We start from the raw sequence: 144,179 nt of genomic DNA on the forward strand, positions 1-144,179 counted from the left end.
GCAGTCAACTGTTCAGCAAAGTGACCGCAGTAAGGAAAAAACTTCTCCAGTGCTTATTAGTCTTAGTCCGGAGGGATCTGAGGTGCCTTCCAGACGGAAGCAGTTCAAACAGTCCCTGCGCAGGATGGAAGGAGTCCTTTATGATGTTCCCCGCCCTCTTCTTCAACCTGGAAGAGTACAGGTCCACAATAGAGGGCAGGGAGGCTCCAATGATGCGCTCGGCATCTTCTTTTAGCCATCCTGATTTATTTCTTATAGCACAGAACACTAGAGGGGAATTCTAGGCAGATTCTAGAGAAAGTTACATGGCTGTCACAACATCTTAGGCTGAATGGCCTGGAATATGCTGTAGATTTCTATGTTGAACAACCAATTAACTTCTCTTCTTTAACCTGTGCAGGATCCATGATTTTAATGCGGCTTTTCCACATTCCCATAGAATCTTTGTCCATCTCCTAATAAATAGAGATGAAAAATTATTTAAGATCTCCCCCATCTGCTTTGGTTCCACACGTGGATTGCCATTCCGGTCTTCCAGAGGACCAACTTTGTGCCTTGCAATGCTTTTGCTCTTAATCTATCTCTAGAATCGCTGAGGATTATCCTTCATCTTTTCTGTGACAGCAACCTCATGCCTTCTTTTAGCCATCCTGATTTATCTCTTATGTGTTCTCTTGCATTTCTTATACTCCATAAGAAACTGCCTGTTGATCCCTGTTATGCAATTCCATTTTGTGCTTCACCAGGGTCTCAATATCTCTTGCAAACCAAAGTTCCCTACATTTTCTATCTTTACCTTTTATTCTGGCAAGGAGATACCCGCTTTGTACTTTCAAAATTTCGCTTTGAAGGACTCCCATTTACCAAGCACACCTTTGCCATAAAGCAGCCTGTCCCAATCCACAGTTGCCAGATCCTAGTGTTGATTCCAGGTGTGGATCCATGTCCTGAACACATCCACCTTTCCTATGCTGCTCCTTGTATTGAAATATACAGGGCTCAGCATATTCACCGCACCATGCTCAACTTTTTCATTCCTGTCTTTGAGGACTGAACAACATCTGTCTCCACAACCTCTCCACTACCTGTTCTGTTATTCAGGCTCCCATTCCAACTTTGGTTTAACCATCCTTATCCTCACCTCCCAGCATGCAGCTCTATCAGCCCTTTGGCTTTCTGCTCCCAGATCGATAAAAAGGAGGTACAGGCAGATAGGAACAAATGGAGTACTTATGAAATACAGGAAATTCAAGTGAACACTTATGAAAGAAATAAAAGAAGGCATCAGGTTGCCCCAGCAGACAAGGTGAAGGAGAATCCTTAGGGATTCTGCAGATATGTTAGTAGCAAAAAGATTGCAAGGGAAAAAAAATTAATCGTCTGCAGGATCAGAATGATAATCCATATGAGGAGACAAAATAGATGTGGGAGATTTATTTTGCATCCGTATTGACTCAGGAGATGGACACAGAGTCTGTAGAAGTGAGGCAAAGCAGCATCAACTTCATGGACCCTGTACAGATTACAGAGGTGGAGGGGTTTGCTGTCTTCAGGTAAATTAGTGTGGATCAATCCCCAGGGCCTGACAAGTTGTTCCCTAGGATCCTGCGGAGGACAAGTGCCAAAACTGTACGGGCACAAGGACAGATATTTAAATAATCTTAAGTGGCAGGTGAGGTACTGGAGGATCGGAGGACAGCCAATATTGTTCTGCTATTCAAGGAAGGCTCTAAAAATAAACTGAGAAATTGCACATTGGTGAGCTTGACATCAGTAGTGGGAAAGGTCTTGGAATGTTATGTGCAGGAACCCGATATATAAGTATTTGGATCGATGTGGACTGATTAAGGATAAACAGCGTGCATGGTAGGTCATGTCTAACCAATCTTATAGAGTCTCTCGAGGAAGTTATCAGGGAAATGGATGAAGGCAAAGCAGCAGATGTTGTCCACATGGACTTTAGCAAGGCACTTGACAAAGTCTCATATGGGAGGTTTGTCAAGAAGGTTCGGTCACTCAGCGTTCAAGATGAGACAGTAAATTGGATGAGACACCATCTTTGGGAGAAGCCAGAGTGTGGTAGCAGATGGTTGCCTCTCTGACTGGAACCTGCGACTAGTGGTTGCCACAGGGATCAGTGCTGGATCTGATGTTGTTTGTCATCTATATCAGTAATCTGGATGATAGTGTGGTTAACTGGATCATCAGATTTGTGGATGACACCCAAGATTGGTGGTGTAGTGGACAGTGAGGAAGACTATCATGGCTTGCAGTGTGATCTGGACCAGCTGGGAAAATGGTTTGAAAAAGGGAAAATGGAATTTAATGCAGACCAGTGTGAGTTATTGCACTTTGGTATGACCTACCAAGGGAGGTCTTTCACAGTTACTGGTTGGGCACGGAGGAGTGTTGTAGAAGAAAGGGACCTGGGAGTACAGGTCCTTAATTAACTGAAATTTGTATCACAGTCAGATAGAGACAGAAAAAAAGATTTCAGCCCAATGGCCTTCATGAACCAAAGTACTGACAACAATAGATGGATTTTATGTTCACTTGTAGAAGACATTGTTGAGGCCTAATTTAGAGTATTGTGTGTAGTTTTGGTCACCTGCCTACAGGAAAGCTGTAAAAGAGGTTCAGAGAGTTCAGAGAAAATTCACAATAAAGTTGCCAGGTCTGGAGGACTTGGGTTATAAGGAAAGATTGAACAGGTCCAGACTTTATTCCTTGGAATGTAGAAGATTGAGGTGAGATTTGATTGTGATAGAGAGCATAGATAGTGTAAATGCAAGCTGGCTTTCTCCACTGAGATTGGGTGGGACTACAACCAGAGGCCAAGGGTTAAGGGTGAAAGGTGAAATGTTATGTGGAACATGAGGGGAAACTTCTTCACATAGACAGTCATCTGGGTGTGGAATGAGCAGCCAGCACGACTGGTGCATGCGAGATCCATTTCAACATTTAAGAGGTTTGTGTAGGTACCTGGATGGTAAGGGTATGGGAGTGGGCAATTTAAATAGTTCGGCATAAACTAGATGGCCCAAAGTGCCTGTTTCTGTGTTGTAATTTTCAATGACTGTGACAAAAACCTGAAATAATACAAAAATTCACTCTAAATCCTTTTTAACAGATGTGCGGACCAACCATTCATCTCAGCAGGAATTTTTTATATGGTGTTAAAACTGTGGCATGTTAAGTTAATAATACATAAAAGAAAATCACAGTTGCACGTCAAGAAAGACTATATGTGAGAGACTGTTTCAGTTACTGTGGGGCCAGGCACCCATGCAGCTCAGCAGGAGGAGGTAATAATACCAATGGAGAGAGTCAAACTGAGCGAGGGTTCAAATTGGAGATGGCCAAAAGCCCCATTCTTATAGAGACAGGAAGAGCATCAGAGAATTGATGGTCATTCCAGATACCAGCACTCTGCCCAGTCAGGAGATGATATCTCTGTCCAGCTTGTTTTGAACCTCACTGTAACAGTGTGATACCAGATCAAACCTTGGCAACTCAAGTAATCTCATCTGAAATGTTGTCCTACACCCATTGATGGATTTTGCAAATCTTTTTACAGGTTAAATACAAGAAGGAATTTGTCTCCAGGAAGCTCAAACATGACATGCCAGTTTTGCTGTCTCTGTCTAGATATTTAAGAAGTGGAGCAAGGGATTCAATTGACCATTCTTCATGCTCAGAAAGTGGGGACAGATTCACTCGGTTAACTGACCAACTGGCATGTCCGTCATTTTACACAGGAGAAAGGCCATTCACCTTCTCAGACAGTGGGAATGGATTCATTCGGTCATTTCAACTGAAGGTACATTAGCAAGTTCACACTGGGCAAGGGCATTCACCTGTTCTGTGGGTGAGAAAGGATTCACTCAGTTTTCCCACCTGTGGACACACCAGTCAGTTCACACCAGGCAGAAGCTGGTCATCTGCTGAATTTCTGGGAAAGGATTCACTCAGTCTTAATGGCTCACCAGGGAGTTCACATCAGGGAGCGGCCATTCACTTGCTCAGTCTGTGGGAAGAGATTCATTAAATCATCCCACCTGCTGAGTCATCAGCGAGTTCACACTGGGGAGAAGCCATTCACCTGCTCAGAATGTGGGAAGAGATTCTCTGAGTTATCCAACCTACAGAATCATCAGCGAGTTCACACTGGGGAGAAGCCATTCACCTGCTCAGAATGTGGGAAGGGATTCACTCAGTCATCCCACCTGCAGAGACACCAGCGAGTTCACACTGGGGAGAAGCCGTTCACCTGCTCAGACTGTGGGAAGAGCTTCACTCACTTATGCAACCTACAGAATCATCAGCCAGTTCACACTGGGGAGAGGCCATTCACCTGCTCAGAATGTGGGAAGGGATTTACTCAGTCATCCAGCCTACTGAGTCATCAGCGAGTTCACACAGGGGAGAGGCCCTTCACCTGCTCAGAATGTGGGAAGGGATTCACTCAGTCATCCCATCTGAAGGTTCATCAGCGAGTTCACACTGGGGAGAAGCCATTCATCTGCTCAGTCTGTGGAAAGGGATTCACTGATTCATCCACCCGGCAGAAACATCAGCGAGTTCACACTGGGGAGAAGTCGTTCACCTGCTCAGAATGTGGGAAGGGATTCACGGATTCATCCTGCCTACTGGTACATCAGCGAGTTCACACTAGGGAGAAGCCGTTCACCTGCTCAGAATGTGGGAAGGGATTCACTCAGTCATCCCACCTGCAGAGACATCAGCGAGTTCACACTGGGGAGAAGCCATTCAAATGCTCAGAATGTGGGAAGAGATTCACTCAATCTTCCACCCTACAGGCACACCAGCAAATTCACACTGGGGAGAAGCCATTCACTTGCTCAGTCTGTGGGAAACAATTCACTCTGTCATTCCAACTACTGAAACACCAGCGAGTTCACACAGGGGAACGGCCGTTCGCCTGCTCAAAATGTGGGAAGAGATTCGCTGGATCATCCAACCTACAGAGACATCAGCAAGTTCACACTGGGGAGAAGCCGTTCACTTGCTCAGTCTGTGGGAAAGGATTCACTCAGTCGTCCCAACTACTGGCTCACCAGTCAATTCACAATGGGGAGTGGCCATAGTTATGAATCCCCGGGTTTCGTTTGCTGTGGGCTGTCATTTTAAGAGAGAGCGAGAGAGATTAAGAAGGTGAATCAGTCCGACTTGCAGCTTGTTTACATTGCTCGCAGCTTGTTTCCTTTTAACCAAGGACACAGACAATCAGAGTCAGACGGAGACGAAGGAGGAAAAATGGAAGGATCGAAACCAGGGAACTAGAGGCCAAGGGTCACTGTTTGGAACTTTCCTATGCCCACAAGGGTGGGTTAATTATCGATTCACCATACATCGTATGTGTAGTTGTCACCGCGTTTGATCCATAGGAGTGGATCTGATTTGTGGTGTCCTATGAAGACCACAGATGTGTTAACCCTTCCCTGGGTGTGGTGTGGTAATTCACTTGAAGATGATACCGCTTGTGACAAGTCACTTTCGGTGATAAATCTTATGAGGGTTTGGAATGACGACAAATAAAATCGATAGCGACTGTTGTGTGGTTTTACCACCATGGAACCTGTGGAATTCAACATAATTGCCTTCTCTCAACATTTACCCTGGATTACAAATATCTCTCTCATCACCTGAACTTTCATACTTTGCTATCTCAAGAATCCAAGCCTTGTTTCTCCAGAGCTCAATAGTTTGGGAGTTTTATTTAAACACATATATACACATAACATTGTTAACTTTTGTTTATCTTGCATAAGTTACTATATTACAAGTAGATTCTAATAAAGATAGTTTTAACATTAAAAACAGACTCCAGGTATAGTCTATTGCTGCTGGTTCATTTCTAAAACGTTATGATTCGTAACAAAATTGGGGCCTGCATCCAGTATATGAACAGATTTGGGGGCGTATTCATTAATTATCAATTTCATCCCTTTTCATTTATTGGTGTGTGGAAAATCAGCAGCAATGGATGCTGACCAACCTCTGAGGCATTAGAGGATGCCAGAAGGATTGAGTTGTTGAGACTTGCTAGAAGGTTAAAACTTGCTAAGGTGAAATTGACAATGAGGAGGGCACAGATGCAGAGGATAATAGCTGAACATTATGTATCTGAGGGTGTGTTTAAAGTAGAGGAGTTGGAGGTGTTTCCTGAAAGTAAACCTAGTGAGCTTGAGCTCCAGTACAAGTGAGAAAAATTAAACTGGAGGCTGCGGAAAGGCAGAGGCAGTTTGAGGCTAGAGAAGCAGAAAAAAACAGAGAAGAGGCAGAAAAATAGAGGGAGGAAACAGAAAGACAGAGGCTGTTTGAGCTGGAAAAGATAAAGAGGTTGCAGCAAAGGAGTCCAGCGTTTTTCTCTGGTGATAAATTTGAGGCCAGTTGGGAAGTTAAATTGGTCCCTCCATTTGACGAGGCAGAGATTGATAAATACTTTCAGCATTTTGAGAAGGTTGCTCAGAGTTTAAAGTGGCCAGAAGGGGTTTGGCTTATTCTCTTACAAAGTGTAATTAAGGGGAAGGCTCAGCAAGCCTATTCTGCTTTGACAGTTGATGAAGCAGCTGATTATGACATAGTGAAACAGGCTGTGCTCAAAGCTACGAGTTTGTCCCAGAATCATACAGGCAAAAGTTTAGAAATTTGAGGAAATCCGTGAACCAGACTTTTATGGAATTTGCTTATGAGAAGATAGTGTGTTTTGACCGCTGGTGCACATATAAAAATGTGAATGATGATTTTAACAGCTTGAAAGAGTTGGCTTTAATTGAAGAATTCAAAAGGTGCGTCCCTGATGACATAAAGAGATATTTAGAAGAAAAGGATGCTGCCACTTTGCAGGAGTCTGGGAAACAGTTGAAGGAGAAATATTCTGGTCTTACTTGTTACTATTGTAAGAAAGCTGGACATGTGATGGCTGATTGTTCAGTCCTGAAGATGAAAAAGGAAAAGGAGGCAGTCCCAAATGCCCGTGGTCAGTATGTTGAAGCACCTATAAATCCGTAGGGTCCTGAACATTCTATTGAGGCTCAGTTAAGGTCTGAGAGGTCTGACCGAGTTAAGAAGGGATTAGATCATTTTATGTCAGATGGGTTTGTATTAGTAAAGGAAGGGTCAACCCCGGTAACAGTGAACATTTTTTGAGTTACTGGGGCTTCTCAGTCACTTATATCAGACAGTGTTCTAAAGTTTGGTGATGATTCTAACATTGGTGAGGTAAATCTTATTAAAGTCATTCGGGGCGACATGGTTTCCGTGCCATTGCACAAGGTAACTTTACTGTCAGGGTTCGTTTCAGGACCTGTTAAGATCAGATTATGCTCCAGTTTACTGGTGGAAGATGTTAGTTTGCTGTTAGGGAATGACCTGTCAGATTGTAAAGTTGTTCCTGCAGTGCAGTTGACAACTAACCCAACCACTGACGAGCCACAGATGGATTTTAACATTTATCCTTCCTGCACAGGAACTCGAAGTATGGCTAAAATGTCTGCCGATGCGGGAGAGCTTACAGCAGAACAGAACCTAGACCCTGAGATTGAAGCTTTAAAAGAAACAGCCCTCTCAGATGATGAGACTAAGAAAGTGCCAGCAGGGTGTTACTTCAAGGATGGTGTGTTAATGAGGAAGTGGAGGCCACCTGCTATACCAGCGAGTGAGGAATGGGAAATTGTTCACCAAGTTATAGTTCCTTAAGTTTATAGGGCTGAAATTTTAACTTTGGCCCACAGTATACCCTTAGATGGCCATTTTGGAGTGAGTAAAACGGTAAACAGGATTACGAAATAATTCTACTGGCCTAATCTGTGGAAAGATGTTACGAGCTTTTGCAGAACCTGTCACACTTGTCAAGTTGTGGGTAAACCTAATTAGGTCACCCCAGTGCCCCACTGTGATCTATACCTGCATTCGGTGAACCCTTTTCAAAATTTATAGTGGATTGTGTTGACCCATTGCCAAAGACTAAAGCTGGCCATCAATATCTGCTAACTATTATGTGTACTGCATCCGGATTCCCAGAGGCAATACCTCTCAGAAATGTTAAAGCTAAAACTGTGGCGAAGGCTCTTACCAAGTTTTCTACATTTTCTGGTTTGCGTAAAGAAATCCAGTCTGATCAAGGACATGATTTTACATCTGGATTATTCCAGCAGGTAGTTTATGAACTGGGAGCTGAACAAATTACATCATCTGCATACCATCCAGAATCACAAGGGGCTTTAGAAAAATTTCATTCCACCCTCAAAACAATGATTATGATATTAAAATGTTGAAAATGGAAAAGACTGGGATGAAGGTATACATTTGTTTTTGTTTGCAGTAAGAGAGTCGGTACAGAGATCACTGGGCTTTAGTCCATTTGAACTTGTATTTGGTCAGAGAGTGAGGGGACCTTTGACCTTGTTAAAGGAACAGTGGATTGATGGGGATGTACATGTTAACTTGTTAGACTATGTTTTGAAGTTCAGAAATAAACTACATCAAGCCTGTAGTCTATTGAGACAAAACCTAAAGATTTCTCAAAACAGGATGAAGTGTTGGTTTGATAGGCGGGCTTGCAAACGAAAATACCAGGTGGGGGATAAGGTGCTTGCCTTATCTCCAATGTTGACAAATCCACTTCAGGCGAAATTCAACAGACCGTATGAAATAGTCTCTCCAATTAATGATGTGAATTATGTTATTAAAACGCCCGACTGACGTAAACTAACACAGGTGGTACATATAAATATGAAAAAGCCTAATTTTGACAAGCAGGCACCGTCTGTGAGTGTTGTTGTCAAAACATATGAATCTGGTAACCCTGAGAATGAAACAATTGACTCATCTGAGACTTTTCACAAGTCAAACGTGGTCCCAGTTAGGCTAATGAACTCGGTTGTTCTGGAAAACATTGATAACAGGTTGGCTCATCTGCAGCCAAAGCAACAACAACAGCTGAAAGAATTAATTCTGAATTTTAAGGATTTATTTCCCAATGTTCCCAAGCAAACCGCGGTTGCAGTACATGATGTAGATATTGTTCAAGCCAAACCGATTAAACAACACCCATATTACATGAACGTAGAAAAATGTAAATTGGCTGAGCAAGTGTTGTAAGTGGGGAAACAGATTCGATATGTCTCAGAAGCAAGGACTTTGGACAGAAAATGATTTTATTTACAGAAGGCAATCGTGGGAAAACGGCAACAGAAGCAACACGCACAATTTACAGCAGTCGTGGGGAAAGTCGGTTCGGCAATAAAACACACACGGACAATTACTAACGAACGTGGGAATATCGCCTGGGAACAAAGTGCACGCGCATAACACCAGCACACACACGCAAACACACAAAGGAAAATTCTATACGATATCCGCCAGCCCTTGACCCTGTGCAGGCACAGCTCTGTGTTATTAAAGAGAGTAATCAACGCTCCCAACCCTATTCAATGCACAGCTCACTAACAATTTCTCCACCGCCGTTCCACGGTTCTCAGCCTGGAGTGAAGCAGGGTGTCTCTCGGAGATGGCAAAGGGAAAGCACACGCGGCACCCTTTATAGTGCTCAGGGACGGAGGGTCCAGCCCAGGTAATCTACAGAGGGGCCAAAGGCTCCGTGCCAGCAGAGTGAAGCCGATTACAAAGGCCGATTGCTCGAGGCCAAGTACAAGGCTAATTAAAGGGGCCAATGGTGAGGTGTGTATTTGGCAGGTGGTGTGCCTTGACCAGGTAGTGGGTAGGTTTGTCACGTGAAAGTCACGACCCCTCCAATACAGTCTACCCCTCGGATCCACGCCACTCGCCAAGCATTACATGTAACAGAGTGAGAAGGAAAGTGCTATATCTTAATGGAAGTCTTACACTTAACTATTTCTAAGGTTAACGCTGTATGTGACTGTACAGAACTAGAGAAAGACAGACGTGCTCTGAATAACATACACACAGCGATGATAACGAGAGGTAAAACGTAGAGAGAAGGCAAACACGCCGAATTCCACGGTGGTAATTAATAAATATCAGTGGTGGAAGATCCTCCGTCGAGCCGTTCCAAAGCTACACACGAATTACCACCAGAGTGATCTGTCACAGGGATGCCGTCTTCAAGGAGTTACCACATCACTCACCCAGGCAGGGGGTAACTTCGAGTGGCCCCACAGGACATTTCCAGATCCACTCCTTTGGACTATACGGAGTTACAGCCACACATCCGATGTGCTCCGGATCGATGATCACTCCACCCTTGTGGGTGTAGCAGAGTTCCAAATCCCCAGCATCGACAAACTGGAACTGCTGCCTTTTCCAGGTTCGCTCCTCTCTCTCTGTCTCTTCTTCCGACTCCTGACCGTGACTGTCTGTGTCCTTGTTTTAAAGGTAAACAAGCTGCGAGTCGGTCAGTGAACAACGTCATAGTCCTGCCTCACTGAAGCGCTCTGTTAAAGTGACAGTCCACAGTGAACGAAACCTGCGGGTCCGTAACAGTGCATCGATGGGCGAGGAGGGGTTAAACCTTGATTGGCAGGTGACGTGCCTTCCGACCGGGCAGTGGGCAGTGATGTCACGTGACAGTCACGACCCCTCCGATACACTGGGTCAGGCAATGTTCTCTCAAACCGTTCAGTCTCAGTGTACTCCCGACATGAAAACAATTAACCCTGTCTTTCCGTCCAGGCGACCAAGAACGCTCGGAGTCGACTTTCCTCCAGCAGCTGGTTCTCACAGCGCCAGTGCCTGGATCCCAGCTCAGAGTAGATGAGGAAGAATGTCCTTAACTCCTGGTGGAGCCATCGGGCGCCGTCATGACAAGTTTTTGCACCGATCTTTCTGGTGATTGCTCATGGCGTTTCTGCGGCATTCTCCAGCTTTATTTTTACGAGGTCGAGTTGCCGCTCGACGCTCAACCCAGCACGGATGGAAAGCGTGCAAGAGAGCCGGCTGGCCTTGAACTCGGGACCCTTCGCTCCGGAGTCCGGCGCTGATGCCACGACGCCTCACAGTGCCGAGGGGCAAATTCCATCCACACCAGGTGATGGTTCGAGGACGGCATTTGCCACATTCAGGTTGCCATCGCAGGGAGCTGTACGCTTGACAGACATAGAGGCGATCTATTCGAGAATCTCTCCCTCTAGACACTTCTGGAGAAGGCTCCAGAGTCAGGAAGTAGATCCCGCCAGGCGTCCACCAAGTCAAAGGAGCCGACTAACTCCTTCAGCTTCTTTGCCGATGCTGTGTCGCGCTGGAGACTGCAGAGGTTCTCCACCTCGAAGGTACATTTGAAGTCCCCACTCCCAGGACCCATGGAGCTCAGTAGAGTGGACAGCTGACGGAATAGGGAATCGGCGCGTCTGCATCAGCCCGCCCCTCAGGGCATACACGTTGATGAAATGCAGAGGTTCACCCTCCAAGCGCACAGCCAGATGGAGCAGGCGGCCGGGCTCGACATCCTGAGCTTTAACCATTTCCGGCTGGAAGGTCGAGGCCAACAGGATCGTCACCCCGCTAGAGTTGGAGCTGAGGAGGCTCATGTAGACCCCTCCTTGCCGTTGCAGGAGCCAAGCGGACTCGTCCCCCGCGGTGGTATGGGTTCCCTACAGGAACCTCACCGTATATCGCCCATCCCAAAGGACTGAGAGATTCTTTTATCTGCCGAGAGAACCCCTGCTACCATTAAAATTTAGACCAGCTACAGTGAGCTTCATGTAAGGAGTTTACTAGGACTCAGCACCTGCACCCTTCCCGGTGAGAGCGGAGGCACCCTCAACCACACTAGCCCGAGAAAAAAAAACAAGAATTCTCTTTGCTTTCCGGGGCCCAGTGGTGCCAACGCCACTCACCTGTGACCCACCGTCTCCCGAAGGAGCGAGGCTGATTCCCACTCTGATGTCCCTCACCAGGTCATCCGGAAAGGATTTCAGCTGCCGCCTGACATTCCCAGACACAGCATTCCTCTTCCCCTTCACCTTCCGTCTAAGGATGACTCGCAGGGACTTCATCAGCCTCGGCGTGCCAGACCAGCGAAGCGAGGCGAGCTTAGGCCGATGCTTTGCACACTCAGAGGTGAGAATGAACTCTGTCATTTCCTCCACAGGTATCAATGGGGATTTCTCTGGAGGGGTGAGGATGTCCTTTGTCTCACTCCACCGCCTCACTACAGATAGATTCCCCCGTCTTCATCCCCGTGTGTTCGAACAGACGGCTGGACTTAAAAACCACACTGCGCAGCGGGTACCTCCCTCATACCTTTCCGCTGCACCGTCGCATCAGTCTTATCCACAGTTACGACAATGGAGGGATCATCCCCAGGGTCTCCCTGCTAGTCGTTATTTGATGGGGTCGGCATGCAGAGTACATCACCCTCCCCAGGAGGCAGGTATGAGTTGGGTCTCAGCAGCTCAGATCCTAGGGATCCACCGGCAACCCGATTATGAGAGTGAGAGAGCTTGGTCTCCTCTCCGCTCTTACTGTTTAATGCACTTGCCCCCAGGGAATCGCTTACTACTAAGTCCTGGGTGGAGGGCTTCAGGGCTGTCGCGATTGTGCAAACAGGGCTCGCACTAACTTTCAGCACAATCACACCACCTACCACAGGACTAGTGGCTACATCTGGGGATTCAGGGTTAGACACAAACTCTACCTGGATTCCTACCCTTTCCTGGGAAATCCCCGTATCTACATTCCCTACCCTCTTGGGGGAAGATACCCTTCTCTTCTGAGGCGCACACAGGTGCCGGATTCACCAATGGCGCGGTACTCTCCGCTTCCAACTGCGCACTTTCCAGAGCCTCCCGCTCCACTTCAGGGCAAATAGGCGGGAGCTCTGCGGTCTCGGGGGCCGACTTCTTAGTGTGTTTGGATTTCTTCTTTGCTTTCTTTCTCAGCACAAGCTCCTCCCCGTCCCTCGCCTGAACCTCCTTGTACGTAGCCTCAAGATCTCCCACCTGAACCACGGGGCAGGGGCAGGGACTGTAACAGACGGAGGAATAGGAGCAGGAAGCAGGAGTCGGCTCAGGTGCAGGCACAGGAATAGGATCGGGGCAGGGGTAGCTGGGGCTCTGGTGCCCCAAGTGGACACCCTAAGGTTTCGGGTGTTAGGACAGTCCCTCCGAAAGTGCCCCAACTTCCTGCAGGTAGCCCCAGGAGCACCCGCCTGAACCACAGGGGTAGGAGCAGAGACTGGAACAGACGTAGAAAGATGGACAGGGTTAGAGACAGGGTCAGGGGCAGGAGCAAGGGCCGGCACAGGTGTAGGAACAGGGATGGGATCAGGGGCAGAGTTAGCTGGGGCACTGGTTCCCGAAATGGACTCCCTGGGTTTTCGAGTGCTAGGACAGTCCCTCCGAAAGTGCCCCACCACCCCGCACGCATGGTACCGTGGGCGCTCAGAGTTCCAATACACCTGATAGTCTACCCCCTCGGGCCGGACAGTAAACCGGCCCTCAACGTCGTCCTCCATTTCCAGCTGCATGAACACCTGATGCCGGAAAGAGATTAGGTTGCGGAGGGTGTGTCTCTTAAATTTGAGGCTGATGTCAGTTATCTCTGACCGTACTTGTCCCAAGCTGTCTAGTGCGGGAAGCAGGACCTCGTTGGGGATTAAACGCTTAACGTGTCCGAAGACAATTCGCTGCGTGGAAATGTCACCAGCTCCATCTTTAAAAGGATGTTTTCCACCGTGATCCCCCCAACTAAGATCCCGATGTACTAACTCATCATTCTCTAGATAAAACACTGCCTTCCCGAACTCATTCTTTGTGGCCAAAATGCCACCTTTCCCAAACAAGTCCTCCAGAGCCGCCACATATATTTTGCAGGGCGGTTCTTAGATTCAAAATACATTGCTCTCGCGTTCTCCTTTCACCGACCAAAGCAAGGCGTTGTCCGAGGCTGGAGATGCAGCCGCCTTTGTCCAACTCCCCGAAGGCCTGCAACTCCGTGGAGAACGGCCCTGCATGCTGACACTGTGTCCAAATCTAGAGATAAACGGATGTGCCGGTTATAAAGTCCTGGAACGAGTTGAGTAATTGGCCGGAAAAGTTTGTACTCGACAGTACCTTGCTGGCTCGGCGCCAGAAATTCCAACGCCAGGAAAGGCTCCGTCGGTCCTGCAGAACTTCCAGGCCGTGAGAGGTCCAGACTTCTCAACAGATGCTCCGGCTCCAACACCGAACGAGAATCACGATGATAAAAGAGGAGGGACGTTGTCCCGATGTCAGTGGGGGAGCAATGGCGTTTGTCTCCGGTGTTTGGAGCAAACCGGTCTCCTGGCGAATTGCCAGCAGCTGCAGCTGGGAGCTCGGCATTTAGCAGACGTCAACGAACCCAGTCCAAACTGGCAGAAAAACTCCAAGCGAAGCTTCCACGCTAAAACAGCCGCTCACTTATATGTCCAAGAGACAATTCGAAACATCTCCAAAGTTTCTCACGAACTTATACAGCAGATTTTCCTCGATTTCTCCCAGCTCATTCAGAACAGCTCCACGCTGTGTCTGACCCCGGGAGTGTGAGATGGGACGGTGTGGAGGGAGATTCACGTTGTGTCTGACACCGGGAGTGTGTGATTGGACGGTGCGGAGCAAGATTCACTCTGTGTCTGACCCTGGGAGTGTGAGATGGGACGGTGTGGAGGGAGATTCACGTTGTGTCTGACACTGGGAGTGTGTGATGGGACGGTGTGGAGGGAGATTCTCGCTGTGTCTGATCCTGGGAGTGTGAGATAGGACGGTGTGGAGGGAGATTCTCTCTGTGTCTGACCCCGGGAGTGTGTGATGGGACGGTGTGGAGGGTGATTCACTCTGTGTCTGACCCCGGGAGTGTGTGATGGGTGATGTGGAGGGAGCCTCACTCTGTGTATGACACAGGAATTGTGCGATGGGACAGTCTGGAGGGAGATTTTCTCAATGTCTGACCTGCGATTGTGTTATTATACAGTGTGGAGGGAATTCTCTTGGTATCTGACCCCGGTAGTGGGTGATTTCATGGTGTGGACAGAGATTCTCAATGTCTGACGCTGGGAGTGTGTAATGGGACGAGGTGTAGGTAGGTTCACTCTGTGTCTGACACCGGTAGTGTGCGATGGGATGGTGCGGAGGGAACTTCACTGTCTCAGAACCCGGGAGTGTGTGATGGGATGGTGGAGAGGGAGATTTACTGTGTTTCTGACCCCCAGGTGTATGTAATGGGAGGATATAAAAGGAGCTTCACTCAGTGTCTGACCCTGGAGGGTTCTGATGGAACGATGTGGAGTAAACCACACTCTCTGTCTGACACAGAGATTGTGTGATGGTACGATGCGGAGGGAGCTTCACTCTGCGTCTGACCCAGAGACTGTGTGATGCGACATTGCAGAGGGATCTTCACTGTTTATCTGATCCGTGGAGAGCGTGATGGGGCCCTGCGGAGGGGCATACACTCTGTGTCTGACCCTCTGCTATTTCTGACCGTTGTGGACGCAAGTCTGATAGTATACCGTATATGAGCTTCCAGTCTCTTTTGTTGATTTTGTCTGCAAAGCCAGGAGAGTGCTCATTAAGGTTGGGGTCCGGAGAGTGGGTGTATCTCGGGTGCGAGGAAGCGGTGGTCAGCCTTGATGGGGATGGGGACTGAAGAGATCCTGGGGACTGGACAATTTCAGCCTGGAACTGAGGCGCAGCTGTACCACTTCATTGTGTGTGTGTGTGGTTCCCTGTGTGTGTGTGTGTGTGTGTGTGTGTGTGTGTGTGTGTGTGTTTCAATGTGTGTGTGGTTCCCTGTGGTGTGATGGGACGGTGTGGAGGGAGCTTCACTCTGTGTCTGACCCCCGGAGCGTGTGATGGGACGATGCGGTTGGAGCTTCATCCTGTGCTGAATGCCGGTATTCCATCCCGCATCCCATTCGTACTTGGGACCTCAGTGAAATCACGTCTGACATTACAGTAGATGTTAACTGTCTGTGGGCGCCTAGTCTCTGAGACGCTGCTGTACCAGTGTGAGGAGTTCAGAACCATTATTGCAGTTCACCGAGTGCGGGGGGCAGCAGTAACCCCAGGTCACTCTTTCTCCCCTAGTGAGACTCAGGTCCGACACCAATGCAGGAAGTTACAGCAGTTTATTGATTTCATCATGACAAATGCAAATTAAGGAATGTGTGAACTAGATAGGACGCGGAATCATGTCACTGCGGCACCGCCTCTGAGATCACAGAGAGCTCGGCTGAAGCCAGGATCTGTTAGAACAGTTAGAAATTAAACGTGTTTTGCAGGAAATCGGCCAACATGTCCTCATCCAGCGAGCAGGGATGTTCACACATTCAGATCTTCACAACTCCACTCTCAGTCCTGGTCTGGGTTCCTGCAGGGATCTCAGTTCCCTCTCTCCTGTTGGACTGAACCGATTCCAGTGCAGCCTGAAACAGATGGGAGAATAAAGATGAAATAAACAGATTACACAACAGTGTCAGTAACAGGGGACCGGGGTTAATGTTTCAACAACACTCACAGACAAATATCACCAGAAAACCCGCGGATCCGCTGATATTTTATCACATTGAACATTAACACAAACACTCACCAGATCCGCTCCAGACTCGGGAGGGTCAATATGAGGCGGCGGAGAGCGGGGACAGATCGGTCTGTCAGTGAGTTTAATCCCAGGTCCAGCTCCGTCAGTGATGGGTTTGTAATGAGAGCGGAAGCGAGATGCTCGGCGCCAGAATCCCTGAGACCGACATTGTACAGCCTGGAGATGAGAGAGAGTGAGGGTGAAGGACACAGAGAGACAGGAGATGGTACAAATCCCCAGTGTTTATCAGTAACACAATTACTGATCACATTAGTGTTCAGTGTCAGACACCCAGTGACTGTAAACACAATCTCCCACAGTCTGGTATTTACCACAGTTTCTGTATTTTACACTCCGGGTTCCTCAGAGCCACAGACACCAGTTTCACTCCTGAATCTCCCAGTTTATTACGATCCATGTTCAGATCCATCAGTGATCGGTTTGTTCCGAGAGCGGAGGCAAGATTCTCGGCGCCAGAAACTGTGAGATCGACATTGTCCAACCTGTAGATGAGAGAAGGTGAAGGACACTGAGAGAGGAGGTAGTACAAATTCCCAGAGTTTATCTATATCTCAATTACTGATCACATTAATGTTCAGTGTCAGACACCCAGTGACTGTAAACACAATCTCCCACAGACTGGTACTTACCCCAGTTTCTGTATTTTACACTCCGGGTTCCTCAGAGCCGCAGAAACCAGTTTCACTCCTGAATCTCCCAGTTCATTCCCCGCAAGTCTAAACACAAACAGACAGATTGCTGAACAAATGGATGAATTGATGAGGGTCTGAGGGAATTACTCTTAATCAGGTATTTCAGGAACCACGATACCCTTCAGTAAATCACTGATCGGTGTTCCCATCACTGTCAACATCCCTCTCTGCCCAGCTCCAGGGTATTCACCGAATATCAGTAATTTAATCTGTTGGTGTGACCCTGTAAAATACACATATTCTGTCTCATTTCTGGCAGTTAGAAAAGTGTTATTGGCCTGAGAGCATCAGAAGGGGCAGGGATGAATGATGGAAGAAAGTCCCACAGTGAGGAAAATTTATGATTGGGAGACTGTCGATGAGAATGGTGGAAGAGCCCGCAACTGAGGAAAACTCGATGGGAAGAGAGATCCCACAGGAGGAAGGAGGATGGGAAAAGTTAATCCTATAAGACGAGAGGATGCAGAAAAAGATTGCTTGGAAGAGGTGGGTTTAAACTGAGGGCCACAGTCGGGAGAGAAGATGTGCCCATGGTGTCGGGGTATCTGGTAGTGAGCACAGTCACACAGGTGGACTGATGGTGATAGACACACACGGGGAAGGGCAGGGGAGGACAATCTCACAATGGTATTTCTTTACTTCTCACTGGGACAGTCTGCTGACGGTCTCTTGTCCCTCACTGGGAAGGGGGTGTGAAGCTCTGACCCACCTGATGCAGTCAGTGTCGGTCTGGGTGTCAGTAACAGTGAGAAGGAACATTGTCAATGGACGTGTCACAGGCAGAGAAAAACACGGCCATTCCTGTGATTTATTATCATTAAACCAAAGGCCGGTGTATTCTGAACTGACAAAGTCTCTAACAGCCCTTCACAAGGAATCACAGTAACCTCCTGTACTTGGGGAATTAGTGGCCAATCACCAGGGCATTTGTCACAATTCTTCAGAACCTCATTTACTATAGTTTTAACCAAATCCCTTGACATTGAAAGAGCAAAATGGAACAGTTTCACAGATCAGAGTGAGAGATGAGTCGTTACATCAAATCCTGCCACTTGTGCAGCCCGGGTCCCAGTCGCTGGATTCCTTCACTTTGAATGAGGTAGTACTCCAGGTCGAGGTGTTTTATTGTATCACAGAGTCCGATGACATGAGACAGGACCGCGCAGTCAATCGGGGTCAGTGTCATTCCACGGAATGAAAGTGTTTCCACAGATTCCAGTGCGGCCTGAGCCAGTCCACGATTATGAGACTCAAACAGGTAGTGCAATGTGTTCAGGAGGCTCCTTTTACCAGCTTCACTCTTCGTGTTTCCAATCTGGCGTTTAACCTCCTCCTTCACCCAGTCAATCACCCGGCAGGTTGTTTGATGAGGAAATGGACCCAGAAACTCCTCCAGACCCCGAGCTGTCATTGGAGATGAGAGACCAGCAACAAAACGGAGAAATACCTCAAATCGCCCATCTGTCGTGTTGTGGACTTCAGTGAGGAATTTCAGGATATCCCCGGGATCTGGATTCAGGAATTCTGCGACTGCAGCTACAAACTCTTGGATGGTGAGGTGTGGGAATGTGTACACCACGCTCCGGGCAGAATCCTCTCTCTCCAAAAGCTCCATCAGGAACCCGAGCAGGAACTGGGAAGGCTGCATATTGGACTTGATCAAATCTCCATCTGTAAACACAATCTTCTTCTCGGACACTCCTCTGAAGGCCATCTGACCAACCCTGAGTAACACATCACGGGGGTTCTCAATCTCACGACCGTGGTTTTTCAGGATGTGGTAAATATAGTAGGAGTACAGTTGGGTGATGGTCTTGGGAACTCTTTGCGGGTCCCTGACTCTTTGTGTGAAGAAGGGTCCCAGTGCCAGAGCGAGGATCCAGCAGTAGGAGGGGTTGTAGCTCATGGTGTACAGGATCTCGTTCTCCTTCACATATTTGAAAACAGCTGCCACCACCGTTTGATCTTCAAAATGCCTTCTGAAATATTCCTTCCTTTCCTCACCAACCAATCCCAGGATTTCAGCCCAGACACTGATCTCTGCCTTTTCCAGTAAATGTAACGCAGTGGGACGGGTGGTCACCAGCACTGAACACCCTGGGAGCAGCTTGCCCTGGATTAAACTGTACACAATGTCAGACACTTCACACCACCACTCGGGATCTGGGCACTGTTGCTTGGGTTCTGTATCTCTCCGACAGTCAGCAAAATCGATTCTGTGCTTGAATTCATCCAAACCATCGAATATAAACAGGGTTCTTCCAGACCTCTCTCAGGATATTCCCAAAGTAAGGATACTGATCCAGAATGAGTTCCTTCGGGTTTATTCGACAGTTAATACTGTTTAAATCGCGGAATTTGAAACTGAAGACAAACTGGAATTGTTGGTATATTTTCCCCGTGGCCCAGTCATAAACAATCTTTTGTACCATTGTTGTTTTCCCGATCCCCGGGACTCCGGCCACTGCTGCTGAACTCCCGGGTTTGGATTTACTCCGGGAAAAGCTGCTCTGGAGTAGCTGATCAGTCCGGATTTTTTCCAGCTCTCTGCGGAGATGTTTCTGTCTCCACTCATCGTGGTCTCTGCCTCTTGCCAGCAGCTCATGTTCCACCAGTCTCCGATCTCGAACAGTAGAAATGACCGTGAGCTCAGCGTATCGATCAACCAGCTGGAAAAGCTTCACCTTCTCCCTCATCAGGATCGTGTTCACTCTCAGTTTTTCAGTTTGTGCCCGCAGAGTCTCCTTGTGTTTCTGTTGAACATCTTCCTTGGGGACAGAGAACATAGACAAAATGTTAAATAGCTCAACTGACAAAGAATATTATAATTGCAATTGAACATTCAGTGTTTGAGATTACATGAATTAATTCAATGCTTCCACGGATATTAGGACAGAAAGTAAAGTTCTGTTCACAGACACCGGACTACCCTTTTAGCGCCTGGGTAATTTTCTTCCTCTGTACTATTGCGCACCAACAGGACAGCAGTTTAATTATAAAGATTCCAGTGATCATACCTGTAGCCATTCTGATTCTGACTGACGATTGTTCACTGTCGTCGTCTTGTTTACACTTTGGTCATGGTGCAGGACAGCCCCAGCTGCTGGTGATGCCCTGAATTACACGAAACAAGCAGACAGTGAGTCAGAGAGTCGGATTACTTTGCAAATGTGACAGTATCTTCATCCCCTGCATCAGAGCAGCAGTTTGCTTAGGGACCAAACATTCCCTGTTAACATCAATTCCCAAACCACCTCTGTATGTCTGTCTAGTGACAGCTGGCTCATCCTACTAATAGAGTGACAGAACAAATAGAGCACAGCCACAGACTCTTCAGCCCAATGAGCCAATATTGTCCACAGTGCCCACTGACAGGGTCCCAATTTCCTGTGTTGGGTCCATTTCCGTCCTGGCCTCTTCACATCCCAACTACTTCTAGAATTATACAATTGCGCCTGCCTCATCCATTTCCTCTGGCAGATCCCTCCACAGCCTCTCCAAGATACTAGTTACCCGCCTCCATCCCGAGGAGAAACCATCAACCACCACTCTTTGCTTGCTACCTTCAAGGCAATTTTCTGTATCCATCTAAATTTCTCTCTCTACCACATGGGACCTTATCTTCCAGTCTAAGCTTTCATGCGGCACCTTGCCAAATGCTTTACTGGAGTTCAATGTACAACATCCACACCCCACTCTCATTGACAATCATCTTCAATAACATTATAAAGTACTGTTAAACACAACTTTCTATGCACAACGCCATGGTGATTCCTGATCAGACTCTGCCTATCCAAATGCTGGTATATATTCTGTGTGTGACTGCTCCATACTGTGGAAAATTATTTCCGGCATCTCCCATTCTATTTTCTCCACTCACCATCAAAAAGCCAAAGTGACAACCCGTAGTAAGATTATGCTTCTCCAAATGCTCAAAATTCCTATCCCCATGTATCCGTTCCAAGGGTTTGCCCACTCCCGATGTAACACTCATGGTCTATAATCCCTAGGATCAAACCCATTGGGTTTATTGAATTACTGAAATACATTTGACAGCCTCCAATCCTGTGTTACTATCCCTGCGGCCAGACAGGATACAATGATCACCTTCAATGTCCCATAATCTCCCCTTTCACTTCCTGTAGTAACGTGGTGTATATTGGTAGATTGATCATTTCTTTCTTAACATTGCTATGCTGCCATGCTATTGTCACAATCACTGCCCATCTCATTGGTAACTCTGAAGCAAAGCATTCATTAAGGACATCACCTGTCACCACATCCTCCAGGCACGTTTCCACCTTTGTTCCTCTGTAGCCCTACCCTCAAACTATTCACACTTCTCTTCTTCACCCACATGTAGATCACCTTGGGCTTTCCTTCATCCTACTTCCCAAGGACTTCTCAAGTTCCCTTCGATCTCTGAATCACTTCTTAAGCTCCTTCCAGTCTATCTTATAATTCTCTAGACCCTTGCTTGAATTTTGTTTCCTAAATCTAAATAATGCTTCCTTTTCCTTCTTGCTTAAACGTTCTAATCTCTTGTGAGCCATGGTTCATTTATATAAACATTATTTCGCTGTGTGTGGAACAAATCTACTCGGAACCGCATTCAAGTGTTCCTGAAACAAACTTCACAGCTCAGATACAGTTTTGCATAACATACAGCTGACACTAAGAAGAGCAAAATAAAAAGTAGGGTTTCGATTTTGAGAAACACGGAGAGGACGCTAATTGGGAAGTGCAGAAAACTGTGTGAATGGGGGGAGGGCGGGGAGAACCCAGACAGATCATGATAATTCTCATGGCGAAAGGGGAGCAGTAGTAGGGTATATAATCGTGAATTCTGTAAACACACTGTAAGCCAGAGGATGCGGTCTGAGTGCAACTGTCAGCGAATATTCAAAAATGTTGTTAATAAATAATCACACTGGAAAAACGTGACACTTCCTGCTCCGGGAGGAAAAGGAAGAGTTAATTTACCGAATGAAAAATAATTAGAATAATTTAGAAACATTTAACAGGGAATTCGGCAGATTCCCACATCGGAGGTTAGTCAAGAAGGTTCAGGGGCTTAACGTTAATGAAGAGGTGGCAATATAGCTTCGGCATCGGCTTCCTGGGAGAAGCGAGTAAGTGGTAGAAAATGTTTTGGCCCTCTGACTGGAGACCAGTGACTAGTGCGGTTCCGCGGGGACCTGTACTGGGTTCATTGTTGCTTATCATCTCTGTTCGCGATCTGGATGATTTAATTACTGCAATGTTCATTTTTGGTTCAGTGACAGGTAATTTACGTGAGTGATAGTCCGTACTTTTTAAATTGTTTTACAAAAACTCTGGAGTCAGACCTTTGCTGTAAACATACCAGGCAGAAATCTGCCACACAGCCCATCCAGTCTTCTACCCCGTGCAATAAAATCATGGTTTTCGCTCCGCAATCCCGCCTGTCGCCTGTCTCTTTCTATAACCGGTCATATCCCCCCCCCCACCTTTTCCCACCAGTGGTCCACCCCCGCTGTTGACTGTGTGCCGTGGCCTTGGAACGGTATCAAAATCTTTGCTGCTACATGATGTCAATATGATCACTTCGAAACACCCACAATAAACACAGTCTCAAAAAAAAACATCTGAAATGACAAGTATTGAAAATGGAAATCGTGTTGTCCAAACAGGTTTATCAAACGCTTACTTTGAAAACGTAAACCCTGGTTAGTGATCTGTTTTTAATCTTGACATAAACTGTGGAAAATCTCAACGACGCTGACAGGAAACTGCAGGATCACAAATACAATCGCGGCCAGAAGGGGGTTAAAATGGAGCGAATGAGATATTGATCACTGATCCAAAACCGATAATGGATCGATTTGAAATAAAGATCGGAAATCAATATCAGATGCTGAATTATTCTCACATTAATTCACCAAGAATGTTCAATCACCGTGTGGATATATTTTCAAGTCGTTTTCTTCCAATTTCATATCAGACAATCAGACGGAATTCAGTTAGTAGCTGCGGGGGAGGGGCCGGGTTGCTGTTCTGTGAGACTCGCCGCACGGTTTTCTGTGTCAAGCAGCTGTCTGTCCGCAGGGCGGATTCCGATACGCAGACATTCCTCAGAGCGGGAGCGGCTTCTCTGCTGAAAACAAATCCAAATGGATCGACATTCAGCCCTCACAAGCAATTATGAACAAAGCTCTGTTGCAGAAGAAACATTATAAAAGCAGGATGATATAGAAAGAAAGAAAGTTCCCCAGTGCCTGCTGTCCGAAGGTTAATTATTACAATTGCCACTAGACTTTGTGAATTCCAGTACCTTAATTTACCTCAACATCCGAACATCTGTGGCTTTAGTGTTAATATTTTTAGTTTAATTCTCTAAGCCAATCTGCTGCATTCTGGATTGAGACAATCTGAACAGTAGAATATCACGGATCTCTGTTATTTTGAGTAGTTAAATTTTGTGTGTGTGTGAGAGTGAGAGAGTGTGTGTGTGTGAGAGAGAGAGAGAGAGAGTGTGTGTGTGAGAGAGAGAGAGAGAGTGTGTGTGAGCGAGAGAGAGAGAGAGTGTGTGTGTGTGTGAGAGAGAGAGAGTGTGTGTGAGAGAGAGAGAGAGAGTGTGTGTGTGAGAGAGAGAGTGTGTGAGAGAGAGAGAGTGTGTGAGAGAGAGAGAGAGAGTGTGAGAGAGTGTGTGTGAGAGAGAGAGACTGAGAGAGAGAGTGTGAGAGAGAGAGAGAGAGTGTGAGAGAGTGTGTGAGAGAGTGTGAGAGAGAGAGTGTGTGAGAGAGTGTGTGAGAGAGTGTGAGAGAGAGAGTGAGAGGTGTGTGTGAGAGAGAGAGAGTGAGAGAGTGAGAGAGTGAGAGTGTGAGAGAGAGAGAGTGAGAGAGTGAGAGAGAGAGAGAGAGTGAGAGAGTGTGAGAGAGAGAGAGTGAGAGGTGTGTGAGAGAGTGAGAGAGTGAGAGTGTGAGAGAGAGAGAGAGAGAGTGAGAGGTGTGTGAGAGAGAGAGAGTGAGAGAGTGAGAGTGTGAGAGAGAGAGAGTGAGAGAGAGAGAGAGAGAGAGAGAGAGAGAGAGAGAGTGAGAGAGTGAGAGAGAGAGAGAGAGAGAGAGAGAGAGAGAGAGAGAGAGAGAGAGAGAGAGAGAGAGAGAGAGAGAGAGAGAGAGAGAGAGAGAGAGAGAGAAAGAAAGAAAGAAATCGGAGAAGGGACCCGGCCCTGCCCCGTGGGACATTTTAGATGTCATTATCCGTGAGCAAGGTTCATCTGCACTGACTCAGTAGAAACCACCGTAGAGAATGTGTATGACTGAAGGGAACGTCGTCGTTTCTTGTAAAGCATTTGGCCAACAATTAATTCGTTAACTTGACCGTGTCCCTTCTCCCCTTGTATTCCCTCCCGACCCCGACAATATCCGAGCCCCGCTGTAAACGCTCACTGATTTGCAAAACCGGAGAAAACTTTTACCTCTGATGTTGAAACCGGGCGGTGCTGTCCCGGGTGCCAAATGTGCCGACCATGTAGGAGAATTCAGTCGGTGGTGCTGCTCCCGACCCTATTCGGTTATAGAGTGTCAGTCGCTGATTACAGATAGACAGGTCCGGATGAGCCGGGCTTAGTGAGGCTGTCACAGTACTGATCCCTCACCTCCTCGCCGGTCTGACTCAGGTCGGTCAGCGGGAGGAGAGGGGACTAGGACAAATGCAGCAAACACAAACAGAACAACAAAGGCTGTGTGACCCTTCCCTCGCGGTCGCAGGTAGGTTCTGTCTGGATTTCCGTGTCGATCTCATTTTTCCTCCTCATTTCTCCTGACGGAACCAGCGGGGTGGAGCTTCTCCTTTTTATTCAGCCAATCCCAGGCTGTAAATTTGATCCAGCCGGGGTGAGGCTCCACCCTGTGTGTGGACGGGGCTGTCCAGCGCAGGGCGAGTTTCAGCTCAAACACTCCACACCCGTCACTGCTCTTTCTGGATCAAATTATTTAAGGCGTTTCAGAGCGGGGAGGACTAATGAAGGAGGGGTGGCGTTACCAGTCACAGAAAATGTCACGGCAGTGCTCCGTCAGGACAAATTGTCGAACCCGACTAATGAGGCACTCTGTGTGGAAATGAGAAAGAAGTAAGTTATGGCCACGGTAATGGGGCGATATTAAAGACAACCCGACAGTCCTAGGGATTTAGAGGAACACATTTGTGAGATCGTATATTGCTGCAAGAAACTTGAGGATGTTACACTTGGTGATTTTAACTTTCTACATAATAACTGTGAATCCCATACAGTAAATGGACCAGGTGGGATAGAGTTTGTCAAGTGTGTCGAAGAACTTTTCCTTCATCAGTACGCAGAAGCCCAACAGTAAGCGTGCAATATGGAATCTGCTATGAAGGAATGCGGCAGGGCAGGGTACAGAAGTTTGTGCATAGGAACACTTTGAATCCAGTGACCACGATGTCCATAATGTCCACGTAAATATACAAAAGTTTAGGCCTGACCCGTGGGTTGAGATTCTGAATTGGAGAAAGCACAATTTTGATGGTGTTAGAATGGATCTGGCAAGTGTGGATTGAGACAGGCTGCTGCTTTGTGGCAAACGTGTACTTGGAAGGTGTGATGCCGTCAAAAGCGGAATGTTGAGACTGCCAGCATGCAAGTGCCACGCAGAATTAAAGGTAAGAATAACAAGACTTTAATGTTGATATGCAAGAGTTATTGAGGCGCCGGTTAAAAGAAGAAAGGAAGTGCATGGCAGATAGTGGCCCTTATGCAGTATAACAAATACGCGCAAGAGAACGATCAAGGGAGAAATCCGGGAGGCTAAAAGAAGGCACGAAGTTCCTCTTATAGAGAAGCTGAAGGGAATTACTGAAGATTCCACAAACATGATCCTAGCAAATCGATTGCAAGAGATAAAACTGGATCACTGGAAGACCAGAATGACAATCTGATGTAGTCTGATGTAGCAGTATTTCAGTGGAGTAAGGGATATTTCAGTGTTATGAGGAAGGAGCTGGCCAAAGTAAATCGTGACAGGGATGTCAGCAGAATGGCAAAACGTGCGTTTCTGGAGAAAAGGGAGGAAGGTGCAGGATATGTGTATGCCAACAATGAAGCAATACTCAAATGGCAAACCAAAACAACCGTGGCTAAGAAGGGAAGTCAAAGCTATTGTAAAAGCAAAAGAAAGGGCATAGAAGAAAGCAAAAATTAGCAGGAAGATAGAGGATTGGGAGGTTTTTAAAAACCCTACAGAGAGCAATGAAAAGCATCTTTAGAAGGGAGAAAATATGAAAGCAAGCTAGCACATATCAAAGTAGATAGTAAAAGTTATTTTTTCAAGTATGTTAAAAATAAAAGAGAAATGATAATGTAGTTGGTGACACAGGACACGATAATCCTGCCTGACGGACTCGTTGGAATTCTCTGAGGAGATGACAAGTAGGATGGATAAAGGGGATGCTGTGGATGTTGTATATTTGAACATTTAGAAGACCTTTGACAAGGTGAGGCTGCTTATCAAGTTCGGCATGGCATTACAGGAAAGTTACTAAGATGGTTAGAGCCATGGCTGATTGGTAGGAGGCAGTGACTGGGAACAAAAGGGTCCTTTTCTGGTTGGCTGCCAGTGACTAGTGGTGTTCCGCAGTCGTCAGTTTTGGGAGCATTTCTTTTTTCTGCTGTACATTAATGATTTAGATGGTAGATTAGATGGTTGGTCGCCAAGTTTGCAGATGATACGAAGACTGGTGGAGAGGCAGGTAGATTTCAGGAAACAGGCCAGATGCAGAAGGACATAGACACATTAGGAGAATGGGAAAGAAAGTGGGAAATGTTCGAAAATGCATCGTCATGCACTATAGTAGTAGAAATAAATGTGCGTACTATTTTTATAACGTGGAGAAAATCCAGGAAACTGAAATGAAGCTGGACTTGGGGGTCCTTGTGCAGAACACCCAGAAGTTCAACTTAAAGGTTGAGTCGGTGGTGAGGAGGACCAATGCCATGTTTGCATTCATTTCAAGAGGTCTAGAATACAAGAGCAAAGACGTGATGCTGAGGCTTTACAAGACCCGGGTGAGGCCTCACCTTGAATATTGTGAACAGTTTTGGTCCCTCAGCTTAGAAAGGATGTGCTGATATTGGAAAGTGTACAGAGGAGGTTCACACGGATGATTCCAGGAAAGAAAGGTTTAGCACACGAGGAAGGTTTGATGGCTGGAATTCAGAATCATGGGGGGTGGGGATCTCATTGAATCTTTTCGAATGTTGTAAGGCCTAGAGTGTGTACATCTGGAAAAGACGCGGGAGAGTCTAGGACAAGAGGACACAGTCTCAGATAGAGATCGGTGCTTGTTCGTTTGCTGCTTGTCATCCATATCAATGATCTGGAGGATAACGTGGTTTACTGATGAGCAGAGTTGCGGATAGCACCAAGTTTGGTGCTGTAGTGAATGTGAGGACAGTATCGTGGCTTGCAGAAGGATCTGCACCAGTTGTAAAGTGGGCTGAAAAATGGCCGATGGAATTTAATGCAGAAAAAAAACAAGGTTTCGCACTTGTGTCGACCAACCAGGCTCGGTGGGACACTGAGGACTGTGATTAAACAACGAGATCTGGGGACACAGATAATTAATCCATTAAAAGTTGTACCACAGGTGTATAGGCTCCTAAAGAAAGCTTTTGCCTCGTTGCTATTCATACGTCGATGTATTAAGTACAGGAGATCGGATGTTATGTTGAAGTCTAATTTGAAGAATTATGTGCAGTTTTCGTCAGCTACCTACAGGAAAGGTGTACACAAGGTTGAAGGATTACAGAAAAAAATACCAGCATGTTGCCGGATCTGGGGGACCTCTGTAATAAGGAAAGACTGAGTAGGGTAAGACTGGATTCCTTAGAGAGTGGAAGATTGAGAGGGGATTTGATAAAGGTAAACACAATTACAAGGGGGCATAGATGGGGTAAATGCAAGCAGGCTTTATCTATTTAAGTTGGGTAGGGATACAATCAGGGTGAAATGTGAGAAGTTTATGGGGAACATGGAGGGAAATATGGAAACATAGATAACCTACAGCACAATACAGGTCCTTGGGCCCACAATGCTGTGCCGAAAATGTACTTACTTTAGAAATTACCTAGGGTTACCTCTAGGCAATTCGTCTTCATTCACAGCGTTGTAACAATATGGAATGAGTCTGGATTACAAGTAGTTCGGACGAGCTTGATTTCAATGTTCAGTCGAAGTTTATATCGATACTGGTATATCCCTGGTAGTAGGGATATGGAGAGTTATGATACCGGTGTAGATCGGTTGGGGTAGGCAGTTTAACCGGTTTCGTTATTGACTAGATGGGCTGAAGGGCCTGTTTCTGTGCTGTTGTTTTATATGACTCTATGTTCCGGGACACGTAATTTCACCCTTTCTTCTGGAAACAAACCAATTCGGTTCGCCCATGTACGATTCAGGGAGTTTATGAATATTCATTTATTGCCACCAGCATTAACTGATTATTGTATTTCCATCCGGGCAATTCTTGCCACAAGAAACACCTTCGCCTCGGTTAACCAGCGGGTCGTTGATTCCCACTGCACCTGGAAGATTTGAGAAATTTGTTTTTCTTAACAGACGCCAATTCTAAATGGCCGGAAATTGTGCCCATGTAGGGAGTGAGTGGTTGTTTGAAATGGACGCTATTGAGGGAGTGACGCATGAACTTGAGATGGGCGTCCTCACTGTTATTGGAATGGCCATCGGGGAGGGAGAGACGGAGAAACTGACAATCTTCACCGCAGTTAACCCGGCGGTCAGGGAGGGAATGACTGATCTATTGAAAATTAGAACCAGCCAGGGAGTTGTGTGGTAGGAAAAATGGGAGCCAGGAAAGGAATGATTTCCAAATTTAAAATATTTAATGGAGAGCAGTCCAAGGCGCTGATAACATTCTCAAACTGATAGGCTATGGTCTACGGCAGAGAGAGTGAGTGGAGAAGAAAGGGACTGTGCTGAATGGAGAGAGTAGGGGAGGGAGAGAGAAAGGAAGGATAGAGAGAGAGAGAGGAGAGACTGGAGCAGAGGAAACAGAGAAATGGGTAGTGAGATTGGTGAGTGGGAGAGGGAGTAGATGGAAGGAAGAAGAAAGACGGTGAGAGAGTGACAGGGAAAGGGGAAGAGGCTCAGTGAAAATGGGAGAGGGTGGTTACAGGTGGAGGCAGAGAGGAAGAGAGATAAGAGGAGACAACTTCAACATTACATCCTGTCTCCAGTAATCAGCACTTTGATTTATGAAAGCTAGCGTGTCAAAGGCTTTCATTTCGACCCCTATATATTTCGGTCGCCACTTAAATGAATTAAGGGCTCATATTGCCAGGTCCTTTTGTTCCACCACACACCCCAGTGTACCGTTCACTGTGGAAATCTTACCCTCGGTGATCCGACTGAAAAGCAGCACCTCGCATTTCTCTGCATTAAAATCCATCTACCAGTTGTACAGCTGGTCCAGATCTCGCTGGATTCCAGCAGTCTTCCTCGTTGTCCATTGCACTCCCAATATTGGAGTCTTCCGTAAATGTGCGGATCGGGTTCGCCACATTATCATCTAGATCAGTGACAAAGATGTCAAACAACAGCGGACCCGGCACCGATCCGCTAGTCACAGGCCTCCAGTCAGAGAGGCAGTCACTCTCTCGCTTCTCCCGCAAAGCTAATACTGAATACAATTTACTACCTCTCATTGAATGCCAAGACACTGAACTTTATTGACCAGCATCCCATGCGGGACCTTGTCAAATATCTTGATAAAGTCCATGCAGACAACATTCACATCCCTGCCTTCATCAACGTCCCGTGTAAATTTCCCTTAAAAAAGCTATCATATACATTAGACACGACCTACAGGGCACAAAACTGCTCTAACTATTCGTAATCAGCCCCTGTCCATCCAAATACTTATAAACCTGACCCCTCAGAATACCGTCCAATATCTTTCCCACTACTAATGTCGAGCTCACATCAGGAGAGAGTCTTTCATAAACAGTGGAACAACATTACACATTACACATCGACACGATGGGGCAAGTGACCTAATTCTGATCATTTATAGTATGGTCGTGCTCTTGAGTCAGAGAGGGTAATTAAATCGGCCAGGATCAAATGGCGGTGCCGACTCGATGAGCCAAATTCCCCAAATCTGCCCTTATATCTGATCGGCTTATTCGCTGTTCTCCAATTTCCCATTGTCACACACATCGCTGAAGGTGACTTAAATGTTTCTGCGGGGGCCCGAGCTGTTGCTGCATTTTCAATCCACAAGTTCAGAAGGAACACCTTGGTAGGAGCTGGGAGTTTGTCAACCGAATTTGCCTCAAGGCAGCAACATGTCCGCCTCTGTAACTATTGACTTCATTCATTGATTACCATTCTGGATACCAGTTTTGTTACTTACAATTAAATTGCTCTTTCCTGTTCTAGAGATCCTCTTCGGATTCTAGTTCGCATTGTCTCCTTGGGCAACCTCATGTCTTCTTTAACATTCTTGATCTTTTCTTAAGTGTTCTCTTGCATCTCCAATTCCCCAGAAGTACCTCACTTGTCCCTACCTGCCGATAGAGGTCCGTACCTGTAGGTAGAGATCGTTAAGAGCACCAAATTTCTTGGTGTTCACCTGATAGAGAATCCCACCTGGTCCCTCAACACCAGCTCCATAGCAAATAAAGCCAAGCAGAGTCTTTACTTTTTGCGAAGGCTGAGGAAAGTCCATCTCCCACCCCCCATCCTCATCACATTCTACAGGGGCTGTATTGAGAGCGTCCTCAGCAGCTGCATCACTGCCTGGTTCGGAAATTGCACCATCTCAGATCGCAAAACCCTGCAGCGGATAGTGAGGTCAGCTGCGAAGATCATCGGGGTTTCTCTTGCCTCCATCACGGACATATACCCTACACGCGGCATCCGCAAAGGAAACAGCATTGTGAAGGACTCCACGCACACCTCATACAAACTCTCCTCCCACCTGTCGTCTGGGAAAAAGGCACCTTAACATTCGGGCTCTCACAACCAGACTATGTAACAGTTTCTTCCCCAAGGGTATCAGACTCCTCAATACCCAGAGCCTGGACCTTACTGCCCTCTTGTCCTGTTTATTATTTATTGTAATGTATGCACTGTTTGTACACTTTATGCAGTCCTGGGTAGGTCTGTAGTCTATGGCAGTTTTTGTTTTCTCTGTGTTGTTTTTTACGTACTTTAGTCTAGTTTTTGTACTGTTTCATGTAACACCATGGTTCTGAAAAGCGTTGTTTCATTTTTACTGTAAATAGCAGTTATGGTCAAAATGACAATAAAAGTGGATTGACTTGATTCGGCTTGACTTCATACCTGCTAAGCAGCTCCATTTATTTCTTCAATATCAGCCTCAATATCTCTTGAAATCCAAAGTTCTCCTAACCTGTTATATTTACCTTTTATTCTGACAGGCTCAGAAGCATTCGGGCTCTTACGACCAGAATATATAACAGTTTCTTCCCCCAAGCTATCAGACTCCTCAATACCCGAAACCTGACTGACACCTTGCCCTACTGTCCTGCTTATTATTTATTGTAATGCCGGTACTGTTTTTGTGCACTTTATGCAGTCCAGTGTAGGTCTGTAGTCTAGTATAGCTTTCTCTGTGTTGTTTTTTTACGTAGTTCAGTCTAGTTTTTTGTACTGTGTCACGTAACACCATGGTCCTGAAAACGTTTTCTCACTTTTACTATGCACTGTACCAGTAGTTATGGTCGAAATGACAATAAAAGTTGACTTGACTTGACATGACAAGCTTGGTACTCTCAAAATGTCGCTGTTGAGGGCCTCCCGTTCGCCAAGTACACCATTGCCTGATAACAGCGTGTCCCAAAGCACAGTTCTCAAAACCTTCTTAGATACCATCAAAATTGGCATTTCTCCAATTTATGATCTCAACCCGCAGGCCAGACCGTTCCTCATCTGTATTTACATTTAAAATAATGGCATTATGATCGCTGGATGTAAATATTTAGCCTTCACAATCTTCTGTCACCAGCCGTGTCTCAGTATCCAATCTGAAATCAAATCTCGCACACTCTCTCGATGGGACTTCCATGTACTGATGAAGGAAACTTTTCTGAACACATTTAACAAACACTATCCAGTCTAGGCATTTTGAGCATGGGAGACCCAGTCAATGAGTGGAAAGTTCAACTCACCTACTTTCACAAACGTATGTTTCTTGAAAAAATCTGTGATCTTCGTACAAATGTGTTCCTCGAAATCCCTCGGACTGCTGAGTGGTCTGTAATATAGCCCCAGTAATCTGGTCCTATCTTTTCTCATTACCCAGTTGTACCCAGAACGCCTCACTCGAGGAATTCTCCAGTCTTTTCTGACGGAGCACTACTACGATATTTTCCCTGATTGGTAACGCGACCACTTCTCCTTTAACCCCTCTGGCTCTGTGGCGTGACCTGGAATATAGATTTGTCAGTCCTGCCCCTGTCATACTAAGTCTCACTAATAACTACAATATTGTAAATCGTGTCGATTCATGTCTTGATCTCATCTGCCTTTTCTTCAATATTTCTTGCATTGAAATATGCGCAGAGCAGAATATTAGTCTCAACATGTTTTACCTTTTGATTCCTAACTTTGCGTGAGGGCTTAACGTCTGTTTGGGTGACTTGGATAAATACGTGGATGAGAGTGCTATGCAGAGCAGGTCAGTGGGTATCGGCAGATTAATCATTGATCACAGAGACGGGGAGCAGTGCACAATAACTTCCCGGTGTGGAATACGGAGACTAAGAATCGTGTGCGGTAAAACTCCCCACTGTCGGATATGGCGACCAGAACCAGACGCCGTAAAACTCCCGGCATGCAACCGTAAGCCCACGATGGATTTGTTCGATTACTTCTGAACATACATTATTAACGGCCCTGCAACTTGGGACTGAATGAATAGTTGGTCTAACAATTCTAATCAGACACACCATCTCCCCGCCTTTCTCCCTCACTCCTGTCTACGTATCCCATCTCCCTCACTCCCTCCTCACAGTCCCTCTTCCTCATAGGGCCCTTTACTCCAGCCTTCCCTTCTTGCTCACTGTCTCCTCACCGTCTCACCTCTCCCTCACTTCTTCCTTATCATCGTCCATCTCAATCATCTTTGCCGTCCATCTCAATCATCTTTGCTTCCTCACCGCCTCTCTCCATTCCCCTTCCCTCTTCCCTATCCCTCTCAGTTACACCCATGCAAGACCAGTCTTCCACTTTCTTTCACCCCTTTCCTCGCTATTTCCTTCTGTTTCACCCCTCTCTCTATATCAATAACAGGTCAACGGAGAACGGCATGTCCACGGCACTTCACTCTTCCCTGACCCACCTGGACAACCCCAACTCTTGCGTCAGAGTGCTGTTCATTGACTTTAGTTCGGCTTTCAATAGTGTGGTCCCCTCCAAGCTGATCGCCAAACTTCGCCAACTTGGTATCAGCTCATCCCTCTGCAATTGGGCCTTGGACTTTCTGACTAACAGACCCCAATTAGTTAAGTTAGACAACCTCTCCTCCCCTACTCTCACCCTGAACACGGGCGTGCCTCAAGGCTGTGTGCTGTGCCCTCCTCTGTACTCCCCTTTCACCTATGACTGTGTTCCTCTGCATGGTTCGAACTCCATAATCAGGTTCGCAGACGACACCACGGTGGTTGGCCTGATCCGAGGGGATGCCGAGACGGCCTGCAGGGAGGAGGTCCAGTGCCTGGCCGCGTGGTGTGCCGACAACAACCTGGCCCTTAACACCCAGATCAAGTAGATCATTGCAGACTTCAAGCATGCTAGGAGCCACAGTCACGTCCCCATCTACAGCAACGGAGCTGTAGTGAAGCGTGTATCAAGCTTCGGATTCTCTGGTGTCCACATTTCCGAGGATCTTACCTGGTCCCTGAACTCGTCCAACCTGATCAAGAAGGCACAAGAGCGCCTTTAATTCCTGCTGAGCATCAAGAAAGATCACGTCTGTCCCAGGATACTGACGGACCTTCACCGCTGTACCACTGAGTGCAGACTCACCGACTGCATCTCAGCGTGCTCTGTTACGTGCCCCGTAACGGGTTAAAAAGAGCCAGCAGAAATGGACACACCTGGAGTATGTGTCTTCCGTTAAAAACTCTATTTTATTAGTTACTATGTGAATAAAGTGATATATAAGAAGATAAGGGAAACAGGTTAGCAGAGTATATGTATATATAAGTAAGTAAAAATATGTTCCCAAACTTCTCCCAGCTCAGGTGGTGAATGGAACAGTCTTACGATTGGTACAGGTATGAAATCTGTTCGGCTCTGCATATTGAATTGAGTAGATGAAGAGAGAGAGAGAGGCAAATGTTTTGTTTTCCCAGTGCCGAAGCCGTCGAGTCGTCCATGCCGTCCTCCTGCTCCGGAAACTTATTAAAGTCTCCGACTGTGACCAAACAAAAGAGAGTGCCGTTTTCACGCGGTAAAGCTATCAACCCAGGCGAGGGTTAAACACACCGATAGCTTTCCACCGCTCACCTCTTTGTCCACACTGTGAGCAAAAGCAGTGTCGTGGGCACACAAAGCTCAACCAGTGTCAGTGTCTTCCGTGTCTCTGGTGTGTCTGATCACAAACCCAGTTGACCCTGTATATATTCCGCAACTGCCGAACACCAGCTCTCCATCATATAGCTCCGCCTTGCAATTTCCAAGGCAACTCATAGGCTTTCGTTGCCCTCTCTCATCTCTGAAAGAGCACACGGGGTCCGCTCTCTCTCTCTTTTTAAAGGAACAGTCCATATTTAATAATCCTTCAGATCTCGTCACCGACACCATTGGCAGCTCATCCAGGGGATGGAAAACTCTGATCCCAATCTTCCGCTGACTTGCAACTCTACCCGCCACGGGATGAAACTCACAAGGCAAAACCTGGAGCGGGGACTCCTAAGGCAGTCTTATGTTGTGTTCAACGCAAACTGGCTACACCTGTGATGCTTCTAGTCCCAAGCTGTGTCAGTCCCTGCTGTTCCTCTGGGTTCACCAGATGCATGGAGACCGGAGCGTGCTACATGGGCAACAGCTTGCTCTCCATAAGGCACTGTCCTGGCTTGCGTATCGAGTCAGCTGGGACGTAACAGTCGTGGTCGACTCTGACAGACTGAGGCTTCATAAGACAGAGCCTCACACCACACAACCAGCATACTCACCAGCTGTATCTCAGTGTGGTATGTTACGTACCCCGTAACGGGTTAAAAAGAACCAGCAGAAATGGGCACACCTGGAGTCTGAGTCTTCCGTTATAAACTCTATTTTATTAGTCACTACGTGAATAAAGTGATATAAAACGAGATAAGGTAAACAGGTTAGCAGAGTTTATGCACCTATATACGTGAATAAATATGCTTCCCCAACTCAGGTGATTGGGTGATACAGTCCCACCTGGGATGGTAAGTAATCAGTTCAGTTCTGGAATTTGCTTTCAGTAGAGATGGAGAGAGAGAGTTAGAGTGTTGGTTTGTCTTCCAATGCCGGTGCCGATCCTCCACGTCGTCCTCCTGTTCTCGAAGCTTACAGTCACCGACTGTGACCACAAAAAGGTGATTCCGTCTTCTGTGGTGGAGTTATCACCACAGACCAGGGTTAAACACACCGATAGCCTCCCACCGGTCACACCGTTGTCCACACTGTGAGCAAAAACCCTACCCTTGTCGTGGGTAAAGAGAGCTCACCAGTGTCCTTCTTGTCCCTGGAGTAGTGTTTCTCCTTTGGCGTGTCTGATTAAAAAGTCGACTGACCTTGCATATATCTCTGTAGTGCGAAACACGAGCTATCTATCATATAGCTCCGCCTTTCAGTTCCCAAGGCAACTCACAGACTTTCTGTCTCCCTGCTGCTGAATCAGCACACAAGCTATTCGCTCCTCTCTCTCTCTCTCTCTCTCTCTCTCTCTCTCTCTCTCTCTCTCTCTCTCTCTCTCTCTCTCTCTCTCTCTCTCGTTTAAAGGAACAGTCCACTTTAGAATAATCCTTCAGATCTCGTCACAGGTATGGCAATTGTCCTGTATCGGACCGCAAAGCACTCCAGTGTGTGGTGAAAACTGCCCAGCGGATTATCGGCACCCAATTGCCCACCATTGAGGACATCTACCATAAACGCTGCCTGGGCAGGGCGAAAAGCATTATCAAGGATGCCTCTCACCCAGATCATGGACTTTTGACTCTCCTCCCATCTGAAGTAGCCTCCACTCCTTCACCAGCAGGCTCAGGAGAGCTTCATCCCTGAGGCTGTGACCCTGCTGAACCTCACATCACAGCGCTAAGCAATATTGCACCCATATTGTCCTGTCACAGTACTGTTATATTTGTGTACTGTAACACTTAATTCTATATTCGCAGTTATTTGGTAAATAACACTATTCTTTGCATTTCTGGTTAGATGTTAACTGCATTTCACTGGCTTTGTACTGGGTACAAAGATGAATCTAATCCAAAATAACCTAAAAACAAACCGTACTCCTCTCTCCTGCATCTCTTCATCTCCTCACTCTCTCATGCCTCGCTCTTCATTTTTCTCATACTCTCTCTCCCCTTCTCGCTTTCTATTCCGTCTGTTTCTCTTATGTCCCATTCTCTTTCTCATCCCACAATACCTGTCCCTACCCCTATCACCCGCCATCTCACTCTCAATCTTAGTCACCCTCTCTTCCCCTCTCCTTCTCCCCCTCCTCCCACTTACACCTCTCTCACTCCAACTCAACTGCCTCTCTGTAACCTCCTCCATCTCCAGCTCTCTCCCTATCTGTCTCTCTCCCTATGTCCCACCCTCTCCTCCTCGCTGTCCCAAACACTCTCACTGCTGGCACCCGTATCCCACCGTCTTCCCTCTCTCTCACCCTCTAAATGTACCGCTCACACCACGCGTTCTCCGTCTTTACGCGTGCTCTCTCCTACTCTCTCTCACCCTCCCTTCCGTCACACCCTGTGCTCTCCACCTCATCCCAACATATATCAACATTATGTAGATGACAAGCGGCATTTGTAATTGGGATCGTTGTAGGTTCCAGACCCTCGGCAATGGTCTCGATATATGAGGAGCAGAGGGTTCTTGGGGTCAGAGCCCACAGGGCACTCAAACCTATTACGCAGGTTGACTCTGTGGTTAAGAAGGCATACGGTGCATTGGCCTTTGTTAATCATGGGATTGAGTTTAAGAGCCGAGAGGTAATGTTGAAGTTATATAGGACCCTGGTCAGACCCCACATGAAGTACTGTGCTCAGTTCTGGTCTCCTCACTACAGGAAGAATGTGGAAAGCATTGAAAGGATGCAGAGGAGGTTTACAAGGATGTTGCCTGGATTGGAGATAATTGATTGAGTGAGCTTGGCCTTTTCTCCTTGGAGCGAAGGAGAATGAGAGGTGACCTGATAGAGGTGTACCAGATAATGCGAGGCATTGATCGTGTGGATAGTCAGAGGCTGTTCCCCAGGGCTGAAATGGCTCGCAAACGCTATCCAGTCTAGGAATTTTGAGCATGGGAGACCCAGTCAATGTTTGGAAAGTTAAAATCACCTACTTTCACAAACTTATGCTTCTTTGAACAGTCTGTGATCTCTCTAAAAATGTATTCCTCGAAATCCCTCGGACTTCTGGGTGGTCTGTAATTTAGCCCCTGTAACCTGTTCCTATTTTTTCTCATTACTCAGTTTCACCCATAACGCCTCACTAGAGGAATTCTCCAGTCTGTCCTGAGGGAGCACTACTACGATATTTTCCCTGACTGGTAACACGACCTCTTCTCCTTTAACCCCTCCCGCTCCGTGGCTTCTAAAACAATGGAACCCTGGAATATATATCTACTACTCTTGCCCCTGTTATAGCCAAGCCTCAAGGATGAATACAATATTGTAAATCATGTCGATTCATGTCCTGGTCTCATCTGCCCTTTCTTCAATGCTTCTTGCATTGAAATATACGCAGAGCAAAACATTAGTCTCAACATGCTTTACCTTTTGAATCCTGACTTTGCCTGAGGGCTTAGCATCTGTTTAAGAAACTTGAATAAGTACGTGGATGGGAGGGCTATGGAGGGCAGGTCAGTGGGAATCGGCAGATTAATAATTTGTCACGGAGATGGGGAGCAGTGAACAATAACCGGTGTGGAATACGGAGACTGAGAATCGTGTGCGGTAACACTCCCCACTGCTAGATATGGAGACCAGAACCGCAGGCGGTAAAACTCCCGGCATAGAAACGTAATCTCACGGTGGATTTGTTCGGTGACTTGTGAACATACATGATTATCGATCCAGCAAGTGGGGACTGAATAAAAAGATAGTCCAACAAATCTAATCAGGCACACCATCTGCTCGCCTTTCCCCCTTACTCCAGGCTTCTTATACTGTCTCCCTCATCACTCCCTCCTCCCAGTAACTCTTCATTATCCGGCCCTCTACTCCAGCCTTACCTTCTTGCTCCCTGACTCCCTCATCGTTTCGCATCTCCCTCACCCCTTCCTTATCATCACCCCTCTCAATCATCCTTACTTCTTCAGCGCCTCTCACCCTCCCTTCCCTCTTCTCTATCCTTCAGTTACACACCTACGACCAGTCTTCCAGTCTCTTTCACCCCTTTCCTTGCTCTTTACTCACTCTCTCTGCTCCTCTATTAACAAATCGTACTCCTCTCACTTCATCTCTTCACTCTCTCATGCCTCTGTTCATTTCTCTCACACTCTCTCCACACTATCCATCTGTTTCCCTTACTTTTCCATTCTCTCTCCCGTCCCACAATCCTAGTCCCTACCCCTATCACCCACCATCTCACTCTCAATCTCGGTAACCCTCTGCCTTCCCCTCTCCATCTTCCCCTCTCAAGCGCCCTCTCACCTCACTCAAACTCGTCTCTCTCACTCACTCACTCATATGCCTCTCTGTAACCTCCCCCATTTCCAACCCTCTCCCTCTCTATCTCTCTTCCTGTCCCACACTCTACCCCTCTCTCTCCCAAACACTCTCCCTGCTGGCTCCCGTATCCCACACTGTCTTCCCCTCTCTCTCACCCTCTAAATACACCTCTCATCCAACCCGTTCTCTCTCTTTGCTCCCTCTCTTACTCTCTCAACCGCCTCTCCCTCTCACAATCTCTCTCTCTCTCCGTTCTCTCTCTGCCTGCTCTATCTCTCTTCCTCCCTCCTGTCTCAGCCTGCGCTCTCACCTCATCCCATACACACATCAACAATATTTAAATGCCAAGTGGCATTTATAACAAGGATCTTTGGAGGTTCCAGATCTTCGGTAATGGTCTTTATATATGAGGATTAGAGGGATCTTGGATTCCAAGTCCATAGGACACACAAAGTTGCTAGGCAGGTTGACACTGTGGTAAAGAAGACATCCGGTGCAATGGACGCAGTCAATCATGGGTTTGAGTTTAAGAGCTGAGAGGTAATGTTGCAGCTAAATAAAACCCTGTTCAGACCCCAATTGAAGTACAGTTTTCAATTCTGGTCGTCCTCAGGGAGGGTGCGAAAACCATAGAAACGGTACAGGGGTGATTTACAAGGATGTTGCCTGGATGGGAGAGCATGCCTTATGAGAATGGATTGAGTGAGCTCGGCTTCTTCTCCTGGGAGTGACGGAGGATGAGAGGTGACCTGCTAGAACTGTCCAAGATCATGAGAGGCATTTTGTGTGGAAAGTCAGTGGTTTTTCCCCAGAGCTGACTTGACGAGCACGAGAGGGCAATGTTTTAAGATGCTTGGAAGTAGGTACAGAGGAGATGTCAGGAGCACAATCCCCACCTGGCGAGATTCAGGTGATCACATTTTGATCACTGATCCAAACACAGACAACGGATGTTTGCAAATGAAGATACAAAATACATTATCAGAAAACGAATTATTCTCATCGAAAATTCATCTTCTCATCTTAATTCCCTAGGAGTGTTCTGAGGGGAGGGGTGTTTTGAAGTTGTTTCTTTCAGCTGGTCCCGCCCGCTGTCTCCACACGCTCCCTCTCGTGAATCATTCGTAACCAGGGCAACACTCAAAATGCTTGGGAAATGCTGCAGGCCAGGCAGCATCTATTGATGGTCGACGTTTCGATCCAAGACACTTCAGCGGGACTAGAATGGAAGGATAAGGGGTCAGATCATTGATTGATTTGGAAGGTACGTGTTGTTGTTCTGTGAAACTCTGAGGCCAGGGTAGGTGTGCAAGCAGCTGCCTGTCCAGTCACATTCCTGAGAACAGGGAGCTGCCTTTGGGCTGAAATCAGATCGAACCGGTTCCGCAAATCACTCTCATTAGGGTGTGTGCAAAGTCGCTTTAATATTGTATTTAACCCTTTCTGCAGCAGGGAAGAGCGATAGAATCGATATCTATCCGATCCTTCTTTTTTCAATTTTTTAACTCAGATTACAATTTTCTACAGTTTTTAAAGAAGTATTTTTCACGATTCATTTAAATAACTAGTTACCCTTATTCCCAACTGTAGCATTCCTTAATATAGAAACATAGAAACGCTAAAGCACAATACAGGCCCTTCGGCCCACAAAGCTGTGGCGTACATGTCCCTACATGAGAACTACCTAAGCTTAGTCATAGCACTCTATGTTTCTGAGCTCCATGTAGCCATCCAGGAGTCTCTTAAAACACCCTATCGTTTCCACCTCCAGCCCCGCCGCCGGCAGCCCACCCCACACACACCTCTCTGTGCTTATATAAAAAAAAACTTGACATCTGCTCTGTATCTACTTCCAATACTTTAAACCTGTGCCCTCTCGTGCTAGCCATTTGAACCTTGGGAAAAAGCCTCTGAATATCCCCACGATAATTACCTTGTACCCCTCTATCAGGACACTTCTCATCCTCCGTCACTCCAAGAGAAAAGGCCGAGTTCACTCAACCAATTCTCATAAGTCATGCACTCCTTACATGGAGATGCCAGGTTCATATTATTGGCATCGTGATCACCGGATGCAAAGTGTTGCTAAGCACAAATTTCTGTCACCTGCCCTGCCTCATTCCTTCATAGCAGATTCAGTATTGCACGCTTACTGTTGGGGCTTCTGCGTGCTGATGAAGGAAAAGTTCTTCGACACATTTCACAAACTCTATCCCACCTGGTCCATTTACCTTATGAGATTCCCTGCCATTATGTGGGAAGGTAAAATCACCAAGTGTAACAACCTTGAGTTTCTTGCAACAATATACGATCTCACAAATGTGTTTCTCTAAATCCCTGGGACTGTCGGGTTGTCTTTAATCTCGCCCCATTACCGTGGCCATACCTTACTTATCTCTCATTTCCACACGGAATGCCTCATTAGTCGGGTTCTACAATTTGTCCTGACGGAGCACTGCCGTGACATTTTCTCTGACTGGTAACGCCACCCATCCTTCATTAATCCTCCCCGCTCTGAAACGGCTTAAATAATTTGATCCAGCTGTGCTGGATGTGGAGTGTTTGAGCTGAAATTCGCCCTGCAGAGGACAGCCGTGTTGACAAGGAGGGTGGAGCCTGAACCTGGCGCGATAAAATTCGCAGCCTGGGATTGGCTGAATAAACCGGAGAATCTCCGCCCAACGAGTTGGAAAAGTGCGATCGACACGGAAATCCAGACAGAAACCTCTTGCGACCGTGAGGGAGAGTTCAGACAGGCTCTGTAATTCTGTCTGTTTTTGCTGCATTTGTCCTAGTCCCCTCTCCTCCCGCTGACCGACCTGTACTAGGCTGGTGAGGAGGTGTGGGATCAGAACTGCGGACGGCTTCATTTACCCCGGATCATCCGGACCTGCCTATCTGTAACGAGCGACTAACGCATTCTAACCGAATCGCCCCGGGAGCAGCAGCACCGCCTGAGTTCTCGGTGCATGATCGGGTATCCAGGACCGCGATAAACCCCGGGCGGTACCAACATCAGAGGTAAATGTTGTCTCCGATTCTGCAGATCAGAGCGTTTACAGCGGGGCTCGGCTATTGTTCGGACTGTGAGGGAAAGAAAGGGGAGAATGGAGTTCTGATAAGTTCAATTAACTAGTTATTGACCAAATGCATTAAGAGAAACGACGTCGTTACCTTCAGTCATACACATTTTCTAGGGCGGTTTGTACTGAGTCGGTGCGGATGGACATTGCCCACGGATAAAGACATCCAAAACTGTCCCACAGGGCAGGGCAGGGCCGGGTTCGTTCTCGTTCTCTCTCCCCCTCTCCCCATCTCCCCCTCTCCCCCTCTCCCCATCTCCCCCTCTCCCCCTCTCCCCCTCTCCCCCTCTCCCCCTCTCCCCCTCTCCCCCTCCTCCTGTTCGGGACGTCGCAGTGGAGAATGCCACAGAGCAATTTATCTAATTAAAGCGCAAAATATGATATTAAAACTACAAATGATGGGAGTTTAGGGTCAAATTAAATGCTGGAATCTCACAAACGTAGCAATTGTAACAGGTAGTCATTCAGATTTCAGACACTGGGGAACTTTCTTTTCCCTACTATCGGGTGTTTATTGCTGTATTTTCTGTAACAGAAGTGATTAAATACAATATCAAGCCAGCTTGGTGCAGTTGAAGTGGAGTGTCGAACTGGTCTGTGTGGTTTCAGCAGAGAATCCTGCGGACAGGCAGCAGCTTGCACACAGAAAATCGCGCTGTGAGTCTCACTGAACAACAACACCAGCCCCGACTGAGTGCGAGCAGAAAGCATCTTTCACCCCGGGAGTGACATGTGAAATATTCCACGGGGCAAGAGACCCGTCACCGATCTCTCTCAAACATGAGAAATTCAGTTAATGATGGAAATCCGAGAAACACACACAAAATGCTGGAGGAACTCTGCAGGCCAGACAGCGTCTATGGAAACGAGTAGAGTCGACCTTCGAGACCCCGGCCAATGCACTTTACATCGCGTCATTGGTTCTATCGCTCTTCCGTGTAGCAGAAAGGGTTAAACTTTCTTCACATTTGAATGACAGTGTTTTGTCGAACAAGTTTGGATTTGAATTCAGCAGAACGGCCGCTCCCTGTTCTGTGGAATGTGACGGACAGGCAGCCGCTTGCTCGCAGACCCTGAGCACCGAGTCTCACAGAACAACAAGCCGCACCTTCCAAATCAGTCAATCATCTGCCCTCTTCCCCATTCCAGTCCAGTCCTGATGATGGGACTCGTCCCAAAAGCCGACTGTTTACACCCATCCTCAGATGCTGCCTGACCTGCTGAGTTCCTCCAGTATTGTGTGTTGCCATGGTTTCGAGAGATCCCTATGGAGCGGCGGGCGGGGCTATTTGTAAGAAACGACACACAGTATTCTTCCGGAATTAAGGTGAGAATAATTCAGCTTCTGATATTTATTTCCGATCTTTATTTTCAGACAACCAATTGTCTGTGCTTTGGATCAGAGATCAAGGAGATATTTGTGTTTTTTTAAAGCCACTTCTGGCTGTGGTGCTTTTGTGGGAACAGCTCTAGAACAACGGCCCCCTGTTTCAAAGCAAGGGTGCAGGAGCTGTACAGCAAACACCTGTTCCCTTTTCAGAATTCCTTATTTCGGACGAATACATTGATTGTTCCTGTGTTGATTGTGAACAATTTGAACTCTTTCTCTCATTGGCCAGTGGAAGCAAAGACTGTAATTCTGTTTAAGCACGGGATTCTTGATCAACAGTGGGTTTGAAGTGTTACAGGGATGGACATGGGGGAATAATTATGAAATTTTAGATCTGATCAGCTATGATTTCATGATCTGCATCAGTTCCGAGGGCCCGTGTGGTCCATTTATGCGTGTTGATCTTTTGACTTGAAAAGCACAGACAACTTAATTAGTGTAAATTGATAAATGACTGCATGCGAAGTGAGACAGGATTTTATTTATGTATTTGAACTGAAATCAAACATTAATTATTTACGTCCAGCTTTGTGCGTTATTTATGCACCCCAGCTGCGAGAGGGCATTGAATTTATGACTAACGGTGAACTAGACAGCACGGTATCGGACGTGAGACACGGTCCCCGTTCCCTGTTAATCTCGCTGCAGACTCTTTGGGGATTTCCTGCAGCAGCTCACAGCCCCGCCCACTGCCCGACACGCGCGCTCTCGCAGAGCTCGTTACCCTCGCGCTCCCGGGCTCACGCTGAGACCATTTGGGAAACCTTACGCGCCCGTCATCTGCCAGACAACTGTCGTCAAGTGATCTGCAAGTTATTTAGCTGCCGGAATATGTCAATGTATGCCTCATCTCAGAGCGAACTGACCGCGCAGGTGAAGCACACTGGACCAGATCCATTTCCCCTCACCCGGGAATTCAAACTGTGGGTAGCGGGAGCGCACTGAACGCCATCCAGTTACAACATCAGATGTAAGTGATGTCTCCTATAGCGGCTTATAGGTTTTATCGTTTTCCCTGCAGGAGAAAGGGTTAAAGCGACTTTGCTCATTCCCTAATGAGAATGAATTGTCCTATAAATTGGATTTAATTTCAGCAAAAAGTCCACTCCTGTGTGAGGAATGGATGGACAGGCAGCTGAGGTCATACAGACCCGAACTCCCAGAACCACAACCCACGCCTCCCTAATCAATCAATCAATCATCTGACCCTTCCCCCTTCCTTTCCAGTACTGATTAAGTGTTCCGGCCCAATATATCGGACTGTTTATTTCCCTCCACGGATGCTGCCAGGGCTGCTGAGTTCTTGTCGCAATTTATGCATTGCCAATGCTAGAAACCATTAGCGAGAGCTCGCGTGTGGGGCAGTGGGCGGGTTGAGTTGAAAGGAACAATTTGCTGGATGGTGATACATTTATGGATATAGAAATTACATTCACACTGTCAGTATATTCCTGGGAAATTAAGAAGAGATCCCGCGGAGCAGAACCCCCCCCCCCCCCAGTAGCCGGAGGTCCCCACATCGCTACCAGTCGTAGGAAGCTGGAGGGACAACGGAGAGAGCTCGGCTGTCCGGTCCTTTCTCTGTGACACTCCCGACCTCCACATCAACTCCATCCATCCGACTCCGGCAAACTTTAACAATCAGCAAACACAATTTCCCTCAGCGACCGGCTGTCTGAATGATCCCCTGGCTTTCAAAGAAAGGGATCCTTACGGTCCACATTGTCAGGGTGTTTAGTTTACCAGGATTTAAAGTCTGCAACAAGGAGAGGTCAGAATAATGTCACTGTCATTGTCAGAACAATGGTCACTGTTTGTAGACCCGTCTGGCAATTCTGGTGTACGTTAGTAAAACAGCAGTTTTTCAAACTACTGAACAATGACAAATTGCGCCATTTAAATCTGTAGGAAACAGGATCACCCTGGAAAGTCCCCGGCAAAAAAATTAGGATTTTGTGACCCAACTCGGGACAAACAGCGCACTGCCTACTCCATCAGGAATACTGCACAACAGGGCGAATCGCATGATTGATTTTGTTTTCCCTCGGAAATCAAATTAAACGTCCATGCAGGTACTTTGCAGCACAAGTGCCCACACGCCCACACCAGATCTGACGTCATGTGTGCGATATTTCACGTCATACGTGCGCTGCCCGGCTCGCGCTGAGATGGGTTAATGGGTTAAAAATATTAATCACGTCACCCCACATACACCGGCGCTCTCAACAGAGTATTTACAAGGCGCGTTATTCCCATTGATGCGAAGAGATGTCAATCACTGACTATACCCAATAGCGTAGGCGGACCAACCAAGAGGGCGTTATCCTCGCTGTGCAGCTTCCCATCCCGCTCCGAATTCCCCGTCAAAGGGGAACAAACATCAAAGTAAATGTCCGCTTTTTGGTTTATTTCCATTTCCTTCCGAGGGAAGTTGGGGCGTTTGTGAAGCGTCTCCTGCAGCCGGAGTCTGATGTATCACCGAGAGTTAGGAGGGGACAGCTCGGCCCATCGGCCTGATGCTGGCTCCCTAGGGAGGGAGGGATTCCAGATGAGGAGAGAGGGAGAGGGGGAATTTTATAGAAAAGATTTTCTGTAGATGGTGTGAGAGGGAGCGGACAGGATGTTTGTCCCGGTGCGGACAGGAGGGGCTTATCTGTGGAAATATCTGAGCCCATGGTGGTGGCGATCAGGAGATTCACCACATTAGGGTTCAAACACCGGCAGACTGTTGACCAGCAAGTGGGGCCAATAGTCCGGAGAATTCGGGGAGAGGATTGTTGTTGGGGGCAAGGATGGACCGGCACGGAGACTTATTGAATGACAGGGCAAGCTAGAGGGGCCTTCTCCTGTTCCTGGGTTTAAAGAGAAAGAATAACCAGATTCTGCAGGATATCCATTGGGTGTTGCAGGGACCTGTGCTTGGAGCCCAGTTGTTCCCAAATTGTGAACAGTTTAGCTGAGGGACTAAATTCAACATTTCCAAGTCTGTTATTGACACAAAATGAATATGTAGTGTTCTCGCTCGGCGTGTTAAGATAACGCTGAGCTAAACAGCGAGTTAAACCTTTGTCAATGATGACAGGATCCCAGTAAGATTAACCGTTTACTATTCACTCTTCCACATTAACGTATGGTGAGAACTGTTGATAAAACAATACAAGATTTGTACAGCAGTTGTTTCCTTCTTAATATTACATTTACATCATAAATACTTGCAAGGTTAAACTACAACAACTACATTACATTAAAGTGCAGCATACAGTCAGAATCTACCTACGCCATTGCCTGCTTTAAATACACTTCAACGCAAACTATCCGCAATTCTTAAACTAACGAAAACATAAACAGTATCGACCGTCGTTACTTTTAACAGGATCGGCGTTAATATTTTAATTCAACATATCGATTATCTCATAACTCACAGCGTTGCTTTCACAATGTTTCTGGTGCGAAGAGAGAAAACGTTGCTGCTGCTTGCGCACGCACATGTCTCGACCCCCACCTTCCCGTTTCTCCAAACCGGTATTTTCCCACAGGACACGGCGAAACCGGATGTGACGTCATCGCATGCCGCGATATCTCACAAACAACTTTATACAATCCTAACTTTAACTAGAATGCTAACAAACGAATTACTAAGCGAAAATATTATAAATTAAATAACTGCCATAAAGGCAACACACTCCGCGCTTGACCTTCGTAAGGTCACAATGAATATAATACAAAACTTTAGTCTCTAATCAGTCCTTAGGCAGAAGTAGAATGACTTCTGGAACAGGCCTTTGGTAAATTTTCACATCACCTTGGTCGGTAGTTTTCAACTCAACCTTCCTGACACGTCCGTCCCTGCGAGGGAATGAAGCGAGACCAGAACCCATTGGCCAGAGCCTGGACCTGTCTCCATTGCTTTAAGTACAAATCCTTATCGGAGAAGTCACCTAGTGGAGGGGGAGCTCCTGCCCCCTGCGTAAGGAGCATTGAGGGCGAGAGTATGAAGGGGTTTTCCGGCTCGGAAGACAACGATAGAAGTGGTCGTGCATTTATAATGGCTGTGTCCTCTGCCATTAGTGTGCACAGTACCTCGTGGGGCAATGGGATGCATTGCTGCATCTCAGGTTTCCTTTTCAGGGTTTTCTGCAAGGATGTGAACCGCTTGACTGCCTGCTCTTTGTTGTTTGGCAAGCACTGGCGTGGTTCTCTGAAAGGTAGTGGGGCGACCCAATTATTTGCTTCATCTCTGAAGACCTTGGTGTCCTTTGTTTTTTAAGAAAATGGCATCTTGAGCTGATTGAGTAAGTTTATTATCATGCTCGGTTTGAGCGAAGACTGACTGACCCAGCGTCTTGTCAGTTACTTTACTTTTGTTAAAGCCTTGTCGTGCTTCCTTAATACACGTGACATTTGTGCGGGGTTGAAAAATTGAATGGCTGCCACTCTCTAGCACATTGGTTTTGAGTGTGCTAACCGTCGGTTTGTGTACATTGCCAGGGCACACCTCTCCTATCACCACGCAGCCCAGATCCAGGCGTTGCGCAAAGGGGGCGTCGTGTGGTCCATTGACTTGCTGCCTAATCTTGTGCACCCGGATAACATCTCTTCCTAATAGCAGGAGTATTTCTGCTGTTGGATCCAGTTCTGGGATGTGCTTGGCGATGTGGTGGAGATGTGGCTGGTGTAGCACCGCACTTGGCGTTGGGATCTCGTTGCGGTTATTCAAAATTTCATTGCACTCTAAGAGTGGAGGGAGACAGATGACGACTTTACCATCCAGGGACTCGAGCTGGAGGCCTTCTGCCTTCCTTCCATGAGTTTCCACGTTGCCTAAGCAAGTTCTAAGGTAGAATGGGAACTGCTCACACTCAATGTTGAACAAATCAAAGAACTCTGGACTGACTAGTGAGCGATTGCTCTGATCATCCAAAATTACATAGGTTTTGATGGCCTTGTCTTTGGCTCCTTTAGGGTACACCTCAGTGAGGCAGATCTTTGAACAAGAACGCTTTGACTGAGCTTGACCGCAAACTTCTGTACAGCTCGAGCTGACGACAGTTGTCCTGGAGTGAGCCTCTCCCTCCGGCCGTCCTGTTGTGGGGGTGAAGGAGAGTTGTTGGTTTGCGGTAACGGGCCGGGATGCATGGCCCCATCGTGATTAGTGCTATCACATTCCGGACACTTCACGGCGATCGTACACTCTCTAGCAAGGTAGAGGAACAGCATTTAAAACATATCCTTTTCTCCTTGAGAAGGGTCATCATGACTTCAAGGGGTTTTTCCCTAAACGTTCTGCATTTTCTGAGGGGGTGGGGTTTGTTATGCAATAGGCAATTCTTACTCGGGTCATGGTTAGTTGTAAAGACTTCAGCCTTAAGCACCAAGACGGGTTTATTAATGTTGAAATTATTCGAAGAGGATTTATCTGGCTTGGTGTAAGCTGTACTGCTTCCTTGACCCATGAGGCTGGGGTCATTTCGCTTCTTCACCTCCCTGCACACAAAACTAGTGAAATCCTCAAAGGGAGGAAATCGACCATTGTGATCTTCTTTGTACTCTGAGGCAACAGACACCCACCTGTCCTGCAGCCCAAATGGAAGTTTGTCCATGATTTGTCTAATCCCGGATGGAGCAGCTAGGTATACTAGACCAGTTGAGTAGCCATCTTCTTTGGCTCCTTGGATCTCCATGAGTAAATCTCTGAGCTCCCTTAAATTAATGTGATCTTTGGCTGACACCTTAGGAAAGTTTTCCAGACGTCGGTATAGCGCCGCTTCAATAATTTCGGGGGCCGCATAGCTCTCCCGAAGTCTCTCCCATGCTTTGCTTAAGGCTTGCTTGGGGTTGTTGATGTACACTGAAGGTATGCGTCTCACTTGTTCGCATGAATCTTTTCCCAGCCATTTCGCCATAAGATCCAACTCTTGAGTTGCTCTGAGCTGGACTCCGTCGATAGCGTTGGTGAATGTGGAGTCCATGCACGGTAATTTTCAGGTTTATCGTCGAACTGGTACAGTCCTGAGGAGACGAGATCTCGTCGTGCTAAATACTGTGCCAGGGGTTCAATTGCAAGTGGCATGCGGCCTGGGGAATTATGTCGGTGGGTATATGACTGAGGGCGTACCTCTGTTATGGACTTTTCTGTTCTGAATTCAGCCTTTGCCTCTCTTCTCGCCAGATCTTGTAGGTTTGGTGTCGAGAAGTATTTGTCATCAGCCCTTTCATTCTTGACTTCATCACGGAGTTGCAAGGGTAAGTTGACTTCCTCGGATGAATGTGATGCAATTGGGTCTCTCTGAGATTGCTCATGACGTGGGGCTTTATCAAATAAGTATGGAGTGGAAGAACGAACCTTCCGGTCTGTTTGAGATTGGACATAGTCGCTTGTGCGTTCCAATCTGGTCTTTTCTGAAGTAGATTTTACGTCAACCAGACCTTGCATTTCTTCAGCATCTTCTATGAACCCTGCTTCCACCCTGGCAGCTTCTTCTTCTCATTCCAGCGTCAGCATTTCTAACTCTGCCGCTATCCTTGCCCTTTCCAACTGGTTTTGGGCTTCTCTGGTAGCCTTTTCCATTTCTCTGGCAGCCTTTTCCTTCTGGTTTTCGGCTTCTCTGGCAGCCGCTTCCATTTTCAATTCTGCTTCTTGTTTGGCGTAGCGCAGTCGCACCCTGGCGGCTTCTGCATTAGCTCTTGCATGGGCGGCCTTACTTGATGATGTCCTACTGCCCCCCTCGCTGGGTGACAACGACTTGACGCTGGATCGAGATGTCATTGCAGCACTTGAAACACCTGATGATGCCGCTTTTCACTGTAGTGTTCTCGCTCGGCGTGTTAAGATAACGCTGAGCTAAACAGCAAGTTAAACCTTTATCAATGACGACAGGATCCCAGTAAGTTTAACCGTTTACTGTTCACTCTTCCACATTAACGTATGGTGAAAACTGTTGATAAAACAATACAAGATTTGTACAGTAGTTGTTTCTTTCATAATATTACATTTACATCATAAGTACTTGCAAGGTAAAACTACAACAACTACATTACATTAAAGTGCAGCATACAGTCAGAATCTACCTACGCCACTGACTGCTTTAAATACACTTCAACGCAAACTATCCGCAACTCTTTAACTAACGAAAACATAAACATTATCGACCGTCGTTACTTTTAACAGGATCGGCGTTAATATTTTAATTCAACATATCGATTATCTCATAACTCACAGCGTTGCTTTCACAATGTTTCTGGTGCGAAGAGAGAAAACGTTGCTGCTGCTTGCGCACGCACATGTCTCGACCCCCACCTTCCCGTTTCTCCAAACCGGTATTTTCCCACAGGACGCGGCGAAACCGGATGTGACGTCATCGCACGCCGCGCTATCTCACAGACAACTTAAAACAATCCTAACTTTAACTAGAATGCTAACAAACGAATTACTAAGTGAAAATATTATAAACTAAATAACTGCCATAAAGGCAACACAATCATTATTGACATAAAGCTGACATTTTATATTGCTACTGACAGAGGGTTGTAAACTTCGTGTTTCATGTCTCATCTGAATGTACTTGTGTTTGATGCTGCCACAAGTCAGTGTTTCTCTGTACCTGTACCTTTCCGTACTTGCTCACTTGGCAATAAATTCAACAGGTCCTGAGAAATCTCATTGAGATTTGATTAGTGATGATCATTTTGGCAGCTCAGTAGGTGGAATGTAAATGCAAGACCCTTAGCAGTGTCAATGAGGACAGGGATATTGATAGGGTGGTTATGAAGGCAAACAGTATGCTTAACTTTATTATTCGAGGCATTGAGTTGAAAAGTCAGGAAGTTGTGTTGCAGCTTTTAAAAACTCTGGTTAGACCACATCTGGAGTATTTCATACAGTTCTGGTTGCCTCATTCCAGGAAAGATGTCGGGGCTTTGGAGAGGGCGCAGAAAGTTTACCAGGATACTGCCTGGATTAGAGGGCATGAGCTATAACGAGAGATTGGACAACTCGGGTTGCTTTCTCTGCAGCCCTGCAGGCTAGGGTGAGACTGAATAGACGTTTGTAAGATTACGAGAGACATAGGTAGAGTAGACAGAAAATGTATGTTTTACAATGGTAGAAATGTCTAACACTAGATGCCATGTACTAAAGGTGAGAGGGGAAATTTTAAAGGAGATATGAGGGGCAAGTGTGTCTTACAGAGAGAGAGGTGGGTCGTTGGAATGTGCTGCCTGGGGTGGTGGCAGATCAGACACATTGGGTACTTTCCAGACACATTTCGATAGGCATGCCGATGTGAGGAAAATAGAAGAATATGGACATTTTATGCAGAAGGGATTTGATTGGTTAACATTCTGATAACATATTTAATTTTTTGAGCACAGCACTGTGGGTTGAAGGGCCTGTTCCTGTGCTGTACTGTTCTATGTTCTGTTTCTGCTGTCGAGACATTTCAGAGTAATGGAGGCAGAAGGAGGGAGTGGGAACAACAGGTCAGCTGGAGTCCAATGTGGGAAATGTGAGATCACCCACTTCTGTAGGAGAAACAGAAACACTGGATGTGTTTAAATGGTGAGGGACTGAGGTGCAGTGGGTGGGGAAGGAAGTCAAATTTACATTGTATTGATTGTAAAACTCATTGGTATAAGACTGAAAATTACTTTAACAATTTTTTGTGTTTCGTTGAGATTGCACCTGCAATATGGTGTAAAATCCTGCTCCCCATACTAACACGGGTTATACAAACCAAAGAACAAACTGCCGGAGGAACTCAGTGGGTCGGGCAGCATCGGTGGAGGGAAATGGACCGTCAACATTTCGGGCCGAGACCCTCCCTCTGGACTGAGAGTAGACGGGAAATAGTCAGAGAAAAGAGGTGAGGGGTGGGGATGGGGCAAGAGCTGGGGAGTGAGAGGTGGATCCAGGTGAGGGGGGAAGTGGGAAGGTGGAAACAGTGACAGGGGTGGGAGGTGAGTGATTGTGGCAACATGGAGCTGCAGAAGATGGAAATTAATTCCATAGAGGATTAACAAAGTGATTAGAAAGTATTTGTTATAGGCAGTGCAATGAAGATTCACCAGACTGATCCCTGGTGTGGTGGGGTCATATATAAAGAAAGATCAAATATGATATCCCTTTCATTTAAAGAATCGAGGACTGAGAGGTGAACACATTGAAACGCTCAACATCATTACTGGTTGAACCAGGGATCCCAGTCTCTGAAAAAGGGGGTGGACTGTCCGGGACTGAGATGAGGGGAAATGTCTCCACTCCGAGGGAGATGAATGTCTGTAAATCCCCACCACAGAGGGCTGTGGAGACTGAAGGAGTCTAGGAAATTAGGATTGGGCAGAAAAATGTGGCTGACATGGGGGAGCAGCCGCCATTTGTTAATGTTTAGAGGGGCTGAATGGCCTCCTCCTGCTGTGTCTCACTTGATGTTTCAGTGCTCCTGTCCACTGAGGCCAGAGGAATATGAATAGAAATTAGTGTTTGCACTCAAAGAAATGATTTAAATGAAACCTGCACATTTCACTTTGGGTCTGAATTATGTGTCGGACCGGGATTTGAATCTGACCCGGTGGTGAAGTGAAGGGATCGGGGAATAATTTAAAAATGTAGCTGGTGTAAGTATGAAATAATTTGGAAAATTCAGTGGTGGGTATGCAGTGTTTGTAGGGTAAGGAGCAAAGTCACCGGTTCAAGTGGAAGACCCTCCATCGATTACATGATCCTGTTCCCCGCTCCCATTTTATCGCAGAAATGGTTCCTGATATCACAGTTTTCGACCCAGAAAAAGTTGACCCAAGGACCATCACGGTTCTTTAGGTGTTGAACGAGTATTTCTCTGCTGGGCTCAGATTTCTGGTTCTGCATTTCCTTTGGAAGCAAAGACTGCTATACTGAGAGAATAAGCTCCTATTCCAAATGCTGATATTCAATGGGCTGTTCCGTGTTTACACCAGTAGAAATAGACATCGTCCAGTTTTCAAACCGTCTTTGGAAATTTCCCCTCACTGTTATCTGTCGGTCAGGCAGAGGAAATCAAACAGAAACTCAAGTTAACACACACAAAATGATGGAGGAACTCAGGCTAGGCAGAATCTATGGAGAAGAGTTAACAGTAGAAGTTTCGGGGTTGACATGGCCCGCTACGATCTTTCAGTAGTTCGTATGTGTTACGTTTGGATTTGATAAAGTCAGGACGCTGGAGATCTGCACTAAAAGCGGAAAATGTGTGAAGACATTCTAACGAAAGTTTGTGAACCTGAATTGTTACTTTGGTCCTCTCCCCACAGCTGTTCCTTACATGTTGACCGTTTTGAATAATTCCAGTTTATTTTTAAATTACTTTCACCCTGGAATGGTTTAAACTGATAATGGACGTGCATAGGTGCTCATTTTGTGATGGTTAGTCATTCATTCAGGTGCCTTGCCGTTCGGCGTGGACGATCGTGTCTCTCCATCCATCACGGTCCCTGATCCTCTGAATTGTAGTTGTTGCCTCCCCTGTTTCTAACCATGATGTTAATCCATCTATCGCTTTCACTCTCTGCCTGCCTCTGCTTCTTATTCCTTCCAGATTTCCAGTTGTATCTAAATGTTCTAATGTCTCCCTTCAAATGATGTGTTCAAAGAATTTTGATTGTTGTTTTCTGATTTTTTTTAAAGTAATGTACGCTTTGTTTTCGTTCTCGGTAGAATTTATTCGTTGGTGATCCTGTCCATAAAGGATATGCATAGATTTTTTCTGAGAAAGCACGTCTCTGCTGCATTGATTCTTTTTCCCATTGCATTTGAGACGGTCCATGACTCGCAGCCAGACTTCAACATGGGGAGAATGTTGCAGCTGAGAGTTGTAAGGCGGATGTTAATCGCTATTTTCTTGTTCGTCAGGATGATTCTCATTTCTGTAAATGTTGTTCTTGCCGTTACTATTCTTGCTTTTCTGTCTGTTTCGCATTTGCCATGGGATGTTACCCATGATCCAAGGTACTTGAAGTTGTGAACTTGTTTCAGGATTTCGTTTCCCAATACTATCCTACAGTTTGGAGTATCAGTTTTGTTTGATATTACCATTACTTTAGTTTTCTTTTTGTTTAAAGTTCGGCCAAGTCCTTTGCTCCTTCTGTAGCTCGTAAATAGTAATTTCTGTAATTTTTTTTTTGTAATTTATTTTTATTGAAGTTCATCATCAAACAAACATTTTCATAAGATGTACTTCGGACAATGTACATATATATCATATATGTCGCAAATCTCCACGTAGTATTTATCTGAGATATACACTTATAGAAAAGAGTGGAAAGAAATAAAAACAAGCAAAAGGAAATAACTATGTACAAGTAGGGAGTGATCATTTACAACATATTCATTGATTGTGCGAATAAAATCAGACCTATAAGGCATTATGTAGTTAAATCATTTTTATCAGTATGAATCAAGTTGTTCCAGTTTATGATTAACAGATGCTGTTATTTCCTCCATTTTGTAATGAAACCCAATTTCCCTCGGGATCAATAAAGTATGTCTGTTTGTCTGTGTGTCTGTTTGTAACTGTCCATTGTAATTTCCATTCAGGCATTTAAAGTTTGGCTCTCCTGTGATAACCATTTCCTAGTCTTTTTTACCAGCCACCAACAGAATATTCATTAAATATTTAACTTTTCAATCATTCTTGAGGTATATATCCAAAATATATGGTTTTACTCTCTAAGGGTATTTCAAATTTAAAGATGTCTTGTAGTGCATTGTGTATCCCCCTCCAATAGTCTTTGATAACAGGGCAGTCCCAAAAATATGATAATAATTTGCATTTTGATTTCCACAATTTCTCCAGCAAACAGAGTTACTATCATAATGGGATTTCTGAGAGGGTGTAATAAAATATCTTATCAAGTTTCTCCATTCAAACTCCCTCCATGTCTGTGAACTGGTACATTTCCTTTGATATCTCCATATTGTTTTCCATTCTTCCTCAGATATAATTATCCCTCCTTCCTTCGCCCATTTTGTTTTAATCTATGAAGTCGAATGTGTTTTAAGATTTGACAACCTTTTATACATGCTTGAAATGATTCTACTACCATTATCTGAATTATATATTTTTCTAAAGAGCTCTATCAAGCATGCACTTGCCTTGGTTACATTTTTAGGCATCTTATTAACATATTGTCGCATCTGTAAATGCCGAGAAAAATCTTGTTTTTCAAATGAGTGTTTCTCTTTAAGCATTTCAAAACTGAACAGTGTTCCTTCTTTCATTATATGGCAAAGAACTGTTATTCCTTTAGCTGTCCAGTCCTTAAATCTCGCATCCAATTTATTTGGTGTAAAATCCGAGTCAAATGCACACCATTTCAGAATTGCAATATTTCCCTGTGGATTATATTCTTTTATAATAGGTTTTTATACTTTAAGAATCAGTTTCACCAATGGGTTTTCAATAGTATTTATGTACCTTTGAAGTTTGTTATCAGCCAAAATTGCTTGTATGGGATGTGAAGTACCCGCTCCTTAATGTTTTTCCTTTGAGCATCATATGATCGGTTGCACCAACATATCACTACTCTTAACTGTGCTGTAAAATAATAATTTATAAGAGAAGGTAGACCCCATCCCCACTTTTCCTTTGCTAATTGCAAAGTTTTGAGACAAACTCTAGGCCTTTTACCTTGCCAAATATACCTTGATAGCATCTTGTTCCACTCATTGATTTGATTTTGATTAATCTCTATTGGTAGGGTCTGAAATAGATATAACTGTCTGGGCAGTATATTCACCTTAATAGACTCAATCCTTGAACTGAGACTGAAAAAAGGAATCAGGTTCCATCTTGCCATGTTTTCTTTATTTTTTTTATAAAGGCTGATAATTATATTCTGATAATTTTGCCAAATCTTTTGCCATAATGATGCCCAAATATTTGAAAGACTCTGTGCGCCATGCCCAGGGGTATCAACTTTCAATTTCTCTTGGTGGGCTATAGTAAGATGAAAGTAACTGGGTTTTATCCATGTTGATCTTGTATCCTGATAATTGATCATACTGTTCAAAGGATTGCATCAAAATAGATAAAGGATATGTTGATTGCCCTAGATAGATCAAAATGTCATTCGTGTAACAGGACAATTTATGCTCTGTCCCTTTAATAGTAATTCCCCTGATATCTTCATTTTGTCTGATGTATTGAGCTAATGCATAGGTGTCAAACTCAAGGACCGCGGGCCATATCCGGCCCGGAGTACAATGATATCCGGCCCGCGAGATCATTTTAGATAGATCTATTATTTTAATTATTAATGGCCCGGCGATATGAAGCCTATGATTGTAAGTTGATACCAATCATAAAAACTAATGCCTGCTCAGCAGCCTTTCTCATAAGAAACGGAATTTGTGAAGTGAAACACTTTGTAGTTATAGCAGAGACTGAGACACATGAGAACAGGCTGAAAAAACGGAGGCAATGAAAACTGCGTTCGCCCGCGCCCGACTGATCCGGCCCGCATGAAGCTGCATTTTGCCCAATCCGGCCCGTGACCTAAAATGAGTTTGACACCCCTGAGCTAATGGGTCCAGATATAATGCAAAGAGTAGTGCTGACCATACACGACCCTGTCTTCTGCCCCTTTCTAGGATAAGACTATTTGATAAATATCCATTCATTTTAATCCCTAGCAGTAGGGTTATCATATAGTGTCTGTATAGTTTTAATAATTTGTCTTGGAAACCAAATCTATGTAAAACTCTGGAAAGAAAATTCCAATTAACCGAATCAAAAGCCGTTTCAGCGTCCACTCTTATCACTATTGCTTCGATTTATTTTTTTGTATATGATCAAAAAGGTGTAGTGTCCTTCGTATTTTGTCTTGTGTTTCGCGTTGTCGTATAAAACCTGTCAGATCGTTACCTATCAGTATGGTTAGAAACTCCTCTAATCGTTTAGCCATGATGGAGGTAATTAAGTGTGTAGTAGTGTATAGTTAAGTGTGTAGTAGAGAAAGGCGATGCGGAACAAGTGGTAAGGAGGACACATGTACAGAGGGATGGTCTGACGGGACATGGAGTTAAATGTGCAGAAAGAATAGGTAAATTTACGAAGGACAAAAAAATTCAAGGGGCGTATAGTCCGATGGGAGTTCGGGGAGCTGGGTTAAGCACAATAGGGAGCGATTTAAACAGAGAGAGGAGAAATGGACGGAAAATTCTATATCTGAATGCACGGTGTCAGAAATCAGGCGGATGAGCTTGAAGCTCAGGTGCAAATGGGTAACTATGATGTTGTTGGGATAACGGAGACATGGCTGCAGGGGGATCAAACCTGGGAAATGAATGTACAAGGGTATACGTGCTATCGTCGGGACAGAAATGTGGGCAGAGGGGGTGGGGTGGCCCTGTTGGTGAGGACTGAGATTCAGTCCTTTGCAAGGGGGGACATAGGATCAGGAGAAGTAGAGTGTGTGCGGATTGAACTGAGGAACAGTAAGGGCAAGAAGACCCTTATGGGTGTTGTCTACAGGCCCCCAAACAGTAGCATGGATATTGGGTGCAAGTTGAATATGGAGTTAACATTGGCATGCGGCAAAGGTAATGTCGCAGTAGTTATGGGGGATTTCAACATGCAGGTGAACTGGGAGAATCAGGTTGGTGCTGGACCACAGGATAGGGAGTTTGTAGAGTGCCTAAGGGATGCATTCTTGGAACAGCTTGTACGAGAGCAGACCAGGCACGAGGCTATTCTGGATTTAGTGTTATGTAATGAATAGGATTTAATAAACGATCTTAAAATAAATGAGCCCTCAGGAGGTAGTGACCATGACATGATAAGTTTTTATCTGCAATTTGAGAGGTGTCAGTGTTGCAGTTGATCAAAGGAGACTATGGAGCCACGAGGGAGGAGCTGGCCAAAGTTAAATGGACATATATCCTAGCAGAAAAGACAGTGGAAGAGCAATGGCAGGTATTCTTGGGAATAATGCACAAGGTGCAAAATCAGTTCATCCCCCGGAGAAGGAAGGATTCAAAGGGGGGAAAGGGGCCACAGTGGTTGACAACGGAAGTCAGAGACTGCATAGCATTAAAAAAAAGAAGTATGATAGAGCTAAGTTGAGTGGGAAGACAGAGGATTGGGATTTTTTTAAGAAACAACAGAACTTAACTAAAAAGGCAATACGGGGGGAAAACATGAGATACGAACGCAAGCTAGCCAGAAATATAAAGGAAGATAGCAAAAGCATTTTTAGGTATGTGAGGAGAAAGAAGATAGTTAAGAACAATGTTGGGCCCTTGAAGAATGAATTGGGTGAAATTGTTATGGGAAGCAGAGAAATGGCAGAAAAAATTAATGAGTACTTTAGATCTGTCTTCACAAGGGAAGACACAAGCAATCTCCCAGATGTATGGATGGGCCAAGGACATAGGGTAACAGAGGAACTGAAACAGATTGACATTATAAAGGAAACGGTGATGAGTAGACTGGTAGGACTGAAGGCTAACAAATCCCGAGGTCCAGATGGTCTGTATTCTAGTGTACTAAAGGAGGTAGCTCTGGAAATTGCGGATGCATTGATAATCATTTCCCAATGTTCCTTAGATTCAGGATCAGTTCATAAGGATTGGAGAATGGCTAATGTTATCCCACTTTTTAAGGTAGGAGGGAGGGAAAAAACAGAGAACTAACTAACTATGTTAGTCTAACATCAGTAGTGGGGAAGATGCTAGAGTCCACTATTAAAGATGAAATAGTGGCATATGTAGATAGCATTGATAGGACTGGGCCGAACCAGCATGGATTTACCAAGGGTAAATTATGCTTGACTAATATATTGGAGTTTTTCGAGGATGTAACCAGGAAGTTAGACAAGGGAGATCCAGTGGATGTAGTGTACCGCGATTTTCAGAAGGCATTTGATAAAGTCACTCAGAGGAGATTGGTGGGTAAAATCAGAGCTCATGGCTTTGGGGAGAAGACATTGACATGGATAGAAAACTGGTTGGCACATAGAAAGCAAAAGCTTGCGGTGAATGGGTGTTTCTCGGAATGGCAAGTGGTGACTAGCGGGGGGCCTTAGGGCTCGGTATTGGGACCACAGCTGTTTACGATTTACATCAACAATTTAGATGAAGGCATGGAGAATAACATCAGCAATCACTGCTGGGTGGCAGTGTGACATGCGATGAAGATGCTAGGAGAATTCAGGGTGACTTGGATAGGCTGGGTGAGTGGGCAGATAATTTGCAGATGACATTTAATGTGAAGAAGTGTGAGGTTATCCACTTTGGGATATTATTATCCCAAGGCAGATTATTATCTGAACAGTGTAGAGTTAGGTAAGGGAGAAATACAAAGAGATCTAGGAGTCCTTGTTCATCAGTCACTGAAGGTGAATGAGCAAGTGCAGCAGGCAGTGAAGAAGACTGATGGAAAGTTGGCCTTTATTACAAATGGAATGCAGGACAAGAGCAAGGAAATCCTTTTGCATTTGTACAGGGCCCTGGTGAGACCACACCTGGAATATTGTGTACAGTTTTGGTTTCCAGGTTTACGGAAGGACATCCTGGCTGTAGAGGATGTGCAGTGTAGATTCACAAGGTTAATTCATGGGATGTCCGGACTGTCTTACTCAGAGTGGTTAGAGAGACTGGGCTTGTACACGCTGGAATTAAGGAGATTGAGAGGGGATATGATTGCAACATATAAGATTATTAAGGGACTGGACAAGATAGAGGCAGGAAATATGTTCCAGATGCTGGGAGAGTCCAGTACCAGAGGGCACGGTTTAAGAATAAGGGGTAGGTCAGTTAGGACAGAGTTAAGGAAAAACTTCTTCTCCCATAGAGTTGTGGAGGTGTGGAATGCACTGCGTCAGAAAGCAGTGGAGGCCAACTCTCTGGATGCTTTCAAGAAGGAGCTAGATAAGTGTCTTATGAATAGTGAAATCAAGGGATATGGGGACAAGGCAGGAACTGGGTATTGATAGTAGATGATCAGCCATGGTCTCAGCATGGCGGTGTAGGCTAGAAGAGCCGAATGGTCTTCTTCTGCACCTATTATCTATTGTCTATTGTCCATTGAAAATAACCTATAATCTACATTAAGAATGGATATTGTTCTAAATGACCTGCATTCTATTTTATCCTTGCCCTCTTTCGGTATAGTTGAGATTATCGCTTACTTCCAACTGGGTGGCATTTGTGCCTTTCTTAGAGCCCAGTTCAGTGTGTGGAGTAAAACAGGAATTAACTCATTTTTAAATTCTTTGTACCGCTCTGCCATATACCCATCTAATCCTGGTGACTTGCTTAATTTAAGCCTACTAATTGGAGCTTTTAATTCAACTTCAGTTATTTTAGCAGTCATCGTTCTATTTTGTTCTTCGCTTAAGTGGGTAACTCTAGAGAATTCAAGAAGGTGTAAATTTGGGTTATGCATCCCCCTGGAACTTTGTAACATAAGAGATTTGTAAAACACTTCAAGAGCTTCTTGAATTTCGCTTAGCTTTTTTTTTTTATCATTTTCGTTGTTGGGTCCCTAATTCTATGAATTGTATTTTCTGCTATTTTTTTTTCAGTTTCCACGCCAGTATTTTCAAAGGCTTTGATCCACTTTCATAATGTTTCTGTTTCAGAAACATTAAATTTTTCCTGATTTCTTGCGTAGCCAAACTATTAATTCCATTCCTATTTTTTAAAATTTCCACTAATGTATCCTGTGCCAAATTCTATTTGTGTTTTTTCTCTAGTTCCTTCAGCCTATTTTGTAATTCCTCTAATGTTTTATTCCTTATTTTTTCTCCTATGAAGATATCGCTACAAATTTCCTTCTTAAGGCAGACTTCAGTATCCCATAAAATGAGAGACGAAACCTCTCCATTATCATTAAATTCTAAGTAGACACCAATTTCTTTTTTAATTTGTTTCTTAAAGTACAGATCATTGAGTAGTCTTGAATTTAGTTTCCAAATAGTATTCTTTAGTTGTAGGTCAAAATCTACAGATAAATATGTAGGTGCATGGTCACTTACATCTATTGCCCCAATTTCTCATGTGTTTACCTTGTCTTTGTCTTTTACAAATGTTATAAAATTATCTATTCTTGTATATACAGAATGGGGAGCAGAAAAATGAGTGTAATCCCTTCTGTCAGGGAAAAGGTCCCTCCATATATCAATTAAACCAACATCCTCAGAAGGTGTTTTAACTTTCTTATGTAAGGATTTTATTTCGAAGGGTTTTCTATTAAAGGAGTCTAAATTAGTCTGTAATTATAAATTTAAGTCTCCCCCACATATCAGGAGACCTTCTGTTTCTGCTACCATAATATCAGTAATTTTCTGAAAGAAACCGATATCACTTCCCAGGGGTAAATGTATGTTCAATAGAGTAACTTAATATCCGTCTATATTCCCCCTTACCAGAATATATCTGCCCTCTTTATCTCTGTTATGCCCGCAGCCCCCTCCTTTGTGAGAATCGCAAGAGCATTAGCTGGGGGGGGGGGGGGGTCAGTAGACCCAGGAAATGGGAGAGAGACGTGCCGGATGCCTCGTTCCCCAGCGATGCAAAATAATGCGACATTGACCATTGTCTCCTGGAGACCACGTTTGTGGATTGGGGACTATGCTACGTGCAAGCCCTCGGGCAAAGTGGGCTGGTTGAGAGAGAGATTGCATCATCCCAGCCTGATTGACATCTGAGACCCCGTGAGGAAGTATAAAAGAGGGTCTGGGGGAACAACCCCTTTAAACGCACCAGAAGAAACGCTAACAATCCCGTAGTAACGGGAAGCCATTTGAAGGAAGCCACGTGCGTTCGATTCCGTGGCTGGAATCGGTGGCTGGAACCACGGCAAACAGCGTTTAGCTAACAACGGGGAAGCCCGCTCCCCTGACTCAACGGATTTGCTTCATAAAAAAACCCGGGCAAGTTTCTTTTCTCACAAATTTCTCTCTCTCTTCAACAAGTGAATCCCCAGCAGTCCCCAAAGGGTGAAGCGTGCAGGAACTGAGTGCCTTTTATATTTCCATCGGACAATATATTATCCCCTAGTCAAAAGATCGAGCTGTTTCTTATTGATGGGTATTATTAGACCCGCGCTTTTAGATTGAGTAGTGACGACGTATGTTATCTAAATGTTTATATTAATCTTATTTTTGTGCCCCTTTATAAATAAAGACTTTTAAAAATAGTACCATCAGACTTCAACGGACCTCTCTATCTTTGCTGGTAAATGACCTAGTTACGGGGTACGTAACAACTTGAGGATCCCGTCTCGTGATTTGATACCAAACTGTAGGGCCAGTGAATCGGGATTGTAAGTCCAAACTTGGATCTGGTACGCGGGTAGCCAGACGGGAAACCAGCAAAAATGTATGTGGATGAATTTATAGGAAACCCGACTCTGGGGGCGCTAGAGGCGGCCACCAAATCAGACGGTACATTTGTCGAAGGGATTAAACCTCGCAGAGGTGAGGTCGTCAATGAAAAAGCGGGATGTGCGAAGGGCAATAACTCAGTATTACATTGAGAAGGAGCTGTTTGCACCTGAGGTATTGGAAAATATCCCTAAAAAGGTACCAGCTAGAGGGGCGGCTCAGTTAGAGTTGGAGAAATTAAGGTGGGAACATGAAATTAATTTAAAACAGCTGGAAATAGAGAAGGAAAGGGCCGCGTGAGAGAGAGAGAGAGGGCCGAGAAAGAAAGAGAGCATGAATTTCAGCTAAAAGAGCTGGAAGCAGCTGAGAAGGAGAAGGAAAGGGCCGAGAAGGAGAAGGAAAGGGTCGAGAAGGAGAAGGAGGCAGAGAGACACAGGAAACATGACTTGGAGATGGAGAAATTAAAGCAAGAGCAACGAAGTCAGTGTTCGGACCGAGAGGAGCGGTTTGATGTCAGTCGGGTGTTGAGGTTAGTACCCCCGTTCGAGGAGACGGATGTTGATAGTTATTTCTTGCTTTTTGAAAAGGTGGCAGTGAATCAGAAGTGGCCCAGACAGCAGTGGGTGGCGTTGTTACAAAGTGTGTTAAGAGTGAAGGCCCAGCGGGCATATGCGGCGTTGTCCACGGAGGGGGAAGGGGAAGAGAAATATGACCAAGTAAAGGCGGCCATTCTCCGGGGTTACGAGCTAGTAGCTGAAGCACATAGACAAAAGTTCAGAAATCTACGAAAAGGGTGGAATCAGACGTATACCGAGTTTGCCCCTGAGAAGGGTGTGCTCTTGGACCAAAGGTGCACCGCGGAAAAAGTGGACGAGGATTATGGGCATCTCAGGGAGTTACTTTTGATTGAGGAATTTAAAGGTTGTGTTTCGGAGGACATCTGGATGTATTTGAATGAGACGCCGAATTTAAGAATTTAAGAATTTAAGACCCATTTAAGAATTTGCTAGGTTCGCGGATGAATATGCCCTAACCCACAAGACAAACTTTTCCTCGAATAAAAGTTCCCAGAGAGACAGTGGGAACGATCGAGAAAGACCGACGAGTAAGGCAGAGGTCCCACCAGGAGCTAGTGGTAAGGTTGAGGGGGAAAGGTAAGACGGCCTGAGGTTTCCGGGCTTGACCTGTTTTAATTGTGGAAAGGGAGGGCATATTGCATCTCGATGCTTTGCTCCGAGGAAAGAGATAGGAAAAGGGAAAGCTGCAGTCCCTATCGGGTGTGCCGTGGTAATCAGTAAATCGACAAGAGAGCACCGGGTAGACAGAGTACGAGAAGGATCTGAGACATGTCTGACACACGGAACCGTGACTTTGAGGAAGGGGGAACCACCAATTCCCGTAGGAATCTGGAGAGACTCGGGGGCTGAGCTGTCGTTGATCAGCAGTAAGGTACTAGAATTTGGTTGAAAAACGGGCATGGTAGCGGTGAAGGGAATCAGTAAAAAGATAGAAATGGTGCCTTTACATGAGGTCATTATGGATTGTGAGCTGGTGTCTGGACCCTTTGAAATAGGGGTGCCATCAGAGTTCCCGAGAACTGACGCGGACGTCCTTCTCGGTAACGATTTAGCCGGTGGTAAGGTTTGGGCAGCCACGATACCGACCCGTCGACCGGCGAGTGCGGTGGCCCCGCCCCTAGAGTCCCAGATCTATCCCGCATGCGCTGTCACTCGCAGCCTGTCGAGAAAGGCAGCTGAGAACAAGAGCAGTTTAAATCTGGCCAGTTTTGATTTGTCCGAGATGTTTCTACCGACCCTGTACCACGAGGGTTTAGAGCGTGGTAAAACGAAGAGTAGTAAAGTGAAAGAGGGTAAGGGAGCAGAGGTAGATCTGCCGTTAGTGAGGAGAAAGTTCCTAGAGGCAGAAAATAAAGATGAGGAACCGATGGAGCGGTTAAGAGGTCCAGAGTTGGACAAGGATGATCTGTCTGGTGTGGCAGAACTGTTTGAGGAAGTTAAAACATCTAAAGGTGTTCCCGATAATGAAATGAGGGCAGCCCTATATGAAAAGTGTGCCCTTACCTCGAAGAAGTCTGCTGGGTTGGCAGATGAGTTTGTTTCAGCCCGCAGGGTTGAGTTTACTCCGGAAGGGAGTTGCCCAGAGAGTACCTGGGAGAAACGGGGGAACTTAGAATTTTAAAAGGGTACGGGTATTGAAAGCCTGGAAGAGGCCAATGTCCCGTTTGAGTGTGTCTAAGATGGGGATGCACGTGGTACTGAACCGAGTAACGGAGCTCAGAAGAAGTCTGAGCAATTTGATTCAGTGGAACGGGGCTGCCGTCCTTGTGGGTCAGATAGACTTGGTTCAGTGGAAAAAGGGTTAACCTTGGTAACCGTGGGAAGTATGAGTCCCCGCTGTTTGTACTCGAAGGTGGGTTCAAAGTTAATGCAGAATTTAAGAATAGGGAGATGAGGATTATTATTGAAGGAAACTGAAATTCTGTAGTTCCCAAGTCGAATGAAGAAATTTTAAACCCGGCAGATCGCTTATAGAGTGAGCCTGGAGATAGCGGGACCCCCCACTCTATTTTTATGCCAGGATGGAGTGTGAAGAGGCCGATTTCGAAATGCTACTTGAACGAAGAGTTCGAATTAAAAATCAATAGCCTGAAGGGTCCTGACAGAAGGGCTAGCCACCTGGGTAAAATTAAAGAATTGGGTGGAAATTGTCTAAGTTTGGGAACCGGTGTTGATGAAATAACTCCTATGAAAGAGGTGGGCGGGAGTTTACCACGCCAAATTACTCAAGTCGGGGGAACTCACCGGAAAAGAGGCGACGGTTAATGGCGATGCCGTTTTAAACAGCAAAGCAGGTTGTACGGTATTGCGCCAAAGCCTGTGAATAATAAAGACAGCCCCCTTGGAAACCTGCTGGTTAAGTGAAACGACCGAAACGATTAGTATTCACATAAACTTTTGTAGATGCACATAAGCGAAGATCACAACTCCTTAGTTTTGTTGCTGAAAAAAAAAGGTGGTTATTAAGTTGAAGTCTGATGCTACGAGACTTTAGTGAGGTACAAGTTGTTACAATATTAAAGGAAATGCCACTGCAATCGTTAACCGTTTGGATGTTGAATTAAATGCATACCTGTATTGCTCTGTAGTGAAAAGAAAAGCTTGTGTATTGTGTTAGATTCTAAAATCCTGTAAGACTCTGTACGACTCCGTTTTTAACCGCTGGTAAAAAATGCTGTTAAGAGGGGAGGTGTTATGCCCGCAGCCCCCTCCTTTGTGAGAATCGCAAGAGCACTAGTTGGGGAGGAGGGTCAGTAGACCCAGGAAATGGGAGAGAGACGTGCCGGACGCCTCGTTCCCCAGCGATGCAAAATAATGCGACATTGACCATTGTCTCCTGGAGACCACGTTTGTGGATTGGGGACTATGCTACGTGCAAGCCCTCGGGCAAAGTGGGCTGGTTGAGAGAGAGATTGCATCATCCCAGCCTGATTGACATCTGAGACCCCGTGAGGAAGTATAAAAGAGGGTCTGGGGGAACAACCCCTTTAAACGCACCAGAAGAAACGCTAACAATCCCGTAGTAACGGGAAGCCATTTGAAGGAAGTCACGTGCGTTCGATTCCGTGGCTGCAATCGGTGGCTGGAACCACGGAAAACAGCTTTTAGCTAACAACAGGGAAGCCCGCTCCACTGATTCAACGGATTTGCTTCATAAAAGACCCAGGCAAGTTTCTTTCCTCAGCACTTTCTCTCTCTCCAACAAGTGAAAACCCAGCAGTCCCCAAAGGGTGAAGCCTGCAGGAACTGAGTGACTTTTATATTTCCATTGGACAATATATTATCCCCTAGACAAACGATCGAGCTGTTTCTTATTGATGGTTATTATTAGACCCGCGTATTTAGATTGAGTAGTGACGACGTATGTTATCTGAATGTTTATATTAATCTTAGTTTTGTGCCCCTTTATAAATAGACTTTTAAAAATATTACCATCAGACTTCAACGGACCTCTCTATCTTTGCTGGTAAATGACCTAGTTACAGGGTACGTAACAATCTCCAACTTCGAATTTTTTTTTCAAAATTTAGCTTACTCGAGATAAGAATAGCAACTCCTCTCCTATGTCCTGATTTATATGAGGAGAAAAATAAACTAGTGAAACCCATTCTCTTTAGTTTTTCTTTATGCTCATTATCACTTAAATGAGTTTCCTGTAAATATACTAGACGGGCTTGTTCATTTTTTTTTATTTCAGATAAAATTCCCTTATGTTTGATTGGATATAATAGCCCACTGACATGAAAAGAAATGTATTTTACTTTGTCCTTAGACATCTGTATTTCTCTGTCAATGTATCATTGAAATTAGCAGAATAAAACTTGATCGATCTACTCCCTGAACAAATAAGAACCAAGAAATGCAAATATTAACAAAAATGGCAACGAATGTGTCACTCCAAGGCTGAGGTCTCTGGTAAGTGACCCTGCGTTGAGCTAACGAGCGAATAAAAAAGAATAACTGAGTAATATGAAATCCACATTATAATATGTATTTCTCGAGATAGGGATATCACCGTCTAATTTTGCTTCCGTTTAGCTTCTCAGCATTTTAAAAGTTAGCCAAACGTTATGGCTCTTCTGGAGGGGGTGAGGGCTGTCTTTGCAAAACTCCCAGTCTCTTCCTGATCCTCTTCTCTTGGCCTCCTCCCGTCTCCTGCCTTCTCGATTCTCGCACTATTTCCCAAGCGGAGCAGAATAATTCCTCTGCCAGGCTTTCCCTCGGTTTGATCACTCTGACGGACAGCCCTCTGGTCTTCATCTCTGTAGTCGCCTCTTCCACTGTCTGATATAGTCGGATCCCATCTTGATAAAACACTCGGAAGTTTAGCAGTTTACGGAGTTTGAAATCTAATCGTTTCTTGCTGTAGTATTCGGTCTGCTTCAGAGCATTCTTTATGTTTCTGCAGGACCCCGGGGGGCGGGGGTAACCTTAGTGGAAATATATTAATTTATCATCTGAAAACACCCTCTTCTTACCTCAGGCCCTTTATAGAATCTCCGCCTTGGTACTGTATCGAAGGAATTTAATTATTATTGAGCGTGGCTTATCTGCTCTATCGCGGGTAGGTTTCGGGACAAGCGCACGATGCGCTCTCTCAAATTCCAGCTCCATTTCAATCTCCAGTTCGAGAACATTCCCGAACGTTCTCCTTCGGGAACGTTGTAGATTCAGATATTTTTCCGCCGTGATCTTCCCTCCAGGTCAAGCATTTTACCTTCTCGTTGATTTAATATTTTTATCATACTACTTAGTATCCGTGCCACGTTTTGAACGCGATCTTCCACCTTCTCAATTCGAATCTCTGACACTGCTAATTTTTGATTGACGTTGGCGAGCTTTGACTTAATATCATGTAGTTGCTGTTTTATATCTTTCTGGAACTCCCGTATCTCTTTCAGAATTTCGATCATATTCGCCACTTCGCTTGAACGAGGCCCAGCGTCTGCCTCGCTAGCACGCGGTCGAGTTGGAGAGCTGCTCGCTGCACTCCTCTCGGGCGCAGGCTCCACGGGGTCGTTTTTTTAAATTTCTATTATTTTTCCCCATTCTTTCCCCCTTATCAGTTCAAATACATCCGAGAAACACTATTTTTTGTGTTAACGGGGCTTCATACGCATTTTCCGGAGCAGATAGTGACTTAAGCTGCCATTCTCGATGATGACATTACTGGAACCACAATATCTGCAAATTTACTTCCCTTTTTGTTATCAGTACTGTATCATCTGCATTGCAGAGGTTGGTGAAATTGTATCCTCCTATACTTATTCCACGTAGGTCTTGTATGGTTCTCATCATGTTTTCACCGTACAGGGAGAACAGGTCTGGTGATAGAACACAACCCTGTCTGACTCTTCGCTTTATTGCCTGATATTTACCAATCTCGTCTACCCGTATGGCTGAACTTTGTTGCCAGCAGAGATCCCTGATTATTCTTGGATCTTTTCCGTCGATATTAATTTCTCTAAGCATTTCCAAGATTACCTGGTGTTTCACTGTGTCAAAGGCTTTTGTGTCATCAAAGAAGCAGAAGTATAAATCTTGTTGTACTTCTATTGGTATTTCGATAATATTCCTGAGAATATAAGTGGCGTTTGATTTTCCTTTGTCTTCGACAAAGCTGCTCAGTTCTTTTTTGATCTCTGGTATAATTTTGTTTCTTATTCTTTGCATGATGATTCTAAGTAGAATTTTTGTGAGTTGGCTCATTAAACTAATTTTTCTGTATTGCCCACACTCCATGGCACCTGTTTTTTTTTGGCAGTGTAATGAACATTGTCTTTAAAAGATCTGGTACTTTGCCACTGTTGTATATTCTATTCAATAAGGTTTTTAATTACTCTGCACCAAAATCCTTCAGCGCTTCATACAGTTCAACCAGAATGTGATCTGGTCCGGATGATTGACCCTTTCGCATTTTGTTCATAGCATGTTCCGCTTCTTCTTTCAGTACTGGCAACAACGGTGATGTGTATTCGATTCTTTATTAGCAATTAGCAAGCATACAAACGCGAAACAATTAAACTGAAGTGTAGCCAACATTTAGTTCAACGTATTTGAATGGATAATAATAAAAGATACGACATCCGTCAATCCCCAGCTGTGTACCGCACAGAACAAAGCACAAATATGTAACTCACATAGTTTACCAAACACCGACTGATGCGACTTGTTACCATAAAAAAGCATCATAAATACACAATGCAGAAGACAATGCTGATAGAGAACAGATACATGCACACAGGCACAGCTCTGATACAGGTTCGTCCACCTGAAATATTAACATACTCTCTGTCTTGTTGAATAATTTCAGCACTTTTATTATTTTAAAGATTTTTTTACCAGATGCTGCTTTGGATGTGTGGCGCCTACATTGTGTTTAACAAGGGACCATGTAACTATCCGATAATAGCCAGGTGATATGCTCAAAAACATCTTGACACATCACTCCCAGACCAAGACACAAAATTGATTCCTAAAAGTGAACTTCCTGCCATATAGCGAGTAGATACCCTGGAAATTCCTGGTCCAGTGTACAATCCATGGAGAGATCGGAAATGGACATTGTGTGACTGTGGGTGGATGGGTGCAGGTGGATCCGGCCATGTCAAGGCTTCAGTGGACAGGCCCAAGATGTTTGGAAGTGTTTGCCTCAGTTTAAAAACAAAACAGTGTTTTACTTTATACCCAATGAATGTTTGACCCTCCTGTTATTTTTTTTTTTGTTACAGAACTACAAAAACTAATTTCACCTGTCCTCAAAATGGGTCAATGTTTCAGCAGTGGAAAAGTTCCAGTGGCGTCAACATCAAGAAAGGACCCGGGTATGTTGGCGATGTATTTTAATTTATAAATACTCTGCTGACTCTGCGTCTGGGTTTAACTCAATATCGGCAATTCACAAAATATTTGTGAAAAATAAGCAGAGAGATCAGAGAGAGAGTTAACACCTCTGGGGGAAACACAGTCACATGTGGAAGGAGAATATTTACTGTCTGCTCCTGCTCCTCGAGCAGATTGTGATGCACATTAAAATAAAAAGTTACTCCAGAAGACAAGACCTTCTGCAGATGCTGAAAGTTTTGGGCAACAAAAAGACACAGAAAATATTGGCAGAACTCAGCAGGTCAGGCAGCATCCAAGGAGAGGAATAAACATTTGACGTTTTGGATCAGGACCACACAGAATAGAAAGTAATGTAACAATATCTAGAATTTCTGTCCCCTCATTTTCAGTCCGATGAAGGGCCTTGGCCCCAGTCGTTGATTGTTTATTCTCCTCCATAGATGCTGCCTGACCTGCTGAGTACCTCCAGCATTTTGTGAGATATCCCAGAGATTTGCCGAGGAAGGGGTTGACCAGGCAGGCAGACCGTAACCCAGAGCAAAGCGGAGGTGATGGGCAGTACCAGGAGAGTGATGGGTTACTATATTCTCAGGTCCTTTCCAAACACAGAGGTATATTCTTCAGGGTAAAAAAGAGCCCCCTTCAGCAGATGGAACTATAACCCCTCCCACACACCTCCCCCACCCCCCAGCCCAAGCACATTTCTCTCCTCCCCCCATGTTGTGACCCCAGGCTTGGAATTCATCTCCGATCCCCGTCCAGACAAAGCTTCCTCTGGTTACTGATCTGTCACGGGTTGGTTCAAAAGTGTTAATTTTTAAACTGGGAATAGCTGAGACTCTGAAGTTCATCCGTGGCAGCGATGAGTCCTGGGCCATGGGTTATAATCCTGTGGTGGGGATCCAGGAATATAGTATGTGTGGTGTTTGGCGTTCGTCTGAGCTTATTACAACTACAGATGGCACTGGACGTCCCTCCTTCCCCAATAAAGTAAACGTTTTGGACATATAGGAATGGGTCGCGTGGAATTCTATGTGAGACGTGCGAAGATGTGCGAATCTCTCGGGGTAGATTGGTACCCCGTGAATTCGGGTCCCGGGCTATCACATGGGTTTTGACCCAGATATAATGGACTATTGATCAAGCTGTCCGGGCGTATGAAGTGATGAGTTAGTATTTATGTTCTGTGGTCAGATGTTTGGTTCTGCAGTTCCTTTGGAAGCAAAGAAGAAAGTGAGTTGCCTTTCCTTCCCTCAGCGTGAGAGGCTGTGAGTTAGTGGGCTGTTCCGAGTTTGCAGCAGTAAATATGGACTGGGGTTTAGTGTTCAATCCGTGTTTGGAAAGCCTCTCTCACTGCCCCCTGTCTGTCAGATAGTGGGAGTCAAATAGTAATTGCAGAAGGAGAAGCTAAAGACAGACGTATCGATATTACAGTGGTGTAAGGTGAACTATAGAAGCATGAGAGAGGAATTAGCCAGAAGTGACTGGAAAAGAGATCACAGTGGAGCAACAATTTGTGGTAAGATGGAGGATTGGTAAGGTTGTAAAAACGAACAGAAGGCAACAAAAAGTCATTAAAAATGTAAAGGTGAAATACCAAGGGGAATGAATCAATAATATTACAGATGTTACTAAACATTTCTTCATATATATAAAGTCCAAAAGAGCGGCACGACTGGATATCAGAACATTGGAAAAAGACACTGGAGAGGTAGTAAAGTGGGACATGTAATGGCGGCCGAACTGAATCAATATTTTACACCAGTCTTTATTGAGGAAGGCACTAGCAGTATACTGGAAGTTCCAGGTGTCAGCGTGCAAGAAGTGTGTGAAGTTACGATAACTAGAGAGAGATTTCTTTAGTATCTGAAAGGTCTGAAGTTCGCTATGTCACCTGGACTGGATGGCGTGTACCCCAGAATTCTAAAAGTGGTCGCTAAAGAGCTTGTGAGACATTAATAATGTTCTTTCAAGAATTCTTAGCTTCTGTAATGGTTCCGGGAGACTGTAAAATTTCGAATGTCACTTCATTCTTCAAGAAAGGAATGGGGCAGAAGAAAACCCATATGCCAGTTTGTCTGACCTCAGTGTTTGGGAAGATACAGGAGTTGATAATTAAGGATGTCATCCCAGGGCACTTGAAGAGTCTTGCCTGACAAATCTGATGGAGTTTCTGGATGAAGAAATTACAAGCATAATAGACAAAGGAGAAACTGTTGATATTGTGTATTTGGATTTTCAGAAGATCTTTGTTACGCTGCAACACATAAGGTTGCTAAACAAGCTACGAAATCATGGTATTACAAGAAAGAATATGTCAAGGATAATGTGGTAGTTGATTTATAAAGGGGTAAAGCGTGGGGATACAAGAAACCTTTTCTGTATTGCTCCCAGTTACAAGTGATATTACACAGGGATCTGTGTTGGGACCGATTCCATTTTACGCTCTATGTTCAAGATTTGGGAGATGGAGTTGATGGATTTGTTGCAAGGTTTGCAGACGGAGTGAAGATAGGTGGAGGGGCATGTGGTCTTGAGGTATTAGAAAGGATACAGAAGGACATAAATTAGGAAACTGGGCAAAGAAACGGAATGCCATATAACCATATAACAATCACAGCACGGAAACAGGCCATCTCGGCCCTCCTAGTCCGTGCCGAACTCTTAATCTCACCTAGTCCCACCTACCCGCACTCAGCCCATAACCCTCCACTCCTTTCCTGTCCATATACCTATCCAATTATACCTTAAATGACACAACTGAACTGGCCTCTACTACTTCTACAGGAAGCTCATTCCACACAGCTATCACTCTCTAAGTAAAGAAATACCCCCTCGTGTTTCCCTTAAACTTCTGCACCCTAAATCTCAAATCATGTCTCGTTTGAATCTCCCGTACTCTCAATGGAAACAACCTATTCACGTCAACTCTCTCCATCCCTCTCAAAATTTTAAATACCTCGATCAAATCCCCCCTCAACCTTCTACGCTCCAATGAATAGAGACCTAACTTGTTCAGCCTTTCTCTGTAACTTAAGTGCTGAAACCCAGGTAACATCCTAGTAAATCGTCTCTGCACTCTCTCTAATTTATTGATATCTTTCCTGTAATTCGGAGACCAGAACTGTACACAATATTCCAAATTTGGCCTTACCAATGTCTTGTACAATTTTAACATTACATCCCAACTTCTGTACACAATGGTTTGATTTATAAAGGCCAGCATTCCAAAAGCCTTCTTCACCACCCTATCTACATGAGACTCCACCTTCAGGGATCTATGCACTGTTATTCCTAGATCTCTCTGTTCTTCTGCATTCCTCAATGCCCTACCATTTACCCTGTATGTTCTATTTGGATTATTCCTGCCAAAATGTAGAACCTTACACTTCTCAGCATTAAACTCCATCTGCCAACGTTCAGCCCATTCTTCTAACCGGCATAAATCTCCCTGCAAGCTTTGAAAACCAACCTCATTATCCACAACACCTCCTACCTTAGTATCATCGACATACTTACTAATCCAATTTACCACCCCATCATCCAGATCATTTATGTATATTACAAACAACATTGGGCCCAAAACAGATCCCTGAGGCACCCCGCTAGTCACCGGACTCCATCCCGATAAACAACTATCCACCACTACTCTCTGGCATCTCCCATCTAGCCACTGTTGAATCCATTTTATTACTCCAGCATTAATACCTAACGACTGAACCTTCTTAACTAACCTTCCATGTGGAACTTTGTCAAAGGCTTTGCTGAAGTCCATATAGATTACATCCACTGCCTTACCCTCGTCAACATTCCTCGTAACTTCTTCAAAAAACTCAATAAGGTTTGTCAAACATGACCTTCCACGCACAAATCCATGCTGGCTACTCCTAATCAGATCCTGTCTATCCAGATAATTATTAATACTATCTCTAAGAATAATTTGCATTAATTTACCCAACACTGATGTCAAACTGACAGGTCTATAATTACTAGGCTTACTTCTAGAACCCTTTTTAAACAATGGAACCACGTGAGCAATACGTCAATCCTCCGGCACAATCCCCGTTTCTAATGACATCTTAAAGATCTCCGTCAGAGCTCTTGCTATTTCAGCACAAACTTCCCTCAAGTTCCTGGGGAATATCCTGTCAGGATCCGGAGCTTTATCCACTTTTAAATGTCTTAAAAGCACCAGTACTTCCACCAATTGTCATAGGTTCCATAACGTCCTTACTTGTTTCCCACTCCTTACACAATTCAATGTCCTTCTCCTTAGTGAATACCGAAGAGAAGAAATTGTTCAAAATCTCTCCCATCTCCCTCGGCTCCACACACAGCTGACCACTCTGATTCTCTAAGGGGCCAATTTTATCCCTCACTATCCTCTGGCTTTTAATATAACTGTAAATTAATATATTGCTTTTAATATATTGTTTTTAATACAATTTTGAGAATTGTATGGTCACGCACTTTAGTAGATAAAATGAAAGGTTTAGCTATTTTTGAAATACAAAAGAAAACGGACGTGCAAAGTGACATGGTGGTCCTTGTGCAGGATTCCCTAAAAATTGCTTTGAAGGTTGAGTAAGTGATGACGAAGGCAAATGCAATGTTAGCATTCATCTGATGACGCCTAGAATGTAATATGCAAGGATGTAATATTGAAACTTTATAAAGCACTGGAGTATTCTGAGCACGTTGACAGACAGACAGAGAGACAGACAGACATACTTTATTAATCCCGAGGGAAATTGGGTTTCGTTACAGCCGCACCAACCAAGAATAATGTAGAAATATAGCAATATAAATCCATAAATAATTAAATAATAATAAGTTAATCATGCCAAGTGGAAATAGGTCCAGGACCAGCCTATTGGCTCAGGGTGTCTGACACTCTGAGGGAGGAGTTGTAAAGTTTGATGGCCACAGGTAGGAATGACTTCCTGTGACGCTCAGTGTTACATCTCGGTGGAATGATTCTCTGGCTGAATGTACTCCTGTGCCTAACCAGTACATTACGGAGTGGATGGTAGTCATTGTCCAAGATGGCTTGCAACTTGGACTGCATCCTCTTTTCAGATTTCACCATCAAACAGTCCAGTTCCACCCGCACAACAGCACTGGCGTTACGAATGAGTTTGCTGATTCTGTTGGTGTCTGCAACCCTCAGCCTGCTGCCCCAGCGCACAACAGCAAACATGATAGCACTGGTCACCACAGCCTCAAAGAACATCCTCAGATTCGTCCGGCAGATGTTAAAGGATCTCAGTTTCCTCAGGAAGTAGAGACGGCTGTAACCCTTCTTGTAGACGGCCTCAGTGTTCTTTGACCAGTCCAGTTTATTGTCAATTCATATCCCCAGGTATTTGTAATCCACCACCATGTCCACACTGACCCTTTGGATGGAAACAGGGGTCACCGGTGCCTTAGCCCTCCTCAGGTCCACCACCAGCTCCTTTGTCTTTTTCACATTAAGCTGCAGATGATTCCACTCGCACCATGTGACAAAGTTTCCCACCGTAGACCTGTACTCAGCTTCATCTCCCTTGCTGATGCATCCAACTATGGCAGAGTCATCAGAAAACCTCTGAAGATGGCAAGACTCTGTGTTGCAGTTGAAGTCCAAAGTGCATACATTGAAGAGAAAGGGAGACAGGACAGTCCCCTGTGGAGCCCCAGTGCTGCTGACCACTCTTTCTGATATACAGTGTTGCAAGCGCATGTACTGTGGTCTGCCAGTCAGGTAATCAATAATCCATGACACCAGGGAAGCATCCACCTGCATCACTGTCAGCTTCTCACCCAGCAGAGCAGGGCGGACGGTGTTGAACGCACTGGAGAAGTCAAACATGACCCTCACAGTGCTCGCCGGCTTGTCCAGGTGGGCGTAGACACGGTTCAGGATCGACCTCTTATCTTCGAAGGCAATGTGCTGTAACTGTACAGGGTTCAAAGGCTGTTCATGGAAATTATTCGACGATTGAATGGCTTGTCATATGAACAGTGCTTCATGGCTCTGCGCCTGTATTCACTGGAATTCAGGACAATGAGGAGTGACCTTACTAAACCCTATCGAATAGTGAAAAGACTTGATAGAGTGGATGCAGAGATGATGGTTCCTCTGGTGGGATTGTCTACAAGCAGGTGATCCTACTTCAGATTAGAGGGACACCCTATTAGAACTACCAAATAACCATCAAGTCCAGGAGCTTTAAATGATTGTTTGGACAGAATAGCTTTCTGAATTTCATGCTCAGTACTTGGAGCATCAGGCATCTGTTGATCTTCAACAGTAATTTGAGGAAATTTAATCGTATGTAAAAAAAAAACATTCATTTTTGAGGAATCTGCAGGAAATTGAGATTTATAAAGATCAGAATAAAAATCCAGAAAAGTATTATTAATGTCTTCATGGTTACTTACTTATATCCCTATTATCTTTATGAATCTTTAAAATTTGTCTTTTAGCTGTCCTTATTTTTATCTCCAAAAATATAAACTGACTTTCAATTTAAGCAAATATCCTTCAATAGGATAAGTTAATAATAAATTATATTGCGATTGTAATTCCACTCTTCTTTTAAACAAATCAATATTTGGAGAGGTTGCATTGATGTTATCTAAATCTTTAATTTGTTTAGAAGTTTTATCTAATTCCATTTTTTTCTTTTCAAATATTTTCATAATTTTTTTCAAGAATAGCACAAGTACTTCGAAGTAACACTTACAATGCCTCATAAAAGAAGAAATTATCTTAGGGTTGAAAATTTTTGTGAATAAAAAAAACCCTACTAAGTAAGAAAAGTGAGGGTAAAAAAGAAACACATTGGGGGTGCAAACCTGGAGCCATGCGTCATACAAAAAGCTTCTAAAAATAAACATCAAACCACCAACAAGAATATAAGAGGTATCAAAAAATACATTTAGACCATGGAGGAAATCTATCAGTTAACTAAAATGACAATAACGAGCAAATGAGATCCTTCTCTTCTCAAAATCATATAAAGGTTCAAAGGTTCGACTTCTAATTTTCTCCAAGCTAAGACACAGCATCATTTGAGAGAACCATTGTGACAAGGTAGGAGCTGATATATCCTTCCATTTCAGCAAAATGGCTCTCCTAGCTATCAATGTAACAAACGCAATAACATGTTGGTCAGATACAGAAATACCATGGATATTTTGAGGAATTATTCCAAAAAGCACAGTCAATTTATTAGGTTGTAAATTGATTCTGAGTGCTTTAGAAATTGTCAAAAAAACTGACTTCCAAAACTGTTTAAATGTAGAACGTGAACAGAACATGTGTGTCGATGTAGCTATCTCAGTTTTACATCTATCACAATACTTGTCAACGTTGGGAAATATTTTGGAAAGTCTCTCCTTCGTCAAATGGTAACGATTTACAATTTTAAATGGAATCAGTGAATGACTAGCAGAGATCGAAGAAGAGTTAACCAGCTTCAGAATCTGTGTGCAATCCTCCCATATGAAAGTCAAATTGAGTTCCTTCTCCCAATCCTGTTTAATCTTAAGTAAAGGATGCTTGTCCCGTTGTAATAGTAAATTGTAAATTCTTCCAACAAATTCTTCCATTTTGTCTGTTTATTCAGTTTAGCTGTATACGAAATAATCTGACTATATAAATAAGCTTTTAGTGTATCCCAAATCACTAACTTTGAAATATTTCCTGTATTAGTAAAGAGAAAAACAACCTTTTATCTGAGTTTCAATAAACTCAACAAATTCTGAACTGTGTAACAAATGTTCTGGAAAATGCCATAGTGGTCTTGTAGAAGCAACATCTTTCAGTTCAAATATTAGGTCTAAAGGGGCGTGATCAGAGTTAACAGATCCTCGAATATTTATTATGAACATGTGAAAAGAAGGAACATTCTCTATCACTAGAATGCATATGTTTCCAAGTTTCAATTATGCCATAATCTATTAAAAAGGAATTAAATAAGGAATAAAAATAAGGAATTAATAAGTGATGCAAAATGATTAGGTAGTTGATGTTTGGGTGATGACTTATCCATTAGAGGATTTAAACAAGTATTAAAATCACCACCCATTAATAGTATATTTAGATCAGGTAATACAGCTAAAACAGCTTTAAAAATGAGGGATCATCAACATTTGGTCCATATATATTAACCAAAACCATTTTCCTGTTGTAACTTTTTCCTTTAAGAATCAAAAATCTACCATTAATATCAGCTGTAATATCTTCCTGGTTGAAATGAATATTGGAATCAATAAAAATAGAAACACCTCTAATTTTACTTTGAGAACTTGCCTGAAACTGAGGACCCTCCCAAAATTTAAAAGAGCGGTTTATATCACATAACCTGATATGTGTCTCTTGTGCAAAGATTATATCAGGTTGGAATCGATTAATAGCTTTAAATGTTTTCTTGCACTTAATAGGATGATTCCAATTTAAAATGTTTAACTATTTAAATATCATCATGAAACTTTATATCTGAAGATGTAGTTAGACGCATGTCAGGATAAGGTAGTCGAGAATGGCGGAGATAAACAACAATAATAATCATTTGTGTACGCTCCGGAATTCCATAATGGGGATAAAAATAAGAAAAGGAAAAAGGAAAAATAAAGAACACCCAAAATACAAAGCCTAGAAATAAGTCGATATCAATTGACGTAAGCCGCAAAGAATGCATAAAATGCAATTATAAACTCCATCTGCCTGAATAAAAGATAAAAATGAAAAACGTAACCTCTGGCGCCCTCTCCCGGATATAGAACTCATTACATTCGATATACAGTTCATTTTAACCGAGCAAAAGAAAACAGTCATTAGATATGACCTTCAGTTTTGAAAATAGCCTACATAATATTAGATAAGGAGAAAAAGCAAGTCCAAAAAAATCTTGAAGTATTTGCTCAGAAGAAAAACAATCATCATCTTTAAAATATCAAATCCATCTTGAAAGCATAAAGAAACCCAGATAATTACTTAAAAGTTCTTAACAAAAGCATATGAAGCAAAAAAAAAAAGAAAAAAAATCTAGATGGTTCAAAGTTATCTACTGTCTTTCAACAGTTTCCTCACGATGACTACTAAGGTTAAAACCACAAAACCAATCTATTTCAGAGATAAAAGTACATTTTCATGTAAAGACTTTCTATAGCCATCAAATCTTCCGATTTCATCACTCCTTACATCGTAAGGCAACCAAACTGTTGTAAATCATTCAGCTTTAGGTTTCGGACTCATCAGGGAGAGAATTAATAAAACGCAATGCTTCAGCTGCATCATCAAAAAGACAAACCCCAGAATTTTTGACGAAAAGCCTTAATTTAGCTGGGGATTGAACAGATGGATACAACTGTCTTTGATAAGCCGTACGCCTTACAGCAGTGAATCCAGAACGTTACTGAACAACTTCATGTGAAAAATCTTGGAAGAAGTGAATTTCAGAGCTTTGCAATTGAAACAACCTTTGTTTTCGAGCCAGCTTAATAATGCGGTCTTTGTCTCTGAAATGAAGAAAATGCACAACCACATGCCGGTCTTTACTTTGACCCAAGGATTTTAAGGAGCCGATTCTCTGAGCCATTTCGATCTCCTGGGGTTGCGGGAAAGCCTCCGGAAATAAAGATTGAAACATGTTAGCAAAATAATCCAGTGTGTCGGCAGATACTGATTTCTCTTTTAATCCAACAATTTGAATATTGTTCCGAGGAGAGCGAGCCTCCAAATCCAGGATCCGTTGTTGAGCATTTTCCAAACGAGAAGAAATATCAGCCGCATTTCGACTAACCTCTTGAAGATCAAAGCTCAGAGTCATTTTTTTCCTCCAAAGGGAGAAATCTTTCTTTTAGTTGAGTTATATCAGCAGCGGTATAGCTGATTTGAGACTCTAATCTATTTACCCTGGTTGGCTCCTCTGAAGTCTCCTTGGCCTTCTTAAGCTTACCTTTACCGACGTCGGGATTCTTTTTAGAGCTTCTTAGGTTAGACATAACTATAACTATCGCTCTACAGGATCCGACTGAATAAAGTTGAAATTTCTGAGTTTAAGTCGGAAAAGGGAGAGACTGATAAAAGAAACTGTGTCTTACATGTCCACAAGCCGGATACTTTCTGCGGAGCATTGATAAAGCTTGTAGAGTGGAAAAGGACATATACCGAAGATCTCATTGCTTGTTTTGGCTTTGTTATCAATGTAACCCCCAGGTCGCCTCAGGCTCGCTCAGCTCGTTCTCGTCTAGGGGGAGCAGCCTTCGGCCCAGCCAAACTGGGTAATCAGCTGGTGTGGATGCTGTGTGATGTCCCCGCCTCACCCAAAAATAGACAGTACACCATATGCGATTAAATGAGTACAATTTATAAAGGTTACTATAACTAAGTGATTAATAACGATACAGTATACATGAAGAGAAAAAATAAAGAAAAGGCGCCAAACTTGTCAAAGTCCAAACCACTTCGTGCACAGCCGTTGGAGCTCAATTACTGAAGTCTTCTGTCCACCATTCGATCCCCTCCGAACTCCTCGACTCGCAGCTCAGGACCCTCCGAACTCCTCGACTCGCAGCTCAGGACCCTCCGAGTGGTCAACAAAGCACATCTAGCTTCATCCCCCCTCCTCGGAGTACCTCCTGGCCTCGGACCCCCCCCCGCTTGGGGTCCGTTCCTCGCCCAGCTTACAGCATCGCGTCCTCTCTTTCAACCCCCTCGCGCCGATCTCCCCAAAAGCCCGTCAACAAAAGCTTACAGACTCAGAAGAAAGAACATTAATCCCCTTTTGGATCACAAAGGAATACAATTCTCCTAGCACTCTCTCGCAACAAAGAAGCATTCCTGCTAGTTAACAAAACAAAAGAAGCACTTTTGATTACATACACAGAAACAAAGAAAAAAGAAGAAATCCCCTTTACATCTATTAGCGTGTACTATTATTTCAGTATCTGTATTACTGGACGACCATCAGAGAGTGCACTTGATTTATTCTCCCACCTGGTTCCATCTGTTCATTCCCTGCCCATCTTGTTCAACCTGTCCAGTCCGTATCCCACCACCTCAATGATATATATCAACCAGCTTTTTCAACCTCTGTCCAGTCTGTATGCCACTACCTCAATAATATATATCAATCATCTTGTTCAAACTCTGTCCAGTCTGTATGCCATCACCTCAATGATATATATCAACCATCTTGTTCAACCTCTGTCCAGTCCGTATCCCACCACCTCAATGATATATATCAACCAGCTTGTTCAACCTCTGTCCAGTCTGTATGCCACTACCTCAATAATATATATCAACCATCTTGTTCAAACTCTGTCCAGTCTGTATGCCATCACCTCAATTATATATATCAACCATCTTGTTCAAACTCTGTCCAGAATGTATCCAACCACCTCAATGATATATATCAACCATCTTGTTCAAACACTGTCCAGTCTGCATGCCACTACCTCAATGATATATATCAACTATCTTTTTCAAACAATTTTTGGACTGTATCCCAGTGAGATATTTCAGTAATCTTTCTTCCAAACTTTGTCTTCATTGTGAAGTTTTGTTTTGTTTTGCACCTTTTCCAGGATAGGTTTTTTAGATCTCTAGGAATACCAGAGTTTTAATCGAATAGAGTTTGTGGCGGGGAGAAAAGCAGCCATTACAATTTTCCTTCCCTGTTACAAAATGGCTGCAGTGTTAATCTTTGTCATAATGGAATCCATAGCATTTGATGTTGAGTTTGCTATTTCCTTTTTGGTTAAATTCAGAGAGCCATTTCCTCCGTTTCCAGGGTAGGAACCCGGCAGAGCTGTAAGAAGAGATGCACATGTTTATCGCTCTGTAATCATCACCTGGCAGGGTAGAGACAGTGGCCTCAGGGGCAAATACAACAGAGTGATAGTGGAAGGAAAGGATGCTGTGAGTATTGACTGTATGGGATGTGTTACATCAGGGTCTGAATAAACTCAGAACGAACAAACTGGGTGGGGTGGCTTTTACAGTTCTGGGTGGCAATCAGTTACAATCTGTATATTAAAATGAAGAGGTGGAGTAAAGCTATAGTTGTAGGAAATTTAATGTAAGAAGAGGAAAATAATGGAAATGCCCAGCAGAACGACAGCACCTATAACAGACCCATTTCAGTTATTGGGTCTTCCACCATTTCTCCTTTCAGAGATGTAGCTTGATGTACTGAGTTTCCAGCATTTTCAATTTTGTAATATTACATTAGGAACGTTTTTTCCTGCTACTCTGTGGGAAACATGGCAACAAATTGTGCTGGGCAAAATCCCACACAGCAGGAAGATTGTGATCAAATGTGCTCGGTTTAGCTGCTGGGGTCCGGCTGAAGTGTATCCGCATCCTCTATACAGACCGGGGAACCAGCCTGAGCACCGGCCCCGGCAGTGTGTCATTAGGTTCCAATTCCGCCTTAGTCACGGCAAATTGCCGGCACCAAAGCATCTTTGTATGGGTGATGATATTGGGCTGGTGACTCTGAGGATATGGAACTGGCAGTATACGGGCTTCTGTCCAGGTTGGTAATTCGACAGCTGGGATCGGAATTTTCTCAGTCTGCGGTGAAGCTGAAATCCAGGGATGTTGGACATTGGTTATCGGAAGATCACCGTCTAAATTGCCCACTAGGACATCATATCAGTCAAGTATTTTGGAGATTATTTAAGAGTTAACTAGGGAGTTGAGTGAAGTTGCGCAGTGATGTTGTTTGTCTGAACTTTGGTGAAGTCTGTAACAAGTTCCTGAATGGCAGCTGATCGGGAAGGTTCGGTCACGTGGGATTCACGGGGCGCTGGCGAGGTGGATTCACACCGGGCTCCAGGACAAGAAGCAGAGGGAGATGATTGAAGACGGTTTTAGCGAAAGGAGGCCTGTGACAAGTGGGATGAGTGTGTCAGTGTCCAGACCTCTGTAATTCATTATTCATGCCATTGATTTTTATAGGGATATACATGGCACGGCTAGCAAGTTTGATACTAAATTTGGGAGTCTGGTTGATATTGCAACAGGTCACAATGAATTTGAAAGGCAACTTGATTAGTTATGAAGCAAACACGAGGAAATCTGCAGATGCTGGAAATTCAAGCAACACACACAAAATGCCGGTGGAATGCAGCAGGCCAGGCAGCATCTATAGGGAGAAGCATTGTGGACATTTTGTGTAGAGACCGTTCGTCAGGACTAACTGAACAGAAAGATAGTAAGAGATTTGAAAGTAGGAGGGTGAGGGCAAATGCGAAATAATAGGAGAGGACCGGAGGGGGTGGGGTGAAGCTAAGAGCTGAAGGGGTGATTGGCAAAAGGGATACTGAGCTGGAGAAGGGATCATGGGATGGGAGGGGAGAACCAGAGGGAGATAAACAACAGGCAGAGTGATCTGCAAAGAGAAAACAAGAAAGGGAGGGGTGAAAGTAAGTAAATCAGGAATGGGGTAAGAAGGGGAGGAGGGGCATTAACGAAAGTTAGAGAAGTCAACGTTCATGCCATCAGGTTGGAGGTTACCCAGCTGGTATATAAGGTGTTGTTCCTGCAACCTGAGTGACTCTTCATCTTGACAGTAGAGGAGGCCATGGATAGACATATCAGAATGGGAATGGGACGTGGAATTAAAATGTGTGGCCACTGGGAGATCCTGCTTTCTCTGGCGGACAGAGCATAGGTGTTCAGCAAAATGGTCTCCCAGTCTGCGTTGGTTGTTTATGAAAATGGTCTGAGTAATGGCGAATGGTTTTCAACTTGAACAAGTGAAAGTTGGTGCATTTGGACAGTCAGTCCAGGGTGGGGCTGGGATGGTGAATGGGAGAGCACGGAGTGTTTTGGAACAGACTGTGAAACAAAAAAAAAATCATTCATATGCAATGCAGAATACAATGCTGATAGAGAGCAGATACATGGCTCCTACATATAGGTTCAGCTCTGATACAGGGTCTTCCACCTGAAATATTAACATGTTGAATAATTCCAGCACTTTGTTTTATTTATTTTAAATATTTTTCACCAGATGCTGTTTTGGATGTGTGGATTGTATTTTACAAGGGGCCATGTAACTATCTGATAATAGCCAGGTGATATGCTCAAAGAAATCTTGACACATCACTCCCATTCCAAGACACAAGATTGGTTCCTAAAACGGAATTGCCTGCCATATAGCGTGTAGATACCCCAGAAAATCCTGGCCCATTGGACAATGCATGTAGAGCGGAAATGGACATTGTGTGACTGTGGGTGGATTGGTTCAGGTGGATCCGGCCACGTCAAGGCTTCAGTGGATTGGCCCAAGATGATTGGAACTGTTTGCCTCCGTTTAAAAAACAAAACAGTGTTTTCCTTTATACCCAAATAATGTTTGACCCTCCTGTTATTTTTTTTTTTGTCACAGAGCAGAAAAAACTGAAAAAACCTCTCCACAAAATGGATCAAGTTTCGAGCAGTGGAGAAGATCCAGTGGCGTCAACATCGGGAAAGAACCGGGGTATGTTGGCGAAGTATTTAAATTTTTAAATACTCTGCTGATTCTGTGCCTGGGTTTAATTCAATATCAACAATTTACGAAGTATTTGTGAGCAGAGAGATGAGAGAGAGAGAGAGAGTTGACATCTCTGGGGGAAATACAGTCACACGTGGAAGGAGTAGAGTTACTGTCTGCTCCTGCTCATCTAACAGATTGTGATGCACATTAAAATAGCGAGTTACTCCAGAAGACAAGACAAGACATTCTGCAGATGCTGAAAGTTTTGGGCAATAAAAAGACACACAAAATATTGGCAGAACTCAGCCGGTCAGGCAGCAACCGTGGAGACGGATAAGACGAACCAGCCCCAACGCTCGAAACCTGGGCCACATAATTCCCAGTAACCAGATCGAGCATCAGGTGCCTATGATTAAGCCCCACTGAAAGAAGGGACAGCTGGAAGACCCAGAGTCCGGATTCCACGGACCGGACCGTGAACCGGGACGGGGACTTCACCGACTGGACAATAACATATACAGTATTTATTTTGGGCAGTTTTTGGTGATCTTTAGATTCCAGAGAGAAAGATACTGCCCATTATGGGGTCAATAACTTCTTTAATGCTCCCCATTTTCCCCACAGGTCCAAGCTCAGAGATCACCGAGCTCCTGGCAAGCTGGAACGATTTCCAGCTGCTGCAGTTGACGGACTTCTACCGGGACAGGCTGGAGCAGGCGATGGAAGGAGGGGTGCACGGAGTGAGCCTGGCGTTAACGGCCGAGAATCAGTTCAGTGGAGAGGAACATCGGGTGAGTGGGAGGGAGAATGGGTTTGAATTTTCACACATCACAGGACTGATGGGTGTCATAACTCTCACTCATCGGATATTAAATTAGATAAAAGAATGACCGGGAAATAAATACCGTACATACAATCACAAACATGTGAATCTGAACCAGTGATAGAAAGGGGTGAAAAGACCCAGCGGAATGGTGGGTGACTGCTGAATGTTCAGAGTGAGTTGAGCAGGTAACAGTTGTGTGGGCTTAGAGTATTAAATGGAAATATGACAGGAGGTTTCGGTTTGGGAAGACCGTGCAGGGTGATGGCAGGATGTCAGTGAGAACCGGGACATCATCTGTGGGCGCCACAGGAGCTCGAGTGTGTTCTGTTCTGGGTGGAGATGATTGTTTTACAATCTGTCGCTGCAAACGTGTGAATCGGGGAATATTGCCATGTTGTAATGTGTGATCACTGAATAAACCTCCACTGGAAAAGGCAAAGGAAAGGCATCAGGTGTCAGCCGGTAATCCACTGTCATGTAGGACACTGGCGGACTGAGGAGATGAATCACATCATCTTTTCCGCAACTCTCCAAGACTGCTCTGTCTGTTATAAAAACCCTCCTGACGTCTTTATTCATCTGTGCTCATTATTTTCTGATTTCTGTTTTACACGTGAAATCCAGTGAGGAATTATTTATGGATTTGGAGCCACGTCAATGAAGCGGGTACAGACCAGCCAGGATCTCACAGACTGGTGGACCAGGTTCACGGTGAATGTCCCTCCGTGTGCTCTGCACTCAGAATGTACAGTCCATGTCCAGACAGGATCAGCACCCGTCCGGGTGACTGCTCAGTGCGATCCCGTTACAGAGCACATCATTTACTACTCATTCTCTGTGTGAATCTGTCAGTCCCCAATATGTTCACCGTTACTCTTCACAGAAAATCTCTGATCTCGCTGATAAGGGAGAGTGGGCGGACAGTTCTAAACTCCTCCTGAGCCTGGTGATGGAGAAAGGCTCCCGCGCCCGGAGGGTGATGTGGGAAACCTTTGTGAAAATGCGGATTGGTGTCCCAAAGTTGGACAAAATACTGAAAGAAATACAGGAACATGGTGAGATAGTATCAGAGATTAATTTAATTTTGGAATCAAACATTACGTACTTATAATTTGAGGAATTGAAACGTGTCAAATTGTTTAAATCTGAACAGGTTGTGTACCGGTCCATCAACCCTTACCGGAGATTCCCAGGGAGCTGAAAGGTAAGTGAAGAAACCGCTGTTTCCACCGAAGGTTGATGTTGTGTAGGACCATGTCGTTGTTGAGCCTCGGGGATTTGACCAGGTAAATGTTCCACCGTGACACAGCGCACAGTGAGACACAGGGAAAAATATTTGCTGGAGGGAGAGTTTTCACAGGACAGCATGAGGAACAACGCAGAGAGTTGGTGAGTTTGCTGAAAGGGATCACTGCTCTCTGGGTCCTGCAACTACAGATCCCTCCACCGGAGTTAGACTGGAGAAGAGGGTCATTTGAGGAGTCTTACTCCGAAAGGTGAAATCATTTCCCTACATACACCCAACCCCCGGTACATCCTAAATTTCTTTTCTAAACTCCCTCAGATCCTACAGGTCATCATTTTTAGAATTATGAGTCCATTGAAGTTCTCATCACAGAATAAAAAGGATAATTTAATAAGAAAATCAGGTAACACCCAACTGCTCTGTTCAACCCCAAAGCAGCATATGAATTCAGCTGAGTCCACAGAAGCTGAAATTCATGTGTGCCGCTTTGTGTGATGGACACTGTGGAAGGGTGAGAGATGGGAATTCTGACAGGGAAACCGAGGGTTGAGGGATTGCGGCAATTAGCCTGCAAACTTGTTCTTCACTGCTCTTCATGCTGTTTGCCGAGGAAACAGACACGGCAGTGACATTCCCACACCCAGTTCTGTAAACGAAAGATTCTCTTCCTGATTCAATGTTTTCCTATCTCACTCAAATTATATTGAGTAGTTTGCCCACACTCTCGCAGCAGGGTCCTGACACCTTGTGAGGGCCTACACATACCTAACGGGGTCCTGACACACTGTGAGACCCCACACATCCCTAGCAGCGTCATGACACGCCATGAGACCCCACACAACGTGACAGGGTCCTGACACACTGTGAGATCCCACACACATCCTTGGAAGAGTCCTGACATGTTGAGATCCTGCACACTCCTGACAGGTCTTTCAAACTCTGTGTAATCCTTCACACACTTGGCAGAGTCCTAACATACTTTTACACATCCTTTCAAAAGTTTGTGTTCAGTTGTAGTGTAACTGCAATTAACTGTTTCCACAACTCATCCAGACCCTGTCGTGCATTGACATCTGTCCTCCACTAATTCAGGACCTCAATACTCGGGACATCGCCATCCCTCTCCATAACTGAGATCCACAGTCTTTATGTCCAGAATATTCTCCCACTGACAATCCAAACTCTTGCCCAGCTACATTTTCTCCTGCATAGCCGGGTTGACGGAAGATACAGATTAAGCTAATAAACCTCGTTGTAAGGCCGGCTGGGTCATGCAAATGAATATGATGGGATGGTTGGTTCTGAAGATGTTAGTTCAGTGGAGAGTGTATTGTGTATCAAGTAGTTGGTCCTCGAGAGAGGATCAGCACATGGAAGTGTGAGGTTGCGGCCTATATGAAGACTTGATCGAGAGAGACAGAATTGGCAGTTCGATATTCCAGAATTCCGATATTTCAGTTTTAAGGGTGAAGTAAACTGGTTGGGGTGGTTTAATAACTGATCTGGGGAATTTCATAGCTGCACTCAGAAAGGGCATACTGGGGATTTCAAGCCTGGGGCAACATGGTGAGAGCACAACAATAGGACAGATACAATCACTGATGGGTTGTTTACTAAGCATCTCCCAGTAGTCATCATGAGATAGAGGAACTAATATATCGGCAAATTCTGGAAAGAAGCAAAAGAAGCAAGTTTGTTGTAGTAAGTAATTTTAACTTTCCCAGTGTTGATGATGGCATTACATTTTCTGCCTTGTGTTCCTTACGGCAAGAATATTTTAGGAATCTCTGGTGGTGGGATGTGGTCAGAGAATAATGTGTGTAACGTGTGAACTAGAGGAGAGGACATACTGCAGCTGCTATTTGGATGAAAGCCTACAAGTTGCTCAGGTTCCAGTGGTGGCACCTTTGGTAACAGTGAACACAACTCCTGTTCACAAATTTATGAATAAGGAGAGGTCTGCAGCTTTTAGAAAAGTAGAAGACATACAGGTCAGTACAGGCTCTTCGGCCCACAATTCTGTGCCGTACATGTAATTATTTTAGAAATTACCTAGTGTTACCCATAGCCCTCTATTTTTCTGAGCTCCATGTATCTATCCAGGAGTTTCTTAAAAGACCCTGTTATATCCACCTCCACCACCGTCACCGGCAGCCCATTCCACACAGTGACCACTCTCTGCGTAAAAAACCTACCCCTGACATCACCTCTGTACATACTTCCAAGCACCTTGTTACGTACCCTTTAACTGGGTTTACAGACCAGCAGGAATAGAAGAATCCCTTGGTGTCTGGTGTTACCGAAAACTAAAGGTTTTCGTAAAAAAAAGCAATACAATATCAAAAATACAAATATATATATATAAAACAGGTTAGCAATAATAAACATAGGAGTGTAGGAATAATAATCAATAATAGTAAGCAAGCTCAATGTCTAGGAGTAAATGAATTGTCATTGAAGAATATAAAGTTCAGTTCAGTTCATGTGTGCTGAGGTAGTTGCGGTTGTTGTGTTGTAATTGTTGGAGAGAGAGAAAGAGCAAGCAAGAGATTGAGCAGCTGCAGCCAGCAAACCTTCTGTTGTATTCTGATACCATTGCACCATTGTGGTCATTCGGTTATGAACCTCCGTTCTCGGTCAGACCGTTCTTCTGTGGTGGACTCGTCACTCTGGCATGAGTGGACACACACACAAGTCCCCACCGGCCCTGCCGTCACTCTGTGAGCTTTGTTGACTGATGTCCTGATTCGGTCCTCGAAGCCTTCACCTTCCTGTAGGTGCACAACACTCGGTCAGTGTCCACTGGTCTGTCTGAGGGGTGTCTCCCCACACCTGTCTTTTATCCCCACTGACGGGGTATCAGCCATTCATCAGCTCAAAATGACAATGTCCATCAAATCAGGCCACTCCTGCTGTCTCCTTAGGAACGTTAACGAGCAAAGTAACTTCCTTGTAGCGAAAGGTAAATAATCCTGGAAGAAGCCATAATACATAAATCAATTATGTCTCTCTCTCCCTCTCTCTTATCTGTAGCAGATGTCTCTGCCTCTGTGCTTCATCTCTCTCTCATTAGCAGCATATCAATAGTAATGGACCATAGCTCTCAAAGGGGGGCGGGGATGGTTAACTCTGCACCCCATTTCCATCAGGTCTGTTCAGCACTCCTAACAACCTTAAAATGTATCCTCTTGTGCTAGCCATTTTTCAGCCCTGGAAACAAAAATCTTCTGACTATCCACACGACCAATACCTCGCATCATTTTATACACCTCTATAAGTTCACCTCTCTTACTCCGTCGCTCCAAGGAAAAAAAGTCCAAGTTCATTCAACCCATTCTCATAAGGCATGCTCCCCAATCCAGGCAACATCCTTGTAAATCTCCCCTGCACTCTTTCTATGGTTTCCACATTCTACCTGTAGTGAGGCGACCAGAACTAAGAACAGTACTCCAAGTGGGGTCTGACCACGGTCCTATATAGCTGCAACATTACCTCTCAGCTGCTAAACTCAATCCCAGGTTGATGAAGGCCAATACACTGTATGCCTTCTTACCCAGAGTCAACTTGTGTAGCAGCTTTGAGAGTCCTCTGGACTCGGACCACAAATTCCCTCTGATCCTCCAGACTGCCAAGAGTGGGGTGTGCAGTATTCGGTGTGGGAAAAGTAACTTGGGGGAAAGCAGATATAATGGCAAAGGGTTAGGTTGGGAGAAACTCTTGTTGGACAAATCTCCAACTGGCATGATTAAATGTTAGCTGAGAAGAATTTGTCCGGCATGTTCCAAAGGGGATTAAAGTCAGTGACGGCAGCATCTGTGGATTTTGATGGGAGATGTCATAGTGGTAGATGGAGTTCAACTCGGAGAAGTATGAGGAGGTACAGTTTGGAAGGACAAACTCCAAGGCAGAGAACAAAGTAAATGGCAGGATACATGGTAGGGTGGAGGAGCAGAGGGATCTGGGGGTACATGTCCACAGATCCGTGAAAGTTGTCTCACAGGTAGATAGGGTAGTTAAGAAAGCTTATTGTGTGTTAGCTTTCATAAGTTGAGGGATAGAGTTTAAGAGTCGCTATGTAATGATGCAGCTCTATAAAACTCTAGTTAGACCACTCTTGGAGTACTGTGTCCAGTTCTACTCGCCTCACTATAGGAAAGATGTGGTAGCATTGGAAAGGGTACAGAGGATATTTACCAGGATACTGCCTGGTATAGAGAGTATGGATTATGATCAGAGATTAAGAGAGCTAGGGCTTTACTGATTGGAGAGAAGGAGGATGAGAGGAGACATGATAGAGGTATACAAGAGGAATAGATAGAGTGGAGAGCCAGCGCCACTTCCTCAGGGCACCACTGCTCAGTACAGGAGGACATGGCTTTAAGGTAAGGGGAGAGAAGTTCAAGGGGGATATTACAGGAAGGAGTTTTTACTCAGAAAGTGGCTGGTGTGTGGAATGCACCGCTTGAGTCAGTAGTGGAGGCAGATATACTAGTGAAATTTAAGAGACTACTAAACAAGTATATAGAGGAAATTAACGTGTGAGGATTATATGGGAGGCAGGGTTTAAGGGTCGGCACAACATTGTGGGCCGAAGGGCCTGTACTGTTCTATATTCTATGTCTGGAGGGATCTTGATGTCCATGTCCATAGCTCCGGAGATAGGTGGGATGAGTTTATGGGGACATCAGGCTGGCACCAGTGTTATGAGCTGGAGGCCCTATTTCTGTGCTGTTCCATGCAGAACCTGCGACAGCTGAAATCCTGGACCATCAAAATTCCTCCATCTCTGCTCTCTTCTTCACCAACCAACCTGCTACAGACCAGTAGCATCTCCCATTTCTCCGCTTTCCACAGACGTTGTCTGACCTGTACTCACATCTACACTCCCGTCCTTGTACAGCTGTGCTGCAGAGGGCAGGCCAACACGCTGCATAACAGCGGCGGACTGGAGGCCTCTGCAACGGGCAGTCAAAACTGCCCAACGCATCACCGGCACCCACAGCCTACCTTTCGTCAGGGTCGTATATACAGAAAGGTTCCAGAAAAGGGACAGGAGCCTCAGGAAGAATCCCTCCTTTCCTGCCTGTGGGCTGTTTGCCGCTCTCCCATGAGGGAGGAAGCTACGTTGCATCCACAGCAGGACCACCAGACTCAAAATGGCATTGTCCTGTCTGGCAATTTCCCATCTTGCTATTACCTCTTTAATTGTGCCTTAATCCCCTCGTCTGATTTCCAATCATTCCCAGTTCTGCTAATTACAGCACACCTGGTTCCCATTAAAGAACATGGGATAAAACTCCTGCGTCACAACCATGCTTTTCCAGTTCGTTGGTCGGCTCTAGTGTGAGTAAACCTCGTTTCTTGATTCCTTAGGGCTGTCAGTAGCAAGCTCCGCACCATTTCCTGGATAGTCTACGTAAACCTTGTCTCCGTGTAAAGACTCTCCTGGATACCGGTTCCCTGTTCGCGACTGTGCTAACGCCTCATGACTCTGCCTCCGTGCACTGGGGTTCGTCCCCAGCCTCGTCCTTGCTACACAAAATCAGTTACTTTCCCCAAGCAGTAAGACTGATCAACACTTCTAATGACTAAGCCACCCCTCCACAACAAAAAAAAACCCACCCGACCACCAGCACGGTTTGAAAATTTTCTGTCAGAACCACCGGACGTCAGAGTGACTCCTTTACCGTATATATTTATGTTTATTGTGTTTTTCTTCGCGTTTTTTTGTGCTACATCAGATCTGGAATAACAATTATTTCCTTCTCTTTTATGCTTATTTATTTTGAATCTGTTGAGTATTTTAACACATACTCTTTCAGAGACACGTGACTGCAGATCTGCCGTCTCAAGCCATTTTCTGGAGGAAAGTGAGCTGAGCAGCGTCTGTGATGATGGATTGGGGGGGGGATTGTCTGTGTTCTGTGTCAAAATGCTGACTTTCTCAATCTCCTGAACAACACACTGACATTTTCTCCCCCAGCATCCCCCACACACAGTGCACGTGCCAGTGAAAAAATATACTTTGTATTTTGAATCAGTCACGGTGGGACTCTTCTCTATCCCCATATGCCACATCCACATTGGGCTTTCAACGTTATTCCTCAGGAACAATGACAGCTGTGACAGAAGTGGGAGTTTGTCCAGCACGGGACAGTCGGGGGTCAGTAAACTACCAGGGTAATACACACCTTCAAAGCACAGTTAATGTGGAAATGTGATGATCTGGTGTTTATCTGGACCAGGCGCCTCTGTCCAGATTGGGGTCTGTTAATTGACTTTACAAACATCAATTAGTACAATACCTTTGAGCTAACTCTTGTGTACTTAAATACTGAGTTCTGAGCTGAGGCATCTAACCGTTTGTCCACTGTCTGTTTCCATGGAAGAACTTCAGCAGAAACACAAGGAGAGTCTGCGGGAACAACCTGAAACACTGAGAGTGAACACGATCCTGATGAGGGAGAAGGTGAAGGTTTTCCAGCTGGTTGATCGATACGCTGAGCTCACGGTGATTACTACTGTTCGAGACTGGAGACTGGTGGAACATGAGCTGCTGGCAAGAGGCAGAGACCACGAGGAGTGGAGACACAAACATCTGTGTGACCAGCTGGAAATACTCCGGAGTGATCAGTTGTTCCTGAGAAGATTTTCACGGAATAAATCCACATCTGCGATTTTGGCAGCAGTAGCCGGAGTCGCGGGGATCGGGAAAACAACAATGGTACAAAAGATTGTACATGACTGGGCCACGGGGAAAATATACCAACAGTTCCAGTTTGTCTTCAGTTTCAAATTCCGAGATTTAAACTCCATTAACTGCAGAATAAACCTGAGGGAACTGATCCTGGATCAGTATCCTTACTTTGGGAATTTCCTGAGAGAGATCTGGAAGAACCCAGAGGGATTGCTCTTGATATTCGATGGTTTGGATGAATTCAAAGACAAAATTGATTTTGCTGACAGTCAGAGAGACACAGAACCTCAGCCCACAGGCACAGATCCTGAATTCAAGTGCAAGGTGTCTGACATTGTGTACAGTTTAATCCAGGGCAAGCTGCTCCCAGGGTGTTCAGTGCTGGTGACCACCCGTCCGACTGCGTTACATTTATTGGAAAAGGCAGAGATCAGTATCTGGGCTGAAATCCTGGGATTTACTGATGAGGAACGGAAGGAATATTTCATCAGACATTTTAAAGATCAGACTGTGGCGGAAGCTGTTTTCAAACACGTGAAGGAGAACGAGATCCTGTACACCATGAGCTACAACCCCTCCTACTGCTGGATCCTCGCTCTGGCACTGGGCCCCTTCTTCACACAAAGAGTCAGGGACCCGCAGCGAGTTCCCAAGACCATCACCCAACTGTACTCCTACTATATTTACAACATCCTGAAAAACCACCGCCGTGAGATTGAGAACCCCCGTGATGTGTTACTCAGAGTTGGTCAGTTGGCCTTCAGAGGAGTGTCCGAGAAGAAGATTGTGTTCACAGATCGAGATTTGATCAAGTACAATCTGCAGCCTTCCCAGTTCCTATCCGGGTTCCTGATGGAGCTTTTGGAGAGAGAGGATTCTGCCCGGAGCGTGGTGTACACATTCCCGCACCTCACCATCCAAGAGTTTGTAGCTGCAGTCGCACAATTCCTGAATCCCCATCCCGGGGATATCCTGATATTACTCACTGAAGCCCAGAACATGACAGATGGGCGATTTGAGGTATTTCTCCGTTTTGTTGCTGGTCTCTCCTCCCCAATGACAGCTTGGGGCCTAGAGGAGTTTCTGTGTCCACCTCTACATCAAACAACCTACCGAGTGATTGACTGGATGAGGGAGGAGGTTAAACGTCAGAGTGGAAACACATGTAGTGAAGCTGGTAAAAGGAGCCTCCTGAACACATTGCACTACCTGTTTGAGTCTCAGAATCGTGGACTGGCTCAGGCCGCACTGGGATCTGTGGAAACACTTTCATTCAGTGGAATGCCACTGACCCCGATTGACTGCGCGGTCCTGTCTCATGTCATCGGACACTGTGATACAATAAAACACCTCGACCTGGAGAACTGCCACATTCAGTGTGAAGGAATCCAGCGGCTGGTACCCGGGCTGCACAAGTGCCTGGAGTTGCGGTAGTGTTATTTATCTCTCACTCTGAACTGTGAAACTGTTCCATTCTGTTATTTCAATGTGAAGGGAATTGGGTAAATCTGGTAAATCAGACAGTGAGCAATTGTGACAAATGCCCAGGGGATCGGTCAGTAATTCCCCAAGAACGGGAGTGTTCTGTAGTTCCTTGTGAACAGATTCTGGAGAGTTCATCAGATCAGTGAACAACGACCATTGGTTTAATGGTAGTAAATAACAGGAATGGCCGTGTTTATCACTGCCTGTGACACGTCCATTGACAATGTTCTTTCTCACTGTTACTGACACCCAGACCGACACTGACTGCAGCAGGTGGGTCAGAGATTCACACCCCCTTCCCAGTGAGGGACAAGAGACCGTCAGCAGACTGTCCCAGTGAGGGAAAGAAATATCATTGTGAGATTGTCCTCCCCTGCCCTTCCCCGTGTGCGACTATCACGATCAGTCCACCTGTGTGACTGTGCTCATTACTAGATACCCAGACCCCATGGGCGGATCTCCTCTCCCGATTGTGGGCAATCTATTTCTGCATCCTCTTGTCTTGTGGGATTATCTTTTCCCTGCTGTGGGACCTCTCATCCCCGTCCTCCCTCTATTGAGACCCCTCCTCCGTCCTTCTGTGGGATAATTCTTCCTCAATCACCTTCCTCCTGCAAGATTTTCCTATCCCTTTGTGGGATAGGTGGGTTCACTTCCAATATATCCCATTGACACTTTCCCACTTACAAATTTTCCTCACTATGGGACTAAATTCTGACATTCGGTAAATACACTGGAGCTGGGCAGTGATGGACATTGGCAGTGATGGGAACTCCAATCAGTGATTTACTGAAGTGTTTAATGTTTCCTGAAATATCCGAGTGAGAGAAATCCCCTCAGACCCACGGTTTGAATCACTTTGTTCATCAATCTGTCATTTTGTGTTTAGACTTGGGCTTAATGACCTGGGAGATTTAGGAGTGAATCTGGTGTCTGCGGCTCTGATGAACCCGGAGTGTAAAATACAGAAAATGTGGTAAGTACCAGACAGTGGGAGATTGTGTTTACACTCACTGGATGTCTGGCACTGAACATTAATGTGATCAGTAATTGTGTTACTGATGAACACTGGGGATTTGTATCATCTCTTGTCTCTCTGTGTCCTTCACCCTCACTCTCTCTCATCTCCAGGCTGGACAATGTCAAGCTCACAGATTCTGGTGCCAAGGATCTCGCCTCCGCTCTCAGTACAAACCCATCACTGACGGAGCTGAACCTGACTGACAATGAACTGAGAGATTCAGGAGTTAAACTGGTGTCTGCGGCTCTGAGGAACCAGGAGTGTAAAATACAGAAACTGTGGTAAGTACCAGACTGTGGGAGATTGTGTTTACAGTCACTGGGTGTCTGACACAGAACATTAATGTGCTCAGTAATTGTGTTACTGATAAACATTGGGGATTTGTACCGTCTCCTGTCTCTCTGTGTACTTCACCCTCACTCTCTCTCATCTCCAGGCTGAGGAATGTCGGTCTCACAGATTCTGGTGCCGAGGATCTCGCCTCTGCTCTCAGTACAAAACCATCACTGACGGAGCTGGACCTGAGTGAGAATGAACTGGGAGATTCAGGAGTTAAACTGGTGTCTGCAGCTCTGAGGAACCAGGAGTGTAAAATACAGAAACTGTGGTAAGTACCAGACTGTGGGAAAAATGTGTTTACAGTCACTGGGTGTCCGACAGTGAACATTAATGTGATCAGTAGAAACAAAAAAAAATCGAAAACCTGCAGCACAATACAGGCCCTTTGGCCCACAAAACTGTGCCGAACATGTCCCTACCTAGGCTATTTCCTTAGCCCTCTATTTTTCTGAGCTGCATGTAGCCATCTAGGAGTCTCTTAAAAACCCTGTTGTTTCCACCTCCACCACCGCTGCACTAAGTACGCTCTGCGTAAAAAACTTACTCAGACATCTCCACTGCACCTAATTCCAAGCACCTTAAAAATATGCCCTCTCGTGCTAGCCATTTCAGTCCTGGGGAAAAGCATCTGACTAACCACATGATCAATGCCTCTCATTATCTTGTACACCTCTATCAGGTCACCTCTCATCCTCTACCACTCCAAGAGAAAAGGCCGAGTCCACTCAACCTATTTTCATCAGGCATGCTCCCCGATCCAGGCAACATCCTTGTAAATCTCCTCTGCACACTTTCTATGATTTCCACATCCTTCCTACAGTGAGGCAACCAGAACTGAGCACAGTATTCCAAGTGGGGTCAGACCAGGGTCCTATATAGCTGCAGCATTACATCTCAGCTCTTAAACTCAATCCCACGGTTGATGAAGACCAATACACCATTTGCCTTCTTAACTATAGGGTCAACCTGCGTTGCAGCTTTGGGTGACCTATGGACTCAGGCCCCAAGTTCCTCTGATCCTCCACTCTGTCAAGAGTCTTACCATTAATATTATATTCTGCCATCATATTTGACCTACCAAAATGAACCACTTCACACTTACCTGGGTTGAACTTCATCTGCCACTTCTCAGCACAGTTTGGCATTCTATCAATGTCCCGTTGTAACCTCTGACAGACCTCCACACTATCCACAACACCCCCATCCTTTGTGTCATCAGCAAGCATACCAACCCATCCCTCCACTTCATTATCCAGGTCATTTATAAAAATCACAAAGAATGGGTGTCCCAGAACAGATCACTGAGGCACTCCACTGGTCACTGGCCTCAATGAAGAATATGACCCATCTAAAACTACACTTTGCCTTCCGTGGGCAAGCCGGTTCTGGATCCACAAAGCAATGTCCCCTTGGATCACATGCCTCCTTACTTCTCAATAAGCCTTGCATAGGGCACCTTATCAAATGCCTTACTGAAATCCATATTCAGCACCTCTACTGCTCTACCTTCTTCAATGTGTTTAGTCACATCCTCAAAAAATTCAATCAGGCTCGTAAGGCACGACCTGTCTGTGACAAAGTCATGCTGTCTATTCCTAATCATATTTTGCCTTTCCAGATATTCATAAATCCTACCTCTCAGGATCTTCTCCATCAACTTACCAACCACTGAAGTAAGACTCACTGGCCTATAATTTCCAGGGCTATCCCGACTCCTTTCTTGAACAAGGGAACAACATTCACTGCCCTACAATTCTCCATAGACTCTCCTGTCCTCATTGATGATGCAAAGATCTTTGCCAGAGGCTCAGCAATCTCCTCCCTCGTTTCACGCAGTAGTCTGGGGTACATCCCGTCATTTCCCGGTGACTTATCCAACTTGATGCTTTCCAAAAGTTCCTAAATATCTACATTCTCAAACTTTTCAGTCTGCTGCAAGTCAACCCTACCGTCATGAAGACTGAAGCAAATGCTTCATTAAGTACCTCCGCTATATCTTCCTGTTCCATACGCACTTTTCCATTGTCACACTTGATTGGTCCTATTCTCTCTCGTCTTATCCTCTTGCTCTTCACATACTTGCAGAATGCCTTGGGGTTTTCCTTAATCCTATCCGCCAAGGCCTTCTCATGGCCCCTTCTAGCTCTCCTGATTTCATTCTTAAGCTCCTTCCTGCCAGTCTTATAATCTTCCAGATTTAAATCATTACCTAGTTTTTTGAACCTTTACTTCTTGACTAGATTTACAACAGCCTTTGTGCACCACGGATCTTGTACCCTACCATCCTTTCCATGTCTCATTGCAACGTACCTACTCAGATCTCCACACAAATATCCCCTGAACATTTTCTACATTTCTTCGGTACATTTCCCTGAGAACATCTGTTTCCAATTTATGCTTACAAGTTCCAACCTGACAGCTTCATAGTTCCCCTTACTCCAATTAAAGGCTTCCCTAACTTGACTGCTCCTACCTCTGTCTAATGCTATGGTAAATGAGGTAGAATTGTGATCACTATCTCCAAAATGCTGTTCCACTGACAGACCTGACACCTGACCAGGCTAATTTCCCAATACCAGATCAAGTACAACCTCTCCTCCTGTAGGCTTATCTACATTGAGTCAAGAAACCTTCCTGAACAGAGCTAACATACTCTACCACATCTAAACCCCTCACTCTAGTGAAATGCCAATCAATAGTTGGGAAATTAAAATCTCACACTTCAACAACCCTGCTATTATTACTCCTTTCCAGAATCTGCCTCTGTATCTGCTCCTCAATGCCCCTTTTACTGTTGGGTGGTCTGTACAAAATACCCAGTGGAGTTATTGACCCCTTCCTGTTCCAAACTTCCACCCACAGAGACTCTGTAGACAATCCCTCCATGTCTACCTCTTTTTCTGCAGCCGTGACGCTATCTCTGATCAACAGTGCCACGCCCCCACCTCTTTTGCCTCCCTCCCTGTCCTTTCTGAAACATCTAAAGTCTGGCACTCAAAATAGACATTCCTACCCCTGAGCCATCCTAGTCTCTGTATGGCCACCACATCCTATCTCCAAGTGCTGATCCATTCTCTCTCATCCGTTTTATTCATCATACTCCTTGCATTAAAATAGACACATCTCAAACCATCGAACTGAGCACCTCCCTTCTCTATCACCTGCGTATCCTCATTTTCACACTGTCTCCAAATTTTCTCTATTTGTGAGCCAACCTACCTTTCCTCCATCATTTCATTTTGGTTCCCACCCCACAGCAATTCTAGTTTATACTCTCCCCAATAGCTTTAGCAAACCTCCCCGCCAGGATATTGGTCGCCCTGGGATTCAAGTGCAACCCGTCCTTTTTGTACAGGTCACACCCGCCACAAAAGCAGTCCCAGTGATCCAGAAATCTGAATCCCTGCCTCTTGCTCCAATCCCTCAGCCATGCATTTATCCTCCACCTCATCCTATTCCTATTCTCACTGTTTTGTGGCACATGCAGTAATTCCGAGATTACTACCTTTGAGGTCCTGCTTCTCAACTTCCTTCCGAACTCCCTGCAGTCTTTTTTCAGGACCTCTTCCCTTTTCCTACCTATGTCATTGGTACAAATATGTACCACAAACTCTGGCTGTTCTCCCTTCCACTGCAGGATATCTTGGACGCGATCTGAAATATCCCAGACCCTGGCACCTGGGAGGCAAACAACGATCTGCGCTTCTTTGCTGCGTCCACAGAATGGCCTATCTGACCCCCTAATCTAGGGTCCCCTATCACTACTGCCTTGCTGTTGCTTTCCCTGCCCTTCTGAGCCACAGGTCTGGACATTGTGCCAAAGGTGTAGCCATTGTTGCTCCCCCATCCCCACATAGACTGCACCCCCCCAGCAGTACTCGATCAGGAGTACTGATTGTCAAGGGGTACAGACACAGGAGTACTCCCTAGTACCTGCTTCTTGCCCTCCGCTTTTTTCATAATACTCCTTGCATTAAAATAGACACATCTCAAACCATCAGACTGAGTGTCTCCCTTCTCTATCACCTGCCTATCCTCCCTCTCGCACTGTCTCCATGTTTTCTCTATTTGTGAGTCAAGTTCCCTTTCCTCCATCACTTCATTTTGGCTTCCACCCCCTAACAATTCTAGTTTAAACTCTCCCCAATAGCTTTAGCAAATCTTCCCACCAGGATATTGTCCCCTGGGATTCAAGTGCAACCTGTCCTTTTTGAGCAGGTCACACCTGCTCCAAAATTACCTCACACAGAGGGTGGTGAAACTGTGGAATTCTCTGCCACAGGAAACAGTTGAGGCCGGTTCATTATGAGGAAGTTAGATATGACCCTTGTGGCTAAAGGGATCAAGGGCTATGGAGAGAAAGCAGGTTCAGGGTTCTGAGTTGGATGATCAGCCATGATCGTACTGAATGGTGCTGCAGGCTCCAAGTGCCGAATGCCCTACTCCGGCACCTATTTTCTATGTTCCTAAAAATCTGAATCCCTGCCTCCTGCTCCAATCCCTCAGCCATACATTTATCCTCCATCTCATTCTATTCCTATTCTCACTGTTGTGTGGCACAGGCAGTAGTCCTGAGATTCCTACCTTTGAGGTCCTGCTTCTCAACTTCCTTCCTAACTCTCTGTTGTCTTTTTTCAGGAACTCTTCCTTTTCCTACCAATGTCACTGGTACCAATATGTACCACGACTTCTGTCTGTTCTCCCTCCCACTGCAGGTTATCATGGACGTGATTAGAAACATCCCGGACCCTGGGAGGCAAACTACCATCCGAGTTTCTTTCCTGTGTCCAAAGAATCGCCTGTTTGACCCCCTAACTGTCGAGTCACCAATGACTACTGCCATTCTCATCATTTCCCCACCCTCTTGAGCCACAGGGGCAGGCTCTGTGCCAGAGGCACTGTTGCTTCCCCCCCCCCCCCACCGTGGGCCATCACCCCCTCCACCGTGAGCCGTCACCCCCTCCAGCAGTGCTCTCTGGTATCTGCTTCTTGTCCTTCCCTCTCCTGACTGTGACCCACTTCGTCAGTCTCCCGTGGCCCCAGTGTGACCACCTGCCTGTAACTCCTCTCTATCACCTCCTCACTCTCCCTGACCAGAAAAAGGTCATCGAGCTGCATCTCCAGTTCCCTAACTCGGTCCCTAAGGAGCTGCAGCTCGACACACCGGGTGCAGATGTTGCCTTCCGGGAGGCTGGGAGTATCCAGGATCTCCCACACCTGACACCGAGCACAGAAAACCAGCCTCACACACATGCTCTCTGTTCGTATTGTAAACAGATAACCTACCTCGCCTCGACCCTTTATCACCGAAGCCCCGTTGAGCCAAAGCCTTCCTACTCTGTCTCCTGCTCCTCTGATGCTCGCTCTGTGAATCTGTCTTCCTTTTAAACTCTTCTCGCTGTTCTCACTGGCCGACTTGCACAGTCGTGCTGAAGAAAAAAATCAGTAATTGTGTTACTGATAAACACTGGGGATTTGTACCGTCTCCTGTCTCTCTGTGTCCTTCACCCTCACTCTCTCTCATCTCCAGGCTGAGGAATGTCGGTCTCACAGATTCTGGTGCAGGCGACCTCGCCTCTGCTCTCAGTATAAACCCATCAATGACGGAGCTGGGCCTCGGCTGTAATAAACTGGGAGATTCAGGAGTGAAACTGGTGTCTGCGGCTTTGAGGAGCCTGGAGTGTAAAATACAGAAACTGTGGTGAGTACCAGACTGTGGGAAAATGTGTTTGCAGTCAGTGAATGTCTGACAGTGAACATTAATGTGATCAGTAGAAACAAAAAAAACATCGAAAACCTGCAGCACAATACAGGCCCTTCGGCCCACAAAACTGTGCCGAACATGTCCCTACCTAGGCTATTCCCTTAGCCCTCTATTTTTCTGAGCTCCATGTAGCCATCCAGGAGTCTATTAAAGCCTGTTGTTTCCGCCTCTACCACCGCTGCTGCCAGCAGACCATTCCACGCACTCTCTGTGTTCAAAAACCTTACTCCTGCCAACTCCTCTGTACCAACTTCCAAGCACATTAAAATATGTCCTCTCATGCTAACCATTTCAGTCCTGGGGAAAAGCCTCTGACTAACCACATGATTAATGCCTCTCATTATCTTGTACACCTCTATCAGGTCACTTCTCATCCTCTGCCACTTCAAGAGAAAAGTTGAGTTCACTCAACCTATTCTCATAAGGCAAGCTCCCCGATCCAGGCAACATCCTTGTAAATCTCCTCTGCATCCTTTCTATGGTTTCCATGTGAGGTGACCAGAATTGAGCACAGTTCTTGAATTGGGGTCTGACCAGGGTCCTATATAGCTGCAACATTACCTCTTGGCTCTTAAACTCAATCCCACGATCGATGAAGCCCAATGCACTGTTATGTCTTCTTAAACACAGAGTCAACGTGTGTAGCAGCTTTGAGTGTCCTATGGACTCTGACCCCAAGATCCGTCTGATCATCCACATTGCCAAGAGTCTTACCATTAATACTAATTTCTGCTATCATATTTGACCAACCAAAATTAACCACCTCACAGTTATCTGGGTTGAACTCCATCTGCCACTTCTCAGACCAGTTTTGCATTCTATGCATGTCCCGTTGTAACCTCTGACAGCCCTCCACACTATCCACAACAGCCCCATCCTGTGTGTCATCAGCAAACTTAATAACCCATCGCTCCACTTTCAACAGGTCATTTATTAAAATCACAAAGACTGCAGGTCCCAGGACAGATCCTTGGGGTACAGCACTGGTTACCGACCTCCATGCAGAATATGGCCCGTTTACAGCCACTCTATGCCTTCTGTGGGCAAGCCAGTTCTGTATTCACAAAGCAATGTCCCCTTGGATCCCATGCCTCCTTACTTTCTCAATAAGCCTTGTATGGGGTACCTTATCAAATGCCTTGCTGAAATCCATATACACTACATCTACTGCTCTACCTTCATCAAAGTGTTTAGTCGCATCCTCAAAAAATTCAGTCAGGCTGCTAAGGCACGACTTGCCTTTGACAAAGCCATGCTGACTATTCCTATTTTGCCTCTCCGGATGTTCATAAATCCTACCTCTAAGGATCTTCTCCATCAATTTACCAACCACTGAAGAGAGACTCACTGGTCTATAGTTTCCAGGGCTATCTCTACTACCTTTCTTGAATAAGGGAACAACATCTGCAAACATCCAATCCTCCACATCCTCTCCTGTCCTCATTGATGATGCAAAGATCATTGCCAGAGTCTCAGCAATCTCCTCCCTCACTTCCCACAGTAGCCTGGGGTACATCCCGTCATGTCCCGGTGACTTATCCGAATAGATACTTCCCAAAAGCACCAGCACATCCTCTTTCTTAATATCTACATTCTCAAGCTTTTCAGTCTGCTGCAAGTCATCCCACCGATCGCCTTTTCCGTCATGAGTTCTGAAGCAAATGATTCATTAAATACCTCCGCTATATCCTCTGTCCCATACGCAGTTTTGCATTGTCACACTTGATTGGTCCTATTCTCTCTCATCTTATCCTCTTGCTCTTCACATACTTGCAGAATGCCTTGGGGTTTTCCTTAATCCTGTCCGCCAAGGCCTTCTCATGGCCCCTTCCAGCTCTCCTGATTTCATTCTTAAGCTCCTTCCTGCTAGCCTTATAATCTTCCAGATTCATATCATTACCTCGTTTTTTGAACCTTTCGTAAGCTGTTCTTTTTTGCTTGACCAAATTTACAACAGCCTTTGTGCACCACAGATCTTGTACCCTACCATCCTTTCCATGTCTCATTGCTACGTACCTACTCAGAAATCCCACGCAAATATCCCCTGAACATTTTCTACATTTCTTTGGTACGTTTCCTTGAGGACATACGTTTCCAATTTATGCTTTCATTTCCCAGCCTGATAAACTGATAGTTCCCCTTACACCAAGTAAAGGTTTCCCTAACTTCTGTGTTCCTATCCCTCTCCAATGCCATGGTAAAAGAGATAGAGTTGTGATCATTTATCTCCAAAATGCTCCCTCACTGAGAGACCTGACACCAGGCCAGGTTCATTCCCAATACCAGATCAAGTACAGTCTCTCCTCTTGTAGGCTTATCTACATATTGCGTCAAGAAACCTTCCTTAAAACACCTAACAAACTCCACCTCAACTGGACCACTCACTCTAGGGAGATGCTAATCATTAGTTGCAAAATTAAAATCTCCCACTTCAACAACCCTGTTATTGTTACTCCTTTCCAGAATCGGTCTCCCTATCTGCTCCTCGATGTCCCTGTTACTGTTGGGTGGTCTATACAATACACCCAGTAGAGTTATTGACCCCCTTCCTGTACCTAACTTTCACCCACAGACACTCCATAGACAAACCCTCCATGACTTTCTCCTTTTCTGCAGACATGACACTATATCTGATCAACAGTGCCAGGTCCCAACCTCTTTTGCCTCCCTCCCTGTCTTTTCTGAAACATCTAAAGCCTGTCACTCAAAATAGACATTCCTGCGCCTGCACAATCTAAGTCTCTGTAATGGGCTCCACGTCATATATCCAAGTGCTGATCCATGCTCTAAGGTCATCCGCTTTTTTCATAATACTCCTTGCATTAAAATAGACACATCTCAAACCATCAGACTGAGTGTCTCCCTTCTCTATCACCTGCCTATCCTCCCTCTCGCACTGTCTCCATGTTTTCTCTATTTGTGAGTCAAGTTCCCTTTCCTCCATCACTTCATTTTGGCTTCCACCCCCTAACAATTCTAGTTTAAACTCTCCCCAATAGCTTTAGCAAATCTTCCCACCAGGATATTGTCCCCTGGGATTCAAGTGCAACCTGTCCTTTTTGAGCAGGTCACACCTGCTCCAAAATTACCTCACACAGAGGGTGGTGAAACTGTGGAATTCTCTGCCACAGGAAACAGTTGAGGCCGGTTCATTATGAGGAAGTTAGATATGACCCTTGTGGCTAAAGGGATCAAGGGCTATGGAGAGAAAGCAGGTTCAGGGTTCTGAGTTGGATGATCAGCCATGATCGTACTGAATGGTGCTGCAGGCTCCAAGTGCCGAATGCCCTACTCCGGCACCTATTTTCTATGTTCCTAAAAATCTGAATCCCTGCCTCCTGCTCCAATCCCTCAGCCATACATTTATCCTCCATCTCATTCTATTCCTATTCTCACTGTTGTGTGGCACAGGCAGTAGTCCTGAGATTCCTACCTTTGAGGTCCTGCTTCTCAACTTCCTTCCTAACTCTCTGTTGTCTTTTTTCAGGAACTCTTCCTTTTCCTACCAATGTCACTGGTACCAATATGTACCACGACTTCTGTCTGTTCTCCCTCCCACTGCAGGTTATCATGGACGTGATTAGAAACATCCCGGACCCTGGGAGGCAAACTACCATCCGAGTTTCTTTCCTGTGTCCAAAGAATCGCCTGTTTGACCCCCTAACTGTCGAGTCACCAATGACTACTGCCATTCTCATCATTTCCCCACCCTCTTGAGCCACAGGGGCAGGCTCTGTGCCAGAGGCACTGTTGCTTCCCCCCCCCCACCGTGGGCCATCACCCCCTCCACCGTGAGCCGTCACCCCCTCCAGCAGTGCTCTCTGGTATCTGCTTCTTGTCCTTCCCTCTCCTGACTGTGACCCACTTCGTCAGTCTCCCGTGGCCCCAGTGTGACCACCTGCCTGTAACTCCTCTCTATCACCTCCTCACTCTCCCTGACCAGAAAAAGGTCATCGAGCTGCATCTCCAGTTCCCTAACTCGGTCCCTAAGGAGCTGCAGCTCGACACACCGGGTGCAGATGTTGCCTTCCGGGAGGCTGGGAGTATCCAGGATCTCCCACACCTGACACCGAGCACAGAAAACCAGCCTCACACACATGCTCTCTGTTCGTATTGTAAACAGATAACCTACCTCGCCTCGACCCTTTATCACCGAAGCCCCGTTGAGCCAAAGCCTTCCTACTCTGTCTCCTGCTCCTCTGATGCTCGCTCTGTAAATCTGTCTTCCTTTTAAACTCTTCTCGCTGTTCTCACTGGCCGACCTACCCAGTCGTGCTGAAGAAAAAAAAAATCAGTAATTGTGTTGCTGATAAACACTGGGGATTTGTACCGTCTCCTGTCTCTCTGTGTCCTTCACCCTCACTCTCTCTCATCTCCAGGCTGGACAGTGCCGATCTCACAGATTCTGGTGTCGAGGATCTCTTCTCCGTCCTCAGTATAAACCCATCACTGACGGAGCTGGACCTGAATGGTAATAAACTGGGAGATTCAGGAGTGAAACTGGCGTCTGCGGCTCTGAGGAACGCAGAGTGTAAAATACAGAAACTGGGGTAAGTACCAGACTGTGGGAGATTGTGTTTACAGTCACTGGGTTGTCTGACACTGAACATTAATGTGATCAGTAATTGTGTTACTGATAAACACTGGGGATTTGTACCGTCTCCTGTCTCTCTGTGTCCTTCACCCTCACTCTCTCTCATCTCCAGACTGTGGGAGATTGTGTTTACAGTCACTGGGTGTCTGACAATGAACATTAATGTGATCAGTAATTGTGTTACTGATAAACACTGGGGATTTGTACCGTCTCCTGTCTCTCTGTGTCCTTCACCCTCACTCTCTCTCATCTCCAGGCTGGAGCGTGTCGGTCTCACAGATTCTGGTGCCGAGGATCTCGTCTCCGCTCTCAGTACATACCCATCACTGACGGGGCTGAAACTGGGACTAAACTCGCTGACAGACGGATCAGTCCCCGCTCTCCGCCGCCTCATACTGAACCACCAGAGGCTGAAGTGGATCGAGTGAGAGTGTTAATGTTCAATGTGATAAAATTCCAGCAGTTCCGCGGGTTTTCTGGTGATATTTGTCTGTTGGTGTTGTTGAAATATTAACCCCTATCCACTGTTACTGACACTGTTGTGTAATCTGTTTACTTCATATAACCATTTAACCATATAACAATTACAGCACAGAAACAGGCCATCATGGTCCTTCTAGTTCGTGCCAAAAGCTTACACTCACCTAGTTCCACTGGCCCGCACTCCATTCCATTCCTTTCCTGTCCATGTATCTATCTAATTTTACTTTAAATGACAATACCGAACCTGCCTATACCACTTCTACTGGAAGCTCGTTCCACACAGCTACCACTCTCTGAGTAGTAGCTGTTACCCTTAAACTTGTGTTACCCTTAAACTTTTCCCCCCTAACTCTCAACTCATGTCCTCTTGTTTTAATATCCCCTAATCTCAATGGAAAAAGCCTATCCACGTGAACTCTATCTATCCCCCTCATAATTTTAAATACCTCTATCGTCCCCCCTCAACCTTCTACGCTCCAAAGAATAAAGACCTAACTTGCTCAATCTTTCCCTGTAACTTAGGTGCTGAAACCCAGATAACATTCTAGTAAATCTTTTCTGTATTCCCTCTATTTTGCTGACATATTTCCTATAATTTGGTGACGAGAAATATACACAATACTCCAAATTCGGCTGTACCAATGCCTTGTACAATTTTAGCATTACATACCAACTCCTATACTCAATGCTCTGATTTATAAAGGCCAGCATCCCAAAAGCTTTCTTCACCAACCTATCCACATGAGATTCTACCTTCAGGGAACTATGCACCATTATTCCTAGATTACTCTGTTCTATTGCATTTCACAATGCCCTCCCATTTACCATTTATGCCCTATTTGGATTATTCCTACCAAAATATGGCACCTCACATTTATCAGCTTTAAACACCGTTCGCCATCTTTCAGCCCACTCTTCTAACTGTCCGACATTTCTCTGCAAGCTTTAAAAACATACTTCATTATCCACAACACCATCTGCATAAAGTATCATCTGCTTACTTACTAATCCAATTTACCACCCCATCATCCAGATCATTAATTTATTTGACAAACAACACTGGACCCAGTACAGATCCTTGAGGCACACCACTAGTCACCGGCGTCCAACCTGACAAACAGTTATTCATACTACTCTCTGGCATCTCCCATCCAGCCACTGTTGAATGCATTCATCTCTATTCTTCCATCTGTTTCAGGTTGCTGAAGAATAAGTTCAGTGAGACCGGGGAGAAGGAACTGAGACCTCTGCGGGGAGTCAGACCCGGACTGACAGTGGCCGTGTGAACATCTGAATGAGTGAACACCCCCACCCATGGGATGGCAACATTTTGTCCGATTCGCCGCCCTCCCCTTTAACTCCCGCCCTTAACTTAATTGAGGCACACCGGGGGTAATTCCCAACAGTTTTAACGGAACCTGCTCCAGTCTTGAGCTCGGTGACATCGGAAGCGGTCCATCGTGACGTATATCTGCCTGTTGTCCGGCGGAACAGCTTCGGCCGGATGTGCGGGCTCGAGACTTCGCCACTTGAGACTCTGGGGAATCACACAGACAGGAAGAGCCCGGGATCCGGGACTCAGTCTGGAATAGCGGTGTCCCGGGGTGATTACCCCGGGAGAGAATCCTTTTGCTCCCTTTGCTGAGGACGGTGCATTCGGCAGTCTGGCCGATATAATGAGGTTAAATGGACAATTACCTCGGCAGTGACACTGGATCTGCAGCGATATCGGACACGACCCTGAAGTGTGATTTTATAATCATCGGTTCCCCGATGCAGAGTGACGGTGAGAAACGGGACTGATTATTCAAACTGTCACTCGTTGTCGCCAGTCAGTTAATTGTGTTTGACTGTGAGTGAGTCGATTTACATTTGTCGTGACGAAATCAATAAACCGCTGTAACTTCCTGTCTTGTTGTCGGACTCGAGTCTCATTAGAGGAGGAAGAGTGATCTGGGATTACTGCTGACCCCCGCACCCGGATAACTGCAATAATGGTTCTGAGCTCCTCACACTGGTACAGCAGCGTCTCAGAGTCTGAGTACCCAGGATCTAATCTCCACCCTACCCCCATCGTGGCTAACTGCCCCCGCCGACAGTTAAAATCGACTGTAATGTCAGAGGTGATTTAATTGACCCCCCAAGTACGAAAGGTAAGAAGGATGGAATACCGGCATTCAGCACAGAGTGAAGATCCAACTGCATCGTCCCATCACAGACTCCTGGTGTCAGACACAGAGTGAAAAAAAAGGTCTGTAGTGTGAGATATATCAACCGCGTTCTCGAGTTGAAACAGATTACAGAGGAGACTCTCATTGTGTTCACCATGGAACTGCAGCGCAGGGAACCACAGACACACGAGATGAATATACGTGGAGACGGAGAGCGATTCAATATGCACAGACAAGGAGAGGGTGGGAGGAGGAACAGACAGCAGGGGAGTACAGACGGGAATCATAAACATAGCGGTTAACAATCATATTTGACTTCGAGGGTCGAGAAGTAGCCCAGGATGAAATCGAAGTTGAGGATAATTTTGCAAAGCGGGTATCCACCCCTTCCCGTCCCTCTCCCACGGTCCGCACTCGTCACAGGGCGCCGTCCCTTTCCGTCCACTCACAAGGAACGCAATCCCGATCAAATGCCATTCTTTCCCATTCATTCACAGCATCCGCACTCCCAATGACCCCACCTCTTCCCATTCACTCCCAGTTTGCCTCCCAGTGGACCCCACCCTTTCCCATTTACCCCCACCGTCTGCACCGCTTCCCATTCACTCCTATCGTACGGTCACCCAGTGGGATTTGGCCCTTCCCACCATCTGACTCCCAATGGGACAATTTTCAGTTGTTTCCAACGGAAATGTAATCCTGGAAATTGGCGGGGACGCCTGAATTCTGTATTTGACAGAACTAGGAGCGGGGTTTACGAATTTGTCGGGAACGCCAGTGAGTTTATTAGTTACACGGAAAGTCGAGGGTCGTGTAGATGTTGACGACTTTGTAACACTAACGGTAGATACGATCGGACGGAAGGATGGGGAGGGGGCGTAGAGTGCGGGTGTGAGAGAGGTTTATGGTTTCCGAGTCCCCACGCCGGGAGATTCATTGCGCCCGGTTCCCGGTGTCCACATAACACACAGGAAGTTATACAGGGCACGGTTCCAAGTCTCCATATCCCAAACTGCGAATTTTGCCAGGCACGGTTCCCGATCTCTGTCTACACACCGGGAGTTTTACCGCCCACGGTGTCGGGTCTCTGTATCGACACCGGGAATAATACCGCACACGTTTCCTGGTGTCTATATCCTCCTCTCTCCACGACACTCGGAGTGATGACGCACAGGATCCGGAGATGAGGATGTCGGATCGGTCTCTATTGTTTGCGATATATTTATTGTTTGTGATAAACAGTCTGCGCAATCGAGTGGAGGGTGGTCGAGTGTGTCTGTCCTGCGAGGGGCTCCTGAATGAAAATGGTGAATAGGGAGGGAACGACAGAAGGATTTAGAATGGTTACTAGACAGGGAGTGAAAGGTTGACTGAAAATGTTCTCCGGGGAGAAAGTGATGACCTGAGTGACAATGGGTGCCAGGGAGGAGGCGATGGGCGGAATTAAGATGCCGTGATCACCTTGTTTCTCATGACCGGCAAGGAGGGAGTGATAAACCGACAAGAGAATGGGAGTGACAGGCAGAGTTATAATGACCGACAGGGTGGGGATTGTGCACTGACTGAAAATTTTCATCGGGGAGCGAGGGAGGGATGTGCTGATTAAAAATAGTATTTTTATAGGATATCCAGAATATAAAATTATCACCGGGAGAGAGTGACGCACTCGCTGAAAATAGTCCCAGGGAGAGAGGGATGCACCGAGGGAAAATCGACGCCAGGAAGGGAGCAACATACTGATAAGTCAAAGGAAGTGGCGGCCCGACTTGAAATAGTCCCTGATTCCTTCGTTAAAATGGCCGACAGGGAGAGAGTGATGGACAGACTTTAAATGGCCAACAGGGAGGGAAAGACGCACCGGGTAAAATGGCCGAAATGGAGACTGAGGTACATTGAGAAGAGAGAGGCGGTAATGGCTCGATGTAAAATGATTTAATGGGAGAGAGTGACGCTCTAACATAAAACAGTCGCTGCTTCACTTATAATGTCTGACCGGGCAGTTTAGGGTTTGTGATACCTTGTTTAACGTGAGCGCCGGGAAGGGAGTGGGTGAGACTCCGATTTAAAACGGCCGTCACCATCCTTAATTTTGTTGAGGAAAAGGGAGAGATGTGGTGACTGAAGGAGACCCCGCTCGGCCGGGTCGAAAGGGGACCAAGGAGGGAGCGACGCCTTGGTTAAAGTGAGCAGCAGAGATGGAGTGAAGGACACGTTGACTTCAAATGGCCGACGCTTCATTTGAAATGGCCGCTGGGGAGGGAGTGACGGCTTCGGTAGAAGTGAGCACAAGAGAGGGAGGGACGCGCTGATTTAAAATGGGCGAATCCTTGGTTAATGTGGCCGCCAGTGATGGAGTGAGACGCTAATTTATAATGGCCACTGTCGCACAAATAATTCATGGCGAAGGAACATGCGGTGCCCATGGATACAATCCCGGGATAGAGTGTGTTATCGATTGTAATAACAGTATTTTAATTTGTGCTTTATATCGTTTTCGGCATTGTATATATGTTTTAAGTCCAATAATTTTGTCGTTGAATAAACTAATGTATATATCTCAGATATTCACACATACACATATACATGTGGGTTTTGGGGAGGAGGGGTGAGGGGTTTGGGAGGAAGAGGAGTGACGGGATGAGGAGTGGACTGATGAGACGGTGAGCGTGGCGAAGTCACTGACTCAATAGGGGACGGAGGCAAAGGGGCGAAAGTCCCTGTCACAAACTGGTGACCGACATGGAGAAGATAAAGACGGGGTGAGGAGGAGTGAAACGACAGGAAGGGAGAGGGAGTGATGAGACGGAGAGGGAGGGAAGTAATGGGACTGGGAGAGAATGGTCTGCTGGGACAGGGTGGGGAGGAACGGGGTGGGAAGTGTGGGGGAGTGACTTAATAGTGGAGGAAAGGTGGCTGGTGACATTTCCTTCGCAAATAAGACAAGCTGCAAGAAAGGGGAGGGGTGTGCTCGAGGGGTAAACGAGGAGCGGGGGGTCTGTGTCGCGGTCACGGCTGATGGACGGAGAGTCGGTTGTCGCAACGGAGAGGGGGTCGACTCACTGAACGACGGAGAGAAGGGATTGGATGGGGAACTGAAATTTCTGCTCAGAAAATGCCGGGTAAAAGGGCAAGGGGACAGAGAGGGGAGGGTGTCGGGAGTGATGGCGTGAGTAGGGAAGTGACTCACTGGGAAACAGAGAGAGAAAGAGGGCGATGAAGAGAGGCGAAAATTGGCATCGTTAAAATGGCAGCCAATCAGCATACGATGCAGAACATCGAGGTGGTGGGGAGAGGAAAGCGGGGGGGGGGAGGGGTGAGGGAAGGGTTTTGCGAGTGATGAGATAGGAAAGGGGTTGACAAGATGGTGAGTGTGAGGGAGTGACACACTTAATGGTGGAGGAAGTGAAAGGGAGGGTCACACACTGTCACAAAATGGCTGTTGGCAGAAGATTAAATGGAGAGTCTGGAGAGAGGGCACCGAGGGAGAGCAGAGGAGGGATGGGGAGTGGAGATTGAATAAACAGGGAGAAAAGTCAGTGGAAGGTGAGGAAAAGGGTGTGCCCCATTTTATGTTGTTGGGAGAGCAGTGGTCAATGGTAAACATCACAAAATGGCCGCCAGCCTGGATGAGACGGGCGGTGATAGAGAGGAGAGCGACGGAACAGAGAGTGGAGTCTCTCAGTAGTGACGGGATGCCGAGGATGGGAGAGGGGGAATTCTTAACAAGGGAGCTGGAACACTAAAGGGTGCCTATGGGGAAGAATGTAGCAACGGAAAGAGCTGGGCACCGTTACCAACCACACCCATCTCTAAAATACCGCCTTGATGTCTCCTTCCACTCCTCGGGTCGCTCAGACCTTCAGGCTGTCCCGTGGAGTGTGGACCGTATCGTCACTGAGGCCCGCCAGAGGCAGGAGTGGGCGCGGGCTTGCTGGAGAAGATGGAGGCCGGGTCTGTCGGTGCGGACTGGTTAGCGGGGGCGGCGTGAGAGGGAGGGATCAGATTGAGGAGGAGAGGGGTGAAAGAAAATGTGCGGAGAGGAGACGAGATGAGTAAAACCATCATCGCCTTTGCGTCGTCCATTATCCACTCAGCCTCCTTTTCCCTCACTCCCCTCTCTTCCCCGTCCCTTTTCCCCTCTCCATTTCTCCCCCCACCTCTCTGCCACCATCCACCCAGTCCTCTAGCCCCTCTCACTACCCTTATTTCCGTTCTCCCCTGTGCCCATCTCTCTCTCCACCCCTCCCGCGCTCTTGCTCCCACCCGTCTCTACCTGCCCTCTTTTACTCTCTAGGACCCTGGTCACTCTACCCTCTGCACGCTACCTCGGCCCATCTCGATATCCCCGGTCTCACCCCGGCTGCTCGCTCATCTACGATTTCTCTGCATTTCCTCCTGGTCTATCTCCCGGCTTGGTCGCTCCCTCTCCCTCACTGGCCTTTCTCCTCGTCTCACTCTCCTCCCTCCCTAGTCGTTCTCTCTCTGCCCCCCCAGATTCTTTCCCTCCCAGATTCCCGCTTTCCAACACTCTCTTACAAACTTAAAAACAAATTTATTATGAAAGTACATGTATGTCACTAAATACAACTCTGATATTCAGTAGAGGAACTTAGAACGTAGAAACATATAGGAAACCCACAGCACAATACAAGCCCGTCGACCCACAAGGCTGTGCCGCACATGACATTTTCTTGCAGGCATACACAAAAACAACATCACATAATAACCATCATAGTATCAATGAAACATATCTTCTGATGGTAATTAGGCAGTGTTTTCTTCCTCCAGGGTCCTTCTCCACTCACTCCTCACCCCAGTCTGTCTGCCCCAGACTCTCAGTCCCTCTCCAGACTCCCTACCCCAGAGTTTTATCTCTCCCCTATCTCTCTCTCTGCCTTCTCCCTCTCTTTCCCCCATCACCTCAAAGGTGACGTGGAGTGTGAGTTGTGTGGTGAGGGCAAATCTCTCTGTCTCTCTCTTTCTCCGCCGCCCCATTCCTCCCTGATGTCGCAGTCCCTTTCTCTCAAACACAAAGCCCAGACTCTCCCATGGGAGGAAGTGCGAGGAGAGAGAGAAGGCTTTTCATAGAGAAAGATTTAGAAGCAGTGAGAACAAAAAGAGAGAGGGACACTCAGATAGCCAGACAAAAACTGGAGAGGGACAGAAAAAAATAAACAGAAAGCAAACCCAAGGGAGAGAGTGAGACAGTAAGTCCGAGAGAGCAATGAGTAAAACCGAGTGTGGGAGAGAGAGGGAGAGAGACAGGGACACAGATAAAGAGAGAGACAGACTGACAGACACAGACAGACAGAGACAAGCAGAGAAATCAAGTGAATGGGGGAGGGAGAGAGAGAGAGAGACCGGGGCCGAGAGGAAGAGTAAGAGAGTGATAGTTAAAGAGAGACCGAGGGAGAGATACAGAGAGAGACAGTGAGTGTCAGGATCAGTGTCAATCGGAGACGAGATTCGGACACGGAACTGCGACGCGTGAAAGGCTCCATTCAGAGCAGCAGAAACTCGCACCGCAGCTCGGGAACAGGAGGAACTGGCAAACGGAGCGAGAATGGGAAACCTCAGACCCCTCCCATGGTGCTACCTTGGTTACTGTGTTTGTGTCAGACAAAATGGAACTTCCCAATCCCCTGTCTAAGTGTGTGTAGCTCCCTCACTATCTTCTCTCCCCGTCCACGATCCTCACCTCCTCCATCCCCCCATCCTCCTCACCCGTCACCATCCTCACACCGCAGTATGTCAGTAAATCTCCAGAAAAGCTCAATACTAAACACAATTAGAATAGTCGGAAAGTTCTAAGCAATTGAGAAATGAATGTGCCCGGACCTCTTGTTTTATCAGCTTGAACCGAGAGAAACAAAATAATATATATTGACGTGTATAACACACATATCACATAATATCCCGCTCTGAAACCGATCTGGAAATCTTACAAAGGAAAATAGGAACTGAAATTAGGAATTTTAAAAAACACCATGTCCACTCGAATCTATCCGTATCAACTTCACCTAAGAAAGAAGGATAAACAGAATAAGACATAAATATTTTACACAACAGTCAGATAAAACTTCCAAGGATATATTTTCATTAATGGAAACATGATTAACCACTCCAACGAACATAGACTATTCTGATAAGAAGTACACGAAACGGAAATTAAATGAAAACACAAGGATGAAAAATGAAGGAAGTATCACGACAGTAGAAACTGTTAACCAGTGGATTAGCATAAACTCCAGACCCGGCAACATCCTTGTAAATTTCCTCAAAAATGTATCACACTACTTCAGCGTGACATCCCATCCCCTGTACTTAACTCATTGATACATGAAGACCAGTTGTGCCCAAAGTTTTCGTTACGACCCTGTCTACCTGTGACGCCACTTTCAACAGATTCTGGACCTGTATTCCCCGCTCCCTTTGTTCTACCGCACTCCTCGGCGCCCGACCGTTCAACCTCCCCTGGTCAGTTCTACCGAAGAGCAACACCTCGCATTTGTCTGCGTTAAATCCCTTCAGCCATTTCAGCTCATTGCTCCAGCTGGTGCGGATCCCGCTGTAAGTCATTACAGCCTTCCTCGCTGTCCACTACACCTCCAATCAGGTTGTCACCCGCAGATTTCCAGTAAACCACATGATAGAGATGAATGAGACGAGAAACAAAAACGTACCCAGCACTGCTCCCTGCGGCACTGTCAGAGTCACAGGCCTCCAGTCAGAGATGCGACAATCTCCCTCCACTCTCTGGCTTTCACGACAAAGCCGATGTCTGATCCCATTTGCTACCTCATCGTGAATGCCGAGCGACTGAAACTTCGTGACCAGCCTCCCGTGCGGGAGCTTCTCATCTGGTTACTTACACGGACACAATAACGAGGTAAACATCATTCACCAAAATGTTGCTTTAAATGGCAAAACTATAAAAGGTGCCATACATTACTATAAATACAATCCGCGTCCTGTTTTAGAGTCAGAGGCCGACAATAACATGACGAGCGATCCATTATTGCGGGTCGGGCAATCCATAATACCTGGGACAGCACACCGGGACACCCGGTCGTCAGCAGGAAGTAGAGGTCAGAATACGTGTGGAATTCGGAGATAGGTGTACGAATAATAATCGCTATAATAGCAATAATAATAGAAGTAGTAGTAATACTTGAAGAATTCCTTCCAAATATTGCCCAAGTCTGCCGAAGTGCCACCAATGTAGATCGGGTCAAATGTGTTATGTGCCTCCGTGACCGCTTTGGGAAGTGAAATGAAGACGATACTGAGAGTCAGAGCGTTACATTCGATCACTTGTGAGGGGACGAGACGTTTTACGTCGCTCCAGTGTCAGTGGGGAATTCGTTCGTGACGAATGACCATCACTCCACTAGTTTCCAGGTTGTTAGAGAGAAGAGAGAGAACAGACATTTCAGTCACAAACTTCATAGGTGTGAACCCTACTTTCGGTGGCATAAGGAAGGAGCAATGGGATCAACATGCACGAAACAGCGCCCCCTAACGCCTTCACCGGCGTTTTGGGGGATGTTAACCAGGTCAGTCTGAAAAATATCACCAAGCAATTATTATCAACAGATCGCTTGTGGTACCAGAGGAAACCACACACTGGACTACTCTTACACCACCAACTACCGTGTGGTTCCACTCCCTCACTTCGGGAAGTCTCATCACCTGGCTGTACTTCTGCTCCCTGAGTATAGGCCGAGACTGAAGACCGCAGCACCAGTAGTGAGGACCAAGAACGTTTGGTCCAGGGAAGCGCAGGAGCGCCCAGAGGACTGCTTTGAATCGGTGGGCTGGACTGTATCCAGCGATTCATCTTCCAACCTGGATGAGTATGGTGTAGTTCTTACGGACTCCATTAAAACCTGTGTGGATGAGTATGTTCCTACAGAATTACTGTACAATCCCAAACCAAAGGCCGTGGATGAACCAGAGAGTACGTCGTCTGCTGAAGTCTAGATCTGTGGCATTTAATTCTGGCGACCTGGGTCTGTACCAGAAAACCGGGTATGATTTGCGGAGGGCGAAGAGACAACTTCGAAGGAGGTTGGAGGCGACATCGGATGTACGACAACTCCGTCAGGGTTTACAAGACATGACTTCCTACAAAGCGAAACCCGGAAGTATGAATGGCAGCGGCATTTCACTGCCAAATATACCCAACGCCTTCTCTGAGCGCATTGAAAGGGAGAATATAACTACAGCTGTGAAGATCCTTGTTGCACCCGGTGACGCTGTGATCTTCGTCTCAGAGGCCGACGTTAGGCTGTCTTCAAAGAGAGTGAATCCTCGCAAGGGGAAAGGTTCGATGGAATTCCTAGTAAGGTTGTGAAAGTCTGTGTCAACCAACTGGTGGGCGTAGTCAAGGACATTTTCAACCTCTCACTGCTACGGGCGGAAATTCCCACTGCTTCAATAAACCAACAACAACAAATATACCAGTGCCTAAGAAGAATAATATAAGCTGCCTTAATGACTAACGCCCGGTAGCACTCACATCGCGAGTGATGAAAAGCTTTGAGAGGTTGTTCATGACCAGGGTTATCTCCTGCCTCAGCAAGGACCTGGACCCACTGCAATTTGCCTATCGCCACAACAAGTCAACGTCAGATGCAATCCTAATGGCTCTTCATACGGCTTTAGACCACCTGGACAATGCAAACACCTGTGCAGGATGCTGTTTGGTGACAATAGCTCAGCATTCACACCATCATTCCGCAATCCTGATTAAGAAATTACAGAACCTGGCCCTCTGTGCCTCCGTCTGCAATTGGATCCTCGACTTCCTAACAGGAAGACGAAAATTTGCGCGGAATGGTGAAAATGTCTCCTCCACGCTGAAGATCAACTTTGGTGCACCTCTGGGCTGTGTGCTTCGCCCACTGCTCTACTCTCTGTACACCCATGACTGTGTGGTTATAACTTTACTGATGATACAATCATTGTTGGTAGAATATGAGATGGAGACGAGAGGGCGCACGGGAACGGATATACCAACTAGTGGAGTGACGTCTCAGCAACAACCTGGCACTCAACGTCAGTAAGACGAAAGAGCTGATTGTGGACTTCAGGAACGGCGAGACAAAGGATCAGATACCGATCCTCACAGAGGGATCCGAAGTGGAGAGAGGACTAGTTTCAAGTTCCTGGGTGTCTGTTTATCTGAGGCCCTAACCTGGTGCCAACTTATCGATGCAGCAATTAAGACGGCAAGACAGAGACTATACATCATTTTTAGTTTGAAGAGATTTGGTATGGAGGGTTGTTGGGGGGTGGGGTGGAATGCGGTGCTACTGCACAGGACCGAAAGAAGCTACAGAGTGTCGGAAGTTTAGGCAGCTCCATCTTGGGTAATAGCCTCTAAACTTCCCAGGACATCATCTTGGAAAGTGTCAGCGTCCATTATTTAGGATCCCTGTAACCCAGGGCATACCTTTTTCCCATTGCTACCATCAGGGAGGAGGTACAGGAGACTGAAGCACACACCCAGCGATTCAGGAACAGCTTCTTCCCTTCTGTCATCCGATTCCTAAATGGACATTGAGCAGGTGCTTACTATCTCACATTTTTATCATATATTATTTCTGTTTTGCAAGGTTTTTAAAATTCACTCTGCACCCAATGTAATTAGTTTACTTATTTATCTACTTTTGCTATGTTATGGTTTGCTTTGACCTGCTGCTGCTAAGTTAACAAATATCACGGCACATGCCGGTGATAAACGTGATTTTGATCATGAGAATATCTGTTTGCGTCCGGTACTGCAACGCTCCGCGTTGAGCGAAGGACATGTCAAGACACAGATGAATTCATGGTTCTTCACTGGAACCAAGAAAAAGGTCAGTTTGTGCCACTGGACACGGACTCTTGAGGTCAAAAGAGTGGAACTGTCCCAATGCAAAAGGTTTTGCAATTCAGAAACTCTCCCCCATATGTTTCATGGACATTCTACTGTATTATGATGATATGAAAATTGGCCATGAAACACTTGAAAAGGAGCAGAAAGACCGACGGCAAGGAATAATAATGCTCTTCGCTCGCTCGCTCTCTCTCTCTCTCCCTCTCTCTTTTTATCTCTCGCTCTCTCTCTCTCACTTTCACCTCTCTCCTTCTCTCCCTCCCTCTGTCAGCTCTTACTGTCTCTCTCTGCCTCTCTCTCTCTCAGTCTCTCTCTCTTTCTCTCCTCCCCCGGCTCTTCCGCTTCTGTCCCTCTCTCGCTCTCAGTTTCTCTCTCTTTAAGCCAAATACTGTGTACGGAGTTCTATGTTCTATGTACTCATGCCAGCCTGCTTTTCAATCACAATATTCAAAAGTCAGCTTTTGAAACATATAGCGCTTTTCTTTAAATGAGATTAATGATAGAATCTGCACGTTTTGTTCTAACCTTATCTTCGAATTTTACTCTCAGTTTTTTTGCGAAATCTACTGAATATTTTATAAATAAATTGTGAACATATAAAACTTCATACATCGGTATTATTTGACAACACCTCCCCACACCTGCTACTCAGGTACTATGCAAAAAGGGTTAACTGCATGTGTCATTTCATTAAATGCCGATATCGTCATTTCCACGGGGAGTTTCCCTCTCCTATTAATAAGCATCTGAATCACTGAGCTCTCACTGAACAGCCGCTCCGGCACTCACAGTGATTCGCCGATCCACACAGCGGGACAGAGAGAGCACGCTGCAGAAGGAAGGTTTGCTGGTTCCGGAATGGATCAGAGTCCGGGAACAGCAGAGTGGAGAGTGACAGAAATTCCGAAGAATGTCTTCTGGGCTGCTCAGTTTATCATTGCTAATTATGAATGGATGACCCTAGAGTCTAGGGGGTCGGCAACCCGCGGCTCCGGAGCCACATGTGACTCTTTTACGTCTGTGCTGCGGCTCCCTGTTGCTTTGGGAAATAATTGGTCAGTATTTAATTAAAATGTATTTTATGTTAGTTTGTTAGTTTTTGAAATGTAATTCTAAATTTGAAGATTATGGTGATCTTGTACAATCTAAATAAGAAGTTGTGGCGACATTGGAACCGGCTCACAATTAGCCAGCGTTCAGGCTAAGGGAGATAGCCTACGGGGGTTTGTGAGTACGTGTCTTTTGCAGCATCCGCGCCCATGGGGGGCGGGTTGAGGGAGGCTTAAAAGCAAGGCTGTTTAGTTCGAATAAAGCTATCTTTGACTGCAGTTTACTGACTGCGTGTAGCACACCGCTGCAACGTGTTTTTAATCGCTGGCTGTCCAGAGGGGAGGTGCTGAAACGCTTTGTCGCGTGTCTGGAAGAAGTGAAAACTTTCCTGGGCAGCAAAGGGCTCACCTTTCCTGAGCTGGAACAGCCAGAATGGCTGGAAAAGCTACACGTCATGGTAGACATGACAGCACACCTGAACACGCTGAACACAGCTCTTCAGGGGAAAGGACGTACAGCCCTGCACATGTTGGAGGATGTTTTGGCATTCGAGCGCAAGTTGACAGTGCTTGCCAGAGATTTACAGAAAGGCACATTGTCTCACTTCCCCAATTTGAGAGAGTTCAAACAAGGTCACAACATGATAAATTCGGAGTATTTACATTCTGCAATCATCGCAATGCAAACATCGTTTGGGAAACGCTTCTGTGAGTTCAGAGAGGAAAAAAAAACACATTATCCTTCCCGGTCACTCCCCTAAGCATCGAACCATCCCTACTGAATACGACTGCATTGTCAGGTGTGAGTAAACCTGACCAAGTATGATAAATATTTTAATTGCCTATTATTTTACGTATATTCATATGTTTTCATTGTTCAGTGAAATAGTCCTTTTATTTTTCAGGTTGACAGCTGGCTGACGTTATTTTTGGTTTGCTGCTGGCGGCAAATTTAAGTTTGGCGTTTTTCATAAATACAAGAAGGACTCAAATAGACTTTGAGTATTTTACTTAAAAGTAACCTTCAACCCAACGTCTTTTTTTCGGAGTTCAAAATGTTTTTGTTGCATGCAGAAATGTAATTTCGTTTTCTCTGCAGGAGTTCATCAATTTCATAAATGCAACACATTATAGTTTGTTTATACATAGCATAAAGGCAAAAAAACTTTGTATGCAGTGTTATTTCATTTTAAATGTCAAACGGGTTTTGCGGCTCCCAGTGTTTTCTTTTCTGTGGGAAACGGGTCCAAGTGGCTCTTTCAGTGGTAAAGGTTGCTGACCCCTGCCCTAGACCTTCGAATTACGTATGCATTAAAAATCATTCAATTGATCTACTTCCCCGTCCTCGCGATCATTGCTCTTCCCGGTAAGTCTCTCTCCAAAGCTCAAATATGCAACACTATTAAACTGTTTTCTAATGTTTATCGCCCATTTGAAATCATTGCTGCTGTCGCACACTGCGGATAAGACATTTTGATAGATTCAAATTCTGTAGCGATGCTGTTCCCTGTGACTCCCGGCACTGCGCAGGACGATGATGTAACCGGTAAAATCTGTCCAAACGTTGCACACATAATTTCATGACCTTTGATATTTTGCATCTGAAACGTTGCTTCTTTCCTGTCGCTTCTTCTCCCTCGAGAACATCAGCTGCCGAATCAAGTTGCTTTCAGACCTTGTGTTTACAAAGCAAATTAATGTTCCAAATCCAAATATTTGGAAATATAATCCAAATCCGTAATATTCTCGCAGCCAACTGCCCCGTCGACTGAGCGCCAGCCACAAATCTACACACTAGCCACAAATCGGACAGATTCTTAACAGAAATCGCTTCCTGATGTGCGTCACTTGAATATTATTTGTCTCCTCCTCGCAGTGAACCTGGTGACGATTTTAATCCTGTCCAGCGGAAAGTGCGGTCTCTCCAGAGTTGTCACTCTCTACCTGGTTGCCATGGCAGCGGCGGATCTTATGGTCCTTGTCCTGGACCTGATATTGAGCAAGATTCCGTATACTTACGCGCCAATGGAACTTATCCTCTGGCCTATAGATGCACCACTGTGTAAAATCCACGCCGCCCTGCTTTACGCCGTCACCGGTTGTTCGGTCTGGTTCACCGTCACTTTCACCTTTGACCGGTTTGTGGCCATTTGTTGCCAGGAGCTGAAAACAAAATATTGCACCGGGAAAACTGCGGCTGTGATTCTGGGGACAGTGACTGTGATCAGCTGTTTAAAGAACATTTACTGGTATTTTCGGCTCTCAAGGCATTATACATGGATAATTGCTCCTTTTATTTGTATTCAAACCGTGTATTACTTGTCTTTATCTGTCGCAATGCCAATTGACTTATTTCATTACCTTCTCACCCCTGTAATCCCATTCCTGCTGGTTCTCCTGACGAACGCATTGACCGTCCGGCATGTTTTAGTCACCAGCAGAGGGCGCAGGAGACTCCGGTGTGCTGACAAGGGACAGGGTGCCGGGGACCCGGAGATGGAGAGCCGCAGGAAATCCCTCGTTTTACTGATGATCATCTCTGGCAATTTCGTCCTGCTGTGGGGACCGTTCACCGTGTATTCTTTGTGGAACCGACTGTCTGGTGTCTCTGCGGCTAATCTTCCTCCGGATTCTCTGCGAGAACTGGGCTCGATGCTGCAGCTTCTGAGCTGCTGCACAAACACGGCTCTTTACGCCGTCACCCAGACCAAGTTCAGGGAGCAACTGAAGGACACGATAAAACATCCCCTGGCTCTCATTGCTGCGAGGATGTCATGAAGTAATGATGTTTCCCTGCCTGGCTCTACTAATTCACCACTCATTGCAGGCAAACTCTGCACCAAAGGGGACCCGTGTAAACACGGGTTCGTCTCATTTGTCACTTGCTTTACTATCGCGCATGATTCCTCACTCCAGCTCAACTGACGACCCTTTGAATCGTTTTATTTTCTGCATTCACCAGTGTATATTCCCCTCTCTTCCCGAGTGGAACGACCTACGTTTGTCAGTGTAGATAACGCCGCCCTGGTGACCCACAGTTCTGTCTTGCAAGTCCCACCGTCCACCTGGTGCGGATGCACTGCCCCGCTCCAGCGTGCGATTCTGTGTTCCCGAAACCTCTCCTATTCAGCGGTCCAGTTCCCCCAGTTCGCAGTTCGAGACTGGAGATCGTGTCCCGGGTATCGGTGACCGAGACCAAGGATTCCGGAAACATCTTGCAATCTCAGTGTCAACGGGAGCTTGAAAAGTCGGTGTTAGCTTGGTGGAAATGCGAATGTCAGTCCGCAATGTGGGGTGCAATTGCTGTAGTTTTTTTTATAAAGCCTCAGTTTGGTCGAGGGGAAAGGCGAGGACAGACACGTCGCCGGATTCCAATGTGAAAGAAACGCGGGGGAAATACAGCGCACATACTTTGGTGTTTTACCGATAGGGATTGAGAGACTGTAAACTCTGGAACTGCTCGTCCCTTCAGACTTAGCGCAGACCTAATGCCATTGGCGTGTGTTCCAAACTTACCTGACTCCCCCAAATCTATCAAAGTAATTCAGAGTCATTGGACCAGCCGGTAAAATGGGCTGAGAAGTGGTCGATGTAATTTCATTCAGGGAACTGCCAGCTGTTGCGTTAGGAGGATTCACACGTTGAATGTTGGGGCAGCGATGAGTGCGGTGGAACAGGGGGATCTGGGAATGGATCCATAATCTCTCGAAAGCGGCATCAAAGTTCGACAGGGCCGTAAAGAGGGTATTTGGTACATTGACCTTCATAAGTTAAGGTATTGGGTATCGGTGATGAGATGTTATGTTGAAGTTTTATGACGTTTATGAAGCCGAATTAGGAGTATTGTAGGCAGATCTGGTCACCATTCTGAAGGGACGATCTCAATAAGATTGAATGAGTTCATAGAGATTTTACGAGACTGTTGCGGGGTGTTGAGGACAGAGCTATAAGGATAGATTGAATAGTTTATCGCTTTATTCCCTGAATCAGAGGAGAAAAACGAGTGATCTGACCTATCACTTCAATGTGGACTGCTGGTGACGCATCACTGACTCTCTGGTATAGTCACTGTGTATTCAGACCGGTCACTGAACACACGGACAAGACTTCTCCCTCAATATCGGCAATCGTGTCAGAAATGTTTCTATCAGGTCATGCATATCAGCACAGATCATCTCATTGCTCATTCAGCACTTCCCTCACTAAACTAACACTGCCGTTACATTTCCTGTCCCAACTCGGGCACAGCAGTGACGTTCATATTTAAACTCGTCAATAATAATACCCCATAAACATCGACCACGGACTGTGACTGAATATCCGAGCACATTTTTACATTTAATTCTGAATACCCAATCCTTATTCTGCATATTAAATTGTGACTTTTCCATCAAGAACCGAAGTGTACAATCACAGTTGTGCGTTTGCGAAAAATCAAATATAGACAAGTTATTAAACGATCTGCAATTAAAACACGAATCCCTATATGATTCCAATCTCAGGATACGTTAGAAATCACCGGTTCAAAGTGAGTCTATCATCTAAGTCCGTATATGTTACCATATCCTATCTCAAGATCTTTTTTCTTTTCTGGCTGTTACAGGAGGGTGTGGAAGAAAAGTAAACTATTTTCCCGCAACTGCTACACATAAGCAGATAGCCGCTGCCAAACAACTGAGAAGGTGCGTATGAAAGATTTGTGAATGTGAGTCTGTTCGCAGCAGGGAATCAAACCGAGGCAGATCTGCAGACGGAGAAGGACGTGATTCAGTTCCGATGGGATCTGCACAAAGTCTCCACTCGGCATACTGACCGCAATAAAAAGAACAGTCTGTGTTTTCATAGACCTTAAGAAAGACACTTCAGTTCAATAAACAAAGCAGTCTGTGTTTTCATAGACCTTCAGAAAGACACATCAGTTCAATAAACGGAGCAGTCTGTGTTTTCATCGACCTTCAGAAAGACTCTTCAGTTCAATAAACAGAGCAGTCTGTGTTTTCATAGACCTTCAGAAAGACACTTCAGTTCAATAAACGGAGCAGTCTGTGTTTTCATAGACCTTCAGAAAAACACTTCAGTTCAATAAACGGAGCAGTCTGTGTTTTCATAGACCTTCAGAAAGACACTTCAGTTCAATAAACAGAGCAGTCTGTGTTTTTATTGACCTTCAGAAAGACACTTCAGTTCAATAAACGGAGCAGTCTGTGTTTTCATAGACCTTCAGAAAGACTCTTCATTTCAATAAAAAAGCAGTCTGTGTTTTCATAGACCTTCAGAAAGACACTTCAGTTCAATAAACAGAGCAGTCTGTGACAATGCTGTTCACGTACATCCGTAGAAATTCATCTGATTCTTCAACAGCATTCTAAATCTCATTAATGTACAATTATGACGTCTGTACCGTGCCCACGTCAGCATGTTGGGACCAGGATGGATCCGCTGAGATGTCGACGCCCAGGAACCTGAAGATATTCACCCTCCTGAACCTCCAGTGAGGATTTGCGTTTGTTCACCTGATGCATTCTCCCTGGAGTACAATTAATTCCTTGGTATTACTAAAATTGATTACAAGGCTGTTACTTCGACTCCACCCAACCAGCATATCCATCTGATGCTGAGACGCCTGTTGGTGTCATTAGAAACGGGATTGCCTGCACAGGGAACGCAAACGAATGAATCCCTGAACGTCGCCGACTGACAGCGATGGAGGATCTTCATTGCTGCCCCGAAAAGCCAGCGGCGAGACTGGCAGTGAGGTATGAAATTAGTCAGCTCCGCCCTGGGGACAGGCCTCCGTTGTGTCCAGGACATCTTCATGTAGCGGTGACTCAGAGAGGTGGCGACCGTCATTAAGGAATTCATCACCCAGGACATTCCTTTTCTCACTGTTACCGTCGGGAAGGAGATACAGAAGCCTAAAGCCACACAATCAGCGATTCAGGAACAAATTCTTCCCCACTGACATCCAATGTCTATATGGACATTGAACCAATGAACACTGCATCACTCTATTATCTCTTTTGCTCTATTTTTAATTGAACAATTTAATATACATATGTTTACTCTAATTCAATATTTGGTTGATTTTTATTTCTATATTTATCACGTATTGATTGTACTGCTGCCGCTAATTTAACAGTTTTCTCGATAGATGTCCCAAATATTAAACCCGAATCTGATTCTGATTCTGAAGTAAGTCACATCCGTAAGACAGATGTTGGTGAAGATCGGAACTGAGACTCTCAATCCGGATCAGCAGGAAATGAGTTCAGTGGGAAGATTCCAGCTGTCGAAATCCCGAGCGTTTGGCACAACAATGTGACCGGACTAAGCCGTTTCGCTTGTCACCTAATTTCTGCCCGCACCGATTCGAAACCCTATGAAATGTATAAGCCGATATTGTATGCAATGTATATTCTATCCTATGAGATATATAAACCGATATTGTATACAAGTTAGAGGCACTTGTGTCCTGGTCGGAAAAAGGGAAGTGGTTAAACTATGTAAGTTCACTTGCCAGTTTCTCGTTCTTTGACATTAAAGTCTACAGCGCTCATGAACATGCAGACCCATCGTTTTCCAAAGACTGCTGCGCTGTTTCCATTTTACACGTATTTCCACAACAGAGTATAACAGCAACACAGTCTCCCAGCTCCTACACTGACCTCCTGAGTCCAGCGCGCCGAACACCTTTCCCACAGTCTCTCTGCACATGAGACGAGTTTCAGCAAACTATGCCCTTCTACGACTCTCTCTCCCTGCTAATTTGCACTCCCCGTTGCTCTATCATTCCTCGAATAAATACTCAGCTGGTTTGACATTCCAAAATGTGACACTTCAAACTTACCTGCTTTGAAAACTATTTCCAATTCCTTCTTCAGTGTTTCTGTTTGATATTTCCAATTAACCAGAGCGTCAATGCAAAAGTCGTGAAGCAAATCCCTGATAATTTCCAATAGCGGGGCTCGTCCGGGATTTCAACCCGGGACCTCTCGCATGTGCTTTTCCACCCGAAGCGAGAATCATACCACTAGATCAACGAGCCCGTATTTGCAGATTGCGTCACAACTGAACTCCGAAGCCATTTAAATTTAATCAGTGGAAAACCCATTGTCCTTTCCGTTGTTGAGAGGAGAGTCTGATGACAGTATTCCTTTGAGATTACAAGAGTATTCGTTACTTGATTCAGTCTAAATAAGAATATAACTGACCCTGATGTATTGCACGTCAGAATGCGTTTGCCAATGGAAAGCACCCAATCAAAGGACACTAGTTCAAAACGCAAACTCCAAGCATAGTTTTTTCACATAAGGTGATGCTTCTCTGAAATTTCCTGTCCCGGCGGCAGGTGGACGGTTAATAATTAGAATTATTCAGGCGCGTATACAGAAGTATTTTGTTCCATGATCAGCGGAGACGTTTGATAAACGGCACATAATAAGAACTTTATTCAGGATAAATTTTCACACGTCGATGCTGTCTGGCCCGCTGAGTTCCTCCAGCATGTTGTGAGTGTTTCGCAAGTTCGTCTAACATTCTGCTCATTATCCTTTCAGTGACAAGCGTTTTTCCGTCACGTGACCTTCGAACTCATGTCACGTCACCATCCGACTTTACTATCTGCATTTACCTCTTTTCGGTGTACTCAAAAGAGGATTCCAATTCGAACTGTAAAATCTACCATCCACATTCCCACATTCCACGCCATCGCCGATAACATCTCCATGTTGCGGTTTGGGTAAAAACTGGTATGGAGATGGAATGAGACAGTGTGCGTAAAGGACGATTCATATCTTGCTGACAGCCGAGGGGAAAAGGAGAAGATGGTGAAGGGCAACAGGATATGGATATTTTCTCAATGACAGAAACTTTCCTTCAACAAAACTGGGTGTAAAACGAAGAAAACAAAGAACGAAAGGGAGGAAGAATGCCGAATTGTCATGGACGGGACTGGAAACTACCTCTCCAGTGGAAACTGCGACCTTAACACAAAAACTTAGGCCACTAATCTATCCTGGCCATGTGGATGATCTTGTGGTTAATTTCACTACTTCAGCCAAGCAAAGGATTAATGCGCTTTCAAGTTTCCGGGGATGAGGTCGGAGAAAAGAAACTCTTTTTCAGCTTGCTGCTACTGTTTAGAGGGAGGTGTTGTTTGTTTTTCAGAGAAGCTCAGAATAGAATTAAATGGACGGTGCGAACAGATAAGATTAGTCTAGTTTACGATTGTGGTCAGAGAAGACGAGATGATTTGAAAGGTCCTGCCGACGGTGTTGACCACTGTTTTAGTCAACATGACTACTGCCGACGTTGTTGACGGTGTTAACTAGTTTTCCGCAATTAGTTCCGCCTATAGTGTAAACGTTGGATACATTCTGTTTATTTATAATACGCTCAACAATGTGATACTTCTCTGAGTTTCACTGTGGGACTGGGCAGGATATGGGACAACACAGCGTCCGCACACCTCAGACAGAACTGTGACGTCTCCAACCCTATCAGTCTGTCATCGCCCATCATTCTTCCATCAAGGGTGCCACGCGTCCGGTTTCTCTTCTCGTCACTCTCCTTCTACACGTATCCCCCTCTTGTCTCAGGCCCCGTACTTGTCACTCGCTCCTTCTCAATCTCTCCCTCTCTCCCGTCTTTCTCCCAGTCTCTCTCTTTCTTCCGGCGCTTCTCTCTTTCGCTCCCCGTGTCTCTCCCCATCTCTGCAAGACTCTCGTCCACTAGTCTCTCTTTTCTCCTGGTCTCTTTCCTCTGCCCCCTCACTCACTCTATAACTCTATCACCCACTCCCAGTCTCTCTCCAACCAACCTTCCTCCGCCAAAGTCTTTCTAACCATTATCCTGTTGCAGAAGCCATCCTCTTTTCATCTTCAGTTTTGTTACAGACGGGGTGATGTTTGCTTCCAGAATTTGCTGGTATTTAATTGAATTCGTTCTTCCCTTCAGGCATAGGGAAATGTTTCCTGTGCCACTTGCCTACAACACAAGCCTAAAGCGTGATCGGTCCACCCCTGTGCTCATGAAATTCTGCACCCAAACATACCTTTGCTCATTGAGAGCAAGAAAATCTACTTTAACGTCATCAGTCCACAGGACTTGTTTCCAAAATGCTTCAGGCTTGTTTAGATGTTCCTTTGCAAACTTCTGATGCTGAATTTTGTGACGAGGACGCAGGAAAAGTTTTCTTCTGATGACTCTTCCATAAAGGTCATATTTGTGCAGTTGTCACTGCACAGTAGAACAGCGCACCAGCACTCCAGAGTCTGCTAAATACAGGAGGGGGCGGGACACTCTCCCATTCCCAGTCCGGCGCAATCGTAGCTGGTGGGGTTTCTCTCCCCGGACAGTGAGGTGCTGCTGCTCGCTTGCGAGGCGTTTCGAGTCGATAGGCTCTTCAGACCGAAGGGGCTGTGGAATGATGGGCGAAAGTTGGGGACTTTCCTCGTCTCTGTGGGTCTGATCCATGGGGGAGCGGCGACCCGGTAGCTGGAAGCTCCGTAGTTCCGGCACTGGTGGGTTTGTTCGTGCTCCTAGGCTCGGGGATTCCACGGTCCTGAGGTCAAAGGAAGGGTGTTGCGAGAGCGCGGAAATACCGGGTTACGCCACTAGTGGGAGCTCTTAGATGTTTTTAATTTACTGTAGTTCTATACATCAATTTAACTACTTATGCAGTAATAAAAAAATAACTCTTTAGAAAATATAATAAAACTAATATTCCATCGTGCTTCAGTCTGAAATGAATTGAAATTAACTTAATTTCTTATATCCTTCACATACATGAGTAAAAATCTTCATGTCACGTCTCTATCTAAATGTGCAATCATAGTAATTTATAATAATTTATAGTAAATAGAATAGTCAATGTAGTATAGAGTACAAACAAATCAGCGTGAGTTAATCACTGTGATGGCCTGGTGGAAGAAGCTGTCTCGGAGCCTGTTGGTCCTGGGTTTTATGCTGCGGTACCGCTTCCCGGATGGTAGCAGCTGGAATAGATTGTGGTGGTGCTGACCAGGGTCTCCAATAAACGTTCTAGTCCTTTTGACACACCTGTCCCTGCAAATGTCCGGAATCATGGTAAGTTCACATCTACAGATCTGCTGTCCTGTCCACACAACTCACCGTAGAGTCCTGCGATTGAGGGAAGTACTGTCCCCATACCAGGCAGTGATGCCGCCAGTCAGGATGCTGTCAATTGTGCCCCTGCAGAAAATTCAGGATTTCTGGGACATACCAAACTTCCTCAACCGTCTGAGTTGAAAGAGGCGCTGTTCTGTACAGGCCACGTGAGGTCCTCGGTGATGTAAATGGCAGGAACCTAAAGCTGTTTACCCTCTCAACCGCAGATTCATTGATTTCAATAGGGGTTCGCCCGTCTCCATTCCTCCTGAAATCCACAACCATCTTCGTTTTTGCTACATTGACGGAGAGGTTGTTTACTTGACGACACTGTGTCAGAGAGATAACTTCTACCCTGTAGGCCACTTCGTTATTTTTTGATATTTGGTCAATAAATGTAGTGTCGTCAGCAAATTTAGTTAACAGATTGGAGCTGTGAGTAGCGATACATCATGGGTATAATGGGAGTAAGGGACGGTTCTCAGTACATGACCTTGAGGGGCTCCTGTGATGAAAGTCGGAGGCGTGGAGGTGAGGGAGCCCACCCTTACAACCTGCTAGCGAACTGAGAATCAGGTTCAAGGACGAGATCTCTGATCTTCCTGCCGAGCCTGGAGGGGATTATGATGTTGGAGTCCAAGAACAGCATTCCTACATAAGCACAATTCTCCAGATGTGTAAGGACGGTGTGTAGAACAATGGCTATTGCACTGTCTGTGGATCGGTTGTGTCGTTAGGCAAATCATAAGGGGTCCAGCCCCCTCCTTTCGTAAAAGGGTTATATATACTAATGACACAAGCCCGCGTCAGTCATCAAGTAATCGGAATGGCCCGCTGTGTCCCCACAACCTCGTGTTATTCCCCATAACTATCCCATTGCCTCACTCTCAGCCCACTGCCCCTTGTCAGTGTTCAAGTTAATCACTCTACCCACTCTCGTCCTATGGCTCTGTGTCATTTCCCGAAGTAATTAACTGTGTAAGTGGAATTATGAAGATATTAGGCTGGAACATCAAAGCATAAATCAGGAACGGATATGTCCTGTAAAATACACAACGGAAATGTGAATATATTTTAGGCTGCACTTACATGGGGTTCTGGAGAGGTTTTCCCCATTCAGACAGGGGAAGGGCGGTAGGGTGAAGGTACCATGGTTGACAAGAAATGTGAAACATCTGGTCAAGAGGAAGAAAGAAGCTTCAGGAAGCTGACCTCAGGATTAGAAAGCAGGGATCAGGCATGACTGTAGATTTACAAAACAGCCGGGGACAAACTGAAGAATGGAATTATAATAACTAGAAACGACTACAGAAGGTCTGCAGTGATTTTAAGAAAAACTCCAACCCATTCGAGATGTATGCGAAGGAGAAGATTACCGGAAATGAGTATAGCACCGGTCGGAGAAATAAAATGAAACAAGCCCCTGAGGTCGGGGGTAGAAGGGCAGGTCCTCAATGAAGACTTCAGTTCAGTATTCACCAGTCAGAGGGACATCTGTGAGAAAAGCGTTAAAGGGTCGATGAGTGACAAGGTTCCAGGGTTAAGGATGTACAAGGATGTACCGTACGTTTGAAAAAAAATCTGTATAGTTAAGTTCTCTTGTGTTATCGAGAGAATCCCTGGGTGACTGACGGAAGCGGTGTGTCCTAATTCAGTGACTGACTAATCATTGGAGAACATTCTTAGAAACAGGATTTACGAGATTTTCCAGAAGCAGTATCTGATTTGCGAGAATCAGTGTGGCTTTATGAGGGGCGGATCATCTCTCACGACCCAGGTTCAATTCTCTGAGGATGTGACGGTCATCCATCGGTTAACCATGGTAAGACCTTTCAGAACGTTAGAGAACTTGGTGTCCTGGAAAAGTTGGCTTATGGATTCAGGACTGACGCCCAAGAAATCAGAGAATATATGTGGCAGGTGTGTTTTTCCCTTGGATGCTGGTGCCAGTGGTGTCCTGCAGAGATCTATTCTTAGACCCCCGGATTTTAGTGCTTTAAAAATGATGTGAATAAGGAAGTGGAATGGTGCGTTATTGTATTTGCAATGATGTTGAAGTTGGTGGAATTATGGATAGTATATAAGCTAGACAGAGTTTACAACAGGACAGTGACAGGACGCAGAGCAGCGCTGAGAAGTTACAGATGGTACTCTGCCCGGATGTCATAAGGGGACATGGAATGGACACAAATGCCGGACGCAGGCACCGAAGTACTCGGGGCAGAACGGGGACAACTAAAGGATAGAACAAGGTGAGGTGACCGTGGCTGAGGGACGTGGCATTCAAAGGTGATCCTGGGGCTCAGAGATAGTTCAGGCAAGACAGGAGGAACCCAGAGTTCAGGCATGGCAGGAGGAAGGCGGGGTCTTGGGGGTCCGTGCCGACGCGGGGTCTTGGGCGTCCGTGCCGACGCGGGCTCTAGGGGGTCCGTGCCGACGCGGGCTCTAGGGGGTCATGGCGAGTCAGGATCTTGGAGAGGCTAGAGGATGGGTCTTTGGGACAAGGAATGCAGGGAAGAGAGCCCGCTGGGCGGGCCGCATAACTGCTTGCCTGGGCCGCCTCCCAGTCATGAACACAGAGGCATGGGCAAGACGCGGGACACCTGGGCAGTTGCGGCGTACCACTCGTTGGAAGCGAGGTGTAGGAAAAAGACAAAGTCTTCCGCCAGGCAACGGCAATCTGGCCTGGCTTACCCGACGGAGGCGAGGGGTTGGAAGGGGACTAGCTCCAGGGTGACTACGAGACTGAATCACAGAACTGGTTGATTAGCGGTGGGTACTCCAAGCCGGGGCGAACAGGACGCACAGAACGAAACCGGGCTAACAACGCAAGCAGGGCAACCATGATGAACGGGGAGAAATGGATAGGCAAACAGCGCGACGGCGCGAGACAGGCGAACCGGAAAGAACAGCGGGACCAGCACGTACGAGAGAGACAGGACGACCCCCAACTAGGTTCAATCCCAGAGCTCCTTATATACACCTTCCAGCCGACGGGCATCAGGTGCGCCTCCTTGAGTCCAAACAAGCCACAATGATCCACAGGTGTGACTTATTGGCTCAAAGGGTGAAAGGAGGGACTGCTACAAGACCCGGAGTCCGCGGCCCGGATCAAAACCCGGAATGCGGGCTCTGGACCGGAGCATAACACCGGAACATTACGGAGAGATTCACTTTGGAAGGGTGAATTTGAATGTGTTCACTGGAAAACCTGCTCTTCAAACTGTCCACAGCCCTCGCTAATTTCCTGAAGAAACGCTCCCTTTTTGATCAAAGGTTTCTGGAATATCGCTGTGGAACTTTCAAAGTGTTTGTAGGAATATGTGCATTGCATTTTATTGTAACACATGTCAGCTGTCACTGTGATTTCCATCACTCACACAACCTGGAATGAATGGAACGAACGAACGAATAGATGAACGGAAGTTCCCATTAAATAAAGAAGTATTCTCCATTTCACCTGCCAGAACAAACTCCTTCCCTCAATTTCAGAAGCGAACGTGCACGGGCAAATATTACAAAATGAATTGACTTCAAGATGAATGCCTGTTTTAAAGCAACAGTGGTATAAAATATGCTACTTAAATAGCTGAAGCCAAGTACCATGGAAAATAACAGGGGGGAAAAAAGCACATCTTATGTCGCTTTAAATTAAGACTCCCTTGAGGAGTCAAATTCACCATCCCGGTCAAAGTGAGTATAAATAGCTTAAGATAAGTGTTCGTGCATTTGGTTGTCAGTAATGTCCCTGACGTGATCGCCACGCTAATTACCTGAGTGGAATTGCTCTCACCTCAATAAAAGTCTGCTAAACCGATCACCAGTCCATCTGAGCAGCTGAAACGCTCCGCATAACTGAACGCTGCTTCTGACGGAATACGGGATATCCGGCGATTTACTACATCGCGGCCATTTACTATCCCACACTTGTAGCAGTTGGTGACCCCGGTAAGATGCCGGAGCTGGTTACTTTATGTATGGTGCCGTCGTTACTCTGCTGCGGTATCCGCACTGTTACTGAGCACAGATGCTACCGTCGGCTGAAACGTGTTTCCGGAATGGAGGATTCAGGCATCTAGTGGTTTTATTTTCATTTTCCATACTTTGATCGCAGTGTTTTCTTCTTTTGTTAATTACGTTAGTGTCGGTATTATCGTTGTTTCATAATTTTACCTCGCTAGGCTTTCAGAAGTGATGCTGGTTTAAGCTTTTCTAGGTCCGTGTCTCTATCAGTGCAGACACTTCGACCTTATAACAACATGGCAGCTTATTTAAATGACGGTTCAGTCTATTTACGACACATAGGTCTCTTCTTCTGTAAGTCAGTAAATGAGATCTCATGATTTATATCTCCTTGACTGCTCTTTCTCCTCTAATAATGGAAATGGTGTTGTTTACAGGAGCGATCGACTGCTCACCCGTACGTGAGTCGTGGAACTCGGATGCCTCGCTCTAAACTGTGGGACGGTCGCCAATCCACTGACACTCGCATCCGTCATTGTCCTCCAGCCGGAGAGCAGTGACCAAGACCGCACACACTGGATTCCCGCTTTCCACTTCCAAACAGACCATACCCTGCATAGCATTGGTAGAATGGGGGCTTTCAGGGAGCTGACCGTATTTCTATTTTCTTTCCAAATTTCTTGCAGTTAATTTAACGGCGGTTGTGATCCTCTCTCGGGGAAAGTGCGGACTCTCCAAATGCATTACCCGTTACCTGGTTGGAATGGCAACAGCGGATCTGATGGTGTTTATCGTCGCAGCTTTAGTGGAACAGACCAACAATATCCACATTTATTCCAGATCCCTGCTCCTCACTCCTGTATGCGCTCTGACACTTGTATTTCGGACTGTAATGACGGATTGTTCTGTTTGGTTCACGGTCAGTTTTACCTTCGATCGCTTCATCGCAATATGTTGCCAAAAGTTGTGGCAACGATACTGCACCGAGAGAACAGCAACGGTGGTTATCGTGACCGTGGTTATAGTGAGCTGCGGGAGATGTGTCCCGTTATACTTTGCCGTTGAACCTGACGTCGTCATTGACAACACGCCGTGGCGGTGCACCGGCTCATATGAATAAACTACTTCACCGGTGTGGAAAGAATACCAATTACTGGACAGTATTTTAACACGATTACTACCAATCAACTTAATCCTGGTGTTTAACGTGTTAACAGTGAGGCATATCGTTGTGGCAAATAGAGTCCGCAGAAAGCTTCGGCACAGCAGCGACAATCAGAAAGATGCCGAGGTGGAAAAACGCAAAAAAGTCGATGATTTTGTTGTTTTCTATATTAGCTAATTTCATATTACTTTGGATGTCCAATGTAGTCTATTCCCTGAAATGGCAAGTGCAAAACTATTATTACGAGGACAGATATTTGAGTTCCCCGGTATACATCCTCCAACAATTTGGGTTCATGTTGCAAATGCTCAGTGTGTGCAGCAACACTTGTATCTATACACTGACACAGAGGAAATTCAGAGAAGAGCTGAGGAATGGAATGACTTATATGTTTACATTAAATGGCCATCTGTGTAGATAACGCCCGTGTCTAATGACAATTCAGCGGAACTTTCAAATAAAGCCCTTTTACAATGATTAGGTTTGGCAAATTTGACATTAATTCAAACAATCGTATGCCTGGCCATCCGGAAATTGCTGAATTGGCGTAAGATTTATCACTTTACTCAATTCAGGTAGGTAGCAAATACAAACGTTCAATGCTGCTGGCGTGATTGTTCCGAATATCTTCAGGTCTTTCGGTGTTTTCGATGTTGAAAAATGGACAGGGTCGGATAACAGAGTGTAAAGGGAGTGCGATGGGAAACCAGGGACTGTATCGCAGCTGCAGAAAGGGAGGACAACGTGCAGCGTTCGTTTGTTCATACACTGTGAGACTAATACTGAAACATGAAGGGCCATCTGGAGTATTTTGTATAGCCGCCCACCAGATTGACAAAAGAAAACAAGCACACACAACGGGAACAGTGAGGAACCGATCGAGAGCGGAACATGTACATCGACCAGGTTACTGGCACGGGTAATTGAAACTCCCCTAATCTTTGTTGGCACCACCTCAGGTTTAAAGGTTTAGCTATGGCATAATTTCTCAGTTGTGTCCGGGAAAGATTCATGTCACTATATGAAGAAAGACGGACTAGCGAGCAGTAAATACCGGATCTATTATTAGAAAAGGAACCGTGTAGGGTGACAAATCTCTCCGCGGGTCTGCATGTCAGAGCAATACGGCATGTCAGAGAAATCCCCTATATTTACCTTGCACAGGGTTAGGACCAGGGAGTATGGAATTTGGGCTCTGCGAATTATGGCGCTACCTGGCAGGAACTTGGGAACGTACATTGGGAAATGATGTACTCAGGGAAATACGCAACAGATATGTGGAGATTGACATGGGGTTCAGTATAGGCTTATCTCAGTGACGCAGGGAAAGGATGATACCGTAACGTAACCCTGGGTGACAAGAAAATTTGAACGAGTCGAGAGGAAGACAGAAACAAACTTAAAATTTTGGAAGAAGGGATCGGGTAGGGTTATGGTGAATCGCAGTGCAGACTGGAGAGAATGTTAAAATGGACTGAGCGGAGATAGAAGGGGACTTTAGAAGTTCTTGGCGAGTTGCAATGTGAAGAACAGGAGAGTGACTAGAGAGAGTCTGTGCAGGTCAGAAGGAAAAGAGGAAAATATGTGTCTGTAGTCCAAGAAGGCAGCGAAGCTCCTTTATGAATACATTGATGAATATGAACACATTCATATTCATCAGGCACATATGTTCGAACTTGCCGACGCTAAGAAAGAGGATGTGCTGGAAACTGAAAAGCATTATGATAGACGATTGTCCGGTGCCAGAAGGGATATAGTCCAGGTAATTTTGGAAAGAGAGCGAAGATATTGCTGCGCTTTTGGAGGGGAAGATTGAGGTGAGGGTGCCAGATGTTATCCTATTACCTTTGTTGACGAATGGGGATACTTCTTCGAACTATAGACCAGTGAGACTTATATCAGTAGTGGATAAACTATTGCAGAAGATTATTGTAGAGGGAATTTCTGAATAGTTGGAGAAATGTAGCCAGACTACTAAGAGTCAACATGGCTTTTTGAGTGGCATGTTGTCCTTTATGAAAAGGAAACAAACAGAAGAATAAGATCAGTCGATGTGGGGGCATTAATCTCGGTCAGGCGTTTGATCAGTTCTCCATAATAGACTCATTCAGAAAGTGAGGAGGCAAGGGATCCAGGGAAACCTGGCTGCGTTGATTCAGAATCTGCTTACTAACAGAAGGCAGATGATGTAGCAGACAGAGTGAATTCTGCTTGGAAGACAGCGGGCATCCGTGTTCCGCACGAACGGTTAAAATTATATTTTAACTATATTTGGGCTCTGCAGTAACAGAGGGAAATATCCATTAGCCCCGATAATATACAACAAAAGAGACAGAGAGAGACTGAGGGGTAGAGGGAATGACTGTAGATTCAGACAAACTGATGAGGAAGAGACGAGGAAAAAAAATGCGGAACGAGAGAGACGAGGAAGGGACATTGGGGAGCGACAGAGAGGGGGTAGAAGGCGGCCGAATCTGGGAGACAGAGGGTCCGGAGTGCTGAGGAGAGAGAAAGTGGCGAGGGAGAGTGAGGCTGAGGATTGAGAGAAAGTGCAGGGGGAAAGAGAGAGAGGACGAATGGGGGCAGAGGGCGGGCTGAGGATAGAGACCTGGGGAAGAGATGGTGAGAAAGTTCGGAGTGTGGAAGGAAATTGGGGTAGGGAAGGTACTGGAAGTAGAGAGGTCACGTGAAAATAACGATTGGGATGGTGGGACTCCAGGGGCAGACAGCGAGAAAGTGTGGGGGAGCGGGAGTGGAAAAAGAGAGAGAGAGAGACGCGTGAAAAAGGCGGACTGGAGAGAGAGCGAGACGGGGTTGCGAAAGAAGAGAAAGAGACGGGGAGAGAGAATATCGGTGGAAAACGAGAACGGAGGCCGCACGGAGTGATTTGTCGCGGGTTGACGAAACATTTGCAGCGAGACCTCAGGGCTGGAGAGAGACAGAGATGAGTGGCTGTGAGGTGAGAGACGAGCAGAAAGCCTGGTGGAGGCGAGGCGAGAGACTTAGTGAGAGCCGGCAGAGCAGAACAGTAGGGGAAGCAGATAGAGAGTCTGGGGGCTGAGAGACAGACTGGGATGAGGGAGGTTGGGGCATTCTGAGTCAGAGAAAAGTTTCTGTATCGTGCGTCATTTGAGGGTTTTCAGACCCGCACGCCATTTTAGAATTGTACAACTTCCATTGTAAAATCACTTTGAAACATCCATCCAACCCTTTCCGTCTCGGTCAGACTCCTCTCTCTCTCTCTCTGTCACATTGATCACACACTCCACCCCTTTTCGCGATCTCCATCTCTAACCAATTTCGCGACCACCCTCCCTTCCTCTCCCGAACACACCCACCTAGATCCCCTACTCCGACCTAACCCTCACTCTCTCTTTCTCTCCGACCTTCCGCAGAAATCGTCTTCCCTACCCTTTGTGGTGTCCCTTACCCTCCCCGGACGGGACGGTGCCTGCCTGCCGACAAGAGGTGGCGTGCCCCAGCGAGTTCACGGACGGGCTACAGCCAGCCCTCTTTCCAGTCTGCAGTCGGAGCTAAGTGCAGTCTGGAGCCGGGCCGAACTGGAGATGGGTACGCTCCAAGAGAAAATGTCCCCTCCCAGAGAGAGAGAGAAACCGTCCCGTGTTCCCGTCGCCGTGTTCCACCACCACCCTCCCGCTCCCTTCTACTTCCTATTCGGTACTGTGATTCGCCGGTGCCTACCCTCATCCGGGCACAAAACGCCCGAGACCTCCTGCCTCAGTCTCAATTGGTGAGGGTGCTGGAGGCGCAGGAGCATCCCCATTGTGTGTACCGAGGGGTCTCGCTTGCGAGGCGTTTCGGGTCGAGAGGTCCTGAGGCCGAAGAGGCTGTAGGAAGGTAAGGGAAGGTTGTAGATTTACATCACGTCTGTGACCCATGGGGCAGAGCCGGCCCGGTGGGTGGGTGTACAGAACATCCGGCACTCGTGTGTTTGGCGGTGCTTCTGGGCTCCGGGATTCTGTAGCCTGGAGGTCAAAGGAAGGCTAGACTGAAAGCATGGGAATGCGCGGCTGCGCCTTTAGGGAAAGCTGCTGGACGGAGGGTTGGGGCGGGGAAGCTCGAGTTTTCATTTTAACTATTTATGGAATAACACAAACCTAAGACTTGTGATAAATACAGTAAAATTTGTATTTTTGCGTGCTTCACTCTGTACTGGCACCCACCTTTCGTAAACACTAATCCCAGAGGCCTGTGTCAGTACCAAAATAATACCACCATCTCGCTGTCTCCCCAGCTTCGTGTCACCCCAAACTAACCCCAGTGCCCCGTGAAATCCCAGCTTATTCCCCATAGCCCTGTCAGTCCATAAAGTAATCCCTCTGCCCCACTCTCTTCCCACAGCCCTGTGTCAGTCCTTAAACTAATCCCGCTGCTCCGCTCTCTCCCCACACCATTGTGTCAGTTCCCAAACGAAACTCGTTACCACAATCTCTCCCCAGAAAACTATGTTAGTCCCCAAATTAATCACACTGCCCTGCTATCTCCCCACATCCGCGTGTCAGTACCCAAACGAATCCTGTTTCCGCGATCTATTCCCTATGAACCTATGTCTGTCCCCGAACTAACCACACTGTCCTGCTATCTCCCCGCAGGCCCGAAGTTTCCAAAGAAATGAATTGGCTAAATGTAATTGTGATCCTTTGGGCTGGAAAATAGTTTTCTCCATATATGTTGGAAATGGTTAAGGGCTCTTTTGTGAAAGGTGATTTACCCTCTACTTTTTATGAGGCTTCTATTACTTTAATTCTTAAAAAGGATTAAGATCCGACTAATTGTTCCTCAAAAAGACCTATTTCATTATTGAATGTCGATGCTAAGATCCTGTCAAAGATAATGGCCAATCGGTTAGAATATAATTGGTGAAAATATTTTTAAAGATCAAACAGGATTTATCAAGAGTCGTTATTCCATTTCAAATGTTCGGAGATTATTTAATCTTATATTTTCGTCTTCGTTCAAAATTCCAGAATGCATCGTCACTTGGGATGCTGAAAAAGCGTTTGATCGAGTCGAATGGAAACAATTATTGAATGTTTTAGAATAATTTGGTTTTGGTGTTCATTTTAATAATTGGATTAGAATGATATATAAAACTCACATTGCTACAGTTATTACTAATAATTATAAATCATTTTGTTCAGCTTTCACGGGGAATAAGGCAGGGTTGTCCATTAAGTCCTTTGTTATTTAACTAAATATTAGAACCCCTTGCTATTGCTCTTCGTGAAGCTAAAGATATTCATGGGATTCTTGTGAGATTCATAAGATTTCGCTTTATGCTGCTGATTTACTGGTTTATATATCTAATCCCGAGGAATATATCGATGCATTGATGAAATTATTTTATTAATTTGGAGATTTTTCAGGATATAAAATTAATTTGAATAAAAGTGAACTGTTTCCTTTAAATGAAACTGTCTATACACATGATAATACTCCTTTCCAAGTTATGGATTCCTTTAGATGTCTGGGCATTATATTCACTAAAAAAAAGGATCTTTATAAAGCTATTTTTCCCTTGGTAGATTCTATGTAGTACTTATTTAGCTGATGGAACCCACTTACATGTTCACTTGTTGGCCGCATCCATATAGTCAAAATGATGATATTTCCAAAATTTTTATACATTTCATAATTACCCTTTTTTGACTAAGAAGTTTTTTGATCGAATTGATTCTATTATCTCATCTTTTATTTGGAATGACAAAAGACCAAGAATTCGTAAATATCACTTACAAAAATTGTAAAAAGATGAATGTCTTCTTTTTCCTAATTTAAGAATGTATTACTGGGCTGATAATGTGCGATATATGTCCTTTTGGTTCTACTGGGTTGATAAGAATGTGCGGCCAACTTTGGCAGATTTGGAATTGAAAGCTGTGAAACAGCTTCATTTAATCTCGTTATTGGGAGAGGCTCTACGGGAACAATTAAATAAATTTGTTCATTCTTTACAAATTTCTGTCCAGTTCCGTTTTTTTTTAATCTTAAAAAATGTAAACTTTTCAGTTTAATTTATCAAAACTATTTTTCAGCCTTCTTTGAGAGATCCATTTTTTTTATTTTGGAAAGATAATGGTATTAATTATTTTTGGGTCTATTTAAACAAGATAGACTGATCTATTTTGAACAATTAGTCGATAAATACTCTCGTTCATATTCACACTTCTCACAATACCTCCAATTTTGACATTTCTTACAAAAATATTTAAGTAATTTTCCTTGCATATTAGAGGCCGACCTGTTAAATACTATTATGAATATGAACCCTTTGATTAAGGGTTCCACTGGAAGAATTTATAATTTATTATTACAATGGGACAAGCGCCATTTTTTTTGAAAACATTAAACAAGTTTGAGAAAAGGAACTTAATTTGACTTTTATAACGGAGGACTGGATGCAGATCATGAAGTTGGTGAACTCTTCCTCGATTTGTGCTAGGCAGTCATTGATTCAATTTACAATTGTCCATCGTTACTCTTTGACAAAGGAGAGGTTGCCTAAAATCTTTCCAAATGTTGACAGTTATTGTGATAGATGTAAAACTGAGGCAGCTACACTGACACACATGCTTGGTCTTGTTCTATACTGGAACAGTCTTGGAAGTCAGTTTTTTCTACAATTCCTAAAGCACTTAAAATTAATTTACAACCTAACAAATTAACTGTGCTCTTTGGAATGATACATCAAAATATCCGCGGTATTTGTTTGTCTGACCAACATGGTATTGCGTCTGTTACATTGATAGCCAGGTGGGCGCCCACTCTGTCACAATGGATTTCTCAAGTGACGTTATGTCTTAGTTTGGAGAAAATTAGAAGTCGAACCTTCGAACCGATGTTTGATTTTGAGAAACGGTGGGGTTCATTTGTTCGTTACGACCATCTGAGTTAATAGGTAGATTTCCTCCACAATCTAACTGTGAATTTTGGTATATTATATATTTGTTTACTTGGTGGTTTGATGTTTACAGTTAGAAGCTTTTTGTATGACACATGCCTCCGGGGTTCAACAGCTGACGGGTTCATTTTTTCACACCATTTTCTTGCTTTAGTAGATTTTTTCTTTTGCTCTTCGTATTTTTCAATCCTTAATATTGCTTTTTTTAAAATTTTGAGACATTGTGAATGTTACTTACTTCGATGTACTCTTGTTATTTTGAATAATAATAATTTTAAAAATGAAAGGAAGAAGTCTCTCTCTCCACGCCACCGATGTTGTCCATTAGGGCATTAGGTGTCGTCGCAGATTAATGTGTTGTGAAGTGTCTTGCTCAAAGACATGCGAAAGCTTCAGCCAAGGCTCGAACTAGCGACCATCAGATAACTAGACGAACGCCTTAACCTCTTTGCCACGCGGCAACAGATGTGAGGAAGAGATAGACTGGGTGTGAAAGAGAACCTTGGTAGCGAAGAGAGAGACAGACTGTGGGGTGAGAGAAAACGGAGGGTAAGAGGAAAACCGTGAATTAAAACTTTAAACGTGTTTCGGGGCACATAAGTGCAGTGTTATTGTAACAAATGTCAGCTGTCACTGTGATTTCCATCACTCAAATAGCCTGAAATGACTGGAACGAACCAAAGAAAAGAATGAACGAATGTTCCCCTTTAATAAAGAAGTGTTCTCCATTTCACCTGCAAGAACCAACTCCTTCCCTCAAATTCAGAAGCGAATGTGCTCCGTCAAATGTTACAAAATTATCGACTTCAAGATATATGCCAACGTTAAAAGCAACACAGTTATAAATATATCCCATTTAAATAGCTGAAGCCAGGCATCATGGAAAATAACATAGAAAATTCGCATCATATTATGTTTTAACGTAAATAGATTGCAATATCCCTTGAGGAGTCAAATTCAAGACATGGGAACAATGAGTAAAAAATAGTTTAAGGTAAGTGTTTGTGCAGTTGGTTGTCACTGATGTCCCTGACGTGATCGCCACGCTAATTGCCTCAGTGGAATTGCTCTCTCCTCAATAAAAGTCTGCTAAACCGATCCCCAGTCCATCTGAGCAGCTGAAACTCTCCGTACAACTGAAAGCTGCTTCTGACGGAATATGGGATATGCGGCGATTTATTACATCGCGGCCATTTTCTATCCCACACTTGTAGCGGTTGGTGTCCCCGGTAAGATGCCGGAGCTGGTCACTTTATGTATGGTGCCGTCGTTACTTTGCTGCGGTATCCGCACTGTTACTGAGCACAGATGCTACCGTCGGCTGAAACGTGTTTCCGGAATGGAGGATTCGGGCATCCAATGGTTTTACTTCCATTTTCTATGCTTCCATCGCTGTGTTTTCTCTTTTTTTTTCAATCAAGTTCGTGCCGCTATTGTAAATGTTTTATAATTTCACCTCGCTAGGCTTTCTGGAGTGATGCAGGTCTCTGCTTTTCTAGGTCTGAGTCTCTATCAGTGCAGACACTTCGACCTG

At 45.4% G+C, this 144,179-nt stretch overlaps 2 protein-coding genes, 1 long non-coding RNA gene and 1 other non-coding gene across 4 annotated transcripts; 2 read left to right on the forward strand and 2 right to left on the reverse strand.

Annotated features, from left to right (window-relative positions):
* Window positions 1-3,801: 3,801 nt before the first annotated feature.
* On the forward strand, window positions 3,802-7,361 carry LOC132389646 (zinc finger protein 235-like). The gene has a single exon (XM_059962174.1). It carries the CDS (start codon window positions 3,978-3,980, stop codon window positions 5,106-5,108), a length of 1,131 nt encoding a protein of 376 aa, XP_059818157.1. The 5' UTR covers window positions 3,802-3,977; the 3' UTR covers window positions 5,109-7,361.
* A 9,527-nt stretch (window positions 7,362-16,888) lies between these two features.
* Window positions 16,889-17,404, reverse strand: LOC132389654 (uncharacterized). Its single transcript, XR_009510640.1, has 3 exons — window positions 17,374-17,404; window positions 17,193-17,279; window positions 16,889-17,045 (listed from the first exon to the last, which is right to left on the reverse strand). It is a non-coding gene; the product is annotated as an uncharacterized LOC132389654 (long non-coding RNA).
* Window positions 17,405-43,568: 26,164 nt separating this feature from the next.
* On the forward strand, window positions 43,569-109,274 carry LOC132389628 (NACHT, LRR and PYD domains-containing protein 3-like). Its single transcript, XM_059962139.1, has 14 exons — window positions 43,569-43,583; window positions 70,315-70,407; window positions 84,820-84,912; window positions 85,534-85,700; window positions 86,619-86,790; window positions 86,889-86,939; window positions 93,371-95,108; window positions 96,053-96,139; window positions 96,295-96,465; window positions 96,621-96,791; window positions 102,054-102,224; window positions 106,667-106,837; window positions 107,138-107,305; window positions 108,563-109,274. Exons 2-14 carry the CDS (start codon window positions 70,347-70,349, stop codon window positions 108,648-108,650), a joined length of 3,309 nt encoding a protein of 1,102 aa, XP_059818122.1. The 5' UTR covers window positions 43,569-43,583; window positions 70,315-70,346; the 3' UTR covers window positions 108,651-109,274.
* An 18,154-nt stretch (window positions 109,275-127,428) lies between these two features.
* On the reverse strand, window positions 127,429-127,512 carry trnap-cgg (transfer RNA proline (anticodon CGG)). Its single transcript is given in 2 exon segments — window positions 127,429-127,464; window positions 127,477-127,512. It is a non-coding gene; the product is annotated as a tRNA-Pro (tRNA).
* Between the last annotated feature and the right edge of the window lie 16,667 nt (window positions 127,513-144,179).

Source organism: Hypanus sabinus, unplaced genomic scaffold, assembly GCF_030144855.1.
Source record: "Hypanus sabinus isolate sHypSab1 unplaced genomic scaffold, sHypSab1.hap1 scaffold_62, whole genome shotgun sequence".
Classification (NCBI taxonomy): Eukaryota; Metazoa; Chordata; class Chondrichthyes; order Myliobatiformes; family Dasyatidae; genus Hypanus; species Hypanus sabinus.

Bases quoted from the DNA above. Each gene is read 5' to 3' on its own strand.
- LOC132389646 (XM_059962174.1), top strand. From the start codon at position 3,978: ATGGCTCACCAGGGAGTTCACATCAGGGAGCGGCCATTCACTTGCTCA.
- LOC132389628 (XM_059962139.1), top strand. From the start codon at position 70,347: ATGGGTCAATGTTTCAGCAGTGGAAAAGTTCCAGTGGCGTCAACATCA. The intron at 85,701-86,618 runs GTGAGTGGGAGG...TACTCTTCACAG, and splicing joins TCAGTGGAGAGGAACATCGG to AAAATCTCTGATCTCGCTGA. The intron at 86,791-86,888 runs GTGAGATAGTAT...AAATCTGAACAG, and splicing joins GAAAGAAATACAGGAACATG to GTTGTGTACCGGTCCATCAA.